This window comes from Gossypium hirsutum, chromosome D03 (assembly GCF_007990345.1).
Source record: "Gossypium hirsutum isolate 1008001.06 chromosome D03, Gossypium_hirsutum_v2.1, whole genome shotgun sequence".
NCBI classification, from domain to species: domain Eukaryota; kingdom Viridiplantae; phylum Streptophyta; class Magnoliopsida; order Malvales; family Malvaceae; genus Gossypium; species Gossypium hirsutum.
In genome coordinates, this window is record NC_053439.1 from 52,081,837 (window position 1) to 52,226,015 (window position 144,179).

General features: G+C 32.1%; 11 protein-coding genes and 1 pseudogene across 19 annotated transcripts; 8 read left to right on the top strand and 4 right to left on the bottom strand.

The window, feature by feature from the left end:
* The first annotated feature begins 1,469 nt into the window (after positions 1-1,469).
* LOC107929292 (putative disease resistance protein RGA3) lies at positions 1,470-7,496 on the top strand. 3 transcript variants are annotated; one of them, XM_016860669.2, is made up of 3 exons: positions 1,470-2,762; positions 5,793-7,158; positions 7,465-7,496. In XM_016860669.2, the coding sequence occupies exons 1-2, from the start codon at positions 1,563-1,565 to the stop codon at positions 7,125-7,127; spliced, it is 2,535 nt and encodes an 844-aa protein (XP_016716158.2). In that variant the 5' UTR covers positions 1,470-1,562; the 3' UTR covers positions 7,128-7,158; positions 7,465-7,496. The 3 variants fall into 3 exon arrangements, with proteins under 3 accessions (XP_016716158.2, XP_016716157.1, XP_016716155.1); XM_016860668.2 differs by lacking the exon at positions 1,470-2,762 and adding an exon at positions 4,285-4,477 and having other exon boundaries at positions 4,582-7,158; XM_016860666.2 differs by lacking the exon at positions 1,470-2,762 and having other exon boundaries at positions 4,286-7,158.
* A 5,425-nt stretch (positions 7,497-12,921) lies between these two features.
* On the top strand, positions 12,922-22,172 carry LOC107929306 (putative disease resistance protein RGA1). Of its 3 annotated transcripts, none has more exons than XM_016860696.2 (3): positions 12,922-13,119; positions 13,224-14,790; positions 21,541-22,172. In XM_016860696.2, exons 2-3 carry the CDS (start codon positions 13,235-13,237, stop codon positions 21,872-21,874), a joined length of 1,890 nt encoding a protein of 629 aa, XP_016716185.2. In that variant the 5' UTR covers positions 12,922-13,119; positions 13,224-13,234; the 3' UTR covers positions 21,875-22,172. The 3 variants fall into 3 exon arrangements, 2 of the variants coding, with proteins under 2 accessions (XP_016716185.2, XP_040946439.1); XR_001692777.2 differs by lacking the exon at positions 21,541-22,172 and adding an exon at positions 16,232-16,415 and having other exon boundaries at positions 12,927-13,119; positions 13,224-15,801; XM_041090505.1 differs by lacking the exon at positions 12,922-13,119 and having other exon boundaries at positions 13,126-14,797; positions 21,548-22,171.
* Positions 22,173-28,538: 6,366 nt separating this feature from the next.
* On the top strand, positions 28,539-28,976 carry LOC107929240 (putative disease resistance protein RGA1). Its single transcript, XM_016860615.1, has one exon. The coding sequence runs from the start codon at positions 28,539-28,541 to the stop codon at positions 28,974-28,976; it is 438 nt and encodes a 145-aa protein (XP_016716104.1).
* A 2,605-nt stretch (positions 28,977-31,581) lies between these two features.
* Positions 31,582-74,663, bottom strand: LOC107929269 (homeobox protein HD1). Of its 2 annotated transcripts, XM_016860638.2 has the most exons (5): positions 73,798-74,663; positions 73,571-73,691; positions 65,864-66,054; positions 65,595-65,726; positions 65,107-65,505 (listed from the first exon to the last, which is right to left on the bottom strand). In XM_016860638.2, the coding sequence occupies exons 1-5, from the start codon at positions 74,110-74,112 to the stop codon at positions 65,365-65,367; spliced, it is 900 nt and encodes a 299-aa protein (XP_016716127.2). In that variant the 5' UTR covers positions 74,113-74,663; the 3' UTR covers positions 65,107-65,364. The 2 variants fall into 2 exon arrangements, with proteins under 2 accessions (XP_040946441.1, XP_016716127.2); XM_041090507.1 differs by lacking the exons at positions 65,107-65,505; positions 65,595-65,726 and adding an exon at positions 31,582-31,708.
* LOC107929266 (putative disease resistance protein RGA3) lies at positions 34,396-37,242 on the top strand. The gene has a single exon (XM_016860635.2). The coding sequence runs from the start codon at positions 34,425-34,427 to the stop codon at positions 37,023-37,025; it is 2,601 nt and encodes an 866-aa protein (XP_016716124.1). The 5' UTR covers positions 34,396-34,424; the 3' UTR covers positions 37,026-37,242.
* On the top strand, positions 42,043-44,947 carry LOC107929241 (putative disease resistance protein RGA1). The gene is made up of 2 exons (XM_041090506.1): positions 42,043-44,686; positions 44,802-44,947. Exon 1 carries the CDS (start codon positions 42,161-42,163, stop codon positions 43,685-43,687), a length of 1,527 nt encoding a protein of 508 aa, XP_040946440.1. The 5' UTR covers positions 42,043-42,160; the 3' UTR covers positions 43,688-44,686; positions 44,802-44,947.
* Positions 50,539-53,695, top strand: LOC107929267 (putative disease resistance protein RGA3). The gene is made up of 2 exons (XM_016860637.2): positions 50,539-53,377; positions 53,488-53,695. Exon 1 carries the CDS (start codon positions 50,826-50,828, stop codon positions 53,370-53,372), a length of 2,547 nt encoding a protein of 848 aa, XP_016716126.2. The 5' UTR covers positions 50,539-50,825; the 3' UTR covers positions 53,373-53,377; positions 53,488-53,695.
* An 18,175-nt stretch (positions 74,664-92,838) lies between the features above and the next one.
* Positions 92,839-99,951, top strand: LOC107929211 (agamous-like MADS-box protein AGL19). 4 transcript variants are annotated; one of them, XM_041090508.1, is made up of 8 exons: positions 92,839-92,953; positions 93,449-93,643; positions 97,172-97,262; positions 98,356-98,417; positions 98,610-98,709; positions 98,823-98,864; positions 99,507-99,548; positions 99,673-99,951. In XM_041090508.1, the coding sequence occupies exons 1-8, from the start codon at positions 92,844-92,846 to the stop codon at positions 99,781-99,783; spliced, it is 753 nt and encodes a 250-aa protein (XP_040946442.1). In that variant the 5' UTR covers positions 92,839-92,843; the 3' UTR covers positions 99,784-99,951. The 4 variants fall into 4 exon arrangements, with proteins under 4 accessions (XP_040946442.1, XP_040946443.1, XP_016716079.1 ...); XM_041090509.1 differs by having other exon boundaries at positions 92,841-92,953; positions 99,495-99,548; positions 99,673-99,771; XM_016860590.2 differs by lacking the exon at positions 92,839-92,953 and adding an exon at positions 93,021-93,101.
* A 21,427-nt stretch (positions 99,952-121,378) lies between these two features.
* On the top strand, positions 121,379-124,205 carry LOC107929203 (protein STAY-GREEN homolog, chloroplastic). The gene is made up of 4 exons (XM_016860580.2): positions 121,379-121,716; positions 121,805-121,978; positions 123,422-123,589; positions 123,686-124,205. The coding sequence occupies exons 1-4, from the start codon at positions 121,594-121,596 to the stop codon at positions 124,055-124,057; spliced, it is 837 nt and encodes a 278-aa protein (XP_016716069.1). The 5' UTR covers positions 121,379-121,593; the 3' UTR covers positions 124,058-124,205.
* A 4,102-nt stretch (positions 124,206-128,307) lies between these two features.
* Positions 128,308-129,908, bottom strand: LOC107929297 (glyoxylate/hydroxypyruvate reductase HPR3). Its single transcript, XM_016860679.2, has 2 exons — positions 129,346-129,908; positions 128,308-128,962 (listed from the first exon to the last, which is right to left on the bottom strand). Exons 1-2 carry the CDS (start codon positions 129,805-129,807, stop codon positions 128,438-128,440), a joined length of 987 nt encoding a protein of 328 aa, XP_016716168.1. The 5' UTR covers positions 129,808-129,908; the 3' UTR covers positions 128,308-128,437.
* Positions 129,909-130,670: 762 nt separating this feature from the next.
* On the bottom strand, positions 130,671-132,746 carry LOC107929296 (glyoxylate/hydroxypyruvate reductase HPR3). Its single transcript, XM_016860678.2, has 2 exons — positions 132,177-132,746; positions 130,671-131,425 (listed from the first exon to the last, which is right to left on the bottom strand). The coding sequence occupies exons 1-2, from the start codon at positions 132,648-132,650 to the stop codon at positions 130,901-130,903; spliced, it is 999 nt and encodes a 332-aa protein (XP_016716167.2). The 5' UTR covers positions 132,651-132,746; the 3' UTR covers positions 130,671-130,900.
* An 8,256-nt stretch (positions 132,747-141,002) lies between these two features.
* LOC107929245 (glyoxylate/hydroxypyruvate reductase HPR3-like) lies at positions 141,003-143,201 on the bottom strand (annotated as a pseudogene).
* Positions 143,202-144,179: the final 978 nt, after the last annotated feature.

Below are 144,179 nucleotides of genomic sequence, written 5' to 3' on the forward strand. Positions count from 1 at the left end.
AAAGATTTAAACATTAAGGATTAAATTTTTCATTATGCCTAATTTTCATACAAATCATAAACTACCCTTAATATTTTCAGAACCCTTAAATTGAAAGATAATATGCGTTAAAGGTGCTTGAACATACGTTCTTTTGCATATTACAACAACAACAATATCAATCAAATTAAGGTTCAATCGAGAAGATTCAATAATCTTTTACCCTTTTCTTATATAAAAAATTTAATATTGACTTTTTATTTTACTATATCTATAAATTTATAACTCGAAAAAATTCAGAACTGAAATCATTTTAATTTTCATATTCTTAATATAAAATTTTTCATTCACCAATAAAAACATTAAAAAGAAGATAAATTTAAAATAGTGTGAGAAATTGGACTCAAAATTATATGTAATATATTATGGGTAAGTGGTCCAAGGAAATAAGTAATTATTTAAACTGTTCAAATCCCCAAATCTCTACATTCTATTAACTTGTATTTGTATTATTATTTAAGGATGAATTGATGTTACGGTGCAGCTTGAGATGGTGGCCGGTGATAGCAAGGCATAGAGATGAAGCACCATTGCAGTAAATGGTAAGGGCTGAAAGGCATTCTGGCTTCTTCTTTTTTAAGCCTTGGACTTAAATTATGCGTAATATATTGTGGCAAGTGATCCAAGGAAATAAGGAATTAGTTAAACGGTCCAAATCTCCCAATTTCTGCATTTAATCAATTATTATTTAAATTTCTGATTAAATTGATTGATGTTGCGAGTTAATTAAGCAGCATCTTGATTAAACTTGATGGTGGTGGTATAGCTTGAGATGGTGGCCAGTGGTAGCAAGGCATAGAGATGAAGCAGCATTGCAATAATGGTGAAGGGCTGGAAGGCATTCTGCCCTTTTTATTTTATTTAAGTTTTTAAATTCATTCGGACTTATTTTTTGAGCTATGAATAGTTTTTGGGCCAGTTTCATTTATTAAAATTAGTTTAGGCTTTTTTTTTTTAGGTTTAGGCTCGAATAATATAACCAAAACATAAAAATCAGTTTAACTGATTTTTTGGTCTATCCAATTTTTGGTTTACAGTCTAAAAGCGATTCTCATCGATTGGTGGCTTAAATGGTTATATATAGCTTACTCCGAACTGGTTTATCTGTTGATTTTCTTTATTAAACCGATTCGATTAATCAATTTGATCCAATCCAGATCCGAAATTATTGAATTATACATCATCATTGAAGATAGTAAATAAACTGTAATTTAAATGGTAATAAAACCATATTTAAAACGTAATTTTGCAAATGAGATAAACTTTTAATATAATTAAAAATAAACTTTTTGTATCTTTTAAATATATGTATATATATATATATATGAGAGTGGAAATTCTGTGTCTTATTATTAAAGATAGCAAATTATTTTTGTATAAAGTAGGCCATAATTCAAGCACCAGTCATGATTCCCATAATTGACAATATTTTCTTGTGTAAAGCTTCAAGAACTGCCCTCGTTGGCATCTAATACCTTGGAATCCGAAAATTATTACTAAAATTCATACAACAAACAATTACGATGGCTGAATCCTTTGCATTCGAGATGGCCGCAAAAGTATCGGAGAAACTAGGGAGTGCTGCCTACGAAAGAATTAGCTTGGCATGGGGTGTCCGAGAGGAGTTTGAAAAGCTTAAGCAGACCCTAGCTGCTATCAGAGCAGTGGTCCTGGATGCTGAACAACAACAGGCTCGTAACCATGAGCTCACTCATTGGCTGAAAAAGTTCAAAGATGCTTGCTATGAAATGGAAGATTTGATAGACGAGTTCGAGATCCAAGCGTTGAGGAGGCAAGTCCTGGAACAGGGAAGCATTGGAAGGAAGGTACGCCGTTTCTTTTCTGGCTCAAACCCTTTGGCAATTCGCTTTAGGATGGGCAATAAGATAAAAAAGGCAAACGAGATGTTGAATGAGATTGCAGCTAAAACGGCCAAGTTTCATCTCACTGAAAAACATGAAATTAATGTCATACATCGTGAGAGGGAAACCTACTCCTTCGTTAAGACATCTAGTGTCATCGGTCGAGATGAAGCTAAACAACACATAGTAAACTTCTTAAGGGATCCAGTTGATGAGGAAGATATCCCTGTCCTTCCCATAGTTGGGATCGGAGGTATTGGGAAAACTACCCTTGCCCAATTAGTGTTTAATGAGGAGAGTTGGAAGTCGTATTTTGAATTGAGAATTTGGGTGTGTGTTACCGAGGATTTTGACATCAGACAATTGATGATAAAAATCATTAAATCTGTCACTGGCAGAGAGTGCAAGGACATGAATAAGGAGGAATTACATAAAGTTTTACAAGATTGTTTGAATGGAAAAAGATTTTTTATGGTGCTAGATGATGTATGGAACGAGGACAAGAAGAAATGGAGTGAGCTGAAAGATTTGTTGTGTGGGGGAGCCCAAGGGAGTAGAATCATTGTCACAACTCGTAGCCGCAAAGTGGCTACAATCATAGGCACAACACCTCAGTATGATTTAGAACATCTTTCTTATGAGAATTGTCTATCATTGTTTCTTAAACTTGCCTTTAAAGAAGGTGAAGAGAAACAACATGACAATCTTGTAAGAATCGGGGAAGGAATTGTTCAAAAATGCAAAGGGGTTGCTTTGGCCGTGAAGACTTTTGGCAGCCTACTCTGTTCAACTAGGGTACAACATGATTGGGAACTTGTGAGAGATAGTGAGCTATGGAAGTTGAAACAGGAGGAAAATGACATCTTTCCTGCTGTAAAACTAAGTTATGATCATGGTCATAATTCCGAGAGCATTATATATGTGTTGTGTTTGTCATAGCCCAAATTTTACTCTTAGTGATATGACACATTCTTGCATTACGTCTATTTCATTTTTTGGAATTGTTCCACGCATATATTCATTATTTTCGGGTTCTACAAAAAGATGGAAAATTTTGCTTAACAATGTCCCTGAATTAATTGGGAAATTTTTATTTATTGCATGTTGGGAGAGTCGAATTAAAAGTGTTAAAACTATTAGATTTCAAACTCCCCAAATAAGTTTGGTTTTGTCTGAATTATATGAATCTTGTGATGATGCAAAGTCAAAGAGTGAAGCGGAGAGTTTGGTCAATGCACTTGGGAGTTTGAGTTTTTGCTTGATATGGTAATTTGATATGAAATTTTATTTGTTATAAATATAGTGTGCAAGAAATTGCAATCTAAGTCTATGTGCACAGACACCATCATAAAGCAATTAGAAGGTGTATTGTTATTTTGAAAAAGTATAGAGATGAAGACTTTATTTCTAGTATGAATATTGCTATTGCACTTGATATGGATGTAGAGCCTACCCTTCCAACAAGGCATCGTGTTAAAAATAATTTGATGAGAATAACCAAGAGGATGAAGAAATACGATCGGCTGATGAATTATTTAGAGTTGATTATTTTTTAGTTATTATAGACATGGCAATTGCTTCTTTGAAGAGCAGATTTGAGCAACTAAAAATATTTGAAAATATTTTGGGGGGTTTTTGTTTGATTCAAACAAGTTAAAGTCATTGGATGGAAATGAATTGAGAGAATATTGTGCTACTTTTCACTTTACCTTTTCTCATGGTAATTCATCAGTTATTGATTTTCTCTTAATTGAAAGTGTTGCAATTTACTTTACTGAATGAATTAATGTCAACCACTAAAATTCTTGAGTTTGTAAAAATATGTAAATTGCTATCCGAATGTTTCAATTGCTTATAGAATTTTTTTAACGGTCCTTATGACTGTGGCATCAATCTCACAAGAACGGTTGAATGGTCTAGCAATTTTATCAATCGAGAACGATTTTTTTGGAAAATATTGATGTCAATGTTATCATTAATGATTTTGCATCTCAGAATGCCTGTAGAACCCCTTTTCTATAATTTTTTGGTTTTTGTAGTTGATGACATAGGAGTAGATTGAATAAAAAATATATTTTTTAAAATTTTGTTAGAAAATATCTTATTTAATAAAATATATTATTTTAATAGAATTACTAGTATATGTTTATATTATATTATATTTTTTTAAAAAATTCCAATTTATTGTTTCCCCATGAATCCCAAAAATATCAAAAAAACGAATCTGGAAATTATAAATTTAGATCAAAATATTATTTCAACTTCAAAAGGAATACTTTCAATCAAATATCTCAAACTCGAAAATATAGAACTATTTTAAATTGGTGGAATTAGCCACAGCATAAAAGATAGGACCACTAATGTTCAAACAAACCATTTTCAGACACATCAAACTATTCAAGTTTCCCCACTAGTTTAAACACGTTTATTGCTTTGCAAGTCAAGGTCTTCCTTCTATCTTTTGGAGCCCAGTCACCCACGCGGAAACCATTACTGTCTTCGTCCTGAATTTCTCCATTAAGATCATTCCAGGAAACACCCTCAAAAAAGGTGGTGGGTCAGATTAAATTCCAAAGGTGCTTGTATTTCTAACTTTTCTAGGCTTTTGCATTGGGGTTACACCACTTCCTTGGCATCTAATACCTTGGTATTCGAAAATTATTACTTTAATTCATACCAGAAACAATTACCATGGCTGAATTCTTTGCATTCGAGATCGCCGGAAAAGTATTGGAGAAACTAGGGAGTGCTGCCTATGAAAGAATTAGCTTGGCATGGGGTGTTCGAGAGGAGTTTGAAAAGCTTAAGCTGACCCTAGCTGCTATCAGAGCTGTGGTCCTGGATGCTGAACAACAACAGGCTCGTAGCCTGGAGCTCAGTCTTTGGCTACAAAGGTTCAAAGATGCTTGCTACGACGTGGAAGATTTGATTGACGAGTTCGAGATCCAAGCGTTGAGGAGGCTAGTCCTGAAACGGGGAAGCACTGGAAGGAAGGTACGCCATTTCTTTTCTGGCTCTAATCCTTGGGCATTTAGCTTTAGGATGGGCTATAAAATAAAAAAGGCGAACGAGATATTGAATGAGGTTGCAGCTGAAAAGGCCAAGTTTCATCTCACTGAAAAACATGAAACTAATGTCATACGTCGTGAGAGGGAAACCTACTCCTTTGTTAAGACATCTAGTGTCATCGGTCGAGATGAAGCTAAACAACACCTAGTTAACTTCTTAATGAATCCAACTGATGGGGAAGATATCCCTGTCCTTCCCACAGTTGGGATCGGAGGTATTGGGAAAACTACCCTGGCCCAATTGGTGTTTAACGAGGAGAGTGTGAAGTCGCATTTTGTATTGAGAATCTGGGTGTGTGTTACAGAGGATTTTGACATCAAACAACTGATGATAAAAATCATTAAATCTGCCACTGGCAGAGAGTGCAAGGACATGAATAAGGAGGAATCACATAAAGTTTTACAAGATTGTTTGAATGGAAAAAGATTTTTTATGGTGCTAGATGATGTATGGAACGAGGACAAGAAGAAATGGAGTGAGCTGAAAGATTTGTTGTGTGGGGGAGCCCAAGGGAGTAGAATCATTGTCACAACTCGTAGCCGTAAAGTGGCTACAATCATAGGCACAACACCTCAGTATGATTTAGAACATCTTTCTTATGAGAATTGTCTATCATTGTTTCTTAAACTTGCCTTTAAAGAAGGTGAAGAGAAACAACATGACAATCTTGTAAGAATCGGGGAAGGAATTGTTCAAAAATGCAAAGGGGTTGCTTTGGCCGTGAAGACTTTAGGCAGCCTACTCTGTTCAACTAGGGTACAACATGATTGGGAACTTGTGAGAGATAGTGAGCTATGGAAGTTGAAACAGGAGGAAAATGACATCTTGCCTGCTCTAAAACTAAGTTATGATCATTTGCCCTGGTATTTAAAGCAATGTTTCGCCTTTTGTTCAGTTTTTCCAAAAGATTTTGAATTCAATCCTCTCTATTTGATCCCGTTGTGGATGGCAAATGGCTTTTTGCAATCACCATACGAAAATGAAGAGCCAGAAGATATTGGGAATCGGTATATACAAGAGTTACTATCAAGATCTTTCTTCCAACAAGTTGAAGATAAGTTTTTAACTTTCACCTTCAAAATGCATGATCTAGTACATGATCTTGCATTATCAGTAGTGCAAAATGAGGTGAATTCATGTAACCATTATTCAACTGGGAATGTTCGACATTTATTGTTTGATCTATTGAAACAAGATGGTTCCCAGTTGCCGAATAACTTGAGCTGTCTGCAATCACTTTTCTTATTAGATGAAGAAGGCAAGGCTGATAGCGAATCTCTTATTGCCAAATTCATCTCAAGGTCTAAACATTTGAGGGTGCTACATTTTTCTGGCTGCAGTTTTGAGCATTTGCCAAACAATATACGTTATTTAAAGCAGTTAAGATATTTGAATCTGGCCTACAATGGAAATATAAAGAGACTTCCAAATTCCATTTGCAATTTACAGAGTTTGGAAATACTTGACCTCGGTGGATGTACGAGAATTGAAGAGTTACCAAAAGACATAAGGTACCTGATTAGCCTTAGAAAATTAATGGTAACAACAAAACAGACACGTTTGCAAGAGAATGGTATATGTTGCCTAAGTACTCTTCGGATTTTGGCCTTCTTTGAATGTGAAAATTTAGAAAAATTGTGTGAAGACATTCAAAACCTAACAGCCCTCCGAGAATTGTACATCGAAGAATGCAACAACTTGGTTTCATTGCCACAAGGTTTAAAATACCTAACTACATTAGAAAATTTGGCAATTGTAAATTGTGAAAAGCTTGACCTCACTCTGGAGGAGTTGGAACTTGAGAGGAAAGAAGAGGGTAGCCTTCGAAAATTGTGGATTGGAGGAGTGCCAAAGCTGGAGTCACTACCCCAATGGATCCTTCTAGGATCCACCAAAACTTTGCAGCACTTGTATATTGGAGAATTGGAGAATGTCTCGAGGTTACCAACGTGGTTCCAAGATCTCACATCCCTTCAAAGTCTATACATTAAAAATTGCCCAAAGCTGTCGTCTCTGGCAGAAGGGATGCAACACCTCACTGCACTCAAAAGACTAATGATTGGAGGGTGTCCAAAATTAAGCAAAAGATGCATTGAAGAAACCGGTGAAGACTGGCCTAAGATTGCTCATGTCGTTGACATTATTGTGGAGTCATGAAGGCCTCAATAACATATGATGAAAAGATAATGTAAGTCACCAAACACTAATCTATTTGATACATATATCTTATTAACTTCTTAAATGTTAATATTTCTAAATTAAATTAGGCTCCAAATACTACTTTATTTCTCATTAAGATAATTGAATTTTATCTACTCTAAAGCAAATAAAACTTCACTCATAATTAGTATTAAAATTTTACTCAAAATGTTAGTAAAAATATTATCTTGTACTTCAAAAATTAGATTTCTTAAAAAGAAAATTGTATAATACTTCAACTTGATGTTCTGGTAGAGTTTTTCTAACAGAACTTGTATATCTATTAAAATGGCAGGTCAAATTTGATGATGTTGAAGATATTAAAAAGACAATGATATGATAGACTTTGAATTGTTGGTTCCAATGTATATATGGTTGTAATTTGATATGAATCAAAGAAAATGATGTAATAATTTGATTTTTTATGTGTGTAAGTGTAACCATGTTTCTTATATATTTTGTTATAAATAAATACACTCAAAAAGTTTTGTTGCTACTAAAAAGTGTTCATACACTCAATGTATATATGTATGTCTTTTTTTTTATCAACACAAAAGGAGATAGTATTATGAATATCAAGAAGAGATTGTATGAAACTGTGATTTCATACCATCCCTATCACTTTTCAATAGGAGGATGACAAATCAGATTTTTTCTCTTGATTTTTAGCATTTTTTGTTGAATTTAAATTTTTTCAGGAGGAAAAAACTAAAATTTAGGAGGAAAAATCTAATTTATCATTCTCCTATTGAAAAAGAATATGGATGACGTGGAATCATAGTTTCATACAATCCTTTCTCTATGAACATCATTCTAGATATTAAATAAATGTTAAAATGTTTTTATTTTGAAAAAAATTGAATATTTTTTTTTATCTAGAGCTTGAACTTCTATGACTATTAAAAGAAATAAAGAAAATACAAATTTGAGATTGATATGAGTTCGAATATGACATGCATGTAAATTTACACGTTTAATTTTTAGTTAGTTTTTCAATAAATTATTTTGATTATTGTTACTTTTCATTGAAAATGATAACTTTTCTTAGTTTTAAAATAATATACAAAATTGAAATTATATATACTTTAATGTTAATTTGAAAAAAAAATTAAAAAAGAAGAAGGTAAAACAACATGCAACAATTATAATAATAGTTCTTAATAAATAGGAAAGTTATTTAAACTAAATTAGTAAATATATATAATAATAGTGATTAAAAAATAATTGTTAAAATTTGAAAAAAAAATTCAAAACAAAACTACAAAAGATTTTTTTTTTTGCCTAAACCAAACAAATGACATATAAATAAAAAAGAAATAGTTTGAAGAGAGCTTATTTCACACAATCAAAATATAACCTCCCTAGCTCGGCCTAGATGTTAAGTTCGAATTTAGAAGATTACATTGGCCATCGAAATGGTCTAGTAAGTTATCGGAGTTTATAAAACAATCATTTAAAATGTTTGTTTATCTTAGAAGAAACTTATTCTATTTTTCAAAAAAAACTCACAAATTAACTAAAAAAAAGGGGTAAACTACTAAAATAGTCACTTTTGTTTGGTTCAGGTTACATTTTAGTCACTTATGTTTGAAATGTTACGTTTTAGTCACTAATGTTATCATGTTATAACATTTTAGTCACTGAGCCATTAATTTCTGTTAACTGTGTAACAATAAGCTGATGTGACACATTAAATCATCATTTCAAACAAAAATTCTAGGTTAATTTATACAATCGGTCCCCATATTTTTTCGTTTGGACCAATTTAATTTTTTTCTTTTATGTTTTTTTAACTTTCGTTCTTTTTCATTCTCTTATGCTTCTCCCTTTGTTTTCCTCCTTTCTCTATTTCTTTCAACGTTGTTTTGCTATGTTTTATTTTTTTGAACAATTTAACTTTTTCGAGTGAGGCTAGCTTGTTGACTAGTTACAAATGGAAAACATAGAAAAACTATGATAAAAGAAATGAAGAGGGAGGAAAATAGAGGGAAAAGCAGAAGAGAATGGAAAAAAAAGTTAAAAGAACTTAAAAGAAAATTTTAAAATTGTTTAAAATAAAAAAATAGAGGGACCAATTGTAGAATTTAACCTAAAATTTTTGTTTGAAATGATGATTTAACATGCCACATCAGCTTACTGTTACACCATTTTTGGCAATTAACGACTCAGTGACTAAAATGTTACAACACGATAACGTAAGTGACTAAAACGTAATATTTCAAACATAAGTGACTAAAATGTAACCTAAGGCAAACAAAAGTGACTATTTTGATAGCTTACCCAAAAAAAAAAGGTTAAGTAATATATTTTCCTTGTAACGGTGGCTACTTTTGAAAACTTGGTTAATTTATAATTTATTGATTCTTCTAAAATTTATTTATAATCTAATAGCGGAGAAGTGATATTCAACTTAGTTTTAATTAAGAAAAATCAGGATTTATTTTGTACATATTTAATTCTCAATCCATGTTCAATATCCTGAATTCAAATCAAATAATATGCACGCTAAATAAACCCAAAATCGAAGTCTCATGCCACAATTCAAATAAAGTAATTCAGTTCCAAAATAATAGAAATTTCATATGAAAAGTCTAAAATACTTTCTAAATAAAAGATCGAAACGATTTTGAGCCCTCCGAGTGTTGCACTCAAGTCCTAACCTAGTGGGTTATCTGTAAGGATGAATATAAAGGGGGTGAGCTTAAGAAGCTCAATATACGCCCAATCACAAGAAAATCAATGGGGAACAATAAGCATAGCATACAAGATAACAATTCTTAGGATAAATACATTCGTATAGCAAATCACAATTTCACAATATCGGTTTACCTGAATAACACATTACTATAATGCTTTAGAATTTATAATTTTATATGCACTTGCTTAAGAATGAAAATGCAATTTTAGTTTATAAAAATAGGTCATACCCCATTGCTACACACCACACTATGACTTCCACATAACTCATCCAACCTTTTAACTCCGAGTTGTGGATTAACACTGCTAGTTTGCAGATAAACTGTCACTTGTTGTAGATACACAACATAATTGTAGATAAAAGCTACCACTGAGTTTGTAAAAATTGTGGGTAAACCACTAATATTTTTAGATGAAAACATTTGAAGACAATTTGCCACTTGATTTGTGATCGAACCACATATTTGCAATTACTGCCACTTGTTTTGGGTGCACAACAGAGGTGATCATGGGTTGGGCGGCTCGGCCCGATGGTCCGCACAAAATATGGGAGGGTTCGGGAAAAATATAGGTCTGAAATATGGGTTTGGATAAAAAATGAGGCCCGTTTAGAAAATGGGCCAGGCCTTGGGCAAAACTTTTTTGGCCCGGCCCCGGCCCGGCCCGAATATATAATAAATATATATTTTTTAATTTTAAAGTATTTTAAAAATACTTTTTATTTTTATTTATTTTTAAGATACAATTTTTGTGTTTATTAAAAAAAAGGTCGAGCTGGGCTGGGCTCAGGCTTAGGAATTTTTCCCAGGCCGGGCCTGGACAAAATTTTAGGTCGGGCCGGGCCCGGGCCTAGGACCCGAGCCAAAAAATTTCTAGGCCCGGCCCGACCCGGCCCATGATCACCTCTAGTGCACAACATATTTGCAAATTTAAAAAAACTGCCACTTGGCTCATGAACAAACCACATTGTTTGCAGATTATTAAATTGTCATTCTTCCTTCATACATATCATCTCACCCTATACAATTTAGTATGACATGCTTTGAAATAGAATAAATCAACACTAGCAGTAATCATTCTTACTATGCATTCGGTTCATTACTAGCAATTAACATGCTTTACGTGTATTCAATTCAACAAAAGCAGTAAACATGTTTTAACAAGTATTCAATAGGGTGGTGACAATATTAACACTAACAGTTTATCAGTTTTTCACAATGATAGTAGCACGTACTATACACTTTACATACGATATAGACATAACACTTCAATCATTAAATCACAAATGCTAGAAAAACACAATATCAGTGACTTAACTGAACAAATAAAAACTCTAAAAATAATTCAGAGCATACATAGGGACTAAACTGAACATAATGAAAATTTTTGGGCAAAACTATAAAATAGGGGTCACATGGCTGTGTGAGATGTTATAGGTCGTGTGGAAGGGTTACACGGCTGTGTTACTGGGTCGTGTAACAGGCTGTAGTCATGTGTCAAATGTTAAAATTACCCTATAAGAAGGATACTACCGTGTGGTTCACAAACTACGCTAGGGTTTCAGGGTACATGGTCATAATTCCGAGAGCATTATATATGTGTTGTGTTTGTCATAGCCCAAATTTTACTCTTAGTGATATGACACATTCTTGCATTACGTCTATTTCATTTTTTGGAATTGTTCCACGCATATATTCATTATTTTCGGGTTCTACAAAAAGATGGAAAATTTTGCTTAACAATGTCCCTGAATTAATTGGGAAATTTTTATTTATTGCATGTTGGGAGAGTCGAATTAAAAGTGTTAAAACTATTAGATTTCAAACTCCCCAAATAAGTTTGGTTTTGTCTGAATTATATGAATCTTGTGATGATGCAAAGTCAAAGAGTGAAGCGGAGAGTTTGGTCAATGCACTTGGGAGTTTTGAGTTTTTGCTTGATATGGTAATTTGATATGAAATTTTATTTGTTATAAATATAGTGTGCAAGAAATTGCAATCTAAGTCTATGTGCACAGACACCATCATAAAGCAATTAGAAGGTGTATTGTTATTTTGAAAAAGTATAGAGATGAAGACTTTATTTCTAGTATGAATATTGCTATTGCACTTGATATGGATGTAGAGCCTACCCTTCCAACAAGGCATCGTGTTAAAAATAATTTGATGAGAATAACCAAGAGGATGAAGAAATACGATCGGCTGATGAATTATTTAGAGTTGATTATTTTTTAGTTATTATAGACATGGCAATTGCTTCTTTGAAGAGCAGATTTGAGCAACTAAAATATTTGAAAATATTTTGGGGGGTTTTTGTTTGATTCAAACAAGTTAAAGTCATTGGATGGAAATGAATTGAGAGAATATTGTGCTACTTTTCACTTTACCTTTTCTCATGGTAATTCATCAGTTATTGATTTTCTCTTAATTGAAAGTGTTGCAATTTACTTTACTGAATGAATTAATGTCAACCACTAAAATTCTTGAGTTTGTAAAAATATGTAAATTGCTATCCGAATGTTTCAATTGCTTATAGAATTTTTTTAACGGTCCTTATGACTGTGGCATCAATCTCACAAGAACGGTTGAATGGTCTAGCAATTTTATCAATCGAGAACGATTTTTTTGGAAAATATTGATGTCAATGTTATCATTAATGATTTTGCATCTCAGAATGCCTGTAGAACCCCTTTTCTATAATTTTTTGGTTTTTGTAGTTGATGACATAGGAGTAGATTGAATAAAAAATATATTTTTTAAAATTTTGTTAGAAAATATCTTATTTAATAAAATATATTATTTTAATAGAATTACTAGTATATGTTTATATTATATTATATTTTTTTAAAAAATTCCAATTTATTGTTTCCCCATGAATCCCAAAAATATCAAAAAAACGAATCTGGAAATTATAAATTTAGATCAAAATATTATTTCAACTTCAAAAGGAATACTTTCAATCAAATATCTCAAACTCGAAAATATAGAACTATTTTAAATTGGTGGAATTAGCCACAGCATAAAAGATAGGACCACTAATGTTCAAACAAACCATTTTCAGACACATCAAACTATTCAAGTTTCCCCACTAGTTTAAACACGTTTATTGCTTTGCAAGTCAAGGTCTTCCTTCTATCTTTTGGAGCCCAGTCACCCACGCGGAAACCATTACTGTCTTCGTCCTGAATTTCTCCATTAAGATCATTCCAGGAAACACCCTCAAAAAAGGTGGTGGGTCAGATTAAATTCCAAAGGTGCTTGTATTTCTAACTTTTCTAGGCTTTTGCATTGGGGTTACACCACTTCCTTGGCATCTAATACCTTGGTATTCGAAAATTATTACTTTAATTCATACCAGAAACAATTACCATGGCTGAATTCTTTGCATTCGAGATCGCCGGAAAAGTATTGGAGAAACTAGGGAGTGCTGCCTATGAAAGAATTAGCTTGGCATGGGGTGTTCGAGAGGAGTTTGAAAAGCTTAAGCTGACCCTAGCTGCTATCAGAGCTGTGGTCCTGGATGCTGAACAACAACAGGCTCGTAGCCTGGAGCTCAGTCTTTGGCTACAAAGGTTCAAAGATGCTTGCTACGACGTGGAAGATTTGATTGACGAGTTCGAGATCCAAGCGTTGAGGAGGCTAGTCCTGAAACGGGGAAGCACTGGAAGGAAGGTACGCCATTTCTTTTCTGGCTCTAATCCTTGGGCATTTAGCTTTAGGATGGGCTATAAAATAAAAAAGGCGAACGAGATATTGAATGAGGTTGCAGCTGAAAAGGCCAAGTTTCATCTCACTGAAAAACATGAAACTAATGTCATACGTCGTGAGAGGGAAACCTACTCCTTTGTTAAGACATCTAGTGTCATCGGTCGAGATGAAGCTAAACAACACCTAGTTAACTTCTTAATGAATCCAACTGATGGGGAAGATATCCCTGTCCTTCCCACAGTTGGGATCGGAGGTATTGGGAAAACTACCCTGGCCCAATTGGTGTTTAACGAGGAGAGTGTGAAGTCGCATTTTGTATTGAGAATCTGGGTGTGTGTTACAGAGGATTTTGACATCAAACAACTGATGATAAAAATCATTAAATCTGCCACTGGCAGAGAGTGCAAGGACATGAATAAGGAGGAATCACATAAAGTTTTACAAGATTGTTTGAATGGAAAAAGATTTTTTATGGTGCTAGATGATGTATGGAACGAGGACAAGAAGAAATGGAGTAAGCTGAAAGATTTGTTGTGTGGGGGAGCCCAAGGGAGTAGAATCATTGTCACAACTCGTAGCCGCAAAGTGGCTACAATCATAGGCACAACACCTCAGTATGATTTAGAACATCTTTCTTATGAGAATTGTCTATCATTGTTTCTTAAACTTGCCTTTAAAGAAGGTGAAGAGAAACAACATGACAATCTTGTAAGAATCGGGGAAGGAATTGTTCAAAAATGCAAAGGGGTTGCTTTGGCCGTGAAGACTTTAGGCAGCCTACTCTGTTCAACTAGGGTACAACATGAATGGGAACTTTTGAGAGATAGTGAACTATGGAAGTTGAAACAGAAGGAAAACGACATCTTGCCTGCTCTAAAACTAAGTTATGATCATTTGCCCTGGTATTTAAAGCAATGTTTTGCTTTTTGTTCAGTTTTTCCGAAAGATTTTGAATTCAATGCTCTCTTTTTGATCCCGTTGTGGATGGCAAATGGCTTTTTGCAATCACCATACGAAAATGAAGAGCCAGAAGATATTGGGAATCAGTATATACAAGAGTTACTATCAAGATCTTTCTTCCAGCAAGTTGAAGAAGAGCATATTCTTTTTCCCACCTTGAAAATGCATGATTTAGTACATGATCTTGCATTATCAGTGGCGCAAAATGAGGTGAATTCATGTAACCATTATTCGACTGGGAATGTTCGACATTTATGGTTTGATCTATCGAAGCAGGATGCTTCCCAGTTGCCAAAAAACTTGGGTTGTCTGCAATCACTTTTCTTATTAGATGAAGAAGGCAAGGCTGATAAAGAATCTCTTATTGCAGAAGTCATCTCAAGGTCTAGACATTTGAGGGTGTTACATTTGTCTGATTGTAGTTTAGAGAAATTGCCAAACAACATAAGTTATTTAAAGTAGTTGAGATATTTGAGCCTAGGCTACAATGGAAATATTAAAAGACTTCCAAATTCCATTTGCAATTTGCAGAGTTTGCGAACACTTGCACTTGATGAATGCAGGGGAATTGAAGAGTTACCAAAAGACATAAGGTACCTGATTAGCCTTAGAGAATTAAGGGTAACAACAAAACAGACGCGTTTGCAAGAGAATGGAATTTCGTGCCTCACTTGTCTTCGAAGGTTGGTCTTTTTTGAATGTGAAAATTTAGAAAAATTGTTTGAAGACATTCAAAACCTAACAGCTCTCCGAGAATTGTACATATTTGAATGCCACAACTTGGTTTCATTGCCATAAGGTTTGAAATACCTACCTACATTAGAAACTTTGGTAATTTTAAATTGTGAAAAGCTTGATCTCACTATGGAGGAGTTGGAACTTGAGAGGGAAGAAGGTGGTAGCCTTAGAAATTTGTGGATCATCGGAGTGCCAAAGCTGGAGTCACTACCCCAATGGATTCTTCTAGGATCCATCAAAACTTTGCAGGTGTTGAAGATCCACAACTTGAAGAATCTCTCGACGTTACCAACATGGTTCCAACATCTCACATCGCTTCAAATTCTTCAAATTTTAATTTGCCCAAGGTTGTCGTCTCTACCAGAAGGGATGCAACACCTCACTGCACTCAAAAGATTAGAGATTAGAGGGTGTCCAAAATTAAACAAAAGATGCATTAAAGAAACCGGTGAAGACTGGCCTAAGATTGCTCATGTCCCTGACTTTTATTGTGGTGACTCGGAGACAACAACAGATGACGAATAGATAAGGTAAGTCACCGAACACTGCTCTATTTGGTAGCTTTTAAATTTTAATATTTCTAAATCAAATTAGGCACTAAATATGACTCTATTTCTCACTAACATAATTGAATTTTATCTACTCTGAAGCAAATAAAACTTCACTTGAAAAACAACTAGTGGAATAAAAAGACTTCAAAAAGCGAATCTAATAGGATGCTAAATGTCTTTTTTATTATTTAATGGATTAGTATTTAGTATATTGGCAGGATTTTTTTTATTCTATAAGCAATATTAAAAAATTGTCATGTGCATAAGATATTATCCAAAACGTTAATAGATATATATTTCCAATTTACATTTCTTCATTTTATAAGAGAAAGATGAAAAAAAAAATGTATAATTCCTCAATTTAATGTTATGCAGAGATTTTCTAAATCAACTTATTTATTGATTAAAGTGGCAGGTCAAATTTAAAGAGGTTGAAATTATCTGTGCTGCTTTCCCCATATATATATGTGTATAAAAGTGTGAATTCATTGGTTTCAATGTATGCATGTTTATAATTTGATTTGTATCAAAGACAATAATGTAATAATTTGATTTCTTTGGTTTGTAAATGTAATCATCACTGCCTTGCTTCTTATTTTCTTTATTATAATTAAATAAATAAAATAAATTTTTCTACTAAAAAGCAGTTATATGTTTGAGGAACAACACTAATTTTTTTTTTGGTATTTATATCTTTTAACTTTTGCAAAATAAAAATATATATATAAATATTAGAAATGAAAATTATGCATGTAAAGCACAGATTTTTTATTGGTAAATTTAAGGTTTTGTCAATTCAATTTACATGGGTTCAAATTTTATTTTATGCATATATTATTATTATTTTTTGTCAAATAATATAAATTATTTTAAATGCGAAGAAATATTAAAGTAATTTCCTTAATTGAGTTGGGATCCACAACAACTCAATAAAGAGTTTTATAAATCAAAACAAAATAAAGTCTTGATTAAGTGGTAAATTTAAGGCTTTTTTTCTTTTTCAAGATAATTTGACATGGGTTTAAATCAATGTAGTTGGTTCCGCATCAATTCCGTTGCACAGTTGGTGCACATTATTCCAATAATAAACTAAAATGATACGTCCACCGGTGTGATACTAAATACCTTAGTTCAAATTCCATCATATGCAATTTTTTAAAAAAATTTAAAAGTATTAAAGTGTCATCGAATAATATAACTTATTTTAAATAATAAAGGACATTCTCATCATTTTCCTAATCAAGTTGGTGCTCGACTCACTCGTGACACCAAATCAGTTAGGGATTTTATTAATAATACGTATAGGTATACATTTTAAAGAGGTAAGAAAGTATGTATAATAAAATTAAAATGTATAAATAAATTAAAATAAATTTTTGATTAAGTGAAAAAATTAAAAAAATTCAATGTAATTTGGTATGAGTTCAAATCCCACAATATGCATTTTTTCTATTTTAAAAAAAATAAAAATACTAAAGTACCCTTAAATAATATATCTTATTTTAAATTTGAAAGAATATTTTTGTTATTTTCCCCTAACTAAGTTGGTGTCCGATTGACTCGTGACACCAACTTAATCAGGGATTTTATTAATAGTATAAATACACAAATTTAGTGGAAGAAAACAATTTATATCATTATTGATGCCGTGGTAATTTTCTTGACATGTTAATTTTAATTCTTTTATTTTAAATCTATATAAAATTATGAAAAGACAAAAAAAAAGACCATCAAAATAGTAATAATAGACATTTAGTAAAAGAGTATATTAATTATTTCCTATTCGGGTCAGTATTTGATTAATCAATAAATCGATTCAATTAGAAATTTTATTAATAATATAGATTATTCTAAATATATATATAAAAAAGTTCCTATGTGGCCGAAAGCATATCATACAAAAATGTAATACAATGGCCCAACACTTCATTTTTCTGGGGATCATGTTATCAATGATGAACATTATTTTGATAATGGTTAGGCTGATAAGGAACAAAAAAAAAGGCACACAAAGTCTACTAATTTACCCAAAAAAATTTAAAAATATTTGATATTGCAATCTTTCAAGCTTGATGCTAATCTATTAAATTAAAATGATCAAATCTGTGATCTATTTATCTACTTCTTCAACCACACCCATAATTATTTAACATGGAAAATAATTAAAAAAATCAACATAAAATATGAATTGTTATAATATATAAATAGATACATAACTCAATAGGTATCTTGTTTATAAATGGCAATTGGGTAAGTTTTTTAATACCCAAAAGAGAAGAAGGGTCATATAGAATGTGTTGAGAATATGCTGAGGGTGTACTTGGATTGTGATGAAGATATTATCTTGTGTTTCAATAATAATTGAGATTCTCATATCCACAAAATATCAAACATGCATGTCATCATCTATGCATACAAGTTGATTTAACCACATTAATTCATTGTTAACTTTTTAGAAATTCTACGATACACGTATGCACGTGGAATCACAAATTTTAAATATAAATGTACGTTTAAAAATAACATATAGTAAACAATGAAACGTATGATTTGAAACTGATCAATTATAATAACACATAAAATATGTGTAAGACGAAATTTTAAACACATAAATACATTAGATAAATAATACTAAATGCACTATAATTATTTATCATGATTTTGTCATCAATTTTGAATTAGCGTTGAGTTAACTTGTGATACCAACTCAATTAACAACATTGTTAATATATATAAGTAATGGAGATAATAAATTGTGTATATTAAAATAGAAATGTATCAAATATATCAAAATAAAGCTCTAGTTGTGGTAAATTTAAAGTTTTACTAATTTGATTGGTGTGGGGTTAAATCCCACTATGTATGTTTTTATTGGTTTTTGTTAAAATAAAAAGACAAAAATATCCTCAAATAGTTCAACTTATTTTAATTATGAAAAGGCATTTTTGTAATTTTACCAATTGAGTTGGTGACTCAGTTGAGGGTAATATTAACTAAGTAAAGCACTTAATAAACAATATGGATATATTTGACGGTTAAATTTTTTAAAATAAAAAAAATAGTTAGAAGACGTTTTTAATTGGCTTAAACGAGATCTACATGAATAAAATATGAAATATAATAGTTGGATTGTTAAAATATTAATAATACAAAAAGTCATGAAAGTGACACTAGTATAAGTGTATTTCTCCCCATATATATATAATATATATAATATTACATGACGAAAAAATTGAGTTTTAATCAATGTTGTTGAAATTAAAGAGAAATGGGTGGTCTAACTTAAGGGTGAAGCCAGAAAATTTTTTTAGGGGTTGAGATTAAATTGTAAATTTTACGATAGTAAAAATATAATTTCACCATTTTAATAGCCTATATTTTTATAATTTTTAAAGGATTAAATAAATTTTTTTTATCATTTTTAGAGTGCTAAGTGCAGTTTTACATTTACTAATTTAAAATTTTACAAGACCTAATAAAAATTTTTCTAGTTTAAGGAGAGCCGGGGCTTTACTAACCCCCCTAGCTATGCCTTTGGACAAAGGAAAATGGGCTACACAATGGCCTTGGCCTCCCCTCTCAAATGATAAGATTTGTCATTTAACTCTTTAAAATTTTATAAAATTACATATTAATATAATGATAAAATTGTATTTTTTCCTCTTCTCAAAAAAATTATGATTATCTAACCAGTTTAACCCATAATATATAATTAAAAATAAAACAAACAATAGTGAACTAGAAAAAGAAATTGAAAAATCAACATAAAAATTAGATTGTTCAACCAATCATGAATTTTTATTAAACTATTGTTGAACTAGAAATTAAATTGAATTAAAAATTGATAATTTAACCCATTCGAATTCTTACAACAACAGTTTTAATTAGTAAGTAAAAACAAAGAAGTCCAAAAGACTGTAACAATGAAGACTTGAACAGGGAATAGGCCCAAACCAAGTATAGTCCAATGAATCAAAACGGTTAAAGGCAATAAGATGACTTTTAGGTCCTTGGGAATGGTCACGTCTTTACAATTTAATCCAAGCGAAGAAATGAAGATTGAAGAATATCATTTAACATCACATGAATATATATATATATATAAGAACATGGAAATTGATTGTTCTTCAAGGCTCCATAACTTAAGGATATATAAATAAAAACAAAACCAAAAGCAACTACGGTCATGTTTCCAAGGCCATGAATTTTGGGTTTCTCGCACGTCACCAATGACTATATCACACCACCATACCTTGCTTTGCTCAATGGTTTCATTTGTTTTATTCAATTTGTAAATAATTGTATCAATTTTTTATTTAATTAATAAAAACTAATATTTTCATTTTAATGATTGGTGCATGATCGTCGGTTTTATATAAATATTGGTTATATCAAACGTATTGATCGGTACATATTATTCTGGTCATAAATTATTTTCATTTTGGTGAATGTTTCGAGTTATTTTTATTGTTTCAATATGTTCCAGTTCATTTCAATCAATACTAGTTTGCACGAGCATATTGTTAACTTGTACTTATTGATACAAAATTTTGATATTTTTAATCAATTTTAAATATATATTTTGTGTATTAATTATTTTTATTTTTAAAAAATTACATTAAAAATATAATTATTGAATTTATTATCGAACCTAATTATTAATTATTAATTTTATATTTTATATTTAGATATAAATATATTTGTACGTGTGCAGTTAAGATATATTTATATATAATATTTTATTTAAAAATAAAAAATAAATATTTAAAAATAAAATAAACTTTAAACTATACACTAAAATACCTACAACCAATACTATTAATATCAAAATAATAAAAAAATTATTATATTATAAATCTTAAAAAATATTATAAAATAATTTATGTATTTCATAAAGTTGTAACCTAAAATTATATTATTTAAATCCTAAAATCTTTTTAAAGTTAAGGTCAGGAAGTTTATTATAAAAAATAATTTACATGTTATAAAAGTGTTATAATATATTTACTTATAAAAAATTATGGTCAAGAAACATGGATATAATTTATCTATGTGTTCATGCTATATATTATAAAAATAGTATACTTATTCATAGTATACTTATTCAAAAAAAATATTATAATTTTTTTATCGTAAGTTATTTATAAAATTATCAGGTTTTTTATATTATTATTTTGAAATAAAAAATATATAAATCACTAAAATTTACATTCAAAATTATCCTAGACAAAAAAAAAATCTAAGTTGATCTAAATCTAGACAATCAATATGTGGTATATATTTCTTATAACATTATTTATTTAATTTTAAGTTTTTTTATTTTTTATTTTAATATTAGAGCTTGCCGTGTGTATTAATATGAGATTGTCACGTGTTGCATTATTGGTAGCTAGTGCCACGTTATCATATTCTAACGCGTTACAACAAAGGTATAAAAGTGTATAACACATTCCATGTTTATGATATTAAGTCCAAAAAAATTGAAATAAACTAAGTATAAATGGTTAATAAGGGATATGGTTTTTATTATATTACAACACACTACATAGGTATTTTTTGTTATTTTTAAATTATGAATATTGAAAAATCTTATTAAAATTATTTTTATATTTCACATCCATGTTAAATTACAATTTTATTATGATTTAAATTATGAATATAGAAAAAAAAACTTATTAAAAACCTAAACAATATAGGTCAAGGGGTTCGACTTTTATGGTTTGATCTATCGAAGCAGGATGCTTCCCAGTTGCCAAAAAACTTGGGTTGTCTGCAATCACTTTTCTTATTAGATGAAGAAGGCAAGGCTGATAAAGAATCTCTTATTGCAGAAGTCATCTCAAGGTCTAAACATTTGAGGGTGTTAGGTTTGTCTGAGTGTAGTTTAGAGCAATTGCCAAACAACATAAGTTATTTAAAGCAGTTGAGATATTTGAGCCTAGCCGAGAATGGAAATATTAAAAGACTTCCAAATTCCATTTGCAATTTGCAGAGTTTGCGAACATTGACTTTTCTGGATGCAGGGGAATTGAAGAGTTACCAAAAGACATAAGGTACCTGATTAGCCTTAGAGAATTAAGGGTAACAACAAAACAGACGCGTTTGCAAGAGAATGGAATATCGTGCCTCACTTGTCTTCGAAGGTTGATCTTTTCTGAATGTGAAAATTTAGAAAAATTATTTGAAGACATTCAAAACCTAACAGCTCTCCGAGAATTGCACATATATGAATGCCACAACCTGGTTTCATTGCCACAAGGTTTAAAATACCTACCTGTTGCGCGGAAGCGTGTGAAAGAGTAAAATTATTGTACTAAAAAATCACACTAAGTTCAATTCCCAGGAAAGAGAGGTGAATCACGAGGATCACTTAAGTACCAAGTCTTTCCTAGCCAGAATATCCCTCTATCGTAATTTAATAGCACAATAAATCACTACAATCACACTCACAAAATATGAACAATAAATAGTAAAGAACACCAGAATTTTAACGAGGTTCGGCAAATCTTGCCTACGTCCTCGGGCACTACCAAATATATTTCACTCCAAAAATACAAGTGAAAGTTTACAAATAGGGAGAGAGAACAATTGCCTTAAGTAGAGAATGGCAAGTGTGGGATGATGAGAATGAGCAATGGTTGGCCTATTTATAGTTGAGATTCAAGGGCCACCTTGCAAAGTCACTATTCACTTAGGGACCAAAAATTGCTATTTTCCCATGCCCAACACTAAATAAATATTTGGTGCCCATAACTTTGACCTTTCCAAAGTATGGGTAGGTATGGGAAAGGTATGGGCAAGGTATGGGGTATATTCTAATAATCTCCACCTTGAAGATTTGATTAGGATAATCTTATCTTCACACAATTCTTTCTGCTTTTGACAACAATACTTGATAGTGCCTTCTTCAACTGTTAAACTTGCAGGATATTAATCAAGTTCAAACAATGTTCGAACTTGGTTGCTGTTACCACCTTGGTCATCATATCTGCGGGATTATCTGCAGTCTTGATCTTCTGAAGACAAATTTTCCCCTCTTCAATAATTTCCCGCACAAAATGGAATGGTACGTCGATATGTTTTGTACGTGCATGATAGACTTGATTCTTTGCTAAATGAATAGCACTTTGACTATCACAATACACGTTAATATGCTCTTGAACCAACCCCAAGGTTTTAGCCATACCTTGTAACCAAATAGCCTCCTTTACAGCCTCTGTTACAGCCATGTACTCGGCTTCTGTGGTTGACAACGCAACTGTAGACTGTAGTGTAGACTTCCAACTTATTGGTCCTCCAGCAAGTGTAAACACATAACCGGTGGTTGATCTTCGCTTGTCCAAATCACCGGCATAGTCAGAATCAACGTACCCAATAACACCTTTACCAAGTGTATTATCCTGCTTGAACAGTAATCCAACATCCACGGTCTTCTGAATATACCGTAGAATCCATTTCACAGCTTGCCAATGTCCTTTTCCAGGATTATGCATATACCTGCTCACTATACTAACTGCCTGTGAAATGTCGGGTCTTGTACACACCATTGCATACATCAAGCTACCCACTACATTAGAATACGGAACTTGCAACATGTATTCTCGTTCCGTATTCGTCGAAGGAGATAGTTGTGCAGAAAGCTTGAAATGAGAAGCCAACGGGGTACTTACAGGTTTGGTCTGCTCGTTCATGCCAAACTGCTGTAGTACTTTCTTCAAATACTGCTTCTGAGACAAGCTAACTCTGCCATGAGCTCTATCTCTACATATTTCCATGCCGAGAATCTTTTTAGCTTCTCCTAGATCTTTCATCTCAAACTCGAGATTGAGTTGAGTCTTCAATCTTTCAATCTCAACTTTGCTCTTAGATGCTATTAGCATATCATCAACATATAAGAGCAAGTATATGAAAGTTCCTTCTTGTAGCTTCTGAAAATACACGCAATGATCAAATTTACTTCTTGTGTACCTTTGCCCTTTCATGAACTGATCAAATCGCTTGTACCACTGCCTCGGAGATTGCTTCAATCCATAAAGCGACTTTGTCAGTTTGCAAATCCAATTTTCTTTTCCAGCAACCTTGAATCCATCTGGCTGAGTCATATAGATTTCCTCTTCCAAATCACCGTGTAAAAACGCGGTCTTCACATCAAACTGAACTAGTTCAAGATCATATTGCGCAACCAAGGCTAGCAAAATCCGAATAGACGAATGCTTCACAACTGGAGAAAACACTTCATTGTAGTCTATTCCTTCTTTCTGAGCGTAACCCTTTGCTACCAATCTAGCCTTGTATCGAATTTCATTTTTACCAGGAAATCCTTCCTTCTTTGCATATACCCATTTGCATCCAATTGCCTTCTTTCCCTTGGGCAGTCTCACCAACTCCCAAGTCCTATTTTTATGAAGAGACTGCATTTCTTCATTCATAGCTTGCTTCCACTTTACACCATCAGAGTTACTTATTGCTTCTGTGTAAGTGGAAGGAACATCATCATCTGCAATTGGAAGTGCATAGGCCACCATATCGTCAAAGCGAGCAGGCTTACGAATCTCTCTTCTTGGCCTCCTATATGCAATTGAATCTTGTTGCTGTAGAAGTTCTTGGGTCGAAACTTCTTCATCATTTGTTCTTTCAATATTAGCTGGATCATCATTAACCTTTTCAAACTCCACCTGCTGCAAAGTACTACTGGTTTTGTCATCCTTTTGTGAATCCTTGTTCTTCATCATGGTTGATTCATCAAAAGTTACATCTCTACTGAAAACAATCTTCCTTGTATCAGGACACCAGAGACGGTATCCTTTTACACCACCAGTTATACCCATGAATAATGCTTTCTTTGCTCTTGGGTCTAACTTAGATTCTTTTACATGATAATATGCAGTGGAACCAAAAACATGTAAAGAATCATAATCAGTAGCAGGTTTACCAGTCCACATCTCCATAGGAGTTTTTCCATTTATTGCAGCTGATGGCAATCGGTTAATTAGATGGCACGCATATGTAACTGCCTCAGCCCAAAATTCCTTGCCCAATCCAGCATTGGACAACATACATCGAACTTTCTCCAGTATAGTCCGATTCATGCGTTCTGCCACCCCATTCTGCTGTGGTGTATCTCGAACAGTGAAGTGTCGCACAATGCCCTCATCTTGGCATACTTGTAGAAATGGATCGTTTTTGTACTCAGTACCATTATCTGATCGAAGTCGTTTGACCTTTCGACCAGTCTGAGTCTCCACCATCTTCTTCCACTTCAGAAATGCATCCAAAACTTCACTTTTTCTTTTCATTAGATACACCCATACTTTTCTTGAATAATCATCAAGAAAAGTGACAAAATAGTGCATACCTCCCAAAGAAGCCACTTTGGTAGGTCCCCACACATCACTGTGAACGTAGTCCAGAATTCCTTTCGTATTGTGAATTGCTGAACCAAATTTTACCCTCGTCTGCTTGCCCAGAACACAATGTTCACAGAATTCCAATTTGCAAGAATTTGCACCTTTCAACAAGCCTTGCTTCGCCAAAGTCTGCAAAGCTTTTTCACCAGCATGTCCCAATCGCCTATGCCATAACCTGGTAGCCTCTGAATCTGCATCTTTCGCAGAAGCTGTTGATGTTGATCCAATAACTGTACTTCCATTTAAATAGTACAAGTTATTTCTTCTAGTGCCTTTCATCACCGTCAATACCCCAGCTACTACCTTTAGTAATCCATCTCTCAAAGTGATTGTGAGCCCTTTAGATTCTAGGGCCCCTAATGAGATGAGATTTTTCTTCAAGCTGGGTACATAGCGAACATCTGTCAGAACTTGGATTGATCCGTCATGGTTCTTCAATTTGATTGTACCTACACCCATTGTCTTACAGGCACTATCATTGCCCATAAAAACAACTCCACCTTCTAGTTCTTCAAGACTAGAAAACCAGTCCTTATTAGGACACATATGGTAAGTACATCCCGAATCCAATATCCACTCATCCCTTTGACATGCCATTGCCATGCCAACCAAGCTAAAATCTGACTCCTCATCATGCTCCGCTACACATGCATTAGAAATAGACTTGCCCTTTTGTAACTTAGGACAATTCTTTTTCCAATGCCCTTTCTCACGACAAAAGGCACATTCATCTTTGGCGGGTCTCCCTTTGGACTTACCCCTTCTACCAGGTTTGCTGCTGTGTGAACGACCTCTTACTGTTAAGACTTCTGCAGTTGTATCTCTGTGATCTCTTTTATCTTTCTTCCGAGTCTCAGATCTATACAACGCACTACAAACTGCATCAAATGTGATCGTGTCCTTCCCATGAAGCAATGTGGTGGTAAGATGATCATATTCATCAGGAAGGGAATTCAACAATAATAATGCCTTGTCTTCATCTTCAAATTTCTCATCCAAATTTAGCAAGTCTGCTAAAATTTTATTGAATGAGTTCACATGGTCATTCATCGACATACCGGGTGCATACGTGAATCGATAAAGTTTCTTTTTCATATAAAGCCTATTTTCAAGACTTTTCGTTAGAAACTTTTCTTCCAGTGTATCCCATAACTTCTTCGCTGATGTCTCCCTCATGACAGAGTACTTCTGCTCTTTGGCCAAACATAGGCGGATTGTACCACACGCCTGTCTATTGATCTTGGCCCACTCCTTGTCATCCATCTTGTCAGGTTTTTCTTCAAGGGCTATATCTAGCTCTTGCTGACATAAGACATCCAGGATCTCACATTGCCACATACCAAAATTATTGGTACCGTCAAATTTCTCTACTTCAAATTTTGCATTTGTCACAGTAGTCCTTGCTGATGACGATGCTGCTGCCATTTTTCTCCTCAATCCCAACTACTGTATACGTGAACAGTACCGTATACGTGAATAGTTCCGTATACGTGAATAGTGCCGTATACGTGAATAGTGCCGTATACGTGAATAGTACCGTAAACGGTCGTATTTCCCAAGTACGAATCTGGCTCTGATACCAATTGTTGCGCGGAAGCGTGTGAAAGAGTAAAATTATTGTACTAAAAAATCACACTAAGTTCAATTCCCAGGAAAGAGAGGTGAATCACGAGGATCACTTAAGTACCAAGTCTTTCCTAGCCAGAATATCCCTCTATCGTAATTTAATAGCACAATAAATCACTACAATCACACTCACAAAATATGAACAATAAATAGTAAAGAACACCAGAATTTTAACGAGGTTCGGCAAATCTTGCCTACGTCCTCGGGCACTACCAAATATATTTCACTCCAAAAATACAAGTGAAAGTTTACAAATAGGGAGAGAGAACAATTGCCTTAAGTAGAGAATGGCAAGTGTGGGATGATGAGAATGAGCAATGGTTGGCCTATTTATAGTTGAGATTCAAGGGCCACCTTGCAAAGTCACTATTCACTTAGGGACCAAAAATTGCTATTTTCCCATGCCCAACACTAAATAAATATTTGGTGCCCATAACTTTGACCTTTCCAAAGTATGGGTAGGTATGGGAAAGGTATGGGCAAGGTATGGGGTATATTCTAATACTACCTACATTAGAAGTTTTGGTAATTTCCGATTGTAAAAAGCTTGATCTCACTGTGGAGGAGTTGGAACTTGAGAGGAAAGAAGGTGGTAGTCTCCGGAAACTGGCGATTGGAGGAGTGCCAAAGCTGGAGTCACTACCCAAATGGATTCTTCTAGGATCCACCAAAACATTGCAGTACTTGGTCATCAGACTCTTGGAGAATATCTTGACATTACCAACATGGTTTCAACATCTCACATCGCTTCAAAGTCTTCAAATTTCATTTTGCCCAAAGCTGTTGGTTCTGCCTGAAGGGATGCAACACCTCACTGCACTCAAAAGATTAATTATTCAAGGGTGTCCAAAATTAAGCAAAAGATGCATTGAAGAAATCGGTGAAGACTGGACTAAGATTGCTCATGTCCCTTATTTTTATTGTGACAACAGATGACGAAGAGATAAGGTAAGACACCAAATACTATACATCAATATATATATTTTTCACTAACATAAATGAATTTTATTTAATCAGAAATATAATGTCTCAATTTAATGTTATGGCAGGGTTCTTCTGATAGAATTTATTTATCTATTAAAGTGGAGGATGTTGAAGTTGTCTTGGATATGTCAAAGTCGTTGAGTTGTTCAATTTCCATTGTTTGTTTGTAATTTGATTTGTATCAAAGACCATTGATATAATATACTTACTTTAATCTATTTTGGAACTCAAAGAATTAATTTAGAACTCTATGTTTCCATATATATTTTAGTTCTTTCTTTTATATTATCTATATGATACATGATTTTTATTTTACATAAAAGTTTTTAAAAAATATTTGTTTTTTTATAAGTTGACATCATTATAAATTAATGTTTTGTTTCATGTATTAATAATTATGGGTTTAAAATTGATATATTTAAACATTTCACTGTTATAATTATACCAATCTTTTTAGAATTAGACCAATGATCATATCGATTATACCATCTATTTATGATTCAACCAAATCATAAATTATAAAAACTAAGAGGATTGTCATGCTACATATTATATATATGACTTAAATGGTAATTGTATGACTCATGATTAAAGATAATAGATATTTTTATATAAAGTAAGCCAAGAACTGCCATCCTTGGCATCTAATACCTTGGTATCCGAAAATTATTACTGAAATTCATACGAGAAACAATTACCATGGCTGAATCCTTTGCATTCGAGATCGCCGCAAAAGTATTGGAGAAACTAGGGAGTGCTACCTATGAAAGAATTAGCTTGGCATGGGGTGTTCGAGGGGAGTTTGAAAAGCTTAAGCTGACCCTAGCTGCTATCAGAGCTGTGGTCCTGGATGCTGAACAACAACAGGCTCGGAACCATGAGATCAGTCATTGGCTGCACAAGTTCAATGATGCTTGCTATGAAATGGAAGATTTGAAAGACGAGTTCGAGATCCAAGCCTTGAGGAGGCAAGTGCTGGAACAGGGAAGCATTTTGGCATGTCGCTTTAGGATGGGCAATAAGATCAAAAAGGCAAACGAGATGTTGAATGAGATTGCAGCTAACAAGGCCAAGTTTCCTCTCACTCAAAAACATGAAACTAATGTCTTACATCGTCAGAGGGAAACCTACTCATAGTTGGGATCGGAGGTATTGGGAAAACTACCCTGGCCCAATTGGTGTTTAATGAGGAGTGTGAAGTCGTATTTTGAATTGAGAATCTGGGTGTCTCTTACAGCAGATTTTGATATCAAACAACTGATGATAAAAATCATTCAATCTGCCACTGGTATGAAATGCAAGGACATGAATAAGGAGGAATTATATAAAGTGTTACAAGATTGTTTGAATGGTAAAAGATTTTTTATGGTACTAGATGATGTCTGGAACGAGGACAAGAAGAAATGGAGTTAGCCGAAAGATTTGTTGTGTGGGGGAGCCCAAGGGAGTAGAATCATTGTCACAACTCGTAGCCGCAAAGTGGCTACAGTCACAGGTACAATCCCTCGATATGATTTAGAGTAACTTTCTTATGACAATTGGTTAAAATCACGCGACATTTCAAATAAGAATAAGAGCCCTTTATTTATTTATTATTATTTTAATTTTAGGATTCGAAATTCAAATTAGAAATTAGTGAATTCTATTAAATTCTATTCTTATCCTATTTAATTTCTATTATATCCATTTATTTAATATTTAATTTAACTAAATAAATTACGGTACCATTTAAATTATTAAATTCAATTTTCTAATCCATTTGAATATTTAAATAGTAAAAATATTAATTTAATTGGAATTGTTAATTGTGTAATGGTTTGATTTTGTTGGACCCATGAGTCAAATAAAACAAAGCATTTCTCTCTCTGGGAAAAACTAGTCAAAGAATTTAATTATATCCTTTCTCAAAGCATTCTATTTCGTTTGATATTTTGTAAGGATAAGTAATACACAAATCATTTTCATTTTTTATATATAAATTTGGAAAGAATTTTATTTGTATAATTAGACCTAGGTCGGATTATTTGGTCCAAAGGCTCGCTTGAAAAGGAGCGGGTTTGGGTAAAAATATAGACCTAAAAAATAGGTTTGGACAAAAAACGAGGCATGTTTTCTAAATGGGTTGGGCCTTAGGTAAGTTTTTGGCCTATTCCTAATCCGGCCCGAATTTGTAAAAAAAAATCTACTATTGCTTCCACTGTTTTGCTGTTATTTTGCTATTATATTACTATTATTTTGTTGTTATTGTTTGAATATTGTATAACTCTTATTTTATTATTAACTTTGCTATTATTTTAGAGAAATTTATTTACTAAGTTGCACCTATCTTAGTGTTATTTAAGCATAAATATTAAATATTTATTAAATTTATTTTCAATTTATTGGGAAACATTTATTTTAATATTTGTAGTGTATTTGATTTATTATTTTTTAAATTTATTTTTATATAATAATAATATAAAAATTTTAATAGGTGAGGCTGGACCGGACTTGGACAAAATTTAGGCTCATTTTTCAGGTTGAGTCTAGAAAACGGGCCTAAAATTATGTTAAGGCCCGACTTGACCCATAATCACCTCTAAGGTTTATACAGTTTTTAAATCATTGGATCAAAAATGATTTAGGGATGAGATTAAAAAAATTGTTGAAATTTGAGTCATTTTTCAAAACAAACCTAAAAATTATTTTTCACTTACACCAAAGAAATAACAATGAATATAAAAAATAAAAAAGAAACAATTTTAAGAGAGCTTACTTCACACAACATGAACTTCATAATCTTCGATCCTTCTCGGATGTCATTGTTATTTGAACATGACTCAATATTGTCTCTTTAAAGAACCTTGACTCTAACTCTTCATTCCTTTTATATAATTCTAACCTATTAATACTAAAAATCTCCCCTTTTTGCGAGTAATTTTTTAACTAATAATTATAAATTAAATTATACTTATAATTATCACAACTTTTTTCTATATTTTATTCATAGAGTTCTACCCATATGATAAAAAATAAAAAATATTCTTATCAGTTCAAAAGTTTTTCTAAACTTACATATATATTATAAACAGCCACCATGATCAAGTCTACGAAGACGCAGTCGAAGAGGAAAACCAAAATTAGAAGAAAAAAAAAAGACAATTTGAATCATATCAATATTAAGAAAATCAGTTTGCATGAACCTCTGTTTTCGAGTTTAGAATTGTAACAATGGCTTGAATCGCAACTACTATATGAAACATTAGAAATTAGAGACATGCTGAAACAAACAGAGATTCTGATAGTAAGAATGCAAGTTTACTTCGTTAGAAACTTCAATCAAAACACTTATATGTGTAAGCAACATAAAACTCATTACCATTACAACCTATATACCTGGTTTTTTTAAAGAAAAACATCCAACTTCCCAAATTCTTTTCAGCACCTTCACAAAATGTTAGCCCACAATTATTTACCCCCCACAGCTTACATGATAACTGTACCACCATCAACACCTTGGAACTTGATGTCTACCTTTTCCGTTTGGACTTCAAGGAGGTGACCGACTGAGAATTGCTGTGCCAATTGCGCTTTCTTTGGTTGATGAACCAGTTGTTGGTTTGCTTTAGTTGCAATCCAGTTTCCTCCAAGTTTGGCCTTGTCATCTTCCTGCATTTTGTCAACTCATTAATTTATTTAAGGGTTTATGTTTTGGCAAAATGAAATGTTTAATTGGAAGTTGATGTTTAGTTGGTTACAGTTGGGTATGGCCACTTTGAGTGTTGTTAGCACCAGTTCTTGAGCACTGTAGTGGTTTCACCTGGTAATTTTCCAGCCCTTCTTTTGCGTAATATTTCCTCCCTCACATCCTCAATTCTTGATTTGAAACCCAACATCAAAATAATCTATGTTAATTGTTGTTGGATTGGTTTAATCTGATTCGATTCATTTCGGTTTGAGTCAATTTCGTTTTCAGAATATTTGGATTTATTGACTGGTATTGTAATGGCTTTATGCCTCAATTCATTTGTAATGAAAATCCCTCAGAAATTCTTCTTCATTCTCTGGTTTTTACTCAAGTTCGTTAGCTGATTTTGCTTGTTTGCTTACCAAGACATCGAGCCTTCTAGCTCAAGCTTCTGTTAAATTTCTTCAATCTGTTTTCTTAGTTCCAACAGCCAAGATAATAATTATGAGTAGTCATTGACTCCTTCAACTTGGGTCGAAAAAACAATGCCACTCAATAATTATCAAATTGACCGCAATCTTCTTTTGTCCTTAGGAGCCCATGTTTAATTATATATGTTAAAAGTTTTTGAATTGTTTGGTTTCCAATGTTTATTGGTAATCTGATTTTGTATTAGAGACAATGATGTAATAATTTGATTTCTTATGTGTGCGAGTGTAATCATCTCTTATTTGCTATGACTAAAAAGAAAGTTCAAAGGTTTTAATTAGGTTAAAATATGGCTAACTGCTTATGGTTGAGCTTTATTTGCAATGGGTGTTTAACCATGGACTTAAAAAAAATTTCAAGGAGAGGATTTATTAGCTATTAAGCCAAAATCTTTTGGCTTCAACTTATATGCTTTTTAAACAAGATTCTTTTGCGGGCACAAAAAAAGAATCCCTCATGCTTAGGGCTAAGATTGGAAGGACCAAATCCGAATACAAGCAACACCTAAGTTTACATTTAGATAAATGCATCAAAAAGGTGAGTAAAATTTTATCTTTACTTAAAAATGTTGTTAAAATTTTGGGTTCAAATTAAATAAAAGAATGAAATGGTCTAAAAATTTCTCATGTTTTAGCATCTTCACTTTAGGTAACTCTCTTAGAGGAGGGAAATTTTGTTTAGGGTACATATTGTTTAATAATAGACATCTATAAAATTTTTCTAATATATTTTCTAGGTAATTTGTACTTATTTATTTTATATGATTAAAAAGAATAAATTTTAGATTCTTGTGCTTTAAGTGATTCTGATTTAATGTTTTAATAAGACTCATTTATATAGATTAATAGTAGAACTATGCTTAACAAGTTCTGATTATACTTGTTGAGCAAGAGCTGCTCATTCTTGTTGTGCTTTAAGTTGGAATGTAATAGTCTGTGTCGAAAATGGTGGTTTCAGAACCTCATTTCTAATGATCAAGTTCGTAAATATTATTATTTAATATTTATGAAGTTAGTATAGAGGTTAATTGGAATTCGGTCTTTTAATTTTGTCAATTGAACAGTTAATTAAAGTATAAGGATTAAATTATAAAAGTAATAAAAATTAATCGTTATAAATTTTTAGTTAACCGAATGACCAATTAAGCAATTGGGTATTTATAAATGATTTAAATAATTAAATATAAATTCTTATGATCATAAGAAAACAATTCAAAAATAATATTGTAACATAAAATAGATAAAAAAAATTATAATTTAAATAAATAAATGTGATGTTATCTTTATTCCATATATTTATAAATTTGATTTATTTAATTTAATTAAAGTAAATATAAAAAAGAATTAAAATTGAATATATATTAAATAATTAAATTCATAAATTTGATTAATTAAATTAAATTAAATATAAAAAATTAAAAGTGAAGGTATATCAAAAATCTATTTTCTTTTATAAAATAAAAATGAAAAAGAATTTTTTTTTAAAATTCCCAAACGTTATTAGAATTTAAAATTATAAACTTTTAGATTTATCATGTGTATGCTATGTTAACAATTAATTAATTTTTTAAAAATTACAAATAAATTTTTATACTTTTTCAAATAAATTTAATACTTTTTTATTTTTAATATTTGTTTATAATTTTTTTGAAATTTTTGAAATTTTAAAAAAATTGTTGACGTGATATGCACGTGGTAATCCATGTGTATGCTACATCAGCAATTAATTAATTTTTATAAATTAAAAATATTTAAAAAATATTTTTAATAATTCTTATACTTTTTTATTTTTAATATTTTTTTGAATTTTTAAAATTAAAAAATAATTAATTATTCACGTGACATCCATGTGACAATCCACGTATATGTCACATCAGCAATGTTAACAGAACTTAACTTTTCCATTCATTTTAGGGTGATTGAACAAAAAAAATGTAGATTTAAAGACTAATAAAATAGGAGATTAATTAACTTTATTTTAAAGTTAGAAGATCAAATAAGTCATTATATCAAGATTTTAATTGAAAAATTTTAGGTAAGAATTTCTCGAATATACTTCTATATTTATAGTTAAAATCTGAAAGTGTGTTCCAGCAGGAAAGCTTGATGAATAAAATCTTATAATTTCATGAATTCAGGGTTTTGCAATATTTAATTTTGTAATTTTAGGATGCCCCATCCTCACCAATGAATAAATCCGTTACCCAACCATCACTTCAAACCTTAATTTGCACCAAAAGGAAACATTAAGAACATATACTCCACAAACTTGCAATCTACGCTGCAACACAAGCAACCCAAATCATTCCTTTTTATCTTCCTATATATACCTTCAACAATGGCCCCATGTCCGCTTTTATTACCTTCTAATCCCAAAAATCATACCAAAAACAATAACCCGTATTACTTCTATTCCTCTACCTAAAGAAAATGGCTCAATCCTTTGCATTCGGGATTACCGGAAAAGTATTGGAGAAACTAGGCAATGTTGCCTACGAAGGAATTTGCTCCGCATGGGGTGTTCGAAAGGAGTTCGAAAAGCTTAAAGACACGCTAGCTGCTATCAGAGCTGTGGTCCTGGATGCTGAACAACAACAGGCTCGTACCCAGGAGCTCAGTCTTTGGCTACAAAGGTTCAAAGATGCTTGCTACGACGTGGAAGATTTGATAGACGAGTTCGAGATCCAAGCATTGAGGAGGCAAGTCCCGGAAAGGACCGGAAAGAAGGTACGCCATTTCTTTTCTGGCTCTAACCCTTTGGCATTTCGTTTTAGGATGGGCTATAAGATCAAAAAGGCAAACGAGATGTTGAATGAGATTGCAGCTAGCATGGCCAAGTTTCATCTCACTGAAAAACATGAACCTAATGATGTCATACATCGTGAGAGGGAAACCTACTCCTTTGTTAATACATCTAGTGTCATCGGTCGAGATGAAGCTAAACAATACCTAATAAACTTCTTAATGAATCCAACTGATGAGAAAGATATCCCTGTCCTTCCCATAGTTGGGATTGGAGGTATTGGGAAAACTACCCTTGCCCAATTGGTGTTTAATGAGAAGAGTGTGAAGTCGCATTTTGAATTGAGAATCTGGGTGTGTGTTACAGAGGATTTTGACACCAAACAACTGATGATAAAAACCATTCAATCTGCCACTGGTATGAACTGCAAGGACATGAATAAGGAGGAATTGCATAAAGTTTTACAAGATTGTTTGAATGGTAAAAGATTTTTTATGGTATTGGATGATGTCTGGAACGAGGACAAAAAGAAATGGAGTGAGCTGAAAGATTTGTTGTGTGGGGGAGCCCAATGGAGTAGAATCATTGTCACAACTCGTAGCCGCAAAGTGGCTACAATCACAGGCACAATCCCTTCATATGATTTAGAGCATCTTTCTTATGAGAATTGTCTATCATTGTTTCTTCAACTTGCCTTTAAAGAAGGTGAAGAGAAACAATATGGCAATCTTGTAAGAATCGGGGAAGGAATTGTTCATAAATGCAAAGGGGTTGCTTTGGCCGTGAAGACGTTAGGCAGCCTACTCTGTTCAACTAGGGTACAACATGATTGGGAACTTGTGAGAGATTGTGAACTATGGAAGATGAAACAGGAGGAAAATGACATCTTGCCTGCTTTAAAACTAAGTTATGATCATTTGCCCTGGTATTTAAAGCAATGTTTTGCCTTTTGTTCAGTTTTTCCAAAAGATTTTGAATTCAGTACTTTCCGTTTGATCCCATTGTGGATGGCAAATGGCTTTTTGCAATCACCATACGAAAATGAAGAGCCAGAAGATATTGGGAAGCGGTATATACAAGAGCTACAATCAAGATCTTTCTTCCAACAAGTTGAACCTGAGTCTTTCTTTTCCAACTTCAAAATGCATGATTTATTTCATGATCTTGCATTATCAGTGGCGCAAAATGAGGTGAATTCATGTAACCATTATTCGACTGGGAATGTTCGACATTTATGGTTTGATCTATCAAAGCAAGATGTTTCCCAGTTGCCAAATAACTTGAGCCGTCTGCAATCACTTTTCTTGGAAGATGAAGGCAAGGTTGATAGCGAATCTCTTATTGCAGAAGTTATCTCAAGGTCTAAACATTTGAGAGTGTTAGATTTGGCTTGCTGCAATTTAGAGCAATTGTCAAACAGCACACGTTATCTGAAGCAGTTGAGAGTTTTGAGCCTAGCCTACAATGGAAATATAAAAAGACTTCCAAATTGCATTTGCAATTTGCAGAGTTTGCAAACACTTAACCTTGCTGGATGTAGGGGAATTGAAGAGTTACCAGAAGACATAAGGTACCTGATTAGCCTTAGACAATTAACGGTAACAACAAAACAGACGCGTTTGCAAGAGAATGGAATATCGTGCCTAACTTCTCTTCGGACTTTGGCCTTTTCTGAATGTGAAAATTTAGAAAAATTGTTCGAAGACATTCAAAACCTAACAGCCCTCCGAGAAATGATCATATATGAATGCAAAAACTTGGTTTCATTGCCACAAGGTTTAAAATACCTAACTGCATTAGAAAATTTGGCAATTTCGGATTGTGAAAAGCTCGATCTCACTATGGAGGAGTTGGAACTTGAGAGGAAAGAAGATGGCAGCCTTCGAAAATTGTGCATTGAAGGAGTGCCAAAGCTGGAGTCACTACCCCAATGGATTCTTCTAGGATCGACCAAAACATTGCGGCACTTGTATATCGGAGAATTGGAGAATGTCTCGATGTTACCAACGTGGTTCCAACATCTCACATCACTCCGAAGTCTTAAAATTGATGATTGCCCAAAGCTGTCGTTTCTACCTGAAGAGATGCAACACCTCACATCCCTTCAAAGTCTTGAAATTGATGATTGCCCAGAGCTGTCGTTTCTGCCCGAAGGAATGCAACACCTCACTGCACTCAAAAGATTAAAGATTGAAGGGTGTCCAAAATTAAGCAAAAGATGCATTAAAGAAACCGGTGAAGACTGGCCTATGATTGCTCATGCCCGTAAGATTATTGTGAAGCGATGAAGACCTCAACAACAAATGATGAATAGATAAGGTAAGTCACCAAATACTATATTTGATATTTATAAATAACTTATTAGCTTTTTAAATGTTAATATTTCTAAATCAAATTAAGCACCAAATACTACTTTATTTCCCATTAACATAATTGAAATTTATTTGAAGCAAATAAAACTTCACTTGTAATTTACATTTCTTCCTTTTAAAAGAGAAAGGTGAAAAAAATTAAAAGAAATTTGTATAATACCTCAGTTTAATGTTATGGTAGTGTTTTTCTACCAAAATTTATTTATCTGTTAAAGTTGCAGGTAAAAATTTGAAGATGTTGAAGTTGTCTTTGGTGCTCTCTTTATATATATATATTAAAGTCTTTGAATTTTATTGTATTTTCAAAACTTACAGAATCTCTCGACGTTATTAATGTGGTTCCAACATCTCACATCGCTTCAATGCCTTTACATTAGAAATTACCCAAAGTTGTCACCTCACTGTACTCAAAAAATTAAGCATTGCAATGTATCCAAAATTAAGTAAAAGATGCACCAGTGCTGGCCTAAAATTGCTCATATCCTTGAGATTTATTATGATGTCTTTAAGACAACAACAGATGATGAATAGATAAGGTAAGTCACCAAACACTACACTATTTGATACATATATCTTATTAACTTTTAAATCAGATTAGGCACTAAATATTACTTTATTTCTCATTAAGATAATTGAATTTTATGTACTCAGCAATAAAACTTCACTTTAAAGTATAATGCTTCAATTTAATGTTACGGTAGAGTTCTTCTAACATAACTTTTTTTTTTTTAACAAAACAGACCTTAAAGGCCTAACTTTCATTTATAGCTTCCAAAATTACAAGGTCGCGAATCTCTTTTGGATAATTCACATCAAAATTCCAAATGCAATTATTACTCAATACAAATTTGCAAATAAAATCAGCAAGTTTATTGCTGGATCTAGGCGCCCATGTGACGACTGCATTCTCAAAGGACTTCAGCTTCTCATAAACTTCATTAGCGCGCTTTCCCAAAAATTTTATATCCTGATCCCTAGAGGTGCTCATGGGCCGGGCCCATAAAAATTTCGGCCCGGGTCCTAGGCCCGGGCCCGGCCCGAAATATGGGCCTAAAATTTTGCCCAGGCCCAGTCCGGGAAAAATCATAAGTCCGGGCCCAGCCCGGCCCATTTTTATTTTAAAAATTAAAAAAAATTAAAAAAAGTATTTTAAAAATATTTTAAAATTTTAAAAAAAATTAAAAAAGTATGTAAAAAATATTTTAAAATTAAAAAAATAAATATATTTATTAAATAGGGCCGGGCCGGGCCAGGCCCGGGCCAAAAAAGTGGTGCCCGAGGCCCAGCCTGTTTTCTAAACGGGCCTCATTTTTTTGCCTAAGCCCATATTTCGGGCCTATATTTTTACCCAAACCCTCTCATATTTCGGGCGGGCCGTCGGGCCGGGCCGGGCCGCTCGGCCCATGAGCACCTCTACTGATCCCTTCTATTAATTTTATTCACAATATTTGCATTGTCAGATTCGAATTGAACCCTTTTTAAATTCAAACTTTTTGCAAGGCTGACACCTTCCTGTTGAAGGTCTAGTAAGCAACATTTTTGTTATTTCTATATAGTTGTTTTTTTTTAAAAAAAGAGAGATTATATCAATAGGTTTGAATTTTGGTCATGGAAGTGTGAATAAGTGACCTTGGCCGATGCACCCTTATGCAGTGTTGACTAATGAGTCATTTTCAACCTTTAAAAGAAAATTCCAACCCTTTTATAAAGGAGGCGTCGGGTAGACGTTACTTGTTAGACAAATTGGCAAGTAAATATGAATCTTATAAGTCAAAGTAAACTCAAATTGAAAATAACAGAGAATTGTTGGAAGCCACTTAATTAGCCCCATTTAGTGAATAGAAATTCAGCTTGATTTCGATGCTTAACTTTAAGTTTACTTCTAAGTTAAGGTTTTAATTAGTAATTTTCAATTAACCTGTTTTAATGACACATTATGCACATGAAATTATTTAATCATAGGATATATTAATTTAATAAATTTTATGAAATATAATTGGAGGGATAACTTTGATAGATTTTGTAAATATGGAGGGATAAATTTATTGTTTTTTTAAGAATTGGAATTAAAATGACAACTCTTTGAGGATTATACTTGTAAGTAAGGGTGTAAATAAGACTAATGTCCGCAAATTACTCAAATCTAACTTGAAAAAAAAATCAAACTATCAAATTGAGTTCGAATTATCGATGGAACCGAATTCAAATTTAGTAATACTCGAATTTAATGTTGGATTAAATGTAACAATTTAGGTTAAGTGAACGTAATTTATCACATCAATTAAAAATACAAAGTCATCTATACACTAATCACGGATCGTTTAATTAAATCAGTCTCATAAAATTAGCAAGTTTATTGCTTTAGAAGTCAAGGTCTTCCATTGTATCTTTCGGGGCCCAGTTGTTACAGTTGGTCGGCCATGAGACGATATGACCCACGCGAAAGCCATTGTTGTCTAGCATTCTAGGAAACACCCTCGAGAAAAGGTGGAGGGTCAGATTAAATAAAGGGAACAATATTTTCTAATAAAATTACTAATAATTAATAAACTTAGGATAAATCTCAAAATTACACATAAGCTTTTATTCAATATGTAATGTTATATATAACATTTTGATTTAATTCAATTTTCAAAAACCAATAGCATCAATATTGATATAACGCCATTTAGGATTTACATATTACATACAAAAACAATTATACTTATATACTATAAAAAATAAATTGATATATTTATTTCTTTAAATGTGAACAGTTGAATCAAAATCAAAGTTTAATGTATATAATTGCACAAATTGAAATTCATTTTCTATGAGTAGGTTTGTTAATTAGTAGCAAATTTATTTAGAAAGCATTGTTACTTTATTATAATTGTGACCAGTAAAAACATTAAAAAGAAGATAAATTTAAAACCGTGTGAGAAATGAGATTTATATTTAATAGTTTATCCTAGGAGTTAAAGAGTCGGAATCTCCAAATTTGTGCATTTGGTGAACTTGTACATATAATTTAATGTCCATGACTTTTGTGAGAAGATTATGAACTCATTCATTATTTTGATAGTCGACCTCTAACACTTGGTTTTAATGTTAGAAACACTAAACTATTCCTTTTTACTTATGTTAATTTGTTTTTCTTTTATTGTTTAGTGGGAGTAGTTATCAGTCTTCTTTAATTTTATTCTTATATTTGAGTAAAGATGGTATGTATTTTCGTATAAAGTAGCTCATTGTAATTTGGAAATCGTAACTTTGATCATTTTGTTGGTTTTCTAGCATTTAAATAGCTTTAAAAAGAATAGATATTGACAATTACTTTATTCGTTTTATAAGAGAAATATATTTGTTGGCATGGAAGCTTTTGGCGCATGCAATCATGACTTTCGGCTCCCATAGTTCATACTATTTTCCAGTATAAAGCTTCAAGAACTGCCATCCTTGGCATCTAATACCTTGGTATCCGAAAAGTATTACTAAAATTCATACCAGAAACAATTACCATGGCTGAATCCTTTGCATTCGAGATCGCCGGAAAAGTATTGGAGAAACTAGGGAGTGCTGCCTATGAAACAATTAGCTTGGCATGGGGTGTTCGAGAGGAGTTTGAAAAGCTTAAGCTGACCCCAGCTGCTATAGGAGGAGGGAAATTTTGTTTAGGGTACATGTTGTTTAATAATAGACATCAAAAGTGAACTATAAAATTTTTCTAATATATTTTCTAGTGTGTAATTTATTTTATATGATTAAAAAGTTAATAAATTCTAGATTATTGTGCTTTAAGTAATTCTCGATTTAATGTTTAATAAGACTCATTTATATAGACTAATAGTAGAACTATGCTTTTAACAAGTTCTGATTATACTATTGTTGAACAAGAGTTGCTCATTCTTTTATCCTCTTTTTCCTTTCAAATATATAGTGGAGAAGTTCAGTATTTTAGAAGTTGGAATGTAATAGTCGGTGTCGGAAATGGTGGTTTTAGAACCTCATTTCCAATGATCAAGTTCGTAAATATTATTATTAATATTTATGAGGTTAGTATAGAGGTTAATTGGAATTTGGTCTTTTAATTTTGTTAATTGAACAGTTAATTAAAGTATAAGGATTAAATTATAAAAGTAAGTAATAAAAGTTAATCGTTATAAATTTTTAGTTAACCGAATGACCAATTAAGCAATTGGGTATTTTTAAATGATTGAAATAATTAAATATAAATTCTTATGATCATAAAAAAGCAATTCAAAAATAATAATATTGTAACATAAAATAGATAAAAAAAAATTATAATTTAAATAAATAAATGTGATGTTATCTTTATTCCATATATTTATAAATTTGATTGATTTAATTTAATTGAAGTAAATATAAAAATGAATTAAAATTGAATATATATTAAATAATTAAATTCATAAATTTGGTTAATTAAATTAAATTAAATATAAAAAATTAAAAGTGAAGGTATATTAAATATGTATTAAATTTTTTTGTCTTTGATCCCACCCAAATTTCAATTAAATAATTTTTAATATATTTTCATTTAAATTTAATTATAAAATATTGATAATAATATAAAATTAAATATTTATTTTTTAATATTTTAAATTATTAAAAATCAAATAATGGTACAACAATTTTTTTTAAACAAAGATTACACCATTATTTTATTATTAGCTAAAATGTGGTAAATAATATATTTGCTTTATTGCATTTCTTAATACCATTTCTTATTCAAATTTAATTATAGAAATGAGACTCATTTTAGATATAATTAAAAAATATTTTAGAACTCAAATAATTGACTTAGAACTTTATGTTTAGTTTCTTCTTTTATATTATATATACAATATTTTATTTTTATTTTATATAAAAAATTTAAAAATTAATTATTATCTTGACATTTTGGATTTGTCGGCTTGTAATTTCAAGCACCAGGCCTGATTCCCATAGTTGACATTATTTTCCAGTGTAAAGCTGCAAGAACTGCCCTCCTTGGCATCTAATACCTTGGTATCCGAAAAGTATTACTAAAATTCCTACCAGAAACAATTACCATGGCTGAATCCTTCGCATTCGAGATCGCCGGAAAACTACTGGAGAAACTAGGGAGTGCTGCCTGTGAAAGAATTAGCTTGGCATGGGGTGTTCGAGAGGAGTTTGAAAAGCTTAAGCTGACCCTAGCTGCTATCAGAGCTGTGGTCCTGGATGCTGAACAACAACAGGCTCGTAGCCTGGAGCTCAGTCTTTGGCTACAAAGGTTCAAAGATGCTTGCTACGACGTGGATGATTTGATAGACGAGTTCGAGATCCAAGCGTTGAGGAGGCTAGTCCTGAAACGGGGAAGCACTGGAAGGAAGGTACGCCATTTCTTTTCTGGCTCTAATCCTTGGGCATTTAACTTTAGGATGGGCTATAAGATCAAAAAGGCTAACGAGATGTTGAATAAGGTTGCAGCTGAAAAGGCCAAGTTTCATCTCACTGAAAAACATGAAACTAATGTCATACATCGTGATAGGGAAACCTACTCCTTTGTTAAGACATCTAGTGTCATCGGTCGAGATGAAGCTAAACAACACCTAGTTAACTTCTTAATGAATCCAACTGATGGGGAAGATATCCCTGTCCTTCCCACAGTTGGGATCGGAGGTATTGGGAAAACTACCCTGGCCCAATTGGTGTTTAACGAGGAGAGTGTGAAGTCGCATTTTGAATTGAGAATCTGGGTGTGTGTTACAGAGGATTTTGACATTAAACAACTGATGATAAAAATCATTAAATCTGCCACTGGTATGAACTGCAAGGACATGAATAAGGAGGAATTACATAGAGTTTTGCAAGATTGTTTGAATGGTAAAAGATTTTTTTTGGTACTAGATGATGTCTGGAACGAGGACAAGAAGAAATGGAGTGAGCTGAAAGATTTGTTGTGTGGGGGAGCCCAAGGGAGTAGAATCATTATCACAACTCGTAGCCGCAAAGTGGCTACAATCACAGGCACAATCCCTCCATACGATTTAGAGCATCTTTCTTATGACAATTGTCTATCATTGTTTCTCAAGCTTGCCTTTAAAGAAGGTGAAGAGAAACAACATGACAATCTTGTAAGAATCGGGGAAGGAATTGTTCAAAAATGCAAAGGGGTTGCTTTGGCCGTGAAGACTTTAGGCAGCCTACTCTGTTCAACTAGGGTACAACATGATTGGGAACTTGTGAGAGATAGTGGACTATGGAAGTTGAAACAGGAGGAAAATGACATCTTGCCTGCTTTAAAACTAAGTTATGATCATTTGCCCTGGTATTTAACGCAATGTTTTGCCTTTTGTTCAGTTTTTCCAAAAGATTTGGAATTCAATGATATCTTTTTGATCTCGTTGTGGAAGGCAAATGGCTTTTTGCAATCACCATACGAAAATGAAGAGACAGAAGATATTGGGAAGCGATATCTACAAGAGTTGCTATCAAGATCTTTATTCCACCAAGTTGAAGATATGCCTTTCCATTCCAGCTTCAAAATGCATGATCTTGTACATGATCTAGCATTATCAGTGGTGCAGAATGAGGTGAATTCATGTAACCATTAGTCGACTGGGAATGTTCAATATTTATTGTTTGATCTATCGAAGCAAGATGCTTCCCAGTTGCCAAATAACTTGAGGCGTCTGCAATCACTTCTCTTGTTAGATGAAGAAGGCAAAGCTGATAGCGAAACATTTAAGGGTGCTACATTTGTCTGGCTGCAGTTTTGAGCATTTGCCAAACAATATACGTTATTTAAAGCAGTTGAAATATTTGAACCTAGCCTGCAATGGAAATATAAAAAGACTTCCAAATTCCATTGGCAATTTGCAGAGTTTGCAAACACTTAACCTTTATGAATGTAGGGGAATTGATGAATTACCAAAAGACATAAGGTATCTAATTAGCCTTAGGAAATTAATGGTAACAACAAAACAAACACGTTTGCAAGAGAATGGAATACCGTCTCTAAGTTCTCTTCGGACTTTTGGGTTTTTTTAAATGTGAAAATTTAGAAAATTTGTTTGAAGACATTCGAAACCTCACAGCCCTTCGAGAATTGTAGATCGATGAATGCAACAACTTGATTTCATTGCCACAAGGTTTAAAATACCTAACTACATTACAAACTTTGGCAATTTCGGATTGTGAAAAGCTTGATCTCACTAATGGGGAGCTGGATCTTGAGAGAAAGAAGATGGTAGTCTCCGGAAACTGGCGATTGGAGGAGTGCCAAAGTTGGAGTCACTACCCCAATGGATTCGACTAGGATCCACCAAAACATTGCAGCACTTGTTCATCAGCAACTTGGAGAATGTCTTGACGTTACCGGCGTGGTTCCAACATATCACATCCCTTCAAATTCTTTACATTAGAAATTGCTTAAAAAGTTGTCGTCTCCGCCAGAATGAATGCAAGACCTCGCTGCACTTAAATATTAAGAATTGAAGGGTGTCCAAAGTTAAACAAAAAATGCATTGAAGAAACCGGTGAAGACTGGTCTAAAGTTGTTCATGTCCCTGACTTTTATTGTGAAGCCATGAGGCAGATGATGAAAAGACGTGGTAAGTCACCAAACACTAAGCTATTTGAATCAACTTTTTAAAAATCAAATTAGGTACCAAATACTACTTTATTTATCATTAGTATTAAAATTTTGTGTATCTGTTAAAATGACAGGTGAAATATGAAGATGTTGAAGTTGCCTTCGATGTTTTCAATATATGTTAAAGTATGAATTGTTGATTCCCAATGTATATATGCTTGTAATGTGATTTGTGTCAAAGACATGATGTAACAATTAGATTTTTTATGTGTAAGTGTAATTATGCTTCGTATTTCTTTTGTTATAAATAAATAAACTCAAAAATTTATAGGCTTGACGAACAACGATATTTTCCATGGTATGTATGTCATTTCTTTTATCAACATAAAAGGGAGATAGCATTATGAATATTATTCTAGATATTAAAAAAGTTTAAATGTTTTTATTTATATGGTTCGATCAAGCCGTTGAGTATTGGAAACAGACTATAACGCTTACTTCTGGTAATTATATTGAAGTGCAGAATTAATTAAAAATCACGCTGCCTTTCGAATAAAAATAAAAGCTCTCTATTTATTTATTATTATTTCAATTTTAGGATTTGAAATTCGAATTAGAAATTAGAGAATTCTATTAAATTTTATTCTTATTATATTTAATTTCTATTAAATCCATTTATTTAATATTTAATTTAATTAAATAAATTACGGTACCATTTAAATTATTAAATTCAATTTTCTAGTCCATTTGAATATTTAAATAGTTAAAAATATTAATTTAATTGGAATTGCTAATTGTGTAATGGTTTGGTTTTGTTGGACCCATGGGTCAAATAAAACGAAGCATTTCTCTCTCTGGGAAAAACCAGTCAAAAAATTTAATTATATCTTTTCTCAAAGCATTCTATTTCGTTTGATATTTTGTAAGGATAAGTAATACACGGATCATTTTCATTTTTTATATATAAATTTTGGGAAGAAATTTATTTGTATAATTAGACCTAGGTCGGATTATTTGGTCAAAGGCTCGCTTGAAAAGTGTAAGGGTTTGGATAAAAATATAAACCTAAAAAATAGGTTTGGACAAAAAACGAGGCATGTTTTCTAAATGGGTTGGGCCTTAGGTAAGCTTTTTCGGCTTATGCCCAATTCGGCCCGAATTTGCAAAAAAAAAAATCTACTACTACTTCCACTGTTTTACTGTCATTTTGCTATTATATTGCTACTATTTTGTTATTTTTATTTGGATATTGTATAACTCTTGTTTTACTATTAGCTTTCCTATTATTTTAGAGAAATTTGATTGCTAAGTTGCATCTATCTTAGTGTTATTTAAGCATAAATATTAAATATTTATTGAATTTATTTTCAATTTGTTGGGAAACATTTATTTTAAAATTTTTAGTATATTTGATATATTATATTTTTTAAATTTATTTTTATATAAAAATAATAATATAAAAATTTTAATAGGGGCGGTTGGATCGAACTTGGGCAAAATTTTAGGCTTATTTTTCAGGTTGAGTCTAGAAAACGGGCCTAAAATTATGTTAAAGCCCGAATCGACCCATAATCACCTCTAGGGTTTATACAGTTTTTAAATCATTGGATCAAAAATGATTTAGGGGTGAGATTAAAAAAATTGTTGAAATTTGAGTCATTTTTCAAAACAGACCTAAAAATTATTTTTCACTTACACCAAAGAAATTACTAACGAATAAAAAAAGAAAGAAAGAAACAATTTTAAGAGAGCTTACTTCACACAACATGAACTTCATAATATTCGATCCTTCTTCGATGCCATTGTTATTTGAATATAACTCGATATTGTCTCTTTAAAGAACCTTGACTCTAACTCTCCATTCCTTTTATATAATTCTAACTCATTAATTCTAAAAATCTCCCCTTTTTGCGAATAATTTTTTAACTAACTATTATAAATTAAATTATACTTGTAATTATCATAACTTTTTTCTATATTTTTATTCATAGAGTTCTATCCATATGATGAAAAATAAAAAATATTCTTACCAGTTCAAAAGCTTTTCTAAACCTGTACTGATATATATATATATATATATTATAAACAGCCACCATGATCAAGTAGAGGTGCTCATGGGCCGGGCGGTCCGACCCGGCCCTACGGCCTGCCCGAAATATGGGAGGGTTTGGGTAAAAATATAGGCCCGAAATATAGCTTGGGCAAAACAATGAGGCCCGTTTAGAAAACGGGCCGGGCCTCGGGGACCACTTTTTCGGCCCGGGCCCAGCCCAGCCCAGCCCGATATAATAAATATATTTATTTTTTAAATTTTAAAATATTTTTTACATACTTTTTTAATTTTTTTAAATTTTAAAATATTTTTAAAATACTTTTTTTAATTTTTTTAATTTTTTTTATTTTAAAATATTTTTAAAATACTTTTTTTAATTTTAAAATATTTTTAAAATACTTTTTTTTAATTTTTTAAAATTTTTAAAATAAAAATGGGCCGGACCAGGCCGGGCCCGGGCTTATGTTTTTTCCCGGGCCGGGCCTGGGTAAAATCTTAGGCCCATATTTCGGGCTGGGCCGAAATTTTTTATGGGCCCAGCCCGAACCCGGCCCGGCCCATGAGCACCTCTATGATCAAGTCTACGAAGAATGCAGTCGAAGAGGAAAACCAAAATTGGAAGAAAAAAAGACAATGAGAATCATATCAATATTAAGAAAATCAGTTTGCATGAACCTCTGTTTTCGAGTTTAGAATTGTAACAATGGCTTGCATCGCAACTACTATATGAAACATTAGAAATTAGAGACATGTTGAAACAAACAGAGATTCTGACAGTAAGAATGCGAGTTTACTTGGTTAGAACCTTCAACCAAAACACTTATATGTGGAAGCAACATAAAACTCATTACCATTACAACCTATATACCTGGTTTTTTTTAAAGAAAAAACATTCAACTTCCCAAATTCTTTTCAGCACCTTCACAAAATGTTAGCCCACAATTATTTACCCCCCCCCCCAAACAGCTTACATGATAAGCTGTACCACCATCAACACGTTGGAACTCGATGTCTACCTTTTCCGCTTGGACTTCAAGGAGGTGACCGACTGGGAATTGCTGTGCCAATTGCGCTTCCTTTGGTTGATGAACCAGTTGTTGATTTGCTTTAGTTGCAATCCAGTTTCCTCCACAAGTTCGGCCTTGTCATCTTCCTGCATTTTGTCAACATATTAATTTATTCAAGGGTTTATGTTTTGGCAAAAAAAAATATTTAATTGGAAGTTGATGTTTAGTTGGTTACAGTTGGGTATGGCCACTTTGAGTGTTGTTGCCACCAGTTCTTGAGCACTGTAGTGGTGTCACCTGGTAATTTTCCAGCCCTTCTTTAGCGTAATATTTCCACCCTCACATCCTCAATTCTTGATTTGAAACCCTGTTCAGACATAAAAATAATCTATGTTAATTGTTGTTGGATTGGTTTAATCTGATTCGATTCATTTCGGTTTGAGTCAATTTCGTTTTCAGAATTTATTGACTGGTATTGTAATGGCTTTATGCCTCAATTCATTTGCAATGAAAAGCCCTGGAAATTCTTCTTCATTCTCTGGTTTTTACTCCAGTTCTTTAGCTGATTTTGCTTGTTTGCTTAGCAAGACATCGAGCCTTCTAGCTCAAGCTTCTGTCAAATTTCTTCAATCTGTGCAAGATAATAATTATGAATAGTCATTGACTCCTCCAACTTGGGTCGAAAAAACAATGCCACTCGATAATTATCAAATTGACCGCAATCCTTAAGAGCCCATCACAATCTTAAATGCTTAAAAGTTTTTTAATTGTTTGGTTTCCAATGTTTATTGGTAATCTGATTTTGTATTAGAGACAATGACGTAATAAATTGATTTCTTATGTGTGCGAGTGTAATCATCTCTTATTTGCTATGACTAAAAAGAAAGTTCAGAGGTTTTAATTTAGGTTAAAATATGGCTAACTGCTTCTAATACCCGTAAACTATATTATGGTTGAGCTTTAGTTGCAATGGGTTTTTAAGCATGGACTTAAAAAAATTTCAAGGAGAGGATTTATTAGCTATTAAACCAAAATCTTTTGGCTTTAACTTATAAGCTTTTTAAACAAGATTCTTTTGCGGGCAGAAAAAAAGATCCCTCATGCTTAGGGCTAAGATTGGAAGGACCAAATCCGAATACAAGCAACACCTAAGTTTACAATTAGATAAATGCATTAAAAAGGTTTACTTAAAAATGTTGTTAAATTTTGGGTTCAAATTAAATAAAAGAATCCAATGGTCTAAAAATTTCTCATGTTTTAGCATCTTCACTTTAGGTAACTCTCTTAGAGGAGGGAAATTTTGTTTAGGTACATATTGTTTAATAATAGACATCTATAAAATTTTTCTAATATATTTTCTAGGTAATGTGTACTTATTTATTTTATATGATTAAAAAGTTAATAAATTCTAGATTCTTGTGCTTTAAGTAATTCTCGATTTAATGTTTTAATAAGACTCATTTATATAGATTAATAGTAGAACTATGCTTAACAAGTTCTGATTATACTTGTTGAGCAAGAGTCGCTCATTCTTGTTGTGCTTTAAATTGGAATGTAATAGTCTGTGTCGAAAATGGTGGGTTCAGAATCCCATTTCTAATGATCAAGTCTGAAAATATTATTATTTAATATTTATGAGTTTAGTATAGAGGTTAATTGGAATTTGGTCTTTTAATTTTGTCAATTGAATAATTAACTAAAATATAAAGATTAAATTATAGAAGTAATAAAAGTTAAGCATTATAAACTTTTAGTTAACCGAATGACCAATTTAGCAATTGTGTATTTTTAAATGATGTAAATAATTAAATATAAATTCTTATGATCATAAAAAAATTCAAAAATAATATTGTAACATAAAATAGATAAAAAATTATAATTTAAATAAATAAATGTGATGTTATCTTTATTCCATATATTTATAAATTTGATTGATTTAATTTAATTAAAGTAAATATAAAAATGAATTAAAATTGAATATATATTAAATAATTAAATTCATAAATTTGATTAATTAAATTAAATTAAATTAAATTAAATTAAATATAAAAAATTAAAAGTGGAGGTATATTAAATATGTATTAATTTTTTTGTCTTTGATCCCACCCAAATATCAATTAAATAATTTTTAATATATTTTCATTTAAATTTAATTATAAAATATTGATAATAATATAAAATTAAATATTTATTTTTAATATTTTAAATTATTAAAAATTAAATAATGGTACAACAATTTTTTTTAACAAAGATTACACCATTATTTTATTATTAGCTAAAATGTGGTAAATAATATATTTGCTTTATTGCATTTATTAATACCATTTATTATTGAAATTTAATTATAGAAATGAGACTCATTTTAAATATAATTATAAAAATATTTTAGAACTCAAACTATTAAATTAGAACTTTTATGTTTAGTTTCTTCTTTTATATTATATATACAAAATATTATTTTTATTTTATATAAAAAATTTAAAAATTAATTATGTCTTATAAATTGATGTCATTATCTATTGATGTGATGTTCTACGTGGTAATAAATCATCAACAAAAATAAATATAATTACGCGGTAATAAATGTTGTTGAACAATTCTCTTTATTCGTTGCTTCAAAACCTCGTACTTTTCCTTTCTAACACAAAATAAATTTATGGCACGCTATTGTGAGTAAAAAAGCACCGAGTAAACCCATTATATTATATAAGTAATATTACGTGAACCATAATATTTATTACATAATAACAACACTTGATGTTTTTTTTTATCATTTTTCAAGATATATGTGAACACCAAAAGTAGATATATGTGATAACTTTTGCTTTTACCTATTTTTATATTTCAACTTTCAAGCCTTTCCTTTTCATTAATTGGGTAGCAAGGCATAGAGATTATTAGTTGGCATGGCCGCTTTCCGGATTTGTTTAATCCAATCTTGACATTTTGGATTTGTCGGCTTGTAATTTCAAGAACCAGTCCTGATTCCCATAGTTGACATTATTTTCCAGTGTAAAGCTGCAAGAACTGCCCTCCTTGGCATCTAATACCTTGGTATCCGAAAAGTATTACTAAAATTCATACCAGAAACAATTACCATGGCTGAATCCTTCGCATTCGAGATCGCCGGAAAACTATTGGAGAAACTAGGGAGTGCTGCCTGTGAAAGAATTAGCTTGGCATGGGGTGTTCGAGAGGAGTTTGAAAAGCTTAAGCTGACCCTAGCTGCTATCAGAGCTGTGGTCCTGGATGCTGAACAACAACAGGCTCGTAGCCTGGAGCTCAGTCTTTGGCTACAAAGGTTCAAAGATGCTTGCTACGACGTGGATGATTTGATAGACGAGTTCGAGATCCAAGCGTTGAGGAGGCTAGTCCTGAAACGGGGAAGCTCTGGAAGGAAGGTACGCCATTTCTTTTCTGGCTCTAATCCTTGGGCATTTAACTTTAGGATGGGCTATAAGATCAAAAAGGCTAACGAGATGTTGAATAAGATTGCAGCTGAAAAGGCCAAGTTTCATCTGACTGAAAAACATGAAACTAATGTCATACATCGTGAGAGGGAAACCTACTCCTTTGTTAAGACATCTAGTGTCATCGGTCGAGATGAAGCTAAACAACACCTAGTTAACTTCTTAATGAATCCAACTGATGGGGAAGATATCCCTGTCCTTCCCACAGTTGGGATCGGAGGTATTGGGAAAACTACCCTGGCCCAATTGGTGTTTAACGAGGAGAGTGTGAAGTCGCATTTTGAATTGAGAATCTGGGTGTGTGTTACAGAGGATTTTGACATCAAACAACTGATGATAAAAATCATTAAATCTGCCATTGGTATGAACTGCAAGGACATGAATAAGGAGGAATTACATAAAGTTTTGCAAGATTGTTTGAATGGTAAAAGATTTTTTATGGTACTAGATGATGTCTGGAACGAGGACAAGAAGATATGGAGTGAACTGAAAGATTTGTTGTGTGGGGGAGCCCAAGGGAGTAGAATCATTATCACAACTCGTAGCCGCAAAGTGGCTACAATCACAGGCACAATCCCTCCATACGATTTAGAGCATCTTTCTTATGACAATTGTCTATCATTGTTTCTTAAGCTTGCCTTTAAAGAAGGTGAAGAGAAACAACATGACAATCTTGTAAGAATCGGGGAAGGAATTGTTCAAAAATGCAAAGGGGTTGCTTTGGCCGTGAAGACTTTAGGCAGCCTACTCTGTTCAACTAGGGTACAACATGATTGGGAACTTGTGAGAGATAGTGAACTATGGAAGTTGAAACAGGAGGAAAATGACATCTTGCCTGCTCTAAAACTAAGTTATGATCATTTGCCCTGGTATTTAAAGCAATGTTTTGCTTTTTGTTCAGTTTTTCCAAAAGATTTTGAATTCAATCATTTATTTTTGATCTCCCTTTGGATGGCAAATGGCTTTTTGCAATCACCAAACGAAAATGAAGAGCCAGAAGATGTTGGGAATCGGTATATACAAGAGTTACTATCAAGATCTTTCTTCCAACAAGTTGAAGATGGGATATTTTTTTCAACCTTGAAAATGCATGATTTAGTACATGATCTTGCATTATCAGTGGCGCAAAATGAGGTGAATTCATGTAACCATTATTCGACGGGGAATGTTCGACATTTATGGTTTGATCTATCGAAGCAGGATGCTTCCCAGTTGCCAAATAACTTGGGTTGTCTGCAATCACTTTTCTTATTAGATACAGAAGGCAAAGCTGATAACGAATCTCTTATTCCAGAAGTCATCTCAAGGTCTAAACATTTGAGGGTGTTAGGTTTGGCTGAGTGTAATTTAGAGCAATTGCCAAGCAACATAAGTTATTTAAAGCAGTTGAGATGTTTGAGCCTAGCCTACAATGGAAATATTAAAAGATTTCCAAATTCCATTTGCAATTTGCAGAGTTTGCGAACACTTGACTTTTCTGGATGCGGGGGAATTGAAGAGTTACCAAAAGACATAAGGTACCTGATTAGCCTTAGAGAATTGACGGTAACAACAAAACAGACGCGTTTGCAAGAGAATGGAATATCGTGCCTCACTTGTCTTCGAAGGTTGATCTTTTCTGAATGTGAAAATTTAGAAAAATTGTTTGAAGACATTCAAAACCTAACAGCTCTCCGAGAATTGTACATATATGAATGCCACAACTTGGTTTCATTGCCACAAGGTTTAAAATACCTACCTACATTAGAAAGTTTGTCAATTTTAAATTGTGAAAAGCTTGATCTCACTATGGAGGAGTTGGAACTTGAGAGGGAAGAAGATGGTAGCCTTCGAAAATTGTTTATCGGAGGAGTGCCAAAGTTGGAGTCACTACCCCAATGGATTCTTCTAGGATCCACCAAAACATTGCAGTGCTTGGCCATCAGCAACTTGGAGAATGTCTTGACATTACCAACGTGGATTCAACATCTCACATCGCTTCAAAGTCTTGAAATTTCAATTTGCCCAAAGCTGTCGGTTCTGCCTGAAGGGATGCAACACCTCACTGCACTCAAAAGATTAATTATTGAAGGGTGTCCAAAATTAAGCAAAAGATGCATTGAAGAAACCGGTGAAGACTGGCCTAAGATTGCTCATGTCCCGGACTTCTATTGTGACGAAACAGATGACGAATAGATAAGGTAAGACACCAAATACTATATATCAATATATATATACACTCTATTTTTCACTAACATAAATGAATTTTATTTAATCTGAAATATAATGTCTCAATTTAATGTTATGGCAGGGTTCTTCTGATGGAATTTATTTGTCTATTAAAGTGGTGGATGTTGAAGTTGTCTTGGATTGGTTCTTATATATGTCAACGTCTTTGAGTTGTTCAATTTCCATTGTTTGTTTGTAATTTGATTTGTATCAAACACCATTGATATAATATATTTACTTTATTGTATTTTGGAACTCAAAGAATTAATTTAGAACTCTATCTTTACATATATATTTTAGTTCTATCTTTTATATTATATATATGATACATGATTTTTATTTTACATAAAAGTTTTTAAAAAATAATTGTTTTTTTATAAGTTGACATCATTATCAATTAATGTGTTGTTTCATGTATTAATAATTATGGGTTTAAACATTTCACTGTTATAATTATACAAATATTCTTAGAACCTAATAATTGAATCGATCATAACATCTATATCTGATTCAACCAAATTATAAATTATAAAAACTAAGAGGATTGTCATGCTCCATATTATATATATGACTAAAATGGTAATTATATGACTCATGATTAAAGATAATAGATATTTTTATATAAAGTAAGCCATAATTTGTGAATAAATATATTACTATAATTGTTTAAATCAATTAAATTTAATATGGAGTTTCTAATGATAATATATTAGTTGGCATGGCCGCATTCTGGATTTGTTTAATCCAATCTTGACATTTTGGATTTGTTGCCTTGTAATTTCAAGAACCAGTCATGATTCCCATAGTCGACAATATTTTCCAGTGTAAAGCTTCAAGAACTGCCATCCTTGGCATCTAATACCTTGGTATCCGAAAATTATTACTGAAATTCATACAAGAAACAATTACCATGGCTGAATCCTTTGCATTCGAGATCGCCGCAAAAGTATTGAAGAAACTAGGGAGTGCTACCTATGAAAGAATTAGCTTGGCATGGGATGTTCGAGAGGAGTTTGAAAAGCTTAAGCTGACCCTAGCTGCTATCAAATCTGTGGTCCTGGATGCTGAACAACAACAGGCTCGGAACCATGAGATCAGTCATTGGCTGCACAAGGTCAAAGATGCTTGCTATGAAACGGAAGATTTGAAAGACGAGTTCGAGATCCAAGCGTTGAGGAGGCAAGTCCTGGAACAGGGAAGCATTTTGGCATGTCGCTTTAGGATGGGCAATAAGATCAAAAAGGCAAACGAGATGTTGAATGAGATTGCAGCTAACAAGGCCAAGTTTCCTCTCACTCAAAAACATGAAACTAATGTCTCACATCGTGAGAGGGAAACCTACTCATTTGTTAAGACATCTAGTGTCATCGGTCGAGATGAAGCTAAACAACACATAGTAAACTTCTTAATGGATCGTAACTGATGGGGAAGATATCCCTGTCCTTCCCATAGTTGGGATCGGAGGTATTGGGAAAACTACCCTGGCCCAATTGGTGTTTAATGAGGAGAGTGTGAAGTCGCATTTTGAATTGAGAATCTGGGTGTGTGTTACAGAGGATTTTGACATCAAACAACTGATGATAAAATCATTACATCTGCCACTGGTATGAAATGCAATGATATGAATGAGGAATTACATAAAGTGTTACAAGATTGTTTGAATGGTAAAAGATTTTTTATGGTACTAGATGATGTCTGGAACGAGGACAAGAAGAAATGGAGTGAGCTGAAAGATTTGTTGTGGGGGGGAGCCCAATGGAGTAGAATCATTGTCACAACTCGTAGCCGCAAAGTGGCTACAATCACAGGCACAATCCCTCCATATGATTTAGAGCATCTTTCTTATGACAATTGTCTATCATTGTTTCTTAAACTTGCCTTTAAAGAAGGTGAAGAGAAACAAGATGACAATCTTGTAAGAATCGGAGAAGGAATTGTTCAAAAATGCAAAGGGGTTGCTTTGGCCCTGAAGACTTTAGGCAGCCTACTCTGTTCAACTAGGGTACAACATGATTGGGAACTTGTGAGAGATAGTGAACTATGGAAGTTGAAACAGGAGGAAAATGACATCTTGCCTGCTTTAAAACTAAGTTATGATCATTTGCCCTGGTATTTAAAGCAATGTTTTGCCTTTTGTTCTGTTTTTCCAAAAGATTTGGAATTCAATGATATCTTTTTGATCTCGTTGTGGAAGGCAAATGGCTTTTTGCAATCACCATACGAAAATGAAGAGCCAGAAGATATTGGGAAACGATATATACAAGAGTTGCTATCAAGATCTTTATTCCACCAAGTTGAAGATATGCCTTTCCATTCCAGCTTCAAAATGCATGATCTTGTACATGATCTAGCATTTTCAGTGGTGCAAAATGAGGTGAATTCATGTAACCATTATTCGACTGGGAATGTTCAATATTTATTGTTTGATCTATCGAAGCAAGATGCTTCCCAGTTGCCAAATAACTTGAGGCGTCTGCAATCACTTCTCTTGTTAGATGGAGAAGGCAAGGCTGATAGCGAATCTCTTATTGCAAAAGTCATCTCAAGGTCTAAACATTTAAGGGTGCTACATTTGTCTGGCTGCAGTTTTAAGCATTTGCCAAACAATATACGTTATTTAAAGCAGTTGAGATATTTGAACCTAGCCTGCAATGGCAATACAAAAAGACTTCCAAATTCCATTTGCAATTTGCAGAGTTTGCAAACACTTGACCTTTATTGATGCGGAATCCCGGATCTAGACACAAGAGAAACACAAATTAGAAATAAAACGAGAATAAAATTAGTTAAATAATAAATAAATAAATAAATAAAAAGGATAGATTTGCCCTATGGAACCCTTGGTTAACTTGTAACCAAAAACGTCAATGATTGAACAGCTCCTTACGAAACCCCTAGAAGAAGAACCTCTAGAAACACCGATGAACGGGAAAGAAATTTGAATATTTGCAACTCCGAAATACCCTCGAAAGTAACAAACTCCAAACTAAATAGCAAGAGAAGAATCACTCTACTCTAAAAAAATTTGCCTCACACAAATTTGAAAGAAAACAAATACTCTTCTTTTTTATTCCTCTTTCAATGTGTAGAAAACAAGCCTATTTATAAGCAAATTACAAGAGTAATTGAATCCTAATAAAAACTCTTTAAAGAGTAATTGAATCCTAATAAAACTCTTTAAAATTATCTAAGAAAATAAATAAATAATAACCTAACCAATAAAATTACTTAACTCATAAATGATGTGTCCCTACCAATGAGAATTAAGTAAATAATAATAATAATATACATAAAAGATTAATCCACCAATTTATGGGCTTTCACTATTCCAAGATTGGTCCAGTGAATTGCATTCTCGTATTTGTCAATGTCACGAACATGATGAATTAAATTTGTAGCAACAAAGTCTTGGACAAAAGCATTCATCTTTAATTTTAATTGTCGTGCCTTGCTTTGAGTAATTGGACCACTAGGAAAAACAACCCCTTGAGTGTCACCTCCTTGGCTCGTATCATTCTCCCCCTCTTCAAGAAGATTCGTCCTCGAATCTGAACCTACATCAAATTCAAAAGGAGAAAGATCAGAAATATTGAAAGTAGCACTAACACTATACTCACCAGGAAGATCAATGCGATAAGCATTGTCATTTATTTTCTCGAGTACTTGGAATGGTCCATCTCCTCGTGCTTCAAGTTTATTATTTCTTTTAGAAGGAAATCGTTCCTTCCTCATATGCACCCATACGCAATCTCCAGGTTCAAACAAGACTTGCTTTCGCCCTTTATTAACTCGATGTGCATTGGACTCATTCTTTTTCTCAATGGCTTTACGAGCCTTCTCATGGATCTCTTTCACTAAATCAGCTTTCCTTTCACCATCTAAATTAGCAATCTCATTCAAAGGTAAAGGAAGCAAATCTAAAACAGTAAGTGGATTAAAGCCATATACAATCTCAAAAGGAGTAAAACTTGTGGAAGAATGAACAGAACGATTATAAGCAAACTCAACATAGGGTATCCATTCTTCCCAAGATTTAACATTCTTACCTATTATGGCTCTAAGCAAAGATCCCAAAACTCGATTTACCACCTCGGTTTGACCATCAGTTTGAGGGTGGCATGTAGTAGAGTAAAGTAATTTAGTACCTAACTTACCCCATAACACCTTCCAAAAGTGACTAAGAAATTTTGCATCTCTATCGGAAACGATAGTCCTTGGGATTCCATGTAATCTCACAACTTCACGGAAAAATAGATCGGCAACATGGGTTGCATCATCAGTCTTATGGCATGGAATGAAATGAGCCATTTTAGAAAATCGATCCACAACCACAAAGATGGTATCTCGTCCACGCTTTGTCCTTGGTAAACCTATTATAAAATCCATTGAAATGTCAGTCCAAGGTGAACTAGGAACAGGAAGAGGAATATATAGACCATGAGGCATCACAGTGGATTTAGCTTGTTTACAAGTAATGCAAGTAGAGCAAATTTTCTCAACAAGTTTTCGCATGTTAGGCCAATAAAAATGCTCATGTAAAACATCATGAGTCTTAGTGACTCCAAAATGACCCATAAGACCACCACTATGAGCCTCTCGAACCAACAATTCTCGCATTGAACACTTTGGTAAGCATAGTCTACTATTTCGAAAAAGATAGCCATCATGCTTATAAAATTTATGAAATGCACCATGTTCACATGCGTCATAAATGCTTGCAAAATCAGAATCAGTGGCATATAAATCTTTAAGATACTCAAAACCTAATAACTTAGTATGCAAAGTACTAAGTAAAGTGTACCTCCTTGATAGAGCATCAGCCACAATATTATCTTTACCTTTCTTATACCTTATAACATAAGGAAAAAATTCAATGAATTCAACCCACCTCGCATGTCGCTTGTTCAACTTACCTTGTCCCTTTAAGTGCTTAAGTGATTCATGGTCAGTGTGAATCACAAACTCATTTGGTAAAAGGTAATGTTGCCAAACTTCTAATGCCCTTACCAAGGCATACAACTCTTTATCATAGGTCGAATAGTTCAAATGTGCTCCACCAAGTTTCTCACTAAAGTAGGCTAGTGGTTTACTATCTTGCATGAGGACGGCACCTATACCTACACCAAAAGCATCACATTCAATCTCAAAGGTCTTTTCAAAATTAGGTAAAACAAGAATAGGAGCATTACACAATTTATCTTTAAGTTCATTAAATGCTAATTCTTGCTTATCTGTCCAATGAAAAGATACATCCTTTTTAATAAGTGCAGTCAAAGGTGAAGCAATTGTGGAAAAGTTACGAACAAACCTGCGGTAGAAACCGGCTAACCCAAGGAAAGACCTTACCTCAGAAACAGTTTTAGGGATAGGCTATTCTTGAATTGCCTTTACCTTCTCCTCATCCACATGGATTCCTGTAGAACTTATCACAAAACCCAAAAAAACAAGCTTATCCATACAAAAGGTGCATTTTTCAAGATTAGCAAAGAGTCGTTCATGCCTTAACACATCCAATACTAATTTAACATGCCCAACATGATCATTCAAAGTTTTGCTATAAATCAGTATGTCATCAAAATACACAACGACAAATTTTCCTAAAAAAGGTCTAAGTATGTGGTTCATTAATCTCATGAATGTGCTAGGAGCATTAGTTAAGCCAAATGGCATGACTAACCACTCATATAGGCCATACTTAGTCTTAAAAGCAGTTTTCCATTCATCACCTTGTTTCATTCTTATTTGATGGTAACCACTTTTTAAGTCAATTTTAGAGAAAATGCATGCACCATTAAGCTCATCCAACATATCATCTAATCGAGGAATTGGATATCGATACTTTACCGTAATCTTGTTGACAGCACGACAATCAACACACATTCTCCAAGAACCATCTTTTTTTGGGACGAGAAGTACAGGGACCGCACAAGGGCTTAGACTCTCACGAATTAACCCTTTCTCTAAGAGATCTTCAACTTGCCTTTGCAACTCCTTAGTTTCTTCAGGATTGCTTCAATAGACTGGTCTATTCGGAATACTCGAACCAGGCACAAAGTCAATTTGATGTTCAATCCCTCGTAAAGGAGGTAATCCCTTAGGCATTTTAGAAGGAAATACATCCTCAAAATCCTGCAAAAGATCAACAAAACAACTAGGCAAATGTGTATTAGGGTTAGTCAAAATAAAGTTTTCTCTAAACCTAATAATTACAAATGTTTGTTTTGTACAAAGAGCAAATTTGATATCTCGAAACCTAGCGAATAAACTCACTTTCTCATCTCGTGACTTGTGTGTGCAATCACTCACCAATGTTGGGCCTTTAAGTTGGCTTTTAACACTAAGAGCCTCTTTACTCTCAGCCTTTTTCAATGATTTTACCTCACTTCCCTTACCTATCTCACTAGCAAGTTTGAGTTGATCATTGTAGACTTCTTGAGGAGGAAGTGGAGCCAAAGTAAACTTCTTTCCAAGGAACACAAAAGTATATTGGTTAAGGAAACCATCATGATTTACTCGTCGATCAAACTGCCATGGCCGTCCAAGTAATATGTGCCCAGCTTGCATTGGAACAACATAACACAAAACTTTATCAGGGTATCTACCAATAGAAAATGAAACTAAGTATTGTGTAGATACTTTTACCTCCCCACTATCATTCAGCCATTGTAAGCAGTATGGCCTTGGATGCTTCACACAAGGTAGGCCAAGTTTCTCAACAAGGGAAGAACTCACTACATTGGTGCAACTTCCACTATCGATGATCAATGAACTAGGTTGTCCACCAATCAAACATCTCGTGTGGAAAATGTTATCTCTTTGTTCGCGCCCTTCCTCTTTAAACTGGACATTTAAAGCCCTTCGAGCAACAAGTGCTTTCTCACCATACTTCATGTACTATTCATACTCATCATGATCATGCACATCATCAGCATCTTCCAAAGGAAGCATCTCATTTTGAGTTGTAAGTTTTATATCAAGATACTCCCTTTGCTCTTGTAACATTTGGGTCATGCGATGCTCGAGTTGAGTTTGCAACTTTTTCATCTCTTTTTGTAATAACTCAACCAAAGGATCGTTCTCTCTTTTTTGCTCATCCTCTTCATTTTTACTAGTTTGGGATCTAGTGATCGGCATGGTATCTGTGAAAAAATCACACAAACAGGAACAAGAAAATAATAATAATAACCTCACTCGTTAGCTCTTAAAATAATAACTCTCTGAATGATTCAAAACTTGTAAATATGTTTGGAGAGGGTTACTAATCAAGATCAAATAATGGAGGTGCAAACTTCAAAGAAACAATGAAGATCCTAATTGCTTTAAGAGGCCAATAAACTTGACGAAGCAATTTTTAATGGAGGCTACACGGATGAAGGAATTGTGCGTGCCTTTAATATCTGCTAACACAAGAAGAAACAAAGTGTTAGAAAACGTAAGAGAAACAAAAAAAACGTAGACCTGCAACGATCCCTAACTCTAGAGTCAAAGAAAAGCTTTAATAAGAAGAAAACTTAAGAAAACTCTACCCAATTTAAAGGAAAACAAAAAATCGGAAACGTTTGGTGTGTTAAGATTTTCAAAAATTGAAGCTTTAATTATATTTGAGTCAAGAAAGAAGGGGAAAAAAATTCAATTTTGGGAAAAAATAAAATAAAAATAATAACAATAATAGGAAAAGAAGAAACCTACGTATGAAAGGTACGCAACTTTTTTTTTTGCTTTTTTTTTGTTTTTTTTGCGCTTTTTACTCTTTTTTTGCGCTTTTTTGCTTTTTTGTTTTTTTTGCTGTTTTTGCTGTTTTTTTTTGCTTTTATTTAAAGAATAAGAGGAGAAAAAACACAAACTTTTTTTAAAAAAAAATCGACGAAACCGATGAAAAGTGTTTTTGGTATTTTGACTCGTTTCGGATTTGATTTTAGCTTCGAAAATAACACCGAATGGCCTGAAACTGATACCAACTGATGCGGAATCCCGGATCTAGACACAAGAGAAACACAAATTAGAAATAAAAAGAGAATAAAATTAGTTAAATAATAAATAAATAAATAAATAAAAAGGATAGATTTGCCCTATGGAACCCTTGGTTAACTTGTAACCAAAAACGTCAATGATTGAGCGGCTCCCTACGAAACCCCTAGAAGAAGAATCTCTAGAAACACCGATGAACGGGAAAGAAATTTGAATATTTGCAACTCCGAAATACCCTCGAAAGTAACAAACTCCAAACTAAATAGCAAGAGAAGAATCACTCTACTCTAAAAAAATTTGCCTCACACAAATTTGAAAGAAAACAAATACTCTTTTTTTTTATTCCTCTTTCAATGTGTAGAAAACAAGCCTATTTATAGGCAAATTACAAGAGTAATTGAATCCTAATAAAAACTCTTTAAAAAGTAATTGAATCCTAATAAAACTCTTTAAAATTATCTAAGAAAATAAATAAATAATAACCTAACCAATAAATTTACTTAACTCATAAATGATGTGTCCCAACCAATGAGCATTAAGTAAATAATAATAATAATAATAATAATAATAATAATAATAATAATAATATACATAAAAGATTAATCCACCAATTTATGGGCTTTCACTATTCCAAGATTGGTCCAGTGAATTGCATTCTCGTATTTGTCAATGTCACGAACATGATGAATTAAATTTGTAGCAACAAAGTCTTGTACAAAAGCATTCATCTTTAATTTTAATTGTCGTGCATTGCTTCGAGTAATTGGACCACTAGGAAAAACAACCCCTTGAGTGTCACCTCCTTGGCTCGTATCATTTATGAACGTAGGGGAATTGAAGAGTTACCAAAAGACATAAGGTATCTAATAAGCCTTAGGAAATTAATGGTAACAACAAAACAAACATACGTTTGCAAGAGAATAGAATATCGTGCCTAATTTCTCTTCAGACTTTAGGTTTTTTTTAAATGTGAAAATTTAGAAAATTTGTTGGAAGGCATTCGAAACCTCACAGCCATTCGAGAATTGTACATCGATGAATGCAACAACTTGATTTCATTGCCACAGGGTTTAAAATACCTAACTACATTACAAACTTTGGCAATTTCGGATTGTGAAAAGCTTGATCTCACTAATGGGGAGCTGGATCTTGAGAGAAAAGAAGATGGTAGTCTCCGGAAACTTGCGATTGGAGGAGTGCCAAAGCTGGAGTCACTACCCCAATGGATTCTACTAGGATCCACCAAAACATTGCAGCACTTGTTCATCAGCAACTTGGAGAATGTCTTGACGTTACCGGCGTGGTTCCAACATATCACATCCCTTCAAATTCTTTACATTAGAAATTGCTTAAAGTTGTCGTCTCCGCCAGAAGGAATGCAAGACCTCGCTGCACTTAAAATATTAAGAATTGAAGGGTGTCCAAAGATAAACAAAAAATGCATTGAAGAAACCGGTGAAGTCTGGTCTAAGGTTGCTCATGTCCCTGACTTTTATTGTGAAGCCATGAAGACCTCAACAACAGATGATGAATAGACAAGGTAAGTCACCAAACACTAAGCTATTTGAATCAACTTTTTAAAAATCAAATTAGGTACCAAATACTACTTTATTTATCATTAGTATTAAAATTTTGTATATCTATTAAAATGACAGGTCAAATTTGAAGATGTTGAAGTTGGCTTCGATGTTTTCAATATATGTTAAAGTATGAATTGTTGATTCCCAATGTATATATGCTTGTAATGTGATTTATGTCAAAGACAATGATGTAATAATTTTTTTTATGTGTAAGTGTAGTTATGCTTCTTATTTCTTTTGTTATAAATAAACTCAAAATTTTATAGGCTTGACCAACAACGAAATTTTCCATGGTATGTATGTCTTTTCTTTTATCAACATGAAAGGGAGATAGCATTATGAATATTTTTCTAGATATTAAAAAAGTTTAAATGCTTTTATTTATATGGCTCGATCAAGCTGTTGAGTATTGGAAACAGGCTATAGCGCTTACTCTTGGTAATTATATCGAAGCACAAAATTGGTTAAAGATCATGCGGCGCTTCAAATAAGAATAAGACCTCTCTATTTATTTATTATTATTTCAGTTTTAGGATTCGAAATTTGAATTAGAAATTAGAGAATTCTAGCAAATTATTAAATTCAATTTTATAGTCCATTTGAATATTTAAATAGTAAAAAATATTAATTTAATTGGAATTGTTAATTGTGTAATGGTTTGATTCTGTTGGAATATTATTTTACAGTACCAAACCGTTTCTCTCTCTAGGAAAAACCAATCAAAGAATTTGATTATAGCATTTCTCAAAGTATTCTATTTCGTTTGATATTTTGTAAGGATAAGTAATACACGGATCATTTCCATTTTTTATATATAAATTGTGGGAAGAATTTTATTTGTACAATTAGACCTAGGTAGGATTATTTGGTCTAAAGGCTAGCTTGAAAAGTGAGAAGTTTTGAGTAAAAATATAGATCTAAAAAATAGGTTTGGGCAAAAACCGAGGCATGTTTTCTAAATGTGTTGGGCCTTAGGTAAGCTTTTTTGGCTTATGCCCAATTAGGCCCGAATTTGCAAAAAAAATAATCTACTACTACTTCTAATGTTTTCCTGTCATTTTGCTATTATATTGCTATTATTTTATTGTTATTATTTAGATATTGTATAACTCTTATTTTATTATTAGCTTTGCTATTATTTTAGAGAAATTTGCTTGCTAAGTTGCACCTATCTTAATGTTATTTAAGCATAAATATTAAATATTTATTAAATTTATTTTTAATTTGTTGGGAAACTTTTATTTTAATATTTTTAGTGTATTTGATGTATTATATTTTTAAAATTTGTTTTTATATAAAAATAATAATATAAAAATTTTAATAGGGGCGGCTGGACCTGACTTGGGTAAAATTTTAGGCTCATTTTTCAGGTTGAGTCTAGAAAACGGGCCTAAAATTATGTTAAAACCCGACTCGACTCATAATCACCTCTAAGGTTTATACAGTTTTTAAATCATTGGATCAAAAATGATTTAGGGATGAGATTAAAAAAATTGTTGAAATTTGAGTCATTTTTCAAAACAAACCTAAAAATTATTTCACTTACACCAAAGAAATAATAGATGAATAAAAAAAAAGAAAAGAAAAGAAATAAACAATTTTAAGAGAGCTTACTTCGAATAATATGAACTTCATAATCTTCTATCCTTCTCCGATGCCATTGTTATTTGAATATAACTCGATATTGTCTATTTAAAGAACCTTGACTCTAACTCTTCATTCCTTTTATATAATTCTAACTTATTAATACTAAAAATCTCTCTTTTTTGCGAGTAATTTTTTAACTAATAATTATAAATTAAATTATACTTGTAATTATCACAACTTTTTTCTATATTTTATGCATAGATTTCTATCCATACGATGAAAAATAAGAATATCATATGATGAAAAATAAAAAATTTTCTTATCAGTTGAAAAATTTTTCTAAGCTTGTACTGATATATATATATATATATTATAAACAGCCACCATGATGAAGTCTACGAAGAACGCACTCGAAGAGGAAAACCAAAATTGGAAGAAAAAAAGACAATTAGAATCATATCAATATTAAGAAAATCAGTTTGCATGAACCTCTGTTTTCGAGTTTAGAATTGTAACAATGGCTTGCATCGCAACTACTATATGAAACATTAGAAATTAGAGACATGTTGAAACAAACAGAGATTCTGACACTAAGAATGCGAGTTTACTTGGTTAGAAACTTCAACCAAAACACTTATATGTGTAAGCAACATAAAACTCATTACCATTACAACCTATATACTGGTTTTTTTAAAAGAAAAAACATCCAACTTCCCAAATTCTTTTCAGCACCTTCACAAAATGTTAGCCCACAATTATTTACCCCCCCCCCCAACAGCTTACATGATAAGCTGTACCACCATCAACACGTTGGAACTCGATGTCTACCTTTTCCGCTTGGACTTCAAGGAGGTGACCGACTGGGAATTGCTGTGCCAATTGCGCTTCCTTTGGTTGATGAACCAGTTGTTGATTTGCTTTAGTTGCAATCCAGTTTCCTCCACAAGTTTGGCCTTGTCATCTTCCTGCATTTTGCCAACTCATTAATTTATTTAAGGGTTTATGTTTTGGCAAAAAAAAATATTTAATTGGAAGTTGATGTTTAGTTGGTTACAGTTGGGTATGGCCACTTTGAGTGTTGTTGCCACCAGTTCTTGAGCACTGTAGTGGTGTCACCTGGTAATTTTCCAGCCCTTCTTTTGCGTAATATTTCCTCCCTCACATCCTCAATTTTTGATTTGAAACCCTGTTCAGACATAAAAAAAATAATCTATGTTAATTGTTGTTGGATTCGGTTTGAGTCAATTTCGTTTTCAAAATATTTGGATTTGAATATCAAAATTTTCATATCGACTTATCTCGATAAAATAAAAAAAAAAGCACCTGTTTGAGTTCAATCTTGAGCTCTTGACGAACCCTCTCCATTAAAGATCTTTCAGATTCTGTGGGAAGTAAGGGACCAAAACCCATTAAATCATGGCCGTCGGACCCAGATTGATCCAGAGAGAAGTCCATTTGCAGTTCATCCTCATCTTCTGACATTGTTGCACCTGTGCCTTCACCCAAGGTTACTCCTACAAAATAGGAAAAGTAATACATACAGTCAGACAAAAAAGAAAAATAAGAGATGAATTTATATCTTTTTTATTTTTCTTTCAATTGTATTTTTAAATAAGGGAAAAAGCATCTACAAAAAATAGAGGGGGCTATTGTCCCACTTCTTAAATGAGGCAATAATAGGATTAATCTTTTTCCTTTATTTATTAAACATAGAACATGATTCCCTATTACTAGATGATGATGACATATGATGAAACTATACTTTATTAACTCATCATACAAACAGGTCATGTCATTATACCAAACACTTAGACTACCATGATGATATATGTATTTGTTCCACTAATGTTTTAATTTCTACAAACATGCCATGTTCCCAAACCTATGCATTAAATATCTGATTTTCATTTATAAACTTATGATGAGAATTTCTTTTTCAGAATCATTATCATTGGAAATGCAAAAATTAAGGTTTTTTTTAAAATAAATTTTAAATAATAATAATGACATATACGTGACTCATTATGTGTTATAATTTAGTTATTTTGTCAGATATGTAAATTTTTATTTGATATTAATTTATATATTTTTTAATAAAAAATAAAATACAAGGGATCCTCTATGTTATTTTTAGCCTTCAAAATATTAATTAAGTTGTTTATTTAAACACAACATGGTAGGTTCTTAGACTTCAGTAGCCTGCAGTCATCGTCAAGGTCAACAACTGTTATTTTAGAAACGACTGTCTCAGGCTATGTATATGTATATGTATATGTTACGGCCATTAAAATGGTCTGGTTGGACCCCTATTGTCTGTCAGCATTAAAGGTGTAAACAATGCGAGGCATGGCTGTCAAAAAACTGTCTTTAATGATATCTTCAAAGCTTTTCCAAACCCTAAAAGCATCAATATACCATTACAAACTGCCCACTTTTTTTGTACACTTCTGACAGGATTTAGCACCAAATTGTGAAAGACACGAATATCGTTGCATTAACTTGAGCCAATTTAGCCACTTATATATGTCATTGGGACAACCATTTCCTCAGTTCTAGACTCTACACCCTACTCTCTCATCTATTTACATATAGCTTCATAATTTAAATTCATTGGTTGTATCCCAAATTCAACTTTAATTCAGTTGATATTTTCGTTATTTTAATAATTATGTGGATTTTCTGTTGTTTTTTATTTAAAGATTAAGAAGTAAGATTATATTTTTTAAAATATATATGGTAAAAGTATCGATCTATGTATTAGGAGTAAGATTACATTTTGCCTATTTTACTAAAAAAAATGAGGAAATCAAAAAGCAAACTTGGCCATTTATATTAAAAGTTTTATCTATTTATACTGATAAAAACTGATATTGTTGATGAAATAATTAAACAGTGACATGTCACGTGTCATATATATCTGATGTACAAGAACTAATTTTTAACAGCATAAACGGATGAAATTTTTAACGAAAGGACAAATTTTCTTTTTGATCAAGTAACTAATTTATTCATTTTCTATTAGAGAGAACAAAAAGCAATTTATATCTTCATTATTCTTTCAGCAAAAAATATTGGTTCCATCCATATGATGGATATTTCATGGTAAAATTGAATTCAAGATTTAATTTTTATGGAGTCAAGAGTGTTTAAAGCTAAACCCTCTCAGCAAGTAAGTTTTTCAGGAGTTCAGTTTGTTGTTCCAATAGGGTCGGAAGCGTGTAAATTATTGTACTAAAAAATCACACAAAGTTCAATTCCCAGAGAAGAGAGGTGGATCACATGGATCTCTTAAATACCAAGTCTTTCCTTAGATAGAATATCCCTTCTATAGTAATTTAATAGCACAATTAAATACTACTATTATACCCTCAAATATTGAAAGAAAAATAGGACAAGAAAGAACACAAGAGATTTAACGAGGTTCGGTAAATTATACCTACGTCCTCGGGCACTAACACCAGATGATAACTTTACTATCTCCAAAGTATTACAAACAAATAGAATTCCTTAAGAATTCTCAAATGGGAGAAGAGAGAAAACTAAGGGAGAAAGATTGGTTGGGATTAATTGAAATGAGAAATGAGAAGGCCTATTTATAGTTGAGGTTCAAGGACCAAACAATAAATAGCCCATTATCTCAATGACCAAAAAAAAATTATCCCTTGCCACTTTTCCAAAGTTGGTGGTTGTCATTATTGATTGTCTCCCATTAATGTTAATGGCAACCATTATTAATTGTCTTCCATTAATGTTAACAATCTCCACCTTGAAGATTTGATTAGGATAATCACATCTTCACACATTTCCTTCAACTCCCCAAATTCGATAAAGCTATCTTTTGTAGTGCCTACAAATGCGCTCTCGAGCGCCATACACCTGAAGGTGCTCAAATTCTCAGGATGTTAATCAAGTTCAAACAATGATTAAACTTGATTGTTGTTACCACCTTGGTCATCATATCTGCGGGATTATCTGCTGTCGGAATCTTCTGAAGTAGAATTTTTCCTTTTTCAAAGACTTCCCGCACAAAGTGATATCTTACGTCGATATGCTTGGTTCTTGAATGATAGACTTGATTTTTCGCTAAATGAATAGCGCTCTGACTGTCACAATATAAACTTATGTGACTTTGAACAACTCCTAAGTCTTTCAACAATCCATTAAGCCAAATAGCCTCCTTAACAGCTTCTGTAACTGTCATATATTCTGCCTCTGTAGTAGACATAGCTACTGTAGACTGTAAGGTAGACTTCCAACTCACTGGGGCTTTCGCAAGAGTAAACAGATACCCCGTAGTTGAACGACGTTTATCTAAATCACCAGCAAAGTCGGAATCAACATATCCAACTACAAACTGACCAAGTGCTTCATCCTGTTCAAAAATTAAACCAACATCTACGGTTTTTCGAAGATACCGTAGAATCCATTTCACAGCTTGCCAATGTCCTTTTCCAAGATCATGCATATACCTGCTCACAACTCCAACAGCTTGTGAATTGTCAGGCCTCGTACACACCATTGCATACATCAAACTCCCAACTGCATTAGCATATGGGACTTTCGCCATATATTCTCTTTCATCTTCAGTCTTCGGAGATAATTGAGCACTAAGTTTCAAATGAGAAGCAAGTGGGGTACTTACATGTTTTGTGTTTTCATTTACACCAAAACATTGTAATACCTTTTTCAGATATTGCTTCTGATTTAAACAGAGCTTGCCTCTCGGTCTATCTCTACTTATCTCCATGCCGAGAATCTTCTTGGCCTCACCTAGATCTTTCATCTCGAACTCTTGATTCAACTGAGCCTTCAGCTTATCTATCTCATTTTGGCTCTTCGAAGCGATTAACATATCATTAACATACAAGAGTAGATAAATGAAAGATCCGTCATGCAGCTTCTGCAAATATACACAATTGTCATATTTGCTTCTTGTGTACTTCTGCCTTCTCATAAAGCTATCAAATCGCTTGTACCACTGCCTCGGGGATTGCTTCAATCCATATAGCGATTTGTTCAGCTTACAAACCTAATTTCTACCACCAGCATCTGTGTATCCTTCGGGCTGAGTCATATAGATCTCCTCTTCTAACTCACCATGCAAGAAAACCATCTTAACATCAAGTTGAGCTAGTTCCAAATTCAACTGTGCTACCAAGGCCAACAAAATTCTAATGGAGGAATGCTTCACAACAGGGGAAAATACATCATTGTAGTCAATTCCCTCCTTCTGAGCGTAGCCTTTAGCTACCAATCTTGCCTTGTAGCGAATATCCTTCTTGCTAGGAGATCCATCTTTCTTTGCGAATACCCACTTGCATCCGATTGCCCTTTTACCTTTCGGTAATTGCGCCAACTCCCAAGTATTGTTCTTCCGGAGAGACTGCATTTCTTCATCCATGGCGCTTTTCCATTTATCACTTTCTAAGCTTTGCATTGCTTCTTGATAAGTGATAGGAATATCATCAACAAAAGGAAGGGCGTAGGCCACCATATCAGTAAATCGAGCATGTTTACGAATTTCTCTCCGTGGCCTTGCAACTGCAACTGGTTCTGGTGTACTTAGTGGTTCTTGGGTCAGAACCTCTTCAACCTCTAATTCCTCCATTTTGGCTGGAGAATTAGACTTATTAACTGGGCAAATCCCCATCTGCTCAAACTCCACCTGTTTTGGAGTACACTCCACCTGCTGTGGAGTATTGCTCGTCTGAATATCTTTATCTGCTACCTTTTTCAATGTGGCAGATTCATCAAAGGTAACATCTCTGCTACAGATCATTTTCTTTGTGCTTAAGCACCAAAGACGAAATCCTTTCACTCCAGAAGTGATTCCCATAAAGAGAGCTTTCTTTGCCTCGGATCTAACTTTAACTCATTCACATGGTAATATGCAGTGGATCCAAACACATGTAAGGAATCATAATCTGTAGCCGGTTTTCCAGACCATACCTCCATAGGAGTTTTTCTTTCTAATACAGATGATGGCAAACGATTAACAAGATGGCCAGCGTATGTCACAGCCTCAGCCCAAAATTGCTTGCCCAACCCAGCATTGGACAACATACATCGAACTTTCTCCAGCAATGTTCGATTCATACGCTCTGCCAATCCATTCTGCTGTGGTGTATCCCTAACTGTGAAGTGTCGAACAATACCATACTCTTGACACACATCGAAGAACGGATCACTTTTATATTCCCCTCCATTGTCCGTCCTAAGCCGCTTGATTTTCTTGCCAGTCTGGTTTTCGATCATAGTTTTCTATTTAAGAAAAAACTCTAAGCACTTCATCCTTAGTTCTCATGGTATACACCCAAACTCTTCTGGAAAAGTCATCAACAAAAGTAACAAAGTAGTGTTTTCCTCCCAATGAAGGTGTCTTGGAAGGCCCCCATACATCTGAGTGAACATATTCCAAAATACCTTTTGTATTATGGATAGCAGTACCGAATTTCACTCTCTTTTGCTTTCCCAGAACACAATGCTCGCAAAATTTTAATTTGTAAGCCTTTGCACCTTTCAACAATCCTTGCTTTGCCAGAATTTGCAAGGATTTTTCGCTGGCATGTCCCAACTTCATATGCCACAATTGCATTGAGTCCAATTCTTTGTTACCGGAAGCTGTAGCGACTGCTCCAATAACTGTACTACCTTGGTAGTAATACAAGTTATTTTTCCTGATGCCCTTCAATATCACAAGTGCGCCAGATGTCACTTTCAAAATCCCATCTCTCATAGTAACAACTGAACCATTGGATTCCAAGGCTCCCAATGAGATGAGATTTTTCTTCAAATTGGACACGTACCGAACATCAGTCAGAACTCTGGTTGATCCATCTTGATTCTTTAATTGGATTGAACCTATCCCAACAGTTTTACAGGCATTGTCATTGCCCATATAAACAACTCCTCCATTTAGTTCTACTAAATCAGAGAACCACTCCCGGTTAGGGGACATATGATAGGTACAACCCGAATCCAATATCCACTCATCTGAATGGAACGACGATGATGATGCAACCAGTGATAGTTCAGAGTCACTAGTATCATGCTTAGCAACACAAACATCTACAGCAGCTTTTCCCTTATTCTTCAGCTTTGGACAATTTTTCTTTCAATGGCCTTTCTCATGACAAAAAGCACATTCATCTTTCCCGAGTCTGGACTTTGACTTTGATCTCCCCTTTTGAGTTTTCTTTCGAGTGTATGAACGACCTCGGACTACTAAAGCTTCTGTATCTCTGATTGAGTTTTTCTGTTTGTCCTTCTTTCTCTGTTCATAACTGTATAAGGCCGCACAGACTTCGCTCAGAGATATATCACTCCTGCCATGAAGTAGAGTAGTTTCTAGGAATTCAAACTCCTCAGGAAGTGACCCCAACAGCATCAAAGCCAAATCTTCATCTTTGAATGTCTCATCCATATTCAGCAAATCAGTGACTAACTGATTAAATTTGGTGATGTGATCATTCATTGTGGTACTTGGGACGTAAGTGAAGCAAAACAGTCTTTTCTTCAAGTGGAGCTTATTTTGACTGTTTTTCTTCAAAAATTTTTCTTCAAGTGCCACCCACAACTTATTTGCAGAAGTCTCCTTTGAAAAAGCATACCTCTGCTCTCGAGAAAGGCATGATCGAATTGTGCCACATGCCAACCGATTGATCGCCTTCCAATCTTTCTCCTGTACATCATATGGTTTCTCTTCATCAATGTCAATGTCTAGACCCTGCTGAAAAAGGGCATCTAGAACCTCACTTTGCCACATACCAAAATGGCCCGTGCCATCAAAGATCTCCACGGCCAATCTTGCATTTGCAATTGTCAGTCTTGTCCACATGGACGATGTTGAAGCTCCTACACCGACCGTTTTCTCCATAATCTTTCAATATACCTAAGGAAATCTTTTCTGATGTGGAAGATCAGTTTAAACTGCAACCACAGAGCATACTACGATTAACCTTCGGCTCTGATACCACTTGTTGTTCCAATAGGGTCGGAAGCGTGTAAATTATTGTACTAAAAAATCACACAAAGTTCAATTCCCAAGGAAGAGAGGTGGATCACATGGATCTCTTAAATACCAAGTCTTTCCTTAGACAGAATATCCCTTCTATAGTAATTTAATAGCACAATTAAATACTACTATTATACCCTCAAATATTGAAAGAAAAATAGAACAAGAAAGAACACAAGAGATTTAACGAGGTTCGGTAAATTATACCTACGTCCTCGGGCACTAACACCAGATGATAACTTTACTATCTCCAAAGTATTACAAACAAATAGAATTCCTTAAGAATTCTCAAATGGGAGAAGAGAGAAAACTAAGGGAGAAAGATTGGTTGGGATTAATTGAAATGAGAAATGAGAATGCCTATTTATAGTTGAGGTTCAAGGACCAAACAATAAATAGCCCATTATCTCAATGACCAAAAAAAAATTATCCATTGCCACTTTTTCAAAGTTGGTGGTTGTCATTATTGATTGTCTCCCATTAATGTTAATGGCAACCATTATTAATTGTCTTCCATTAATGTTAACACAGTTTATGTTATCATACTTAGGGGCAAAGCAACTATCACCTCCATCAATAGTTTATTGGTACAATTTAGAAACTAAACTCGAAATTGTAATATGGATAAAAGCAACCCTAGATTCCAAATATGGTGATGAAACCTTAGAATCAAAGTATTGGCTATGGTGGTTGGGGTGGGAGCGAAGGTAAAATCTTCTTCCCCAAACTATAACTATTCCGCAGCCACCCTACCTATATATATAACCTATATTTTTATGTATAGAAGCTAATATTGTATGACTTTTATTTGTAGGTCCTACGGCACCCACATGTTGGTACGGACTGTTAACCTTGTAAGAAAATTAACCCAAATAATCAATCCTTATCCCTTCATGCCTTGCTACCAACCGCACCAAAACACGACATTATTGAATATCTTCAAACAAAGAAATAAAAAAAAATCATATAATTCTATGAAGATAATTATTTTATCAAGAGAAAGAAAAGGGACAAACCAGTGAGCGCTTGTAAGTTATTTTCAATTTCACGGCAAGCCATGACAGCTTCAACGGCATGGACTCTGACATGTTGTTGAAGCTGTTCTTTGAAAGTACACAACACTATCAAATATTGTGCCTGCACCAAATATGTCAAACCACAACCAAAAAAAAACCCTTTTCAAAAAGACAAAAGACAAAACAAGAAAAAAGAAAAAAATGGATTTAAAACAAGATGAACTGACCAAGAAGTTATCAAGCTCTTGTCTTTCATGTGGTGATAAAGAGTGACCTTGTTGTTGTGAAGCATAGGATCTCAAAATGTTATGCGACTCTGCCAACTGTGCATCAATCAAAGACAACTGATCAATCGGTGTAGCAACACGAAGACAAGACACATGAGCTGCTAAAAGTTGCTCATAAAGTGGATGTGTAGCTATCTCCGCCTTGAGATGACGGTTCTGGTCACCGGAAACTGACACTTCACCGCTACTTAACCCTCCAATCGTTTCACTTCCGCCACCACTACTCATCATGCCTAACCCACCTGGTTCTTGCATTTTTTTTTTTGGCTTTTACCCAACAACAACAAAAAAAAAAGTGGGTTTTTCTTCTAAAGAGAAAAAGAGGGTTTTTGATATATATATATATATAAAGGACCACAAGGGAAAGAAAGAAAGAAAGAACCCTTTGTGCTTGAGAGTGAAATAAAAATTTTCTCGCTAATGGTGTAATATAGATTGGAAGTGTATTGGGATCTGAGTCACAAGACTTTCTGCACCACCCTCTTTACTGCTGCTATATGTTGCAGGGTTTTCATTTTTACTTTTACATATGCAGGGAAAGTTAAAGAAGCATGAAAAATTTTCAATATATATGTCTGTGTGTGTAAAAAGAGAAAAGCATGGATATGGGGAGAATTTTTTAAAGCTTTTGTTTGGTTTTGAAGGTTAAAGAGAAAAGGGTTTATCAGAGAAAAAGAAAGAAGGTGTGTTAGGCTATTAGAATCATTGTTTGGAAGAGGAGAGCTCAGATAATAAAGCAATGGAAAATTTTGGCCAAATAGAAAAAAAAAATTATGTAGCCAATAGATAAAGCTGGTTCTATGTACTGACAATTTGATTTCTTTTTGTTTTTCTCTTTTATTGTAATTTTTTTAGAAAATGGAAAAATATTTGTTTTGGTCCTTGTTAGACCTAAAAGTTACGATTTAGTATTTATTTCATAATGACATTGAAAAACCAAAATTATAATTTGATAAACAAAACTAATCTTGGGTTTTTGATTTGTTTTAATTTTATTTCAACATATTGTTTTATTTAAGCAAAAAAGCAAGTGGGGTTTTGATTTCAGTTTGGTGAATTATGTAATTAATAATCAACCTTGAATTTTCCTTTTTCACAATAGAATTGGGTTGGTTGATTTGATTCAAGGTTATTAATCATAATTCTCTTCTTCTAGATACTTTATTATAAATTTTCTTTTAATTATCATTAAAATTAATCATCATAATTAATAATTAATTCAAACTCGCCAAAATAAATCTCAATCAATCCAAACATCATAAAACTGCCTCAAAAACTTAATGTTTAATTGAATTAAATATATTATGATTTCTTCAAGTAATAATACTGTCTGTCATTAAACGGTATAGATTTTTCTATTTATATGATACGATTCCTAGATAATATGACGTCGTAAGTATTAATTAATACGTGTTTTTTACATGTAAATTCGCTTGCATGATGGTGTAAATCCACCCGTATTTATTTTGTTTTTCTGTAAAATTGCAAAATGAAATTACATATTAATTAATCATCCAACCATCCATTTAAGAAAAATAAAGTTAGTAAAATAATAGTTAAAAGAAAAAAGAAGAAGAAGAAAATACAAGTGATAAAGGCAACTTTGAATTAACTTCGTCATTGTTTAGTTATTTAAGAAAGTCGGCTGAGGGTTGAGCTGTCACTTGTCACTGTTCTGCCTACTTTCTCTGGTGCTCTTCTTTTATTATTTTTTACTTAATTTAGATTCTCCTTTTTCTTTAATTCTAATACTAATTGCTAATTAATGTTTTCTCTTTGCAAATTAAATGAGTATTTTATAATCTTTGAACAATGTTGTAACAATGTTTGTCCGTACACAATTTTAGTTAGACATATATGTTAAAATTCATATGTTTTGAAAATAAAAATTAATTAAATTTAAAATTTAATGTATTCAGATTTTTTTTTATTTTGACAATTTAACTACTAATTGTTCAATAATGTTGTTTTATTATTATTAGTATATGAGTGGACTGACCACCAGAAAGGGTTGGATAAGGATATTGACGTTTGATTGGATAAAAATAATCGTTTGATCAAATCAGAAATAGTAATCATTTCATATGTTATATGCAAAAAGGTTTATGTCAATCAAATATTTGTATTTGTTACTCACAATTTTCAAATGTTATTATTTGGATTTGTGTCTTATCTTATATAAATTATGTATGGGTTTTGTTTAGATTTATATCTAATTTAAATTTAGGATTCTATTTAGTAAGAGCGGAGTTAAGAAGAGATTCGAGAGGTTGAGATAAAATCATAAAATTTTAAATTAATTAAGCTAAAAATTTGAGTTAAAAAGACTTAAAATAAATTATTAGTTTTTTAAAATAGACCAAAATGCATTTTTTTAATTTATTTAAAACATTTCAAAATTTAAATTGATAGTTTCAATTTTTTTAAGGGTTTAAAAGGAAATTTTTCATTTAATTGGCCTACCATCCAAAGTTATTCTGGTTTATGGTAGATTATATTTGAGTTATGTTTTATAATGTTTAATTTTATGTGTAATCAATCAGATGTATAAATTTTATAATTATTAACTAATATAATTTTACTTATAACTAAAAAGTTTGTTTTTAAAAATATATATATTTTTATAGTTTGGAGGTAATTTTTTTTAATTCGATTTTTGGGTAAGTTTGGATGGACGGTGTATTTCTTTGCCGTTAGTGTAAAAACAACGGTGACGGTAAGATTAGATACTATAGTGTGAGACAAAAAGTAAGTTAAATCCACTGTACTGCATCTCACCACCCATCCAAACTCGGCGTTTTGTGTACAAATTTATTAATTAAGTTGGAGGAAGCGCTGCCATTTTGACGGGTTTGCTGGAGGAATGCTTTTATGATAACCCTTTAATTTTAATTAATATTTTGTAAATAATAATTTATTTGTTGAGGCGAGGTCGATGTGTCTATATGTTTTTTGGTGGGGATTTTGTCTCTTAATTCTTCTAACACTTGAAGAGTTGGTAGGTTCATAAGGTACGGAAAGCCTCGTCAATTACTTTGTTGATTGTTTGATAAGGAAAACTATTCGCATTATGAGGATAATTTCGATTTGTTGAGAAATGATCACTCACAAACTTTTTTATAGTTAACATTATTTTAAATACTTTAAGTAAAATTAACATTATTATATAAAATAATTTTGTATAATATATGTTTCTAAAATGGTCCTTACAGTAGGAAATTCTTATTTTCGAACAACTCAATATATTATGGACTCAAAATTTAATTCTATAAATTCAAATTTGAAACTGTTCAAACTTTTTTCGATAAAAATTTTATGAATCATTCAATTAAAACCAAGTGAATTTAAAATATTTTGAAAAAAAATCATTTGCAATGATCCAAAATTGAGTGTCGAAATTGAATAAAAATATTTTCAAATGACCTAGATTTAAAAAATTCGAGATTCAAAATTTTATCAAAATAAGGTTCCTTGTGATTTCATCTTTGTTAGTTTTTCTCATGATGAAATGTGTATTTTCAATCAATTAACTTTGTTTTCGTTAATTCTATCAAATAAACTCTACATAATCAAATTATATATAATATTGTTAAAAATTATAATAAAATATATCATAATCTGATCCGTTCGACTTACTCTAGTGACTTAATATCCAACCCGAAAAACCTTCTTTAAATACATTTTCAAAATTTTTTTTTTTGGAATCTACTCTCTAAACAATCCGTTTCTTATCTCCTCTTTCTCCGATTCTATTGATATAGTGTATCAACAAATATATTTGAGTTATTAATATAATTATCATTATTATCTTTTACAATGAACTATACAATTCATGGTGATCGGTAAATTTTATATATCTCCAATTGTTGGTGGTAGGCAATTTTTTAGGACAATTTTAGGCATTGGGTCCTACTAATCACTTTAGGATTTTAGCAACAAAAAAAAAGTTTTTATTTTAAGCAATAAAAACATGTAAAATTAGTGTAGCTTCCTTTGTTTACTTTTGTTATTTTGGTGGAAATGTTTGGTTTGGAAGCAAAGAAGTATATTTTTCTTTAATTATGGTTTTATATACTAAATTTTCTTTTATGAATGTTTCACAAGTAATGTCTCATTTATAGAATATTATGCAATTTTTGTACACATGATTTTCTTTTATAGCATCAATTTTCTTAAAGAAAGTTTAAATAAGGTGAAAATATGCTTCAAGTCCTTGTACTTTTTGTAAATTTAAATTTTAGTTCATTTACTTTTTAAATTCTAAAATTCAGATTCAATTGTAAACACCCTTAAATTTTTGTGTTAAATTTAGATTCATTATAACCCTTTTTTTTTGTTACATGTTTATTAAGTGAATAATTTTTTCTATTTCAAAATGTCACACTAGTGAGTTTAACAAACGAATTTCACGATGTTCTTAATTAAACTGACTTTTTAAATTTGAAAAGTAAAAAGACTTACTTGAAATAAAAATAGAGAGAGACTAAATTCTAAACCTATAAAGAATATAGTGACTTAAAAAAGCATATTTTAACCATTAAATAACAACATATTACATACCCTTCCTAATCTCTAAGGATCGAAATCACGATTTTTTAAGTTAAACTAATCTTGAAGCCTAAGGTCGTCAAGGTCCATTTAAAAATTCCAACAGAATCTTAACCCTAAATCTTACAAAAAAATCTCATTCTACTTATTTATTTATCACCAGAAAACAAAAATTCCATATTACATACCCTAAATTATCCTATCTATATATTTATCTTCTCTTGTTGAAAGATGGAGGCTCGATCCCTATAATCTTTTATTTTCATGCGGCGTAACCTTGATAAAGCCGAAACATGTAGCTCTGTTGATGGGTCTTCGATCAATGGAGACTCCATAACTAGAAGAACTGATGTTACGATTCTCGATTTACTTGTTGGATTGTCAGGTTTATGCCCCCACAAACAAGTTAGACGTGGATGGAAAGTTCATTATTTTAATATTTACATCTGAATAGTATTATATATTTAGTATAGTTTTTTTTATGTGTGTGAATTACAATAAAAGAGTAAAGTCCTAACAGCAACGTGACTAGTGCAACTCAAACTTAGGCCACACCTTGGACCGTAAACACCTTAGCCATCAAGTCAACACACGAGATTTTAGGTTTATTTTTTTATTGTGTTATAAATTACATAGTATATAAAAATAACCTAATATAAGGTATTATAAACTTAAAATGGGTAGGGCGGGGTTAAGCTCAAGCTTTGAATGTTCAAGCTCGAGCTCGACCAATATTTTAAGCAGGCCTATTTTTCTACCCAAACCCATTTTTCAGGCTTAATATTATTATCCAAACCCTCCCAAATTAAATGTGTAGGTCTTCGAGCCTTACCATGTGTAGGTTTCAGTCCAGTTAGTCCATTCATAGTCTAATTTGTTTCCGATCATAATTTGCTTGTGATGTAATAGCTTGATTATTTGATCTAGTTATTGGTCCATTTGTTCTATAATAATTTGATTATGCACTTGGTGGTTATCATCCATGAATATGTACTTGTACTTCAATTGTATTGTGTTTGTAAACTTTAAAACATAACATATATATTCTTGATATCTAATGTTGTTGAAATGGATTTCTTTTACACGTATTTGAACTAAATCTAAATTTTAGAGTCATCGTCGTTGGGAGTGCTTTATTAAAATACCACTCTGATCCAAATAAAATTAGTCTCAAACCATGAAACGATGACACATGTAATTATATATATAATACATTCTAAAAAATAATCACAACATACTAACATATTAGGAAAAACTAAAATTAATAATATTTAAATAAAACTCCTTAAAAACATTAATAAAAATAGACTAAAAACTTATAAGAAACCCACAAAAATATCAGAAGTAGATCGAAAATGACAATATGAGGGTTAAAATGATCCAAATAAAATAAAAACCAAAACAATTCCAATTATATTATTCAAAAACCATATTAATATTCATGCCAAAAAACTTTCCCCATTTTCTAGAAGATGAAGCTAATCAAGAACTTAACAAATATGTTAGTAGTCAAATATCTTAGCAATATATATGATAATTGCACGAAAAATTAAAAAGAAAATCATTAGAAAAGAAATAAAAATGTTAGATATAATTGAAAGAAAAATGAAAAAACAAAAAAACCAAAAGAGATAGAAGGTTAATGACGTAATTCCAAAGGAAGAAAAGAACAAAAAAGAGAAGCATCGGCGTTGGGGGTGGTGGTGGAAGTAGAAGTGGGTTCAACGTCACAGCTGTAACTGTCCTATCCCCCTACCTAAGATCGTGACAGGCGACACCCAACGTCGGGGGACCACACCTCACCACACTATTCATTTATTTATGTTGTTTTGTTTTTTACTTGTTTATTTGTAGTTTGGTTAAATTGTTAAAATAGTCATTTTTTTGTTTCAGATTATATTTTAGTTATTTATTTTTAAAATGTTAAATTTTAGTCACTTACGTTATTATTTTGTTACGAAATGATCACTCTACTGTTAAGATCTGTTACCTCTCAAATGATAGCCTGGCGTGACAGATAAAATGGGTTTGAAATGCCAACGTGAATGTCCAGTTGAGATGAGAAAAGTTAATTTTTTTAAAAAAATAGAATATAAAATTTTACCCTAAAACTCAATCTTTTTCGATTTAAAAAGAAGCAATAGTTGAGTTTTTCTTTTTACCATCAGAGAAAAAAAAGAGAAGAACAGAACGATAAAGAAGAAGAAGAAGAAAAGGAGCACCAACCTCTATACCTGCTTACTATTGTGGTTGCCCACAATACACAAATAAACAAAGATGAAACATGTCATTTATCTATGTACATATACAGAAAAACATGAAAAGATTGACCATCTTTTTGCAAAAAAACCATAATATCTTAACCCAAAACCCGGGTAAAGAACAAAAAGATCCATTACTTACTATAATTCATGCTTGGACCCTTTATTGAATTGATCCTTTATTCTTCCAAAATCCAACCGATTGATGAAGCACTTAATTTGATTTCTATTGTTTTGATTCAACAAAGATGATTATGAAAATGGGTGGTTTTTTCAGTCAAAATGGAAACGAAAACTAAAACAAAAAGGAGACCAAAAGGTTCTTTTTTTCGTTTAAAGGATTAATCTGATTATTGTGAGAAACTAAATTAATATTTTCCTTTAATTAATTTAGAAAATTTAATTAATTAAATTTATTTAATTAAAACAATAATTAATTTACTTGGCTGGACATCCACGTTGGCATTTAAACCCATTTTAATTGCCACGTCAAACTATCATTTGAGGGGTAACAGATCTTAACGACAAAGTGACAATTTCGAAACAAAACGATAACATAAGTGACTAAAACGTAACATTTCAAACATAAATGATTAAAATATAACATGAGACAAAAAAAAGTGACTATTTTAATAGTTTACCCTTTATAAATTTATACCTACTAATTAAAAAAATTTGTCCCTTCCCATACTAAAAATAAGACTAATTTTATTAGAGATACTTCAACTATAACCTAATATGTAAATCAATCTCAATCTTTCAAAAAAAATTTTGAATGAACCATCAAAGGGTACATATCACTTTAATTAGGTCATTCCCTCAAATTAGTTGTTAATTTTAGATCAAATTTGATGTGCGGTATTTTTGAAATATATAGATTAAATTTTAAATATAATTGTACTTACCATATGTACAACTTAGATATGACTTGTTGAAAGTTAAAATATGCTCTAAATCTCTATACTCTGCGTACATTTAGAATTTAGTCACTCTAGCTTTTTTTCAAAGAACTTAGTCCTTTTATTTATTTATTTTTAAACATGGCAACTTGCATGGCAATCCACATGCAGTACTAAATGTTGTTGTTTTTTTAACTTTGTTATATTTTTTAAAATATTTTTATAATTTTTTAAATGATTTTGTGACGTGACAAATAAGATAAATAGTGTTATGTCAGCATAAAGTATATATAGATTGGCATTCAGGTTGCCGCACCAGCATCATTAAAAAAAATGAATGCATTAGTTATTATGTATATGATTTGATTTTTAAAAAAATATTAATAATTAAATTTAACTATGAAATAGAATCAAATTAAGAAAAAATTGTAAACATTATTAAAGATTAATTTCATTATTACTCTTAAATAAAGCTAAATTATTCTCTAATTACATGTACGTGTATGGTTGAAAATACACATTGATTTAACTTGTCAAGATTGGAAAATCTGCAATATTATTAAAAGCAACAATGTTATTAATATTCTAAGATATCCTCGTTATCTTCCTACATTGCTCGATTCTTCTCTAACATTATGATTTATACGCACCTTCAAAGTGGAAAATCATGATTTTGAGGATAACCCACAAAAGATAAAAAGTATGATTTTTGTAAACAATTTCCAACTACCCACCTAAAATATTAATATAATATGATGCAGTTTATCTAATTTGTCGGTGTGGCATATCATGTCGGTTATTACCTTTTGTTTTCGGTCATAAGTAGAAGACAAATTCAAGTCTAAATCGATTGATTTTTTAATTAAATAATTTAGGATAATCATAGCAATCTGAAGTAATAGCTTTCGTTTTTGAGTATGGTTGATGCAAGATTTTGTGACGGAGGTCGCGTGTGTTTTATATTCTAGCGGTGTGGAAAGACACTACAAGGGGTGCTTAAAAGTTTGAGGTGCTGTGGGAGAGGTTGGACAGAGTTTTGGTAAGGGTGTTTAATTGATTAACCGACTGATTAATCGAGTCGAATAATCATTAATTGAATTAATAGACCCTTTTAAACCCTTAACTGTTAATTGAACCGAGTTTTTTCGGTTAATTTGGTCGGTTAACTGAATTAACCGAAATTTATATATATTTTTTACTTTTGATTAAAATAAGTATAAAACATATCAAAAATTAACCGACTTAATCGACCGATTAATTTATATTTCCAAAAAATTAATCGAACCGACCGAATACTTATATATTATAATATTATTTATTAAATTCAATTAATTCGATTAACAGGCCGAGTTCGAACTGAATTAATCGTTAACTGAACTTCTAAAAAAATATTAACCAACTCCCGACCGAATTAATTCGATTAACTGACCGATTAACAGAATTCAGTACCTGAAATTTTCCCACCCCTAAGTTTTGGTATCTTGAACATGTATTTCCGCTTAATGGTGGAAAGAGTCCTATTTTAAGAGTTTTAAGGATACGAGGTGGGCTTTTTTTACATGATTACCATCTAAAGTTGGACTATTTCTAGAACCATGAAAATTTTCTTTTACAATATAGTTAGAGGTGACTTGATGTGATCAGGCTTCCTCAACAAAGGTTATCTTTTCTTTTTCCTTTTGAGAAATTGTGGAGCATGACACCTATAATTAGTTATTTTCAGGTGTTCGAATGTGTCTGTTATGTATTTATTTATGATAATTTACGTGGCAAGTTGGACAACACAGTTATTTTGTGTATTTTTGTAGGATATAACAACCAAAGGAAAGGATGGAGATGTTGTCATCCCACAACCAGAAAGTGTTATACATCTCAAAATGTGGTGTTTGATGAGTCATCTTCATGGTGTCCATCAGAGAAGGAGGTATCGCCACAATCAGATGCTTTTAGGCATAAGTGGCAGGATTCTCAAATTCACCTTTGTTTGGGAGAAGCTGAGGTTGTTGATGATGAAGCTGAAACTCAAAGACCTTGGCGAATCGGCGTGCATCTACGCCCAGTTGAAACTGATGTACTGCAACATTCAACCAAAATTTATGTGCATCAACCACTTAATGGTGAAGATGAGTCGAATGAACTAGAAGCATTAGCTCCACTAAGGAAATTGGGAAGAGAAAGAAAGCCAAATCCCAAGTATGCCAAGGCCAACATTGCTATAGTCGAAGAAGATGAGAAGGAACCAGATACGTTTAAGGAAACATTTAAAAGTCCGAAGTGGCTCAAAGTCATGGAAGAAGAGATTATTGCACTAGAAATAAATGAAACATGGGAATTTGTGTTAAAGCCAAAAGATGTAAAGTCTATCTCTTGCAAGTGGATTTATAAGATAAAACATCGCACAGATGGATCAATTGAGAGGCATAAGAGTCGTTGGGTGGCTTGAGGATTTTGTCAGTAGTATGGACTAGACTATGATGAAACATTTAGTCCGGTGGCGAAGCTTACAACGATGCGAGTTTTGATTGCACTTGCAGCCAGTAAAGGCTTGAACTTGTGGCAAATGGATGTGAAGAATGTGTTTCTTCACGAGGAGCTAGACTTGGAGATTTACATGAATCAGCCGATGGATTTTTAGAATTGAAATTATCTAGAGTATGTGTGCAAGCTTCGAAAGGTGCCCTATGGTTTTAAGCAAGCACTGAGGGCCTAGTATGGCAAGATTGCTGAATTCTTGACTCATAACAACTACTCGATAACGTGTGCAGATTCAAGCTTGTGCGTTTTTATATGAAAGAACTTGGACAACTAAAACAGTTTCTTAGTTTGGAAGTTGATTGTAGTCAAGATGGGATCCTCTTTCATCAGCAAAAGTATGCTAAAGACTTGTTGAAAAATTTTGGAATATTGAACTGCAAGCAAATTTCGTCACCCATGGAACCAAATGCCAAGATGTGTGCTCATAAAGGGAAGGCTTTGGAAATTGCAACAATATGTATTGGCAATTGGTTGGTAGTTTAATCTAACTTTGACAAAACCTGATTTTTCTTATACAATTGGGGTGATGAGTTGATATATGCAAAGTCTAAAGAAGCCTCACTTGGAAATTGTTCGGCGAATTTTGAGGTATATGAAGAGTACTCTTGGTTATGGTGTTATGTACAAGAAAGGAGGAGACTGCAAGCTAGTTGGTTTTTATGATGTTAATATTAGAATATATCCCATACCTTGCACATACCTTTCCCATACCTACCCATACCTTGGAAAGGTCAAAGTTATGGGCACCAAATATTTATTTAGTGTTGGGCATGGGATAATAGCAATTTTTGGTCCCTAAGTGAATAGGGACTTTGCAAGGTGGCCCTTGAATCTCAACTATAAATAGGCCAACCATTGCTCATTCTCATCATCCCACATTTGCCATTCTCTACTTAAGGCATTGTTCTCTCTCCCTATTTGTAAAGTTTCACTTGTATTTTGGAGTGAAATATATTTGATAGTGCCCGAGGACGTAGGCAAGATTTGCCGAACCTCGTTAAAATTTTGGTGTTCTTTACTATTTAATGTTCATATTTTGTGAGTGTGATTGTAGTGATTTATTGTGCTATTAAATTACGATAGAGGGATATTCTGGCTAGGAAAGACTTGGTACTTAAGTGATCCTCGTGATTCACCTCTCTTTCCTGGGAATTGAACTTAGTGTGATTTTTTAGTACAATAATTTTACTCTTTCACACGCTTCCGCGCAACAGTTAATTATGTGGGTGATCATGATACTCAATGCTCAACGATTAGGTATGTGTTTTTGCTTTGTCAGGAGCGGTTTCTTGGTGTAGTAAAAGGCAATCGATTGTGTCATTGTCGACAATAGAAGCTGAATATTGAGCTACAACGATGGAAGCTCAAGAGAGTACTTGGTTCGTGCAAGTGTTGCGAGATTTGAATTAGCCAACACAGTATGCTACTCCTTTGTTCTATGACAACATGTTAGCAATACGTTTGGTGGAGAACTCAGTTTTTCATACAAGAACTAAACATGTGGAGGTTCATTATCACTTCATCAAAGAGAAAGCGTTGCAAGATGAGATTGGGTTGCAACATTTTAAGACGAAAGAGCAAGTCGCAGACTTATTCATGAAGGGCTTGAGTGGCAACAAAATCGAAGGTTTTTGTCATCAGCTCTGTATATTGGAAAGGAAGTAAACTGGTGTTAAGGGAGAGTGTTAATGTAAGCCTATATAAGGCATTCAATTGTTTTCAGAATTTAATCAATTCAATTCGACTTTCCTCTATGTTTTCTTTTCGCGTTATTAATTGATTGTTCTACATATATGACATGCACACGATGAGACTTAAATTAAAATAAATCTGAACAGAATCTACACATAGAAAAAATTTAAATATAATATCCCTCAACCAAGATTCATTAACAAAAGCTATTTCTTATATATTTTTAATTCCAAAAACAATGTTAAAGGCATCCTTAAGCAATAAAAAAATAATTTTGAGAATGTAGAAGAACAATAGTGTTGGATTGAAGGCGACTTAAGTGAAGTGCAAGACTAAGCAAAGAGTCATATGGTCAATGTTTTTTATTTGGGAATTTATATTCTTTAAACGAAATAAATAACATATTTTTCTTGAGTAACTATTTTATTGTTTTTATTATTTTAAAATAGACAATATAATATTTCTAAATTTTATTTTTAAAAATTGTTTAAAAAAATCCCCCATCTCTCTTTTAATATTGTTTATTAAATTTGAAAACTAATATTAATATTAGAAAATTCTTAAATGTTTATTTTATATAGAATATTTTCTCAAGAATAGAAGTATTCATGGCTGAGTTGAGCTCCGGACTTCAACTATGTATGATATAAATATTAAAATACTTTACGCTTCATTAAGTTCGGACTGACTCGAAACATAAACTTTAAATTTTGTTCAAATTCACTTACATTTGTAAATAATTAATTAAAGCTCGTTTTTTTGCACATATTATTATTTTTTATTTTTTTTAAAATTATCAGTTTTTAATTTAACATGTTTTTATTTTTACATTATAATATTGTATATTCAGTTTTATTTGATATAAATTATATAATATATAAAATTAAAATTAAAATGTATTACAAAATAAAAGGATTAATTTAATATTTGCCCCCCAAAATTATACTCAATTATCACTTTGATACCAAAAGAATTTTTGTATCAATTTGATACCCGAAGTTTTCAATTAATTATCAGTTTGCCCCAGCTGTTATACGGCGTTAAAAGGGTGGCTTGGCACGCTGAGAGTGCACCATGCTCCATGCCACCCAAACTTTATTTTCCAGAATTAAATTAAAAATATATAGAATTATATAAAAAAATTCTCATTTTTTAAAAATAGGAAAAAAATATATAGGATTATATAAAAATGCCTGAATTTAAAAACTATATAATTTAATTTTATAAAATACATAAAACACAAAAAAGAGATAAAATACAAAACATTGTCAAACAAATTCAGAAAAATTTTAAAAAAATAACAAATCATAAAAAAATATATGAAAAGTTATTTAAAATTTCCAAAAAAATTTTAAAAATATTTTTCTATTAAAAATAGTATTTAAAAAAGAGAAAAATTACAAAAAAAAGAAATGCCAAAAAATTCAGAAAAATCTCAATTCTTTTTAGAAATCAGAAAAATATGGAAAGATTTAAAATGTGTGAATGGAAATATAAAATTAAAAACGGTTGGTTTTTTTCTTTATTTTATGTAGAAAACTTTAAATTTGATTATTAAATTCAAAATCTTTAAAAATATATTACACTATGGGCAAAGTGAAAAAAAATATTTTCAATATTTTAAACCTTTCCATATTTTTCTAATTCTAAAAAAATGAGATTTTTCTGAATCTTTTTGAATTTTTTGTATTTTCACACTTTCTTTTAACTTTATGTATTTTTAAACAGAAAAATATTTTTTTATTTCTCAAAATTTTATATAACTTTCTATATATCTTTTCTAATTTGTTAAAACTTTTTGAGATTTTTCTAAATTTTTTGAAAACTTTTTGTATTTTTAAAAAATAGAATTTTTTTTGTAAATTCTTGGTTTTTTTATAATAATTCTATTTTTTTTCTTATTTTCCCAGTTTTTATTTTTTTACTTTATTTCTAAAAAATAAAGTTTGAGTGACGTGGCACGCTCTCAGTGAGTCACATCACCCTTTTTTAAGTCTGCTAACGGCCGGACAAAATAATAACAAATTGAAAACTTCAAGTACCAAACTGATAAAATAATTTTTTAGGCACTAGTGATAATTGCGTGTAACTTTGTGAGGGTAAATAGTACATTAACCCAAATAAGAAAGAGCTAAATAGGGCTCATGCTTTGAATGTTAGAGCCAAAACTCATCCTATATTTTAAATATACCTATTTTTTTTGTATGAATTCATTTATTAAGCCTTATATTTAGTTCAAACCTCTTATATTCCAAATGTACTTTCGAAATTAGACATATAAGGCAACCCTTGAAAAGATCTACGAAGATTTAAAAAACTTCACAGCGGAGTTAGAAAGTTTTCATATGTGTAGGGTTAAATCACTTTTTAATGCTTGAATTTGACAACTTTTCACATTAGGACTTAAATTTTCTTTTATTCAAGTTAGGTCATGTATTTGGCACTTATTTCCATTTGAAGGTTTTTTTGTCCAAGTTAGTCTTGAAAATCCTAAAGTTCAAGCACCAATGTAGAACAATTGCCAAGTTCAAACCCTAATATGGGAATCAAGTTCAAGCCCAATACAGGAATCAAGTTCAAGCATTAACTTAATAAAAAAATTCAAACCCCAATGTGAAAATAATTAATTGTTTAGTTCAAACTCTACGAGAACAAATGTCAAATTTAGAATTTAACTTATAAAAAATTCAAATCTTAACATCAAAATAATTACCAAGATACCAAATAAGAATTAACCTTGTGTTACGTATAAATCTTCGTATCCATTCTCATGAAGTCAAATAAAAGGATAAGAAAGAAGGCCCAAAACCTTGGTCTGGTCTGGTCCGGTGATGGACACTGACAAAGTAGACAGTGACGTTTTGGGGGGAATTGACCAGAGAGAACATGCTCTACGCCTCTCTTCTTTCATTTCATCGATTTAATACCCAAATGTTGCCCCTTTGTTTCTTATGCTCAATCACCATCACCATCTCCTCTTTCCGAAAGCCTCGATAACAATATATGCTTCCCTTCCATGCCACAACTTTTCCACACTTTCACATCCAGTGATCTATTTGATTAAAATATAAAATGAATCAAAATTATAAAAAAGAAAAGGTTAAATTCTTGATATAGTGGCAATTGCTAATTAGCGTTCAACGGAGTGATAATATATATTGTATTTTTAAGGAAATAAACCATATTCGAATCTTGAAGATATTGTTAAGGGAAACAATCATAAAAACAATCATAAACTTTAAATATAAATTGTAAAACAGATATGAAAAATACTAAAAAAAATAAGTTTTAAGAATTAGATTGTAGTCGAACCAGTTAGACCACTAATTCGCTGACCAACCGATTTAATTGAATAAATCATTAGAAATTCATGAAAAATAAAAATATATTTAAATAAAAAAATCTAGTTCAACCGGTTCGTATCAATTTACAAATCAATGGTCTAATGCCTTCTTTCGAACCAATACCTCAACTAATTCTTAATCCAATTGACGGATTCAGTAAAATTTAAACAACATAAAACAACATACCTTATAAGTTATCAGTTAATGTTTAAGATTAAATTGAATATCTAATCAAGATATACATAATTTACCCAACTATAGCTTTTACAAACACAACAAACGCCTCATTGGCATAGCTCTCCCATTTTTTTCCTTAAATTTTAATACACCAAAAATAAAATGGAACAAGTTAATGCTAGACTGCTAGTCCTATAAGAAATAACAAGCCCATTGGAAGTCACACCAACTATTCTATGTGTTTGAAGTATGGGGCTTCCACTGTTTCTGGAACCCATTTTTGGATGACCACCTTGGTCTAGATTCAGCCCTCTCTAGCCCATATCTCTATGAACCAAGCTGGAGCTGGGGTCAATGGACCAGGAGCCAGTAATGTAGAACCGTAGGTTACCTGTTGGATTGGATGATCTATTTAATTTCACTGTTCATTTTAATACATATGAGAATCATTCCAAGAGGGCAGGGCGTGCCTTTACATACCACATGGGAGGGGTACCCTTAAATAGTGAGTGAGTGATTATTGTACGAAAGAGATCAGGATTTCTCAAGATGTAGAACGAATCCCAGGCTAATTCTACAACAGCCTGAGTTAGAGCCAAGCATTGCCCTTGTTTCTAGTACTTCACTTACCAATAAATGCTTAAATACATGATCAAAAGTCAGAAATCAATTTTTCTTTCAATATCAAACATCCTTTAGAATCAATTTTTTACCATAAGTGAAATTTAATTCAATATTACCATAACTTAGGGCATTGGAGGTATGAGAGTTACCAAGCAATATTTTTTTCTTTCTATATCAAATAAATAATATGTTTTAAACTAAGCTTTATTATAGCAGATATGTCAAATAGTGTTGGTTTCAAATTTCATAGCACTAAGTGGCTTTTTAGCTACAATAACTTATTAAAAAAGTTTATATTTTTAGAGATAACTTACGTAAAATTCAAAATATCTTTTCAAAATACTTTTTGTTGTAGAATATTTATCGGAAATTCTCTAATAATTACTGAATATTTTTTGTTGAGGAAAATCTTCTACTATTTTTGAAAACCGTCACTACTATTTTACCTTTTGGTCCGTTCTGAAAATAATATAAATAGCAGGTTATTCTACTTAATTTTCACAATACAGAAAAATAAGAAACCTCAATTCTCTCTTTTCTCTCCCGTTCTTGCTCTCTAAAAAATTTTGGTGTTTTACTAAATTACATTAGTGCGATATTCTATTTAGGAGATTGGGTTTTAAGCAGGACCGTTTGTGACTCCTCCAATTTTTCCTGGAAATTGAACCTAGTGTGGTTTACCCGAGTTTCTTCCAGTTTATTTCTCGACTTTATGAGAAGAGCAATCCTTTTGAGCTCCATCTTCTTTATTCGGGTGTACGAATTTGGAAGTACTGTGCTAACCTTAGAGAGTGACGTCTATTTCCAATTACACCGATCGAGACGAAATTACTTCTAAAGCAATAATTATCTCATAACACAATGATTACTTTATTTATTTACATTTAGCTTAATTTCCTGTCCGTACTAACGATTTTGTTTACAGTAGTATATTTCTAACATACATAACACCAATAATAATTTTTTTATTAATTTTTTTTTCTCAAATTAACTTGATCCAAGTTATTTTCCAAAGATTTTATTTCTGTTGATTTTCTTAGTACTCAATGTTGCACTGTTATAACTGTGTGGCATGTTATCATTACAAGAAACAAAATTTACCTTTGAAGTATCTATATCATTTAAGTCAAGTAAATTGTTTTGATTTTGTTTGTAGAGTAAGACCCTTTAATTCTTTCCTATAATTGACCAATTTGTTAATAATGGTGAAGATTCTCATTTGTTCATGAATAATTATTCCTTCACGTTCAACATGATCTATAGATCAGGACTTATTTCTATATTTTCCGCCATTTAAATCTAAAATAACAGCTGCAAGCTTACTTTTTGTATCCAAATCTTTGCTAAAAAGTACGTATAATCAAAATAATCATAAAAATTATCGAAAAAGGAATTGAGTAATTTTTTTTTACAGCGGTGATTATCCTTTTCATTTTTTTATATCCTTTTTATGCTTATATTTCTCTCCATCGATCATAGATTCAGTATTTTCTCTTAGATCTCTTTTTCACTAAATATATGAAACATTCAGATTTTTTTCTACGATCTTCCATTTGTGTAATGAAAGCAAAAAGGATTGTTTAAATAACTGACTTACATAGTTTTGGATAGGCTTTTAAAGACGTTGCTATAAGGAAAATAATCTTAAATGTTGTGGGATAAATCTTTTGGATCGGAGAATATAACCAATTTGTTACTATTAGGCTAACATACCTCTAACTGTTGAAATACAGTTGTAAAGATTGAGGTACATACCAGGCTGCTCTTTTGAGATGATACGTGCCCTCTCAATGATAATTACATGTGCAAAGAGGTTGTATTGCCCTCCCAATCTCATAAGAGTTAAACTTTAGATTTTAAAACTTAAATTTTTTAAAATCAAATATTTATTAAAAAACATGAGAACTTTTTTCCCCATTTTTTCATCTTTCCTATTAAACACAAGTATAGAAAGAAAAATTATGCAATTTCATATTTATACCCTTTCGATTTTTCATCTTTCACCTCTAACAAGCAACCCTTAAAAAAATATATATTAATTTACGCATACCCAAAATCCAGAATCTCCACCTTTCCTAAATGATAATCTTAAAAACATTTTTTTATACATATTTGTCAGTGAAGAATCATGGACAAAACATATGGTTTTCCTATCTCTAATATTATTTAAAACATTTGTACATTTAAAAAAAAAATTGGGTTAACTATGCTTGGTTAAGGCATCAATGTAATCTAGACTCTAGAGCCATTTAACACCGTCAATTGAAGAGCTCATTTCAAAGTTGTGGTCCCTTTCACACCCACTGACCTACACCACCACATTTCGCATTTAAACAATTCAACTCAAACACATATTTATTAAAGAAATCTAGTATCCAATAGTGCGCCACCACTTGGCTCAATCTACTAGGAAAAAAGAACTAAAAAAAGTAAAATGAAGGTTAAAATTTGTTATTAGTCCCTGTACTTTGATAAAAATCTATGATTTAGTCCTTGCACTTAAAAAAGGTTAAAACTAAAGTCTTCCTAACAGTTCGATCATTAAAATAATAAGTATTTTCTGTTTAAGTTGAGAAATTTCGATTGAAACAATCAACAAAGATAGTAATTGAATTAGGATTAGGACTAAATCTGAAATTGGGTTAAAGTACAAGTACTAAGAGCATGTTTTAAGAAAGAAAAAGGAGGCCCTCCGAGAGCCTAAATCCATCAACCAAACAAAGAGCAGCCACGTGAAAGTCCAGCCTAACAACTGATAACACTCCAACGAATGAAGTGTCAACTCCTATTGGTTGTTTCCCTCTGCCAGTTGTACGGAAAATGCAGACGTGTCCCCAGTAACTTGTACGGTCCCACCGTTAATGAATATTTTTTAAAATCGCGTCCGGTGAGTGTCCGGTACTTGCATGCAACCGACAGAAATGTTCCGTGTCTTTCCCAGTTTTTATATAACACGCTTGGCCACTGCTACTATCAGCGGACACCGGGCATGGAGGTTGTCGGTAAAACAAGACAGGTGTCATAAACTTACATCATGTAGCATACATTTCTGGTGCAACCACTTGCACCACTTATGGAATCAACAAATTTTTATTATCTGGTTATTCTTTTTCTGGGAATGTGCCTCTTTCCTTCTAGTTTTACCAAAAGAAGAAAGAGATTAGGTTCTTCACTTCCAACAAAACTTTGTCCGCTACTTTATATATTTTCCGTTTTTATTTACAAATAGAGCTTTCAAAGGAGAGTCTTTTAGGTCAACTGATTGGTCAATTCATTTCTTCTCCTCTGCAAAAACTAGGGTTTCTGTTGTATTGTAAAAAAATCCCCAGCAAATCTTGTTCTTCTGCATAAACTAGAGCTCAAGGAAGGTTTTTTTTTTTTGAAGTTCCTTAATTTGATTAGATTTTTCAGTTAATCCCTTTCTATTTCTGGAAACCCTTTTTTCTGTATATAGTTATTTCCTAGGATTCAATCAATTTACCCTCTTTATTTTTTGGGATTTTGGTTGTAGGATAAAAGAGAATATGGTGAGAGGGAAAACACAGATGAAGAGAATAGAAAATGCAGCAAGCAGGCAAGTGACGTTTTCAAAGAGAAGAAATGGATTACTCAAAAAGGCTTTTGAGTTATCAGTGCTTTGTGATGCTGAAGTTGCACTTATTATCTTCTCTACCAGAGGGAAACTCTATGAGTTTTCTAGTGCTAGGTGCGTTCTTCTTCGTTTACAACGTACTTAAGTATCAGTATATGGTTCTTTTATTTATTTATGTTAATTAAATCTAGGAAGATATGGATAAGCTTTGGTGAATTAGACGTGGACTTGTTTCTTGATTACGGAACCCCCTTTACTAGGCTAGCACCATGTATAGGCAAGTACTATGAGTACATTGCTTATTTCAGGCTTTGTAGCAGAAGGTACCTGGTCTTTGACTGTCTTGTTTTTGGTTTATTGAAACCAAACCTAACCAGGTACCTGGTGGGGTTTTCCTTGTTAGTTGATGTTCATGTTCAAACTAAATCCTGAGAGAGAAAGAGAGATGAACTAAAGTCATGGTCTTTAGGGTTAAAATATACTCAGGATGGTTACTGTTTACTATTTAGTCATATGGAAACTGACTTACCCTAAGCTGTAGCTTTGAAAATTATAGCTAGCTGATTTTATGAGAAGATTTATAGTTTGATTCTGCCTATCTCATAAAAACTTGAATTGGTAGATGAATAGATATTGAGTGAAGTGATAACCTATATTACATTTTAAAAATAGAATATTATTGAAAGAGATAGATACAAACTTCAAATATATTATTAACAGTAAATTTGATAAAAATATATATAAAAATCATAAAAACTTCTGAGTTTTAAACCAAAAGAGAAAGGGCAAATGTTAAGTTGAAATTAGAAACCTGTTGATTGTTTACCGGGGGGGCCTCTGAGCAGCAACTGAGTTTGTACTTTGCATTTCGTGTTTAAATGGTTTAAATTTTCTTATAAATTACAAGAGAAATAATTTACTTTTCTCACAAGGTACATCCACTATCTTGGTTTTAGCGTTACCAACAATTGTGGTTATTTTGAGACCTCATGATTAATTAAAACTAATGAGTAAAAACCATCAATAATTGAGGTTTTTTATATGATAGAATATATTTTTGTTGCTGTTATATCATCCATAAAAGTTAAAATAAAATTTTATGTTAATTTTAAAATTTCATTTTTAAATACAATATATCTTATTACTACATTTAATTTATTGGTATTTATACAACCATTTGACAGAGAACATCTAATAAGCTCAGGACTGATCTTGCACATGGCTTTCTAGAGATATTCTAAAGTTTGAGAAGCATCACTTGTCATCCTGTTGAAGCCTTATTGAGGATGAGCCTTAGATTGTTATAGCATTCACCATTTTACATGAAATCATCACTCTTAGGAGCTTGAAATTCCTAGATATAAACATAAATAAAACTTTACAAATTTAATGTCGAAATTCGAGTCTCATCAATATTTTTGTTTCACTTATTAAAAAAAAGTTATAGGTTAAGTCTTCCGGTTTGAGATTAGCCAAGATTTAGTGGAGCTACCAGCTTTAGATATGTGGGAACTTGTTTCACGTTGTACTTATCATATGATATTTTGTTCCCAATGAATGAAGGAAAAAATATACATAAAAACTCAGTAGTTGCAATGCATTTTCTTATATATCTCTATGAATGAACTCTGAACTAGCCATATAAAAGTTTGCAGAAGTCTATTATTGTTTTGAGGGGAAAAAATGGTCAATAAAGAAATTTTTGAAGATCAGTTGTCGGTTATTTTCTCCAAACTATATATGATATTACACTCAGGAATGCAAACCTTACTTCTGTGTGGTATATTGATGGACATTGGTTATATAAGTGTGTATCAAAGCTTAGTTTAGCTTTGCAACAATTGCCATGGTGATGATGCCCAAAACCACTACCCTCCCAAAGCAATAGGAAGATTAGCCCCAAGTTTGAGGTATATATATATGTATGTATGTATTAAAGCACTACTGTGTAATTCCATGAAAAACATAGAGAAAGATGGTGGTCCAAAAGGAATATTTGAAACCAAAAAAAAAAAAAAAAGATTCTAGCTGGAAAGATTGTTTCGAAGATAATGCAGTGCTTTAGTCTAGGCATGCATCAGACAATTTATTTTTCTTTACTAAATCCGAAGTATTTAGCCCTTTTTTGTTGATGTTGTTTTCAATATAAAACACTTTTTAACATGATTCTAGGAAGAATTGTGGGTTTTCCCTATTCAACTTGTGTATGATAGAGATGGAGGTTTATCTTTGACAATGGAAGAGTTTTAGATTCCTCACAAATTATCATCTATTTGTTTGAAAATTGATATTTTCAGGTGATTGGACGGTTCTGTGTAATATTTTTTATTATTTAGTAAAATTTTCAAAAAAAAAATATTATTTTAAAATAAAATGATATCTTATAATATATATATATATATGAGCTGATGGTTACATATAAAAGTTGACAAATACCCTTATTTAATAAATTGTACTAACTATATTAATAAATTATTATATGATTAAATAAAATTGACATATGTTTAATAATATTAAAATTTTAATATTTGAGATTAAAATTTTAAAAATTAAAAATAAATATTATAATAATATAATAATATTTGATTTATTTGAATTAATTTTTATGTAAAAATCAACTTATTATTCTTTTCCAAAAAAATCACTTAATGCTTTTTATGAAACAAACAAACTTTATTCACTTAATTTTTGTTGACCAAATTATTTTATATAAAATCAAAATGCAAAAAACATTTTTTCTAATTTACTTTTCATAAAATAAACAAACCTTAGTCTTACAATTTTTATTTTAATCTTCCACATTGAAAGATAAGTACTTTGATATGCCATATTTGACTTGTGTGCTTGGTGGATAAAAATTAGAGAGATGGGAGGAAAGAGTGGAAAAATGAAAAAAATAATTATTAAACAGAATAAATACAAAAGAGCTGGTTCACTTCATAATTCATATTGAATCTAAGCATAGTCTCTTTAGCTTTGTTTGGTAAAGTGAAATAAATCGAAAATATAGAAAGATGAAAATATAAAATTTCTTTTTATAGGTTTTCTTGGTATGAAAGATTGAAATTTTGAATGAAAATTTAAATTTCTTTTCATCAATTGCTTGATAGAGTTGAAAAATAAAAGTACAGAAAATAAAATAGTTGAAAAACGCATAATTTTGAACTGACATGCCCCACTCTGTTATTTTCTCTCTCGTCGTTCCAATTTGGAATGATTATTTTTTATACATTAAGATGAAAAATGATATATCTCTTATTTTCTTCTCTCACTTTTTTTCTTTATCAGAGCACATTTCAATTTTTTTTTCCATTTTTTTGGATCAACAATAAAATTGATTTCTATGGGATCAAAAGCAATTGCGACAATGAGATTGATTAAAATGTAGCTTAATTTTTTACTTTTTAGAAGTTCATCATTCATGGCATGGGTGCATGCACTTGCAGGAATATGGTTGAATGGCCTTAATCTTATATCAGCTGCAAACTGTTTTTGCCTTTATAAATGTCTTGACGCCATTCTTGGAACTTCAAGTTCTTCAAATAGAACTCACTTTTGCCTTCTAAAGCAACAATTAGCATCATTATGCATTCATTCATTATTGTTCACTAATTTGTGGTGTGTTTGGAGATGATATGTCAGCATGAGCAAAACCATAGAGCGGTATGAGAAGAGAGAGAAGGATAATACTGGAATCAACAACAAATTAGCTGCAGTAGACCAAAATACGCAGGTACCTTAACTCTGCCCTTACTTTTGCATTGATTGTTGTAATTAAGCCAATCTCCACTAATTAAATATTAATCTAGCCGATTGAGTCTTAGTTTGATTGGTATAATTATTGTTGCTAATGTAGGAGTACGTGTGTTCGAGTGCGTTGAAGCGCATTATTTTCCTATTTATGGGTTACAGAGGAGCTATGAGTAATTCTAGATATTTTATATAAAAAACATATATAATCAGAACCTATAATAAAATTGTTAAAATATATATATTAATTTACTACAAATTATCTACGATATCAATTATTTTTTAAAACAAATGTATCAATTAAATCTTATAGAATGGCCAAAAAATAAAATCTTGTAGACTTTAATGATAGAAGATTTTATATATATAATTGTGATTTCAAATTATTCCTAAGCAAAATGAATAACTCGGTGAATAACATGATGTATTACCAACACCCTCTTAGAGAAATGGTCAAAGCTCCTCTATCGACACCCAAAAACCAACATTATCCTTGTATTGTTATTTGCTCCCTATGAGCCTCTTGGCACTCAAAAACTAAGCTCAAACCTTGGCATGGTTGAACCCTCAATATTTGGTTTATTGCTAATAGGATGTTCACCTCATTCTCAAGACAGGGTTTATTTGTCTAAATTTAAGTGTTTGTGTATGTACGCTTGAGTTTGAGATTGTACTTTCTTGATATTATTATCCCCTCTCTATATTGATACTTAAAACATAACGCTCGATTATTATCCCATCGTATTATAATTGTGTGAAAAATTTTATCTAAGAAATTTTTAATGTGGTTGCTTTATTCTAATTTTGCAACACTTTGCAAATATAGATGAAATTTGGATTTTTTTCAACCTTTCATTTGTTCTTCATAAATACAAAGATGTTTTATTACATGTCATTGAATGCATATATATATATACACACTTATTTAGGCTCCTCCTATGAACTAATATGAAGCATTATTATTATTATTATTACAAAGTATGAAGCATTGATCGTTTTCTTTTTAGTGATACGCCTATTTGTTGATCGCTTGCTTACCATTCAACAACTAACGATCATTGAACTTGTGCATGAAGAATGTGAAGGAAGATGCTCAAAGCATGGCAAAGAAGATTGAATTACTCGAAAATTCTAAACAGTTAAGTCCTTAGCTTTCAAACTCGCATGCATGATGAACACGGTTTAACTCGGTTGATCCAATTGAGTTAGGAGAAAAGTTGAAAATTTTATATTGAGAGACTAGAATTGAATTACAAATTTTTGGGACTAAAAACTAATTTTATAATTTTTGGAGAGACTAAAGTAAAATTTTGTGTTGAATTGAATACAGAAAACTATTGGGAAATGGATTGGAACCATGTTCTCTTAACGAGCTAAATCAGCTAGAAACCAATTTGGAACGAAGCTTAAGCAGGATAAGGGAAAGAAAGGTACATTATATATATATACATACATATATATATAAGAAAAATTCAAATGCATTCTTATATGTTCAAATTCATTTAGTGATGATATGTATAACACTTGGTTTTGCTATGTTCAGAATCTCTTGTTTCGCCAGCAGATTGAGAAGCTAAAGCAAGAGGTAAATCAATGAATTTTGTAAGGGTTAAATCACTTTTGTTCTAAATTTGGTAACGTTTTTTGTCCACGTTAGTTCCGAACATAACAATTATTCCTACATTAAGGTTTAAGTTTTTTATGTCCAAATGAGTCCCTTAACTTGGTAATTGCTCCTACATTGAGGCATAAATTTGTTTTTGGTTCAAGCTTGTCCTTAAACTTGACAATTGTTCCCATATTAGGGTTTAAATTTTTTTTATCCAAGTTAATCCCTTAATTTGGCAATTGTTACCACATTGGGAGCTTGAATTTTTTTTAGTCCAAGTTAGCCCCTAATATTTCCTTAAAAACTCTAGAGTTCAGGCTCCAATGGGGAAACAATTGCCAAGTTCAAGTCCTAAAATGGGAACAATTGTCAAGTTTGGGGACTAACTTGGAAAAAAATGTTTCAGTCTCAATGTGAGAACAATTGCCTAGCTCTCGTCTCAATATGGAAACAATTATCCAAATCATGGACTAACTTGAAAAAAAAGTTTAGGCCTCAATGTAAGAGTTGTTACCAAGTTTAGACTCCAAATAATTCTTAACCCTTTTTGTGAATGATATATTAGTATTTTTTTTTAACTTTGAACATGTGATTATTAATGCTTAGTTAACCATTTAGGAGAAACGTCTCGAAGAAGAAAATGCTAATCTGCGACAAACGGTATGTATAGTGTTTATATTTGATATACTGATAACGAATTTGATTGCATTAAATATATATATGTACTTATTTTTATCAATTAATATAATAATTGATTTTGATTATTGATTTTTTTTTATATCAGTGTGGGATGAAACCATCACCATGGTCAACCAGCACAGAGGAGGAGACGATGGAGGTGGAGACGGAATTATTTATCGGACCACCAGAGAGGAGGAGGATCCAAAACCCTTAATGTGTTAAATAATATTTAACAATTTTAGTACTTTGATTCAAAACTTTGAGAAGTAATTGTGAATATGGTTATGTATAGTTGATATAACTAAATAAGGCTGGAACTATAGAAATCATTGTGTGATTTATGATAAGACCTAATGTGTGGAATGAAGAGATGTTAGCCGGAGATTATTTTTAGTTGTACCATTAATTAGACTGCAAATTTGATGATATATAAATAAGACTCTGTCACTAGAAAATCACTTAATTTTAGGTTTCTTTTGGTGATAAAATTAAATACTATAACGGTACTGTAGTATGAAACAAAAAAAAATTTAAACATATATATTAGTAGAAATAATAGTTTTAAATTTGTAAAAGAAAATAAAGGAAAATTTCTTATTTTTACTACTTGTGACTGTTAATGAATAAATTTTTATATTAAATACAACACATTTAGATATGAGTTAGTAATTGATATATATTAACACTGAAATATTTTAACTCCATTAGTAGGCCTCAAATATTGTGACATGTCATAATTTTTTAAGTTTTGTATGTTAAAAAAGCCTTTTAAGCAAATGAAAAAAATATCAATTAAACTCCCATATCAAATTCGCACCCAATTAACTAAAATAATAAATTAAGCTCCTCTGTTAATTTTTTTTGTTATTGACCACGTTGGTCGTTAAAATAATTTGATAGGCCAATCAAATGGTTACACATGGTAGCTTCTAGTTTAATCTAATATCATAAATATTATAAATATTAAAACTGATATAAACTTATTAAAATGATAAGAATTATAAAAAATTATAAAAACTTATAAAGATTATAATAAATTATATTTTTTTATAAAATTCATTTAAAATATTTTAAAATTAAAAAACATATTAGAATTCTTAAAAAATAATAAAAGAATCGTAAAAAATTATAAAAAAATATTAAAATTGATATAAATTTATAATATATCATAAAAACTTGAACTAGACTGGTTAGCCCAAAATCAGCAAGGGTATTGATTCAAGGAAAGCCATTAGACCGATTGACCTAAGAACTGGGCAGTTGAACTAATTTTTTATGTTTTAATAGTTTTTCAAACCAAAATTTCATTATCCAACTAGTAGAATATGCCAGGATGAAATATTCTAACCAAGATTTTCAAAATTGGACTATTGGTCGAACTAATCAGGCCATCAGTTTGCCAGTTCGATTGATTTGTCTAGTTCAATTAAAAAAAATCAATCGTCCCAATTCAATCGGTCTAATGGCTTTCTTTGAACTGATACCCTTGTCAATTTCGGCCTAATCATTCCAACCTAATGATTAAGTTCAGTTCAAGTTTTTATGATTTTTTTAAATTTTTATAAGTTTATATCAATTTTAATACTTTTTATACTTACGTCTCTTTTTTTAATGATTTTTATAGAAATTTAATATTTTTTATTAATTTTATAATTTTTTAATAATTTATTAGAATTTATTAGATGTTTTATAATATTTATAATTCTTTATAAAAAAATTTATAATTTTTATAAGTTGATATTAGTTTTCATTTTTTTAATATTTTCTAATATTTAGTCATTTTTATATTTTTTGTCATTTCTTTTATTTTTATGATTTTTTAAAAAAATTCTATATTTTTCTGATTTTTAATCATTTTTATGGGAAAAATATTAGATTAAACAAGAAGTTGTTACAGGTCACCATATGATTGATCTATCAATTTATTTCAACGGTCAATGGCAGAAACAGTTAACAAAGGGCTTAATTGATTATTTTAGTTAACAACATGGGCTTAATGGGTGCGAATTTAATACAAGGGTTTAATTGATTTTTTCTTTCACTCTCTTACTTTTATATTTAAGCCATTTTTTAATATTTAATTTTTTATAAACATATTTTATCAATTTAACCTTTTTTGAGGACCCTCCAAAATATTTTAAAGGTGAGGCCAAAAAAATTTATATTATCACAATTATTTATAAACAAACCCCCAACACACAAACAAATATGTAAGGCCATTTTCACATTAATTTCGAGCCAATCGAGTATACAGGATTTGGGCCATGACCCATTGGGTTCAGGGATTACTGTTTTATATCATGCATATTTTCCTCTGAAGTTAAATATATATTTTTATTTGAATTTTCATAGATATTAATGAAAATAAGATACGTACTTTCATTTAATTTTTATTTGAGTCACTTAAATTAAATTCAAAGTTATCTATACGCCTTTTCTTCTCACATTATTATTAAAAAGTAAAATAAATTTAAATAGTAAAAAGGCATAATGACTTATTTGGCCCTCCAACATTATTAAAAAAAAATTATTTAGCCTTCAATTTAAGTTTTCGTCTTTTTTAGTTATTAAACTTGTGTTTTTTGTTAAGTCGCCCTAAAATGAATAGAAAAGTTAACGTTTTTTAACTCTCTTTTTTTGACATAGTAAACACATGGATTGCAATGTTGGATGACATGTTAGCATTTAATTAATTTTTTAAATTTTAAGATTTCAAAAAATTATAAAATAAAATATAAAAAATTCATTAAAAAGTATAAAAATAATATTTTTTAAGTTTTAAAAAGTTAATTAAATGTTGACATGCCGACAATCCATATGTATGCCATGTCAGCAAAGTTAAAAAAAAGAGTAACTTAAAAAAAAGGGTAACTTCTCTATTTTTGGATGATTTGATAAAAAGCACAAGTTTTAGGGTTGAAAAGGTGAAAATTTAAATGAAAGGCTAAATTGACTTTTTTTTTGTAAAATTGGAAGGGCAAATAGGTCATTATGCCTTAAAAAAAAAAGACCCCTTTTAGAACCTTAAGTTGTGGCCTATTAGTTGGGTATTCACTTTTGTCGAGGATAGCCTCAATTAGAATAATCATTGTACCAAAAAAAAAACCCTTTCAAATCATTCTAACTACTGAGGTTATATCAATAAGGCTCTTCTATTCTAAATTGGTCTCATACATTCCCTTTTTAAAAAAGAGTTGTTTGCACCATGCATTCCCGGACTATTTGGTCCCAAACTTTATACCTTCCCTATGAATGGGAGCACATCGCAGAACGAAAGGCCACTTGAGGGGCACACTCTACCCTCTATAATTTTGGAGGTATTTAGAAGCCTCACTCTTCGTCTCAACCACCTGAGCAGGCGAAAGGTAAACCATTCAAGGAAGCTAACCATTAGCTCCTCGAGGCACCCAAAATTCTGTTAGGAATGTGACCTTTTTGGTCACCAAACCCCACGCGGGTTCAATCGCTTCGTACCTTGGATCAAAACAAATGACAGGATATGTCTGTTGCAGGCATCCTCGTCCCATTGAAGACATCCGCCCCACGCGACCATAATGGTGACTTGATTGCAAGTCTACCATGTTAATGTTATCCTACACGAAACCTCGCTTATAAATATCCCAAGACGATGAAGAAAGGATCAACTCTCAAACATCATTGCCTACATTCTGCCAACTTACCTTCAACATCTAGTCTTCATACTTCCTCCACCTTCATTCTTTGTAATCTCAGGCTCTCCGCCCTGATTGGGTGAACCGGTCTCCATCAACGCCACCACATCCTCCTTCATATCTCCTCCTTGTTGTACCTTGGTATCAACAACATTCTAATTACATCATCAAATTATCGATGCTATATCAAAAAGGTCTTTCGATTACTAAAATTATTAGTTTAACTGTCAAATGAGATGTCAAATCTTACTTGGCGTAATTGAAAATAAAAATCTTAAAAAATGAATATTGTAAAAGATCTTGGTTTTGAGGTTTTTGAAGCTTTGAAAAAAGCTTTTCATTTACTCTTTCTTTTTCGATTTTACTTTATTTTTAGTTTTAAGGTAATGTTTTACTTTTCTTTAAAACTTTATGCCACATAAAATTTGACATGTTATGTAACAGTTAAATTAACAATTTTAATAATAAAAAGAACCTGATTAATATAACATCAATAATTTAGAGATCAATTTAGAATAAAAGTCATAGATTGAGGATCTTTAGTGCAATTAACTAAAAAAACCTTACATGAAATACTTAAAAAAAAAACAAAACAAAAGCAAATACATGCAAAGTATCACTTCATCGTATTCGTGTTATTCAAAATAGAAGGAAGATCTTCTGCTTGGAGTCGCCATATATTTAGGATTCTGAATTGAATTAAAGACTCATTTAAAGTAAATCAATTGATGTTTGAATTAAAATGGGTTAATATAAATTTTAGTCCCTGAACTTAGCAGTCAGATCTATTTTGGTATTTAAACATTTCTTTTTCATTTTGGTACATGAAATTAACAACTAAGTCCGTCTGTCTCCAAACTTGGCAAATGTAAAAGTTTGATACGTTTTTAAATTTTTAAGTAATGTCGTGGCACAATCTCAAAATATCATGTTACCAATTCCATCAATCATTATCAAGTTCAGGTACCAAAAAGGACAAAAAAAATACAAATACCTAAATAATTTCAAGAATTAAAAGCTATATTAACCTAATTAAAATCCATCAATTATTGAAAACAAGAGCTACCAAACTATGTGATTATTGCTACCAAGCTGGCTGCTCATATTTTTCAAAATAAAGCTACTACTCTTTAATAATAATAATAAAATTTACATTTTTTTTGGGGAGAGCTTTTTTAGTAAATAATAACCAGCACAATAAATTATAAATTAAAACTCAAATTGTCATTTTGAATCAATCCCCGTATAGCTTGAGGAGGAATAGAGAACACTTAGATACTTGTGAAATTTGGAGCAGCATATTTAGCCATAAAGTCTGCAACTTCATTATGAGCTTTGGAATGTGATGGATTCAAACTTTCCAATTTCTATGCAATATTTTGTGAATAGCACATAATTCTACAATATGACTAATAGTAGAGTTACCGGTTAACATTAATTAAACTAATAAAGCATCATCCGATTCAATTCGAAACACTTCATCCTTCCCTAATGTCATCGAATAACTACAAACTTACCTACCCATCATCACGAATAATGCTCCCAATTGCAGCCGATTGAGTACTAATCAAAACAGCCCCATCTGTATTGAGGGCAGAGTTTTGAGTTTATTACTACCAAACTATGTCATTTTTTTTATGAAAACCGAACCATGTGATTAGTTATTGATTTAATGGGCATACACCTCTTTTTATATGTTGAATCAATTTTATTAGTTAATTTAACAAAAAAAATGTTTTAGTTTTTTTTTAAATTTGGAAAAAGAGATTTTAAGTCTTATATTTCGATTGATCGATCTTACGCAAATCACTGAGTCAAGATTTTGAAATGAATTGCTTTACCAAAACGGTAATATTTGATTAATTGTGTATCTTTTGAAGTAATTAGTCTAAGTTTTGAAATTTTCAATTAAGAAAATAAGTGCAATTAAATATATATTTTTGCAGGAATATATATAATTAATCAATATTAATCCAAGAATAGCCACTAAATATCGTTCATAAAATTTATTGGTTCTTACCGAAAATAGTTTCCCCTCTTCGATATACCAAAAATTAAAAAAAGAAAAATCTCATTGAATTTTGTCTCATTTATTTAAAAAATATTAAATTAGTCCCTGTACATTAGATCAAAGAGTAATTTAGTCCTTTTATTAAAAAAATTACTCATTTCTACTGTTAAAAATTAGTTTATGTAAGTCAACATGAAGTTATTCCATTAGCCAAGTCAAATTTTAACAGAACAAGTTATAATAGAAAGGAAAAATTTGTACTTTTATCTAATGTACAAGAGCTAATTTGCCCATTTTTAAGTAAAATAGACAAAATACAATTTGACTCCTAGTACAGAGGCTTACATGATGCTTTTACTATATAATTGCACTTGTAAAAAAAGTAATTCATTACAATATTTATATTTTCATAAATAAGATAAGTAACATCAACGTTAATATTTTAAAATTTTATTAAATTAGTGTCACCTATTAATTGAATTTCAATTCAATTGTGAAATTATCAAAATATTGTTACTTTTATAAAACAACAGATATTATTGTAAAGATATTTTTTTATTTTTTATTTTTATATACGTTTATTTAAACACATCAAAATTTTTATTATCCCCACTTCATTATTTCAACTAAAACCATATATCACTTTTTTTTATATAAATTTATTACATAAATCCTTTATGCTTTTAATTTCCCCATATGACACATCGTTTTCCTTTTTGTTTTCGGGCTTCCTTTGTCTTTTTTCTAGTTCTGTTAGCTTCTTTGCGTGGTTATAAAATGAGACACATGAAGAACATGCGAATATGTATCATATTTGCCAACTTGTCCCTAAAAGATAACTGTAATGCATGGAAGAACATGCGAATATGTGTCAATTAAAATTATGTGAGAAAAGATAATTCATGAGAATTTACTAGAAATTTCTTTTTCAAACTTTTCACACATTTAATGTGCTCTTGTAGTACTAATTTCGTGAAAAGTTAAATAATTTTAGTTAATTTCGTGTCTTTTGATGGTTGCGTGAAATAATAAATTGTTGATGAAAATTATAAAAGTCATCCCACTAATTTTGCGAAATCAACCGTACATAGTAATTCTAATAGTAGAAGAAATCGTGATCATGGCTATAAGTATAGGGTGAGTTTGGATGGACGGTACGTTTACTTACGGTTAGTGTAAAAACAGCGGTGGCGGTGAGATTAGATACTGTAGTGATACTGTAGCGTGAGACAAAAAATAAGCTAAACGCACCATACCGCACCCAGTCTCCCATCCAAACCCACCCATAATCGAGGATGTAATATTTACTGTTACCATGATGTTAACAATTATTTTAACCATTAAAAGAAGGAGAATAATGAAAAAGAAAAAAGAAGGAAGAGAAATATGGTACAAGGAAAGAATAAGGGTTTTTTACCTAAATAGGATAGAAAAAAAAATACTGAAATAGTATGTCAGAAAAAAAATTTATCAAAATAGGTTACTTTTTCATTGGAGCCTATTAGATAGGCGCCAATGAATAAAATATTATTTTTTTGAATAAAATATAATTTATACTTTTCCAGGTTAGTATATAACCCGTATAATACATAGTATTGGCGCCTATCTGGAAGGCGCCAATGGTGGTGCCTATTTGGGAGGCGCCAATGGTGGTGCCTATCTAGGAGGCGCCAATGGTGATGCCATATTGGAAGGCGCCAATGCTGTGATTTTTCTCTATAAATACCCCCAACACAGACATAAATTTGACTACAGAAACGGAAGAAAGAAGAAGGAAGGAAGCAGAAGAAAAGAAGAAAAAAAATTAGGTATTTTGGTTTTTTTTTAAATAGAATGTAGAGTCTTGTTAGTAATTTTATTATTTGAAAGTTATTTTGTCATGTTATTAATTTTGTTAGCTTCTGAATGAAAAATTTTGCATTAAAATTTTTATGTATTTTGATTACATTTTGAAACTGTTTTAAGAAATTTGAAATTCTTTTTTACAGATCTAGTATTGAAAATGGAGAATCAGTTTTTTGTATGCGTTTATTTCGATGGAGAAATTTTAACAACAACTGCGGGATGTATATTTGAATGTCGCAAACAAGTAGCAATGAGATTTGATAGAAATATCTTGTTTGATGATATGAAGGAAAAAATTGGTGAAAAAATTTATAGACGTTGTGGGAGAAGGATATCAAAAGTTTTCTACAAGTTTCCAGTATCAACAGATCCAATAAAATTTACCGAAATGGAACTTGTAGATGATGAAGACGTGGGAAAATTATAATATTCATACAAAACTATAATATTACAATATTCATACAAAAAAATTATAATATTCATACAAAATTACGATATTACAATATTCATACAAAAAATTACTAATCCAAAACTATAAATACAAATTTAATTATAAAATAATTACAATATTCATACAACATTACAATATTCATAAAAAAAATTATAATATTCATACAAAAAAGTTAAAATATTCTACAAAATTCTAATCTAAACTATAAACACTAAATATAGATAATTTATAATTAATAATTAATAACAAAAAATTTACAATATCTTCTAAAATATATTCTAAAAAATTCACAAACTATAAACTTTTTAAATTATAAACAAAATTATTTATTAAAAAAATACATTACCTTTTTTTTCTTTCTTATTCTTCTTCTCTTCTTCTTCTTCTCCTTCTCTTCTTCTCCTTTCTCTTTTTTTTTTCTCTACCGTGTGGCATTGCATTGGGACCATTTGCCATTACTTATAGGCAAAATAAAAAAGAGCATGAAGGGACAACATAGCAGCAGCATGCAGGGGCTGCAACAGTGGGCAGAGGACACCATTGGCGCCTCTCCATGAGGCTCCTTCATTGGCGCCTCTGCATGAGGCTCCTCCATTGGCGCCTACTAGATAGGCGTCACCCGACCCGACCCGACCCAACAGTATTCTGACCCGTATTTTTAAATATATATATTAAAAAAAGTATAAATTATATTTTATTCAAAAAAAATTAAGATTTTATTCATTGACGCCTATCTAATAGGCTCCAATGAAAAAGTAACCTATTTTGGTAAATTTTTTTCTGACATACTATTTCAGTATTTTTTTTCTATCCTATTTAGGTAAAAAAAACCCCAAGAATAATGTACCTGCATTTTTATGGGTTTTTTTACCTAAATAGGATAGAAAAAAAAATACTGAAATAGTATGTCAAAATTTTTTTTTACCAAAATAGGTTACTTTTTCATTGGAGCCTATTAGATTGGCACCAATGAATAAAATATTAATTTTTTGAATAAAATATAATTTATACTTTTCCGGGTTAGTATATAACCCGTATAATACATAGTATTGGCGCCTATCTGGAAGGCGCCAATGGTGGTGCCTATCTAGGAGGCGCCAATGGTGGTGCCATATTGGAAGGCGCCAATGCTGTGATTTTTCTCTATAAATATCCCCAACACAGACATAAATTTGACTACAGAAACGGAAGAAAGAAGAAGGAAGGAAGCAGAAGAAAAGAAGGAAGGAAAAGAAGAAAAAAATTAGGTATTTTGGTTTTTTTTTAAAATAGAATGTAGAGTCTTGTTAGTAATTTTATTATTTGAAAGTTATTTTATCATGTTATTAATTTTGTTAGCTTCTGAATGAAAAATTTTGCATAAAAATTTTATGTATTTTGTTTACATTTTGAAACTGTTTTAAGAAATTTGAAATTCTTTTTTACAGATCTAGTATTGAAAATGGATAATCAGTTTTTTGTATGCGTTTATTTCGATGGAGAAATTTTAACAACAACTGTGGGATGTATATTTGAATGTCGCAAACAAGTAGCAATGAGATTTGATAGAAATATCTTGTTTGATGATATAAAGGAAAAAATTAGTGAAAAAATTTATAGACGTTGTGGGAGAAGGATATCAAAAGTTTTCTACAAGTTTCCAGTATCAACAGATCCAATAAAATTTACCGAAATGGAACTTGTAGACGATGAAGACGTGGAAACAATGGTCGCTCTTTATTGTGGGACTTCGAGTAACAAAAATGCACCGATTCAGTTATTTGCTGAGTTAGCCAGTGTGGAGGCAACTGAAGATCTCACTCCATTAGGTGAAGAAGATGGAGTTGAAGCGCCGTGTATGGTGGTTCCGGTATCGTATGTTGATAATCAATCACCTATACATGGGATAAATATTGATCTTAATGCTGCAGCCGAGACTGATGTGGTTGGTGATGATGTATACTATAGTAGTGATCCTGTTGATTACGAAGTGGATAGTGAGAGTGATCCCGATGCAGACGAGGTCCCGAATGATATTGGCGACGAAGGGGTGAATGAGGATGAAATGTTCATGCGTCTTCAGTCGGAAACCAGATTCGTCGTATTGTGATACACAATAATCCTAGGGCACACATATCTCGGATAGACCTCGATGCGGCACGGGCAGCTGAGTTTCCGGAGTACCCTGAAATACCACATGGTTACCGAATGGGCGTATATTCTGATCCAGATGAGTTACGCATGGGCTAGAGATTTGAAAGTAAGGAAGAATGTATGTTTGCGATTAAGCGGTATAGCATGAATATATCAGTAGATTACAAAGTCATCGAGTCTAAACCAACATTATATATTGGAGAGTATTGGAGGTCGGTAGAAGGTTGCAATTGGCGGGTACGAGCTACATTTATGCAGAAGTCGCAGATGTGGGAAATACGAAAATTTGTTGGGCCCCACACATGCACTTCAACACGTATGACAGAAATCATTGAAAACTTGACTCCAAAACTATATGTACATGCATCATGCTAATGGTGAAAGACATGCCGACCATTAAAGTTTCGGTACTGATTGCTGAAATACAAGCACGATTCCAGTATTGAGTATCATACCGGAAGGCATGGATAGCTAAACAGATGGCAATGGAGCAATTGTACGGAGATTTCGATGCATCGTACAATGAATTACAAGGATGGATAGCCGCCATGAGGGAACACGACCGGGGACTGTAATTGAGTTGCAGACACGATCTTATGACGGTCCAATGACCAACTACAATCGAGAAAAAGAATTTTCCATCGGATGTTCTGGACTTTTGATCAATGTGTGCGCGCATTTCCCCACTGCAAACCATTTGTGCAAGTAGATGAAACCTGGCTATATGGAAAATACACACAGATCTTACTTCTTGCGGTTGCTCAAAACGGCAATAGGAACGTACTCCCGATAGCATTTGCCATCGTCAATAAGGAGAACATGGAATTGTGGGAGTTCTTTCTTACCAACCTGCGGAAATATGTGATTAGCAATGATAATATTTGCATTATTTCCGATAGAAGAAAAGGATTAATTGCAGCCATTAGGCGTTCTGGTGTACCATGGCGATCTGTTTACTGCATCTGGTACATCGCGGCTAACTTCCAGCGAGATTATAAGAATACAGACTGGAAGAGACATGTTGTGAGAATGGGTAAAGAATTACCTTATCTTTTAAATATAAGTTTTAATGTTTTAGAGCAATACTGTAACTTAAATTTTTTTAATACATATGCGACGTACGAGCTAGAGCTACACATTTTTCGCCAAAGAATGGCTCGGCTTGAGAGTGACATGGAGGGTCAAACCAACACATCTTTTCGGTAGTGGCTGGGTACTATGGAGCCGTGGCAATGGGCTCAAAGTTTTGACGAGGGCTTTCATTATGGTCAAATGACTACAAACTTAGTGGAGGGGATCAACGCTGTGTTATTAAAAACACGGCATCTTCCAATTTCATCTGTCTTCTCGGCAACGTTTTACAGGTTGGCTACCTTGATGCCAAGAATGGGTCAGCAACAAGTGAACCAGATGGAGGCGGGACATGTCTTTGTCGAAGGCATTAGGGATGCAATGGTTGTAAACCGTCGAATGGCGAGGTCGATGACAGTAGCAGTATAATCACGACATAATGAAACGTTTCGAGTTATAGAGACCATCGGTCGTCGACCTAGTATACCACCTAGGTCCTACGGAGTTGATCTCCGAAATAGACGGTGCGATTGTAGAAGGTTTCAAACACTTCATTTTCCATGTGCACACGTCGTGACAGCTTATGCTAAAGTTGGGCTCAATGTAGAACAATTTATCGATGAAGTGTACACCATCGAACGCACATTGTATGTATGGGAAAACGAGTTCCCCGTGCTTCCTGACCTATCTACTTGGGAGGTACCTCCGGCAAACTTCGAGCTAGTCCCAGACATAAGGTTGCGTAGAAACCTGAAAGGTCGTCCGCAATCATCCAGAATCCATAACGAAATGGACATTAGGGAGAAATCTAACGGGAATTTGTGTGGCGTATGCAGATTACTCGGTCATAATCAGAGTAAATGCCCTTTCCAAAACTACCATGTTGGATAATCGTCTCAATCGAGTAGAAATTGATATGTACTTCATTACATAAATATGGTTTGAATCACAAAATTATCTACAATTTGTTGCAGTTAGATAAGAACTATCATTACATAAATTGATAATGGCTGTTTATTACAAAAACCCCTAAAATTGATGGTTTGATGGTGTGGTTCTAGGGGTATATTTTGTGGAGCTCGATGCTCACGTTGTGGGCGATTACGGTTATCAACATTCTCCTCAACAGTATGTTGGGGTGTGTGAAACATAGATGAATAATCATATGTCTCAAATGCCATCGATGAACTTGATCCGGGAGGAGAGGAGTACGACGGCGGATATTGGCCGGAAGGAGCGGAGTACTGAGGTGGATATGAGGCCACGAAATAGTCATCGCCCCCTAATTCTAGATGATAAGAACTATCCCTAGAATGTAGTTCTGGCTCTCGCTCTGGCTCTGGCTCTGGTGCATGATGCAGATGTCGAAGGGGTTGCGTAATTCGTGTCGTATGCGGAGGGACTACAATCGACCGCCCACCAAACAGAAATGGTTTCCCTGTCTCACAGTACCACTTTATATACTCTAACGAGGACTGCAAATCCGGAGCACGATCCATCTGAGGTACCCTTCCGAACCGGTTGTTCCATATCGTGATGTATTCTTTGTGCACTTCTTCCCAATTATCTTCATACCTCCCCTTCTTGCTCATCCCATGGATCTCCCCCAATTGTACTGGCAGTGTTGGGATATACTGTATGCAACCGAACTGTCGGAGTACTCGATTGCCATGATGCCACTCCACTATGTTAAAATTGATAACGGGTGCGCTAATGCACCATAGGTTTGAGTGGACGCGGGTAGATGATGGCATAACTGCCATAATTTTCGGAGCAGAATACGACATCCAAATGAACTGCACAATTAATAACGTTGTTATATTAACACGGGTCGAGTGAGATAAAATAATAAAATTAAGTTTATATTCGAAAAACTTACCCCCTCTCCAGCATGATTCTCAATCATTAGACGATATATCGGAACCGACGGTGACTTCCTGATACCCGGATTAGTACTCCACCTATGAAAACAAATTGTTAGAATAATATATTATAAAAATTCAACTAATTATTATAATGAGTAAAAATTCATCACCTATTAACGAGTGGAAATACATATGATTGATGACTAATGGATGCCAAGAATGGCATCCGGTAAAGTGCCCACGACTGCAGCAGTATGAGGCATCCGCCTATGTCAACCGCAGAAGGATTTGTTGTCCGACAAAGTTCGCGATACAGCATGGCTAAAACTGCGGACCCCAACTGTATGAACGAGTGTTATGCAAATTGGATAATAAGGGTAAGTACATCAAGTGGACCTTACTGCCGTTTGCATCCGACATGAGTACACCCCCTATAAGGTGCATAATGTAAGCTCAAACAGCCTGCATCACCTCCCGTTCATTAGCAGTACTTGGCAAATGCTCAAAATTGGCATGTAGCCATGAAAATCTCAAACTGGTAAATTTCCCCTGACTTGGCGAGCGTCCAAGTAATTCATTGCAAAGGGTAGCCGGCCTAGAGATTGAACTTACGCCTGTGACCGCATTCCCGTCTATGGGAAGCTCGAGCTGTACTGCAACATCCTCTAGAGTGACGGTACACTCTCCGTACGGCAAATGAAATGTGTGGATCTCCGGACGCCATCGCTCGACTAAAGCGGAAATCAAGTCGTATCGCAGATCAAAAGTCCGAATCAATGCCACTGATCCGAACCCAGCTAACTCTAAGTATGGTATTAGGCGTTCATCTGGCTGAAACCCTACACTATTAACACGGCCCCTCAATGCGCGGTACGGAACCTGACATTATTAAATTAGCAAAATAGTTAATACAATATAATTTAATTCAACAAATAACATGAATATCAAAAATAAATTTTATTACCATCTCATTAATAGTTCTTGATATGTGATTATTATTATTATTAATTAGAGAACCCATTTCCTGCAAATCTGTAATAAAAAAATTTTAATCAGTTAATTTGTTTCAAAAAATCAATAATTACTGTTAAATAAATACAAAATCAAATAAAATTTAATTATATAAAAGTTACATTATATAAAAATTAAATGAGTTAACAACAACTATATGATTAAAAAAGTCAGTTATAATTAAACTTTTAATAAAATGATTTTTAATTTATTTATAATTAAACTTTTAATGAAATGATTTTAATTTTTTTATAAACTTTATATGTTAAACTCACCAAATACTAAACTAAACACAACAACTTATAGCTTAATCCTAAATTACTAATAAATTAAATTTAAAATAATTACAAACACAAAATATTGTGAATTTTTCCCAAATTACTAACAAGTTAATTATAAAATAATTACAATATTCATACAAAAAATTACAATATTACAATATATCCCCACATTACAATATTCATACAAAATTACAATATTACAATATTCATACAAAAAAATTGCAATATTCATACAAAATTATAATATTACAATATTCATATAAAAAAATTGCAATATTCATACAAAATTATAATATTACAATATTCATACAAAAAATATAATATTCATACAAAATTACAAAATTACAATATTCATACAAAAAATTTGCAATATTCATACAAAACTATAATATTACAATATTCATACAAAAAAATTATAATATTCATACAAAATTACGATATTACAATATTCAAACAAAAAATTACTAATCCAAAACTATAAATACAAATTTAATTATAAAATAATTACAATATTCATACAACATTACAACATTCATAAAAAAATTATAATATTCATACAAAAAAGTTAAAATATTCTACAAAATTCTAATCTAAACTATAAACACTAAATATAGATAATTTATAATTAATAATTAATAACAAAAAATTCACAATATCTTCTAAAATATATTCTAAAAAATTCATAAACTATAAACTTTTTAATTTATAAACAAAATTATTTATTAAAAAAATACATTTCCTTTTTTCTTTCTTTCTTCTTCCTCTTCTCCTTTCTCTCTCTTTTTTTTCTCTACCGTGTGGCATTGCATTGGAACCATTTGCCATTACTTATAGGCAAAATAAAAAAGAGCATGAAGGGACAACACAACAGCAGCATGCAGGGGCTGCAACGGTGGGCAGAGGACACCATTGGCGCCTCTCCATGAGGCTCCTTCATTGGCGCCTCTACATGAGGCTCCTCCATTGGCGCCTACTAGACAGGCGCCACCCGACCCGACCTGACCCAACAGTATTCTGACCCGTTTTTTTTTAAAAAAATATTAAAAAAAGTATAAATTATATTTTATTCCAAAAAAATTAATATTTTATTCATTGGCGCCTATCTAATAGGCTCCAATGAAAAAGTAACCTATTTTGGTAAAAAAAAATTTCTGACATACTATTTGAGTATTTTTTTTTTCTATCCTATTTAGGTAAAAAGCCCTGCATTTTATAAATAGAATAATATTGTTGAAACTATTTTGGCATATCATAGCAATGTCGTACAATGATGATGACTTTACGGACTTTTTTATTTTACCCATGGAGCAATGATTCTCTTAAAATTATAAATTTTTAATTTAAATTTTTTATAATTTATAAAATTTTAAATTAGTAAAAATAAAATTACTTTTTGGTCTTCTAAAATGATAAAAATAATTTATCTCTTTAAAAATTATAAAGATATAGTATATTAAAATAATAATATTATATTTTTACTATCATAAAAATATACAATTTAATTCTACCCAGAAATATTTTCTGAATCCACCACGTCCCCATGGACATGAAAGTGCTTTTTTTTTTAATCATGGAGGAAAAATTAATGAGGAAAATAATAACATTTGAATAATTATTTTTAGGAAGTGATTATGTTTTGATATTAATATTAGTTTATAGTATGTTATATATGTATATGTATCATAGATGTTAGAAAATTTGGTTAAGAAAATAATTATTTTAGGTATAGCGAAAGTTTAAGAATTTTTTAAAATCGATTCAGTTTAGAAATCAATTTTGTTGCATAGTGAAAAATTAAAAAAAATAAAATAAAATTGAGCAGTTGTGTTATTTATAGAAATAAACCTTAACCAAATTTGTATCTATGCTTTGAGTAAGGTGACTTGATTTGTTCTCTGGCTTTCGACCAACACGATCTTCTCTACTATTCTCAAATTTCAATTTGCTTAGAGTGTGCGCTCTAATTTCACAAATCGATTGCACAAAATGAAAAATTATTAATTTTCCGGTGAGGATAATTAATTATCTATTTTAGGAACAAAACCCGATAAGCTGAGCTCTCAAGAAAATAACATTTAACTTAGTATAAATTCTAACCATTTGACATTCGAATGTCAAGGTTTGTAACACCCCAAACCCGGCCTAGACGTTATTGCCGAATCTGGCGTGTCACATTGAAGTGTTTTTCGAAAACCATATTTTAATTAAAAACCTTTCTTGAAATTTTAAACTTCTTGTCATTTAAAACTTGTATAAAACCTTAGTTTGCGTTTGTTCATTTTCGAGCTAGGTTTATTAAAGAAAAGTTGTTACCTTCAAAACCTTATTGTTGTAGATGCTTAATTTAAACAATGATTTACGAAAACGTGATATTTAAAAATTGAGGTACGAAAATGTAGTGTTAGAAAACAGTTATTGTTTTGGAAAACTGTGTTCTACTTCTAGCATATATAAATCCCAATCAGATAAAATCCCAAATTTAAACACCAGAAATTATTGAGGCCTTATTACAACATGAATAAAAATCAAATTTCTTGAGTAAATGAGCAAAACATAATAAAATATGTACAGTCGTGTGAACCTCTCCGAGTCCCTCGCAACTCCGAACCGTCTAACGCTTGGGATTACCTGAAAGATTAAGATTGGGGTGAGTTTACGAAAACTCAATGTGTAATCCCCTTATTAAAGAAAACAATCAATATATAGAAACAAAATCAATCTAGGCCTGAGCCCGATAACAAAAACAGTACAGTGTGGGCCTTAGCCTAATACAGTATCGATGGCAATTGAGTCTTAGCCCCCATCAGCCTCGGTTGGGCCTAAACACATATCAAATGGCACATATCACATATATCTGGTCCTAAGTCCATCTCAATATCAGAATCAGTATATGCAATGCATAAATACCCATACTAACCCTGCACTTTGTCTCCTGTCCAACCCTACACTCCTGTGGGGATTAAATCGACCCACTCATCCCTACACTCCTTATGTAGCACTGGTTGCGGCACTCAGTTAACAGAACAGCTAAAAGCCATCAGCAAAAAAATAGTAAGCCTTGAACAGAACGGCTACAAGCCATACACTTCCTCCGTCAATATTAACCCAACCCCATGCAGGATGACATGCCATAGTAACATACATGAATGCAGAATGTCATGCTCAATATCAGTCATATAACTTTCATACATACATCAGTCAACTTACCACTAGGGGTGTAGCGGTCAATTCGTCAGTTACGGGTAAAACGATAATTTTACCCTTGGGGGGTATTTCGGTCATTAGAGGCCCAATTCGGCCTAAGCCCATGAAAATACTCATGAAGGCCTCTACAGTTTATCGCCAATGATTCGCAGGTTTGGCTTTCCACACAAGCGATCGCACACTCATGTGGTCTCAACGCCGTATTTCAGCTTTTTAGCTTTTTTCGTTCTACAGTGACAGTGGGGTGGTTACACACATGTGCGATTTGTAAATTCCCTTCGCTCCGAGCACTCTTATTCCAAAAATCAATGATCATCGCACCCTTGGTTCCCAAGCAATGTGCCAATCAACCTCGACCACCACCAGTTAGGAATGGAAGCACTACAGGTTGGAGAAAGCAACGAAAACATTGAAAACCTCACCGATCTCTCCCATCAAGAACAAGGAACAAATGAGATGATATATATATAGCTCTCCACAACAACAACCTCCCCAAATCCCAATTGAATCACTCCACCCATTTCTCCTCAACTCCCCCTAAAACCAGTTCAAACTTCTTTTAGCAGTATTTCACTCTAACTTTGTCACTTACACTGCTCAAGAAATAAAATAATTACCCCCTTCGCAACTCAAGACTTGAACCTCAAACCTCATAGTTACACAACACACCACATTGCCACTAGACCACAAGCTCTTTTATGTCGTAAAACGTCCATTTTTATTTATAAGGCCTACATGCCATTGTCTAAATTCATTTAAGAGCAAGACTAAAAATTCTACAGAAGCCAAAACTTGAACCCAAGCTCCCTTGTAACCTTAATGATGCCATAACCACTAGACCACATGCTTCCTTGTGTCATTTTTTTAACACAATAATTAAAAGGCCTACAACCAAGCATCCAGGGTTTTATCCACTAAAAACCAAAATTTTTGCTAAAGCCCAAGTTTGAACCCAATACTTTTCCAACTCCTCTTAGGACCCTTAACCACTAAAGTAGACATACTTTTGTGCACAGATTCCTAATCGTTCCCTTGCTCAAGGCCCAATACTTCTAGGCCGAAATTTTGGGGCATTACAGGGTTGATATCACATAAGTCTCAAAATTGATAGATGAACATACAAGAACTTAGAATGAAGAGTTTATTCGATCTATATTCACCTTTCAAGAAGCTAAACGAATCATGTGCATTCCATTAGCTCAAATAAGGTGCAATGACAAGGTGGTCTAGAGAGGTGAGCATACAAGTGAATATACTATGAGGAGTGGTTGCAAGCTCCTCATAGAGGTAGGTCTACATAATAATTCTTTTACTTATAGTTTACAGACCGGAGACTCTAGAGTATTACATGCCCTCTCCAAATAAAAATTATGATTTGAGGGCTCTTTCATAATATTATTTCCATGATGAGAAATCTCCATTACAAGAGGCTTGCCACAGATTTGATTGGTAATCGTTGTGCAGGAGTGACTTATACTACAATACATGCAATCAAGGACCATGATTTGGCCAAAAAGGTTTGGGCAGCCTTCAATGTTTCTTGGTCACCTGTAAAAAAAAATACAAATTTCACAGTTTGGCTTGTTACAATGTTTTCACATAGTAGTACTGCTTTGTGGAAGTGTCACGGGTTGTAGTTCCAAGCTCATAACCATTGCACAAAATGCGTCCCACGAAGGTCTATCAGTTAGATGAGGATCATTTGACCAACGAGAATTGGCCCGATTCAAAAAATTGATGAAGAAGCATGTCTATTTGAAGCCTAGTGGCCTAATGAAGCAAATATGGAAAATTAGGCTACCTTGGTAAACATGGAAAGTAATCTTAGAAGATTGAGGGGATAATATCTTATAAGATTAGATTTAACTTGATTGTGTAAATCTTGTAAATCCCTTAACTGTAGGGATAGGTTTCATCTCGTCTGTTGATGTAAATTTAGCTAGACCATTGGATATGGAGGAGCTCAACTATAAATAGAGAGTCTCCCCCTTAGTTGTAAATCATCCATTGTATCCATTGTTTTGTATTCTTTGAGAGTGAATACTAAATTGAGAGCATTTACTTAAACACCTCTCGTGCATTATTTTTCTATGACTATTCTGTTCTTTTAAACATTCTTTTGGCTTGAATTGCTTTCGCTATATAAATTGATGCATTGGAGGAATTCTATGAGAATCCTCATTTGGTGGGAGATAGGTTGACTTAGGCGTGTTTGAAATGAAGGAATTGCCTAAAGCCGTATGGATTGTGAAACTAAAGTTCTAGCCCGGTGACACAAGCTTATAACTATTATTTGCTAGGCTTTGTGGCATTCTAGAAACAAGTGGATCCATGAGAACAAATGGGATTCTGTTACAGACATCTCTACTTTTGCAGTGCAATCGATTGGCTAGAGTTTTCAAAGTAGAAGATGGACAAGAAATATTTTACTAGCTTTATGGTGCTCCATTAGCAGCTGTGAGAGACTCAGAATATGGTCGTGATCCAAGGGGGTGATGTTTTTCCCAGGATGTGGTTTTACGAGCCAATTTTACCCAGGCAACTGATCGTGGCTCGGTAGACTCTGCATTGTGAAGATGTTGCCAAAATCAATGTTGATGCAACATTGAATGCAGAGTTGAGAATTGCTACTTCTGGTGCTATTTTTTGTGACTATGAGGGATGGTGCTTGTAAGCTTCAGTAGGACAATTGCTGAAGCCTTTGATGCCCCGTCTGTTGAGGCTTTTGCTTTGTCATACGCCATTCAGAAAGCCCTTGATAAGGGGTTTTTGGGAATTGGTCTAAAGTCGGATTGTGCTTTTATTGTAAACAAATTTAATAGACAAATTTAATAGTTGGACTCTAAAATTATCTTTTATGATGGTATTATTAGGGAGTCCTTAGGTTTTTATGAGTCATTTGCCGATTTTAATTTACTTTTACCCCCTTTTACCCATAGGTCAGCCAATAGTATTGTTCATTATTTGATACATTGATTGATAGATGGAAATGATTTTCTTGATTTCGGTTTGCGCTACTCCAATTTCATCCATTAGTTGGTGTTGAATGATATTACTTAATTTAACTCCTTTTAAGTTTCTTGGAACTTGAAAATAGATGGGATATCAATGGAGCACGCATGGACTTGAACTCTTAATTTTGTTAAATTATCTTTTAAACCCTTAAAATATAAAACATTATAATCAATAAAATGATAAACCTCAAAATTTATAATTCAATCCTTACTATTGCTACAAAATTTATAACGGTGTCACCTTCTACCATTCCTGACACTATATAAGATGAAATTCATTGAACTTCAAAAAAGAGGGTCGACCGAGTAGTGATCATAGTCGATTTTTCCGTATAAGAAACAAACAAAAAAAAATACCTCCAACGTACAATACAAATCATTTACGTAAATAAATAAATAAATTTGTCCTTTATCTTATTTATGTCATTTTTATAACATAAAGTGTAAAATTGCTAACTCGACCCTGGGAATCAATTAAAGGGTGCCACCTACGCATGTAAAAAAAACATGAGTCTCAAGTTCAACGTGGAAGTAAAGTCTTATACCCAAGTGTCCATGTGAACAGTAGCTTGAATCTTCAAGCAACCTCTTTCAACTTTTTTGTCCTTTAATTTCGCCGCTAACTTAAAATAAAGTGGGTAAATTCCACCATTAGTCACTAAATCATGAATAAGTTTTCATTTTGGCCACTTAACTAAAAAAGTTATAATTTGGTCATTGAACTTTTTAAAAAATTTCATTTAAATCACAGTATTATTAAAATCGATATTATATAGCTTTCTTTATTCGCATTGTCTACACCGAACAAAAGCTCTCTTTTTCTTTCTCTTTTACAATTTAATATTTTTCATAAAACAACTTTGGATGTCACAAATCTATGAACCAAAATTCAAATAGTTTTTTATTCCTCTTTTCGATATTGACCATCAAATCGATTTGTATCTAAAACATGTTTTTCTACTCGTTGATGAGTACTGATTCACTGTATTGATTGTTGAATCATTACATGAAGCTCATTGGTAGAACTTTTTCTTTAAAAAAACTTAATATCCAGTTATTTAAATAAAAACTTTTGAATAGTTTAGTAATTTAAATGGAAAACTTTTGAATACTTCAGTGACTAAATTGTAACTTTTTTTAGTTAAATGACCAAAACAAAACCTTACCCATAATTTAGTGACCAATAGTGTAGTTTACCCAATAAAGAAACTGCCATTTCATTCAACCCTTCAACGCAACGCCATTTTAACATTTTCAAAGTTTTCTAGTTTAGCTCAACAAACAAGCAAAGGCAAAGGCGAAGGAGAAATCTTTAAGCTAAGCTTATTCGTGAGTGAAAGCAATAGAAAACAAAAGAAAGAATCTCAAGTTTCCTCTTCCTCCACGACTCTCTCTCTGTGTTTTTTTCTTTATTTGGGTGCTTCTCTCCATCAAAGTTGGAGCTTTGGATAATTGGATATATTGAAAATGGCAAGTTTGAATCTTGGTCCTGTTTTGCCTGCAAAGTCAAGGCTCTCTCTGTTTGAACATAATGGATCTCTTTTTGTTTCTAGAAGAAAACCCAAGAAGAAGAACCAAGCTATTGTCCCTGTAATCTTTCTTCTTTTCTCTTCTTTTTTTTTTTTTGGTTGAATTAGGTTTAGATTGTATTGATTTTTTATGGATTGGATTGGATCAGGTAGCGAGGTTATTTGGGCCAGCAATATTCGAAGCATCGAAGCTAAAGGTTTTGTTTTTAGGAGTTGATGAAAAGAAGCACCCAGGGAAGCTACCCAGAGCTTATACCCTTACACACAGTGATATAACAGCTAAACTCACTTTAGCCATCTCTCAAACCATAAACAATACTCAGGTAAAACCCATTTCATTTGGCTGTTCTTGGAATTTCGTATTATTTTATTGATTGAGAAGAAAACAGGGGAAACAGGGGATTTTCTAGTCAGCTGATGAATGATTTCATCAAAGAAAAAAAACATGGGAAGATATGTACGTAAGTTGATATGACATGGAATTAATTGCTGAATACAGTTTTTTTTATGCCTATATACCATCAATTTTCAAAACAGTGTGAAGTTGTATTTTGGATTGAATCCTTAGTACTATGTTCAATCAAGTTTGTACGTTTGAAATTTGTGTCTATTTACTACTTCACGGGTAGTTTTGTAGAGGGCCAGAAATTTTGTTAAAATTTGAGGGATCAAAATTAAAAATGTTTTAAATGAAATTATTAAATTTTCAAAAAATTTAAACTTATAATTTTTTTATTTAATTAAAAGTTTAAAATGACTAAATTGAATCTTTTAATTTTAAGAGGAGTTATAAAGCAATTTTCCTATTTAATCAAGAGGTGAAAGCCTTACCTGTCCTTCGGCTATGTCCCTGGTTTTGGCTTTAGCGTTTTCGTTTTTAAAAAACAATGAGACTTTATTTTTTTTAAGACATCGATTTTGAGTTGTTTATTAAGTACCTATGTTTAAATTTTAATTAACTCCTTTTAAATAATTTACAAGCTAGCATTTAGTAATCAAAATTAATTTTTAATTTTAAAATTTGAGGGGACTAAAAGGAATTTTAGGTACGGATGATCATGGAGCAGGCATATGGATATTGTTAAATCCACTACCATTCCACAATTAGCATGCTTTACTTCACCACTAGCTTTTCTCCATCATGGTTATCTAATTTTGAAAATCACTACCATCTCCATTGATATTAGATATATCTATTTTTGTCCACTCTGCTCTACTTCAATTTAATTTTTGTTATTTAATTTTTTATTTTTTAATCCTTTTAAGTCAATTTTTTTCTATTCATCTTTAATTTTTTAATAATTTTAAATTCAAGTGAATATTTAAATAGAAAATATATTATTTTATTGTATTGTTATATTTTTATTATTTTAATGGTTTATATATACAAGAATAATATGAAAATTTTATATAGTGGAGCGGGCCAGGGCGAGGCAAGCAAATACTATAACCGCTCTATACCTATCATCTAAAATAAAATTTCATTCTACCCTGGTTCACATTTACATCTCAAAAAAAGAAAGCTACTCCATTCAGAGCAAATTGGTTTAGATTTATCGAGCGGTTCGAATTTTGTCATCCCTAATTTGAAGTCAAACCCTTACTTTCTCTTGAATTCGTTCTTCTCAAAAGACCCATTATTATGATACTAATACTTTGATCTCTGTTAAAATATTTTGATTTATAGAGAATAATTTGGGATTTGAGTCATAATTTAAGTACATTTCATGGAATATTTAACCCTATATTTGGGGGGTTGGTTGCAGTTGCAGGGTTGGTCAAACAAATTATACAGAGACGAAGTGGTGGCAGAATGGAAAAAGGTGAAGGGAAAGATGTCTTTACACGTTCATTGTCACATAAGCGGTGGCCATTTCCTCTTGGACTTATGTGCTAGACTTAGATACTTCATCTTCTCCAAAGAACTCCCTGTGGTAACATAAATTAAATCATTTCGTTACCCTAATGTTTCCATTTGATTTTTGGTGTTAAAAGTAACCTGAAACAATGTTATTATAAAAAAAAAAAAGGTACTGAAGGCATTTGTACATGGAGATGGGAATTTGCTGAAAAACTACCCAGAATTGCTGGAGTCATTGGTATGGGTTTATTTTCACTCAAACGTTCAAGAATTCAATAGGGTCGAGTGTTGGGGTCCGTTGGTGGAAGCTACAGCACCTTCTAGCGGAACCGATGATGATGGTGCCGTGTGCCAACGAGCAAAAACAAAAGAAATATTGGGAAGTAACTGGGAATTGCCAGAGTCATGCCAAGATGATTGTAAATGTTGTTTTCCACCAATGAGTTTGATCCCATGGTCACCAAAGCACCCTCATGAAAATGAAAAAATTGGGACCCAAGATCAGCAATTGCCTTCACCAAATGTGAAAACTATTGAATGAATGAATGATGTGGAGTTAATTGAACTAATTGTTTTTCAGTGTTATTGATTAGGTGGGTACTCTTTTGTCTCTGGTGGAAGGAAAGATGTAAATAACAAAATATCATATTGGGTTGGCAATTATGACATTTGTGTTTGCTTCTTGTTTACGTCTAATGCATTTATCCTTAGCAATTGGTGCTTGTAATATAATAATACATGCTCCAACCATTTAAAAAGTCCTAAATTAAGTTCTTTTTTCATGGTTAATGAAACCAGATTGGTAGATAGTAACAGTTAAATTGGAAATCAATCAGGTTGAATCGATTAATATATTGTTATCTGAGTTTAATTTCACTATTCAATTTGATATTTAGATTAAAATATTCGATATGTGTACTCTAATGAAAAAATAGGTATTTAATTAGAAAAAAAAGTTGAGGTGTTAAATTAGGTATTAAACTCAAACTCAAATACTTAATCCGGATAAAAAAATTTAAAGTATAAAGTTTAAAAAACTTACATACCAAAGAAAACATTAATGTCTAACTCAAGTACCAAATTAAATATTAAAATTAAATTTAAGTACTAAATAATATATTAACCCAAAGAATAAAAAATTTTAAAACCATATATAACTGTTGTAATTTCTTAAAATAAATAATTAGAATCCTTATTACAAATAAATCCAAAAATTGGTTAGAAAAATGTGCCACTCCCCTAGTCTATAGGCTTGGTGGCCGTCCGTAGCCAGGTTTTGATCACCGGCTATGTTCAAAAGTTTGTCGTCACCTTCCATAGTGCCTCGGCGTTTCGATAATTTATATACAAACCCAATGATCAAAAAATATATAAAAGAACTAGAAAGAATGTCTATTATGAATCTGTAGACATGAATTTCCAGGTACATTTCAATATAGATAATGATCTGTTTAGGTTCATTTCATATATACAAATTTTTATTTATATTTTTCTATTAATTTTTTTATTTAAATTTTATTAAAATTTTTTATCTATTTTTCAATTTTGAAATAATTATATTTTATAAAAGATAAAAATACATAAATAATGAATCTAGACATATGTATGCCTAGATTCAGATGTCCAAGGTCATTCTTGATGTGAAAAATATTTATTCTTTTTTATCAGTTTATATATTTTTAAAGTTTTTAAAATTTTTTTAAAATTTGTGTCCGTCATGCGGCATACTGAAAGGTTGCCACATGTCACCACCAAATTACCTATTAGTGTTATGTCAGTACAAGCTAACAATATTAGTGTAAGGTTCCGACCTTGGTAATGGAATGCAAGTTTAAGTACCAACTAGGTCCAACAAAATTCAGGTACCTACTAGATACTTCTAGACAAGTTGAGGGGGCAAACTACATATTAACCCTTCTTTGATACATGAATAGAGTTATATTCATTTATTTTATAAAAAAAAACTTTGAATTCATTTTATTAAACGATGGAATCCTTATGCCCACATTACATTTTCATAATATTATATTTAATTTGATTTTACGAAACATAACTAACGAAGAAATCATACATGGAAAAAGAAATACAAGTACTTTATCAAACAAAGCTTTCAGACATTTTTTCTCCGTTTATTCTCTCAATTGTCATTCATCAATGGCGACATCTATGGTGTCTTGAGCAACCACGGTTGTAGGTATTCGCTTGCGTGGGAGTACTTTTGGGGTTAGGATGACACCCTGGGTGCAGTCTGCCAGGCCTTTTGCAAGGATCAAGAACCCCTGGATGGATGTACATTACACCATTACGTGTAGTTGCATCGGCTTGAACCACCGCCATGCTGATTAGAGCCAAGTAAATTAACCAAATCTTAATGTTGGACAACCCCATGATTGAACTTAACTTGAAAGGATATTGAAATTTCACAAATATTTATACGGTTTGTATGATTCTCAATTTTAGTAAAATAACTTAAATTAGTGCGAAAATGTTTATTGGTTTTCCTTTTGTTGTTGTTGTTTTTGAGTTTAAAATTAGTATATTAATTGTTTTATATGACATCACTTGCACAAATATAAATATAATATAGTTATCGAATAGTTTAAAATTTTAAATATGAAAAATAATTGTAAAAGTATCATAGTAGTCCTTAAATATTTTGGTCTATTTATGAATTGAATCTTTCTACTTTATGAAAATTAAGAAACTAGTCATTCTACTTTAATGTGTTAGAATTTGTTTCTCATATACAAAATTTAAGAATTTAGTCCAGTTAGGATAAATTGTTAAACATTGCCTCTAAATCATTGACTTGAAAATCAATAGTTCAATAATTTTTGTATGAAAAGAAGAAAAGTTAGCAGTTCAATAATTTATATGTAGCAAATTAGCAAAAATTGATAGTTCAAGTTCATGTGTTTGCCAACAAATGGACAAACTTCTCAAGTTTTATGAAGTCCGATGACTAAAATTTGACAAATTAAAGTAGAGGGACTAGCTTTCCAATTTTTGTAAAGTAAAGGAATGAAATTCATAATAAACCCTAAATATTTTAAGTCAATCACGCTCCACAAAAAGTGGGCCGATGTTCGTTTGTTATCAAATAATAATAAATAAAAGATTAAATTCTTATAAATTAAAGTAGAATGACTAATTTTTCAATTTTTGTAAGGTAGAGAGATGAAATTCATAATTAAGCCTAAATATATTATGGCAATAACATTTTTCTTAACCGCACCCTTGATTGGATTGGACGAAAAAGTGGAAAGAAAATTAATTTTAAGTGTGTTTAGTTAGAAACAAAAGTGAGAAAAGAAAATAAAAAAAAGATATTATTTTTTATTCTAATACATAAAAATCAATCATTCCAAATTGAAATAATAGGAAAAGTGGAGATGAGATAAATGTGTATGTTAGTTCAAAATGAGATGATCATTTTTTATTTTATTTTTTCTACCTTAACCAGTGGTCCAAGGTTCGATCATCGCTTTGGGTATGAAACAACTTTAAAATTCATGGCCAACACCTACCTTATTAATAGACCTATAGAATGCAAAGATTTAATTATTGAACTCACGCCCGTATACATACTCGCAAAAAATGGGCCAATGCTTTTTCTTTTTGGAAAATGGGCCGATGTTCATTTTTCTTCAAAGAATGAATAAATAAAAAAAGCTTAATACTAAATTTTAATTAGATTTTGGAAAGCACTAAGAAAAAAAAAAGAACTGAGCTTTAAATCTCAATCTTTACTGAAAATAGTTGTTAGTATTCATTATGACAATTCGAATTTCGAGTTAGTAAAATTCCTTCACCAAAGTTTTTTCTTTAAAAAAATTAGGCTTAATTTTCATATATTTTATATAATTGTTATAAAAATTTAATGATTTTTATAAATTTCCTTTGCAATTTTTTGGTATTTGAATTTGCACATTTTCTATCTTGGTATCTAAATTTTTTAGGGGGTCTATTTTCGTTTCTGAACTTGATATTAAATTTTTTATTATTATCCAAATTGATACCTAAACATGCCAAGCCTTATAAAATTGTCCTAATACGCTAACTATATTAAATTTTTATAAGGTAGCAGAAATAATTAATGTATAACCAACACGTGGCATATGACATGAATTTTTTTTTGTATTTTAAATTTTTAATTACATTTAGTTTAATTTTTTATTTTAACTTAATCAAATTCTTTATATCTTGGTTTTTTAAAACTATTGTTTTCTTCTTAGTTAAGTTCAAGACATAATTTTTGACCACATGTTTCTTTTGATGCTAATGAAATTCTAGTGAAATTGAGGGCCATGCTTTTAAGGATATGGTCCTTGTTGAATCATTCCTATTATTAATGGTCAAAGTAATCTCAGCAGTAAAATTTGAGTATATTGTTTAGTGAAATAAAAGAAACGCTAAATAATGGTAATCATTCTTATCATTAAATTCCATGTAATCTGTCACATATTGGTCATGCATTGAAATTTCTATCCCCTCATATAACAATTTGAAAGGTTTAGGTACCAAATTGGACCAAGGAGATTAAGTGCCAATTAAAAAGAAAAATGCCAAGTTTAGATACCAAATTGAGAAAAAAAAGCTTGAGCATCAAAGTAAAAAAAAAAGTATCACATTTAAGTATCAAATATTATATTAAACATTTACATTTATACCTTTGGTAATATTTTAAAATTATATATAATTATTCCCTCCTACATTCATTTACTATAATTTTAGTCATAAATTATTAAAAGCTGAAAACTTTCTTCGACAAAACTTATAAAAGAAATTCAATTTAACCAAGAATACCCACATCTTGTCTCCAGCAATAAGAGTATGGCATTCAATTATTTAACCAAATCTTTATCCTTTCTTCATTGAGCATTTGTTAATGCCTTAAATTAAAGCAAAAGAATTAAAGGGTTCATTCATTTGAGACTTCTGATACCAAAGGTTTATTCGAAAAGAAGGCTCTTAAGTTGCCAACAGTCAGCTGTAGCACAGCTTCAAAGGCTTCTGGTGTTCCGCCAGCACTGTGTGGAGACAACACGACATTATCAAGTCCAAATAGCTCCTTGGGGACATTAGGCTCATTTTCATACACATCAAGACCAGCACCACCAATTTCTCCTCCCACTAAACACTGCACTAATTCCTTCTCGTTGATCAACGAGCCACGCCCGACGTTGATTATCACTCCTTCCTTCCCTAATGCTACCATGACATCCTTATTGACCAAGTGGTAAGTTTCCTTTGTCAGTGCACAACAAAGAACAAGAACATCACTGTTTGCAGCAAGGTCCCGGACATTAGCATAGAATGGAAATGGAACAGATTGCTTCTTGTTTCTTGCGGTGTAGGCAATGGTGCAGCCAAAGGCTGAGAGCCTCTTTGCAACTTCAGAACCAATGCTTCCCAATCCCACAATCCCTACACGCTTTCCCCCTAGCTGTGATTGCATATTTTGGTGTTAAATGCTAGTCATAGGTAGTTATGAAGAATAAGTCATTTCAATCAACAAATTCCTAAAATTTCATAAACTATAAGCCTAATGTGCTATAGCAATGTCACATCATGTTGCATTCTGCTCTGAGTTGTCCTTTATTTGCAGAAACCATTATGAAAGTGAAGATCTATACTATAAACCTAAAAAAGAAAGATAGCCCATTTATGATCAAGAAACAGACTTTTATTTAGATTTCTTTTCATGAACCTTGGAATATCTAAAGGCTTAAATTTCCACAAGACCAAAATATCCTAAACAAATACCTTAATTTTCACAACTGGATTCCTTCACTTATATGTTAAATTCAGTTACTCTAAGGTTTTTACCTTAAAACCAAGAGGGTAGGTTTCCTTAACAGGCCACATCCGACCACGAACAAATCTATCAGCAGCAGAGATTCTTCTAAGGACATCGATCAACAACCCAACAGCACAATCCGCTACATCCTCTGCGAAGGCAGAGCTAGCGTTAGTAACAACGATGCCTCGGCTTCGACAAGCGGGGAGGTCTATATGATCAAGGCCAGCACTTGTAGCCACTATCAGCTCCAAAACGGGCAGACGGTCCAGAAACTCGGCGGAAACTAGGGTGGGGCCCATAGTCATGAGAGCTCTTATGGAGGGAGCATGACGGGCCAGAAAGGAGTCGTACGGCTCAGGCGACTCGTAAGGGTCCAGGACATGGAATTGAGAACGTAAATGGTCTCCAAAAGGAAGGATGAATGAGGGTGGACGATGAAGGAAGACTACAGGTAGCTCTTCGGGTTGTTGGGTTTCTTTGTCGGCCATGGTTAGGTAGGAGAGGATTAAGTGATGACTCCCAAGTTTCAAAAGAAAAAAAAACAGTATAGTTTTGTTTGGTATTATGTGGTCAATATCATCGCATTCATTTATTGAATTTTAGGTAGGGATAAAATTATATAAAATTATGACTCCATTTTATTCCTATTGATAAATTATATTTTTCTTCTTAATTTTTAGTATTTTTAATTAAATTTTTTTTAATATTTTTAGTTAAATTTAAATTTTTAGGGAAAAAATTAAAAATTAGAAAGAAAAATCGAATTTTTTGCGTTTCTATTGAAAATGAATAGGAATGGCATAGAATTACAATCTCATGCAATCTTTTCTAATTAAGGTGAATAGTTGATGCAAAGTTAATTTTCTTTTGAATCAAAATAATAATTTAAAAAATATTTTGAATATTTTTTAAACATAATTATTTGTTATTATACAATATAATTGTGTTAGACAGAATAGTAACTAATAATAATAATATAAAGGCATTCGTCAAGATGATTCAAGTGCCTTCAAAGAGGTTAGCAGCGGTTCTACTATTGACTTAGTAAGTAATACTCTCGAAGGGTGTGTGTTTTTAAAATTTATGTAATTTTAGTTAAATCTCTTCTGCCGTTTTGCTATTGACTTAATAAGCATTACTCTCAAAGGGTGTGTATTAGAATTTTATATAATTTTATTCCGTTTTAGTTAAATTTACCTATAATTTTAAAATTTATCATTTTCCTTTTTTTTTATTATGTATACTATTATAGTAGTTTTTTAATTCATGCTTATTTGATCAAAATTCATGGATATTTGACTAAAACAATTTCTTAATGAACTTACAAAACATGAAGGATTAATCATTGCACTCGCTTAAGTAGATATATTGAAAAAAAGGTTTTGAAATTTTCTAATGCTTCGATGATTCTGCAGACAATTTAACAAAGATACCAACATCTTAGTTTCGAGTAACAACAAAGATACCAACATCCTGATTTCCAGTAACCAAGGTATGGATTTCAGTTATTTAACCAAATCTTTATCCTTTCTTCATTGAGCATTTGTCAATGCTTTACATTAAAGCAAAAGAATGAATGGTTCATTCATTTGAGACTACTGATACCAAAGGTTTATTGGAAAAGAAGGCCTTTAAGTTGACAACAATCAGCTGGTCCAAAGCTTCAAAGGATTCTGGAGTCATGACAGCGCAGTGTGGAGACAACACGACATTATCAAGTCCAAATAGCTCCTTAGGGACATTAGGCTCGTTTTCATACACATCAAGACCAGCACCACCCATTTCTCCCCCCACCAAACACTGCACTAATTCCTTCTCGTTGATCAACGAGCCACGCCCGACGTTGATTATCACTCCATCCTTCCCTAATGCTACCATGACATCCTTATTGATCATGTGGTAAGTTTCCTTCGTCAGTGCACAACAAAGAACGAGAACATCACTATTTGCAGCAAGGTCCCGGACATTAGCATAGAATGGAAATGAAACAGATTGCTTCTTGTTTCTTGAGGTGTAGGCAATGGTGCAGCCAAAGGCTAAGAGCCTCTTTGCAACTTCAGAACCAATGCTTCCCAAGCCCACAATCCCTACTCCCTTACCACCTAGCTGCAAATATTCCAAGTTTAGAACAGTGTTTCCGTAAGGACCAAATGGGATGATCTAGTGCCTTGTAAAAGCAAAACGATGACATATTTTGGTGTTTAATGCACTCTTCCATTGTTAGGCCAAGCCAACAGCTGTTTTGAAATGGTATGCGATATTTATGGTAAATTTGCATTTTGTCCCCTAAAAATGATAAAATTTTGATTTAATCTTTTAAAAATTATAAAGATATAAACTATGAAAATAATAAAATTATTTTTTTACTATCGTAAAAATATACAATTTAATTCCGGTCAAAAAAAATTTCCAACCTCGGCGACTGACACTATTTTCCCCAAAAGTTCATTGCCAAAAAGAATGGAAAAAGAAAATTGCCCATTTAAGATCAAGAAACAACTTTGTGTCATTTAGATTTGATAAATCCAATTGTGATGTCTATCTAAATATTGTTAAATATCTGAAGTCAATCAACAACATCAAAATTTCATCAACCGGATTCCTTCACTTATATGTTAAATTCCAACAACCAGATAAAAAAAAGTAAGTGGAGTAGCGCTACATTTTTTAATTTTCAATTTAGATTTATATAATTTATAAAATTTTAAATTAATAATAATAAATTTTCATTTTGATAAATTTTGATTTAACCCTTTAAAAATATTAAAATATAAATTATTAAAATAATAAAATTTGATTCCCGCTTAAAAAAAATATTCAGCCCCAGCCACTGACAATAAAGAAAACAAACGTTTACCTTAAAACCAAGAGGGTAGTTTTCTTTAACTGGCCACAGCCGATCACGAACAAATCTATCAGCAGCAGAGATTCTTCTCAGCACATCGATCAACAACCCAACAGCACAATCCGCTACATCCTCTGCGAAGGCTAAGCTAGCATTAGTAACAACGATGCCTCGGCTCCAACAAGCAGGGAGGTCTATATGATTAAGGCCAGCACTTGTTGCCACTATCAGCTCCAAAAAAGGCAGTCGCTCGAGAAACTCGGCGGAAACTGGAGAAGGGCCGATAGTCATGAGAACTCTTATGAAGGGAGCATGACGGGCAAGAAAGGAATCATATGGTTCAGGCGATTCGTGAGGGTCTAGCATATGGAATTGAGAACGTAACTGGTCTCTGAAAGAAGAGTCGGAAGGAATCTTGAATGACGGTAGACGATGAACCAGGACTATAGGTAGCTCTTCGGGTTGTTGTGGTTCTTTGTCAGCCATCGTTGGGGTTGGAGAGGAGTCCCTGTTAACTCGATCCAAATAATAAGAACAACAGCTTAGTTTTGTTTCTTATTATGCGGTCGATATGATTTCTGGTTTTTTTTTTTTCATTATATCATTGCATTTATTTAGTATTTTATAAGGAAAAACCAGAAAGGTTTGGATCTTAGATTAAATGTTAATAGAAAATTTGATACTAATGCGACGACTTTTTTGTCGGATCATGAATTCATTATTTAATATTATTGAACACTAATTGTGTTACACAGATCGTGAATAATATTTTTAAAATGTCATCGTATGTATGTTAAAAAATTGGGTAAATTCTTAAAATAGTTACTTTTGTTTAGTTTAAGGTTACATTTTAGTCATTTATGTTTGAAATGTTATGTTTTAGTCACTTACGTTATCGTGTTGTAACATTTTAGTCACTGAATCGTTAATTGTCATTAACGGTATAACGGTAAGCTAACGTGACATGTTAAATCATTATTTCAAACGAAAATTTTAGGTTAAATTCTACAATTGCTCCCCATATTTTTTGTCATTTTGAGCAATTTAATTTTTTTTTTCTTTTATGTTCTTTTAACTTTCTTTTTTTTTTTATTTTGGCATAATTGCAAAAAAACCCTCAACATTTGGAGGTCAATGAAATAGTCTATATGGCGACATGCCACATAAGCATGATGATGTCATCAAAACAATTCTTTTTCATTTTTTTCATCTTCTTTCTTCTTCCCTCCCCCTCTAATTGTTTTCTCAGATTTTCTCTCTTTCCAAACACCCATTTTCGCTTCACTCCCCTCACTTCATTCTCAGTCTCTATTGGCAACCCACACAATACCCTTGGTTGGAACCTTCTTCATCCGAAAATCTAAGAAAGAGAGAAAATCTAAGATTTCTTAAGATCAAAAGTTCATTTTCTCACTAAACCAATAATATATGAAAACTGTATGATAAGACATTTAAGTTTTCTTGAAGGGAAAAGAAAGTTATGATTCTAAATAAATGGAAAAATTAATTACTCAAATTTCATCATTAACTGTTAAAATTTTCCGAAACCCTTCAATCTAAATAATACCATTTTTAATCACAGTTAGTTGAGCTTCACAACATGCTTTGTTCATTAAGATAACAAAAGAATCAAGATTTCGGTAGAAAGTGTTACGGAACAAAATTAAGAGTAAAGGAAGAAGAAAAGAATTTGAAGAAGAGAGGAGAATTTAGGAGAATTCCGAGATTTGGGAAATTTTCATGTATATTCAACATAACCCTATAACCATGCAATGCATTCAATATAAAGAAAACAAACAAACAGAATGACGTGGACCATTCTGTTAAAAACAAAAACGCAAAACGCCCCGTATGACTAATTCCCAAAACTCCCCGTTTCACTTAATCTTCGCAAATGTCTCCTGCTAACTTTTCTGCTCATAACAATATTCCCTTCCCAGAAAACAGCCTTGTCCTCTAGGCTGAAAATAAGGACATTTGGCTTGGATTGCAGTCAAAGACTCCCACGTCGCATCTTCTGGAAAAGAGTTAGTCCACTCTACCAACACTTTGGTCACAGCTTGACTTCCTTTCTTAACCATCCTCCGTTCAACAATGCGAACTGGCTCTTTTGGTAAACTCCTCTCCGAGCGATGTTTGTCAGCAGATTTATCACATTGATTCTTTGAGAAACCAAATATAACCGCAGGTAATAGTGACTTCTTTGAAAGCTTGTCAATAAGCATCAACCAAGTTGTTCTCCTAGATCCCCAACTATTCTGGCCACCTCCATTACTTTGATTCCCCCAACCAGTTCCAGTATAATTCCCTAAATTTTGGGGACCAGAATGCTTATTTTGCTTCCCTCGGTTAAAAGGTTCACGTTTCTGACCTCTAGCCCCGTTCTGAACTTGCCGTTTCATAAGTTCAGATGAACGAAATCCTCCCAACCACATAAAGCACCACTCTGCAGGTGTTTTCCACATATCAGATCGCATGTGAAATACATCTGCCTTGGCACCAATGCTCGTGTTCAAGGCACGTGCGCCCTTCTGGTACATGAACTGCCCTGTATTCAAACACCCCGTTCGACTTGAAACTATTGCTGTTGCACCCATGCTCGTGTTCAAGGCGCCATAGTGCAAGGTATTAGCAACAACACCAACATTGTTGGATTTTAAACTAAAAATGGAGCCTTGCTGTTTCAAGTTGACCAGCTCCCTCATCGGATCCCCGAACGGCCCACATCCAAACGATCTTGGAGGCTCTTTATATACGCCTGTAATGACCCAAAATTCACGGGCATCGGAAAAGTATAATATCGGTCATCCGTCTTAGTAATTTGAGTTCGAAAATAATTATTAGAAATATTTACGAGGCTAGTTGTGTGTTTAAATAGGTTTTGGATAGGTGAATTTAGTTTAATTATGAGTAATTAGTAAAAAGGATTAAATTGAATAAAGAGTGAAAGCATAATTATAGATTAAAAGAAATCATAAGGGACCAAATAGGTAATTAAGCCTATTTTATTACATGAGGCGGCAAATGTGCATAAAAATCTTAGATTTTTATGACAATTAATTATAAAATATTAAATATATTATTACTATTATTATTAAATAAATTAAAATAAAGACATGATAAAGTAATACATGTGTAATTAAAGTATGTATATATTTGTAGTTTATAGATTTAATTTGCTTATTAATTAGTATAAGATATTTATTATTATTATTAGTTATTAGTTATTATTAAATTAAAAGATATTTAATAATTAAATAATTAGTATAAGATTTTGGGTAATAATAAATTATGATTTTGCCAAGTGTGTGGTAAAAATAAAATACAAGTGTATTACATTTATTTATTTACTTGAAAATTAAGTAAAAGATAATTGTTAATTAAATAATAATATTATGAGATTTTTATTTGATAAATTAGTTAGATTGAGACAAGTGTATGGTGATGAATTAATGCAAGAGTACTAATAAAATACATACATTTGTAATACTTATAATTAATTAATATAATATAAAGTAAATGAAATAAAAAGAAATAAAAACAAAGCAAAAGAAAGGAAAGAAACAGAATAGAAGAGACGAAACAGGGGAGAAACAGGGGAGAAAGAAGAAAAAGAAGAAAATAGGGAAAATAGGGTTTTTGAAGCTTGAAATTTAAATTGGTAAGTCAAATTAGCCCTTTTCTCTTAATTCTAATGTTTTAAAAGCTTTAAAACAAAGTTTTGATGGAATTAAGTTGATATTTTGTAAGTTCATAGGTTTTCAAGTATAGTTTATGTTGAACAAAAGAGATGAATTAGGGATTAAATTGAATGAATTTTAAGTTAGAATTGAAAAAAGGGATTAAATTGTAAAAGAAACTATAAGTTTTATGTTTTAGGGACTAAATTTATAGAAATTCGAAATTAGCAAAATATGCTGAAATTTTTATAGTTAAATTTTAGTTTGGATGAAATTTGAATAGAAATAGAGTGTGAATTGAATTAGGAAAGTAAGTGAATTTAGTTAGGATTAAATTGACAATTAGGAAGAAATTGAATAGTAATTCAATTATTTATTATAATTAGTGCTGTAATTAATATTACAAATTATTATTATTTTCGTAGCTAACAAAGAACCCGAGGCATCGGCGTCAAAAGGAAAGGAGAAAGTTATCAAGGACTAAAACGGGAGAATAACGGTTTGTATTACTATAATTCAAGTTATTTATTATTAAATGCTAAATTTTAATTTATGTGTCTAGTAAATGAAATGTGAGGTAAGTATTAATATTAGTATTAGTATTATTATTAGTATTATTAAGATGAGTGGGAATTAATTTGAATAGTTGATATGAATTAATATTTGAATTGTTTGTTGATTGAAAGTGGGAAGTGAATTTAAATCGAATAGTGACTGATATTAAATTGAATGGAAATATATTGAGTTGTGAAAATATGTGAATTGCGGATTAATTATTGATTGAAAAGTGGAAAAATTATTGAATTGAAAATGTGAGAAATTGTGATTGAATTGGGATTATATGTGATTTAAATACCCTATTAACTAGTCGGGCTGAGTCGGATATAGTTGGCATGCCATAGGATTGGAAGAGTTCAGGGATACTTCGACCTCGAGTCGATGAGACACTGGGTGTCACTATATTTCTTCGGATAGATTCGATGAGGTACTGGGTACCAACTTTCTTCGGCTCTGCCGATGAGACATTGGGTGTCAATTATTGCTTCGAACTATCCGATGAGGCACTGGGTGCCATACTGGTGTGTTTGGTTGGATCCGTGTATCTGCCAAAGTCCGAGTTTCATTAATAGGGTAATTAATGAAATGATAAACCGAACGAGTTGATCGAACGAGCTACTGAAATGAAATGAAAAAGTTGAATTGTGAATTGAAATGTGAAATGAGATTGAGAAATGAACCTAAGGTTCATGAAATGTTTAAATTTAAATTGTGGATGTGTGATATTAGTTGATGATTTGTTATTATTGAAATGTGGAATTTGAATTTAAATTGTATATACGATTTATGCATTACATGTACATTATTGTTATAATTTGAATTATGGTAATACCACTGAGTATGAATTACTCAGCGTACGATTGTTTCCGTGCGCAGGTCGATAGAAGTCAAAGGTCCCGGTTCAGCATCCAGATTAATCCCGGCTTCGGCAAAACTTGGTGATGTATTTTTCCTTTGGTAAAGGTGGCATGTACATAGATTGTGTATAAAGGTTATTATGTTTTAATATATAATGGTTAAAAATGTTAGTATTAAAAGTTTGTGGATTTTAATGAAAGAAGTCTATCTATTTTATCTAATTAGTACGTTGTTAAATTTTAAATTGATATTGTGTAGATTGAGTTTGATTAGAAGTATTTAGAATAGAAAATGTGAATGTGAAATGAATTGGTTGAATTGGTGATATTTGGGAACTGTATGGTTTTAATTTGCAGGGGTTTTATGTAAAAATAAGCAGAAATGCTGCCGAAATTTTATAAAAAAAAATGAAGTCATTTGGTAAACAAACTAATAAATTTTATGAATTATTTTAATATATTGGTTATTTATTTAAGAATTGTTGGAAATCGTTCGATACGTCCGGTAATGCCTCATAATTCTGTTCCGGTGACGGTTCGGGGTTAAGGGGTGTTACAACGCCTCCGTTCCTCTGTGAATAGAAATGATGCCATTCCAGAGCACGCCCTCCCAGGTTCAGCATTACCAGTCGGATCTTGTTAGCATCTGGAGTACCATCAGCCTCAAAGAATTGTTCCAATTTAGTCCACCATCCCCTGAAATCAGTGCCATCAAACCTGGGCCATTCCAGTCTGTTACTTTTCCCCGAAGCTCCCAAAGCAATTGGTTGCTCTCTCAAATGCACACTGCCTTCTGCAGCAACGGACGGATCCGTCTGCATCTAATGTGGATCAGAATCTTTTGGTAGGAACCTAGGAGGAGCTCCCAAGACTCCTTTTCCCTTGTCAACAACAGCAACTGCAGGATTTCCCGACGAGCCTGTCGCCGGAGGTCCAAAATACTGGCCCAGCAACGCCTGCAAGTCTCCTCGAAGCTCAACTTTGAACTCCTGAAGTCGAGTTTCCATTTTGGTCTCCTAACGCGCGATTTTCTCTCGGATTTTTGAAATTTCCTGCTGTATACTGCCCACTTCTTTCTGCCACCACGTCAAGACATCATCGCCGGCCATTTAAAAGGGATCGAGAAAGCTCTGATACCTTTGTTACGGAACAAAATTAAGAGTAAAGGAAGAAGAAAAGAATTTGAAGAAGAGAGGAGAATTTAGGAGAATTCAAAGATTTGGGAAATTTTCATGTATATTCAACATAACCCTATAACCATGCAATGCATTCAATATAAAGAAAACAAACAAACAGAATGACGTGGATCATTATGTTAAAAACAAAAACGCAAAACGCCCCGTATGACTAATTCCCAAAACTCCCCGTTTCACTTAATCTTCGCAAATGTCTCCTGCTAACTTTTCTGCTCATAACAGAAAGATCATAGCCTATTATGGAAATGGAATTGACAAGTTAAATCTCAAGCAAAACCAAAAAAAAATCCATTAACTTATACGTAGGAAAAACGACTCAAAAGACCATAAAAGGAAGAGCTTAGCATAAATAAATAAAAACCCGTTTTACCAACTTCATTCAAGAATCAAAATATCATTTCTTTAAAAAAACCCCAAACATTCCAATTTTCCAAATATTTCAAAATAGGAAAAGAGGACTCACCTAACAACTTGGCGGCAACCAAGGTCTCGTATCGCTACAAGTGCCTTCCCATATGAGAAACCAAGCAAACTATCGTCAAACAAAATGGAAGAAACAATTGAACAGAGAACAATTCAAAACCCAGAAATATTGAGAGCTAAATATATTCAGTTAAAAAGCAACCAACAAATATATTCAGTTGAAATGGGTATTTGAGAGAATGAAATGCAGGTGTGGGCATGAAAATGGTGGTGCGTGTGTGAGTGTGTTTTTACTGTAACAGCAAGGGAGAGAAAGAGAGAGAAGAAGAAAGAATGAAACAAAATGAAAAAAAATTTGTTAAACAATTTTTTAGATGACATCATTGTGCTTATGTGGCATGCCACATTGGCTTATTTTGTTGATTGGTGCTTGATTGACGGTCAACTCACGCTTATTGTTAAAATTGGGCTAATTTTTGAAAAAATCATAATGTTGAGGGTGTCAATAAAAAAAAGGTCAATGGCACAAAACCAAAAGTTCCTAAACGTCAAGGGCCTTTTTTGTAATTATGCCTTTTATTTTCCATTCTCTTCTGCTTCTCTCTCTGTTTTCCTCCCTTCTTCATTTCTTTTAACGTAGTTTTTCTATGCTTTCTATTTGTTAAAATTAGTCCTTATACTTTTATTTTTTTAAAACAATTTAATTTTTTCGAGTGATTGTGAACTTGTGGACTAGTTTTAACAAATGAAAAAATATAAAAAAACTACATTAAAAGAAATGAATAAGGGAGAAAAACACACAAAAGTAACATGAAACATACAAAAGTAACTATTTTCATAGTTTACCTTAAATTTTAATTGTGTGAATCAATTCTTACCCCTATATTTATACTTTGTACACTTTAAAAAAACTTTATTAATAAATCATGAGTTTTTTTTTTAACAATAGGCCATGATTTCTTTACGGTGTCACTACATGAATGGAATTAAAAAAATTTATGTTCAATGTAATAATATATTCACTTTTTTTAAAATAATTTGCCATGATATTTAGTAACCTTAGTTTACCACCCACGATGAAAAAAATGGTTAAATTTATGATGAAGACAAAATTAAGTACAAAATTATAAACTCTTCACTGCAAAAATGAAAATAGGACTAGTGTTAGACTAGTAATTAGTTAATAGTTAATAAGAAGGGATAAATACTAAAATTATAAGTAAATTTTGATCTAATGTGCAATATTATACATAAACTTTGATTTTGTGCCATTTTGTAAATGAAGTTTTGATTTGATTCAATTTTGACAAATCATTAACACATTATCGAATTAGCACCGCTTTACGTTGATATATTGCATACACAAACAATTACATTAATTTGATATGAAAATAAATGTACGTATCCGTTTCTTTAAATGTCTACAATTGAATCAAATCAAAAATTCATGTATAAATATGAATCATAATTCAAGTTTCATTTGTATAATTGCACCAAATCAAATTTATGTATCAAATTACACATTGGACCACAGTTCATGTATAAATTTTGATACTTATTCCAAAAAAATATAGGGTAAACTACACCCAAAGTCACTAAACTATTAGTAAATTTATATTTTGATCACTCAACTTCAAAAAGCTACAAAATAATCATCGAACAAAATAGTCTTGATCATCTTCTTTTAATTTTTACCCTTTAAACTCTCTCTCTCTCTTTAAGAATGTGGAGTGGACACTAGCTATGTTTTTAATGCAGTGTTAATTCCTTATTATGATTTTAGTTTATTCTTGTTATTGTGTAAATATTGTGTTATTTGTTGTTTTTGTCTTCTTTTTTGAATTAAAAAAACATTGTAATCGATTTTTTTCATATTTTAAATTTATTTTAACAAAAGAATAAATATGTAAAAAATTCAATTAATTTGGTTAACCATCCGATTTAATCGAAATAATTTCATTAGTAATATTCCTTCGATTAAGGACTAAATTTTTTATCACATAATTAATGGACGAAGTTGGCAACCACCACACTACATATCGTGATTGATAATATTTTTAAAATGTCATGGTAGACAAATTATATATATTTATAAACTTTATTACTAGAGTCCCCACATGAATGAAAGATACCAACATCTTAGTTTCGAGTAACAACAAAGATACCAACATCCTGATTTCCAGTAACCAAGGTATGGATTTCAGTTATTTAACCAAATCTTATCCTTTCTTCATTGAGCATTTGTCAATGCTTTACATTAAAGCAAAAGAATGAATGGTTCATTCATTTGAGACTACTGATACCAAAGGTTTATTGGAAAAGAAGGCTTTTAAGTTGACAACAATCAGCTGGTCCAAAGCTTCAAAGGATTCTGGAGTCATGACAGCGCAGTGTGGAGACAACACGACATTATCAAGTCCAAATAGCTCCTTTGGGACATTAGGCTCATTTTCATACACATCAAGACCAGCACCACCCAGTTCTCCCCCCACCAAACACTGCACTAATTCCTTCTCGTTGATCAACGAGCCACGCCCGACGTTGATTATCACTCCATCCTTCCCTAATGCTACCATGACATCCTTATTGATCAAGTGGTAAGTTTCCTTTGTCAGTGCACAACAAAGAACGAGAACATCACTATTTGCAGCAAGGTCCCGGACATTAGCATAGAATGGAAATGAAACAGATTGCTTCTTGTTTCTTGAGGTGTAGGGCGATGGTGCAGCCAAAGGCTAAGAGCCTCTTTGCAACTTCAGAACCAATGCTTCCCAAGCCCACAATCCCTACTCGCTTATCACCTAGCTGCAATTCCAAGTTTAGAACAGTGTTTTCGTAAGGACCAAATGGGATGATCTAGTGCCTTGTAAAAGCAAAACGATGACATATTTTGATGTTTAATGCACTCTGCCATTGTTAGGCCAAGCCAACAGCTGTTTTGGAATGGTATGCAATATTTATGGTAAATTTACACTTTGACCCCTAAAATTGATAAAATTTTGATTTAATCTCACTATTAAAACAATAAAATGATTTTTTTTATTATCATAAAAATATACAATTTAATTCCGGTCAAAAAAAATTCCAAACCTCAGCCACTGACACTATTTTCCCCAAAAGTTCATTGCCAGAAAGAATGGAAAAAGAAAACTGCCCATTTAAGATCAAGAAACAACTTTTTGTTATTTAGATTTGATAAATCCAATTATGTTGTCTATGCAAATATTGTTGAATATCTGAAGTCAATCAACAACATCAAAATTTCATCAACTGGATTCCTTCACTTATATGTTAAATTCTGCTACTCAAGGAATCAACAACCAGATAAAAAAGAAGTAAGTGGAGTAGCCGCAACTAAAATGGTAAATTTTTAATTTAGATTTATTATAATTTATAAAATTTTAAATTAATAATGATAAAATTTTATTTTGATTCTTTAGAATGATAAAAATTTAATTTAACCCTTTAAAAATATTAAGATATAAATTATTAAAGTAATAAAATTTGATTCCCGCTTAAAAAAAATATTCAGCCTCAGCCACTGATAATAAAGACAACAAACGTTTACCTTAAAACCAAGAGGGTAGTTTTCTTTAACAGGCCACAGCCGACCACGAACAAATCTATCAGCAGCAGAGATTCTTCTCAGCACATCGATCAACAACCCAACAGCACAATCCGCTACATCCTCTGCGAAGGCTAAGCTAGCATTAGTAACAACGATGCCTCGGCTCCAACAAGCAGGGAGGTCTATATGATTAAGGCCAGCACTTGTTGCCACTATCAGCTCCAAAACAGGCAGTCGCTCGAGAAACTCGGCGGAAATTGGAGAATAGCCGATAGTCATGAGAACTCTTATGAAGGGAGCATGCAGGGATTTAAATAGCGGTCCGTTACCGAAATAGCGGCCGTTATATAGCGGTAACGGCACCGTCTGAAACCGTTACTGCCGAAACCCGCTATACCCGCAATACACAATAAGTAATGTAAAATTCACGACCGCGATACCCGCAGTGACCGCAATAGCGTCCGTTATGTCCGCGACCGCGACAAACGCGACGCAACCGAAAACGCGACCGCGACCGCAATTTAAATCCCTGGGAGCATGACGGGCAAGAAAGGAGTCATATGGTTCAGGCGATTCGTGAGGGTCTAGCATATGGAATTGAGAACGTAACTGATCTCTGAAAGAAGGGTCTAAAGGAATTTTGTATGACGGTAGACGATGAACCAGGACTATAGGTAGCTCTTTAGGTTGTTGTAGGTTCTTTGTCCGCCATCGTTGGGGTAGGAGAGGATTCAGTGTTGTCTCCAAATATTAATAAAAACAGCTTAGTATTGTCATTAAATCATTGCATATATTTTTGTCGGCTCATGAAAAGCATATATAAAAGATGAGCTTTTTGTACGTAAAAAAATTTTAAACTTAAAAAAAATATTTTTTGATTTTAACTTCTCCATCTGCCAAAAGTGCTTTTTGCTTCTATTTATATTTTTAACATTTGTTTTCTTTCAAAATTTGTAATATTTATATTTAGTATATAAATATTATTCCTTTTTAAAACTTTAATCTAAATATATGTAATATTTTAATTTGTTAGGTTTATATTTTCTATGTTATTTTAATATCTAATATGAGTTATATATTCAAATACATTTTAAAATAAAATAATACAAATGTGTTAAAAGCATTAATTAAAAATAAAAAATAATTTTTAAAATAATACAATTGTGTCAATATCTAATTAGAAATATTTAATTATCATATTGAAATATTTAAATATAGTTTATATATTCTAATTAAATTTAATAAATAATTAATATTAATTACTTAGAAATATTTAAAATTAATAGTATATATTAAAATATTAACAATAAGTTATGATAAATTATTTTTTATAATTTTGCTAAAATATCATAATATTAACTAATTTGAACATTATTTAAATACATATTTGTTACTTTATAATATCATGTCTAAAATGAACATTTTATTTCTCAAAAGTATTTTTTGACAACAATACCAAACACTCAAAATTTTAAAAGTACTTCTCAAAAGTATTTTTCCACAGCACTCTTCAAAAGCAATGAAGAACTGACCCTTAATATTATTGAACACTAATGAAGTTAACAATTGAGTTTGAAATTTTAAATATGAAAATTGAGGATTAAATTCTTAAAAATAGAAATAGGAAGACTGAATTTTAAATATAGAAAAAGTAAAACTACTTAAAACATATTTTAGCCTTTTTAATTTACCTCCATCACACTTATATGTAACCATCCACAGAAGAAAAAGGA

What these genes read in the sequence shown, in the direction of transcription:
- LOC107929297 (XM_016860679.2), bottom strand. Translation starts at nt 129,807, where the DNA reads ATGGCCGACAAAGAAACCCAACAACCCGAAGAGCTACCTGTAGTCTTC. An exon ending in CCTACCCTCTTGGTTTTAAG is followed by an intron (nt 128,963 to 129,345) that starts GTAAAAACCTTA and finishes ATGCAATCACAG; the next exon opens with CTAGGGGGAAAGCGTGTAGG.
- LOC107929306 (XM_016860696.2), top strand. Translation starts at nt 13,235, where the DNA reads ATGGCTGAATTCTTTGCATTCGAGATCGCCGGAAAAGTATTGGAGAAA. An exon ending in GGGAATGTTCGACATTTATG is followed by an intron (nt 14,791 to 21,540) that starts GTTTGATCTATC and finishes TCGACTTTTATG; the next exon opens with GTTTGATCTATCGAAGCAGG.
- LOC107929266 (XM_016860635.2), top strand. Translation starts at nt 34,425, where the DNA reads ATGGCTCAATCCTTTGCATTCGGGATTACCGGAAAAGTATTGGAGAAA.
- LOC107929296 (XM_016860678.2), bottom strand. Translation starts at nt 132,650, where the DNA reads ATGGCTGACAAAGAACCACAACAACCCGAAGAGCTACCTATAGTCCTG. An exon ending in ACTACCCTCTTGGTTTTAAG is followed by an intron (nt 131,426 to 132,176) that starts GTAAACGTTTGT and finishes GAATATTTGCAG; the next exon opens with CTAGGTGGTAAGGGAGTAGG.
- LOC107929241 (XM_041090506.1), top strand. Translation starts at nt 42,161, where the DNA reads ATGGCTGAATCCTTCGCATTCGAGATCGCCGGAAAACTACTGGAGAAA.
- LOC107929203 (XM_016860580.2), top strand. Translation starts at nt 121,594, where the DNA reads ATGGCAAGTTTGAATCTTGGTCCTGTTTTGCCTGCAAAGTCAAGGCTC. An exon ending in AGAACCAAGCTATTGTCCCT is followed by an intron (nt 121,717 to 121,804) that starts GTAATCTTTCTT and finishes GGATTGGATCAG; the next exon opens with GTAGCGAGGTTATTTGGGCC. An exon ending in TCTCCAAAGAACTCCCTGTG is followed by an intron (nt 123,590 to 123,685) that starts GTAACATAAATT and finishes AAAAAAAAAAAG; the next exon opens with GTACTGAAGGCATTTGTACA.
- LOC107929269 (XM_016860638.2), bottom strand. Translation starts at nt 74,112, where the DNA reads ATGCAAGAACCAGGTGGGTTAGGCATGATGAGTAGTGGTGGCGGAAGT. An exon ending in AAGAGCTTGATAACTTCTTG is followed by an intron (nt 73,692 to 73,797) that starts GTCAGTTCATCT and finishes TATTTGGTGCAG; the next exon opens with GCACAATATTTGATAGTGTT. An exon ending in CAAAGTGGCCATACCCAACT is followed by an intron (nt 65,506 to 65,594) that starts GTAACCAACTAA and finishes GGCAAAATGCAG; the next exon opens with GAAGATGACAAGGCCAAACT.
- LOC107929211 (XM_041090508.1), top strand. Translation starts at nt 92,844, where the DNA reads ATGCAACCGACAGAAATGTTCCGTGTCTTTCCCAGTTTTTATATAACA. An exon ending in TTACTCGAAAATTCTAAACA is followed by an intron (nt 98,418 to 98,609) that starts GTTAAGTCCTTA and finishes AATTGAATACAG; the next exon opens with AAAACTATTGGGAAATGGAT. An exon ending in GCAGGATAAGGGAAAGAAAG is followed by an intron (nt 98,710 to 98,822) that starts GTACATTATATA and finishes TGCTATGTTCAG; the next exon opens with AATCTCTTGTTTCGCCAGCA.
- LOC107929240 (XM_016860615.1), top strand. Translation starts at nt 28,539, where the DNA reads ATGGCTGAATCCTTTGCATTCGAGATCGCCGCAAAAGTATTGGAGAAA.
- LOC107929292 (XM_016860669.2), top strand. Translation starts at nt 1,563, where the DNA reads ATGGCTGAATCCTTTGCATTCGAGATGGCCGCAAAAGTATCGGAGAAA. An exon ending in TGAAACAGGAGGAAAATGAC is followed by an intron (nt 2,763 to 5,792) that starts ATCTTTCCTGCT and finishes GAGGAAAATGAC; the next exon opens with ATCTTGCCTGCTCTAAAACT.
- LOC107929267 (XM_016860637.2), top strand. Translation starts at nt 50,826, where the DNA reads ATGGCTGAATCCTTCGCATTCGAGATCGCCGGAAAACTATTGGAGAAA.